Source organism: Alosa pseudoharengus, unplaced genomic scaffold, assembly GCF_046254945.1.
Source record: "Alosa pseudoharengus isolate Yale_2024_CS ecotype anadromous, Long Island Sound unplaced genomic scaffold, YU_APseudo_1.1 YU_APseudo_1.1_scf_24, whole genome shotgun sequence".
Lineage (NCBI taxonomy): Eukaryota > Metazoa > Chordata > Actinopteri > Clupeiformes > Clupeidae > Alosa > Alosa pseudoharengus.
In genome coordinates this window covers 32,645,435-32,776,998 of record NW_027468689.1, presented here as the reverse complement: position 1 = coordinate 32,776,998, position 131,564 = coordinate 32,645,435, and the positions used below count along the sequence as shown (strand labels likewise).

Here is a 131,564-nt window from a genome sequence, read left to right as displayed (position 1 = left end):
CATTTGGCCTCTATAGGGGGCGCTGTAATACAGGAAGTGGGCTCATATCTCAGCAACGCTTCGTTGTATGAAGTCCAAACTTGATACATGGACATATTAGCTGATTGTGAGGATATGCAAGGAAAGTGGTCTCATTTGGCCTCTAGGGGTGTTGCAATAAAGAAAGTGAGCTCACATCTCAGCAACACTTTGGTGTATGAAGTCCAAACTTGGTAGACGGATATGGGAGCTGATTGTAAGAACGCACAAGGACATTGGTGTAATTTGGCCTCTAGTTGTGCTTTAACAAAGTAAATTAGCTTATTTCTCAGCCGTTCTTTATCCAATTGCCATCAAACTTGCTGTGAGTGCTTGCTCATCCCATGGCAACGCCATTCCTGCTATAGCGCACTGCTTGGCCCCCGCATTGCTGCTTGCAGCTATATTTATTATTAATATTATTATTATTCCCGTCTCCCTAATTTTTTCCAGCTCCTGTGCCTAGGCCCTTTGAGACACAGACACCGTTCCAACTTTAAAACGTCCGGGCAGTACCGGTGTAACTTGCTCGAGAAGATGACGTCAAGTGGGCGTGTTGTTCGTCCGCCATATTGGATTGAATAGAAAGCGAAACAAAATTTTCACAGGTCACAAATTTGGTCCGAACGCCACGAAACTTGACGTACATCATCATTGGACCAAGCCTCACAAAAGTTACTAGAAGGATTTTTGATTTTCGAAAGCGTTTGCCCGTCACAGCCAAACGAAATCGGCGGCGAAGCTCCGAAACAGGAAGTCGTCCATATCACAGGAACACTGTCACATATCGATACCAAATTTTGTATATGAACTGGGGACTCCAGTGTGAGGGTGCATAAGCTAAAAAAAAAAAAAGAAATATTCCAAAAGTTTCCATCATTTGGCAAACCACCCACAGGTATTTGGTAACTCTCCCCATTCACCTTTACACCATTCACCTTCTATCACAACGCCTTCCGAGTATGCTCAATCAATGCCTCTGGGTATCCACAATGTCTCCGGGCAACCTTGCCCAACCATGAAATCCTTGCTCTGCCATGGGATAGTATGGATTTACGAACTTAAATAGCAAGTAGAACGGTAGCTATATATAGCTTACATAATAGAGTTGTTTTCACATTGACGGTATTCAAATAAAATGTTTCATTATTGTTACATATCATGATGGTAGAGTATTATTAAAAATGTTACAAGTATGCAAATGCATATGTTTACGGGCATTTAGGTTTTACTGTGTTGTTTTGTTGTAAAGACATGCAAGGCATTCTGGGCCATGTAATAGACAAACAGTGGTCGGCAGCGTTAACTTGATTTCCATACGTATTAATATGAATAGGTGTTTCTGTAAACCTAGGGACAATAAACAGCTATCTCTGTTACAAAAACGAGCTGGTAATCGCTCATTGAAGAGGGAACTATGATAAGATTTTTTTCCTCAAAGCATGGATTTAACGACAGTACAAGCAGGAAATACCTTGAAAAGACTCTCCGTTTATTTGATGTTGCCATAGCAACGCAGCCTTCAGAGCAAAGATTCTAGAAGAGCTTCAGGGAGACACGTTTTGAGTTCGTGGCCAAGTACCTAAAATATCGGTTTCCATGTGTATGTGCTGGATGGCGTGCTTCATTTATGAAAGTAAGTGTTTTATAGAGTTACAGACATAATGAGTCATGTTGTAGTGGTCAACATAAATGTGCCCCTTCTGTTATTAGAATGCTAAGCGGAGATTTAAAATCATTCATTTCTTGTGTGGCTAGAAGCTAGCTAGCTATGTCAGGGAGGAGATGTTGCTGTAACGTTAACGTTATGAGATTTATGTTGCTTGATATGCTTGTACTCGTAACTTCGTCACTCGTAACTTTAGGACTCCTATTTTTTTTTACTAAGAGTAATTCAGGAAGCATTTTAGCCCTAAGTAGCGCCTGAGTCTGTGACAGCTTAAGCGAGGACTCCTAATAAGACCGATTCACAAACAATGTTTTGTGGTGACATTTCACGTCGCGATGTTTTGAAATGCGTCTAACAGTCACGAGGGAACAATTTTGCATTGTAGGCATAATAACTAAGGGATGCAGTAACACCACCAACAACAACCAAAACTAGCCTACTCATTGTTTACATGTACATTAAATGTAACGTTTCATTGTGAATCAAATTAAAAGATTCTCCTCTTTGCAAACGTTGGCATAGGCATATGGTGACAGATTAATTTAATAATGCTGCTGTATGAATCACGGTAAGCACGAATGAAGTGGCCACTTCTTAATGGGACTCGCTGTATGGAAGTAGGCTAAGTAAAATAGAGATGTTTAAAATAAGATAAAGTTAGGATATGCCCGCTTGACAACGGCAGAGATAACTGTGGCCTTTGGCCATAGCAACCATCCATTTAGAACGACTGGCCTTCATAGCAACCAAGGATCTTAGCTGTGATTCATGTAGCTACAGTATGCATGCAATGTGATGCAAAGTATAGAAAGGTGATGAAATATACAGAGACAGGTCAAGAAATATAGTGCAATGTAGACAGTAGTATACAGTTGATTTACAGAAGGTGGTTTAGAGTAATATGAATTAAATATAAATATGTGCAGTGTATTAGCAGTTATCTCATACAATAAGTAGAATAATGTATGTAGATGTAGCAGTAACATTATAATAGTAGAAATAATAATATAGATATATGCAGTGTATTAACAGAATACAATAAAACAGAATAAATATGGATATTCAATATGACAAATATATAACAGATATGTAGCCTACATAACATACAGCTATGTGCAGTGTGGAAACAGTGTCATTGTAGTGCAGAAACAACATTATAAGAGTAGTAAGAATAAGTCTATGTGCAGGATGAATAGTATAAAAATCAGTAGAATAACTACAGTATGTATAAATGTAATTACAGTAGGTCTATGTACATTTGTAAATAAATAGAAAACTATGGGTGAGAGGGATACATTAATTTTATTTAATCGTAAAAGTAAATTGCATTCAATTAAATTGCAATTAAAAATCTTTCCAGTAGACTTTAATGTCACGTAAAAAGTACAACCAAAGCTGAGCTTGATCACCTAGAACGTCTAAAGAACCAGAACTTAAGTGTAGTTTTTTGCTGGGTCCTAGGCCATGTTGGTCTGAGGGGAAATGAGAAAGCGGACAGTGCTGCTAAGCAAGAATGTCAAATCCCTGCCCCAGACCTTAAACCTATACTGAACTCTTACATCTGAGATAAGTGGCAATCTGAATGGGATTAATGCACCAACAACAAGCAAGGAATGTGAATTTTGGCACATTTTCATGATCCACTGGGTTGTTATGGGCCACACAAAATACGGTGTTGCTAAAATTACTGTGGCTATTAGAGACATGCATACATGAGTATCCAGCTACATTCAATGAGTTAAGTAAAATACATTCACACACACACAAAAAACATCACTAATGTTGTGGACATTCCTTTATTCTGAGATACATCAATAGGCTCTCAAAACAATCTCAAACAGACATAAGGTCTTTATAGAGCAAATCCATATAGATTATTTGTCAAATAAACCAGTAAAACAGAATTAGGCGATAGAATATATAACATTCACACTCATAGCTCATATTTTTTAAATAAATCTGTGAAAAAGTATCCTGACAAACAAGCAGCATTTTAATGCCTTAGTCATATTTTATAATTTCAAATTTTTCTCTAGGTTACCTGATAGCCCAGTTTGAGAGGTGCAAGACGCGTGACATTATTTATTTATTTTTCTAGCCAATCACTGCTGTTGTTTTATTTTATTGATTTGATTTTAGTCATAGAAGCTAAATTCGAAGGCAGACCACAGGTAAAATCCAACGAACCGCATTCACCCCGCAAGGCAATAGTTGAATAGAGCTTTTGAGGTATTGCCACTGCTCCAACACTGAAAGGCACTGTTAGAATGCTTGGATCAAGCCAGGTTCAGCATAGCGTATGTCACTGTCTGCTCACGTTGGTGACCGGACCAGGGCAAGCACACTTTCGCAGTTCCCGCCGGAAATGCAGTCTAGTTTTGGCTGTTCTATTATTTTGGTAAAACCATGACCAATGCATAGGCATGCATTTTAATTATTAATCTTAAACTATATTTATTAGTATAGCATGCACCTTTTGCCAGACGTCACAACAGTCACCTCTTTACAATTTTCCTTCAGTCCTTCACTTACATAAACATACTGTGCTGACTGATTACTGTTTTAGGCAAAATTGTGCAAAGTAAAGAGGCATCATACAGGCACCTCTGATTGGACAGACAGTCTCTCAGTCAACCCCCGGGCAAGAGGTCAATTACTATATGATATGTATACATAGACAGTAAAAGAAATGGACGAACAGACTCCGTCGTTCTCAATTGGAGGGCACTGAGTCATTTTTCAGTTGGTCCCCCCAGTACTGCGCAGACTCGCACTTAACTTCGTGACGTTAGCCATTAAAGGGAATATTTCTGTATGATAATTTTATGTGAACAGTTTAATGATTCAAGTCTTTATGACTTGAATACTGTGTAGTTCTTATGGTCATTTGTGATTTTGTACCCATGTGTACCCTGTATGTGTCTTTGGTCTGTCAAGCATCCTTTGTTTATCCTTGAATTAAGTGAAAGCCTGTCTAGATGCCTTTTGTTCTTCAGATAGGTGTGAAATGCTCCCCACTGGCTCCTACCATTTGTCCACCTCTGTTCTGTCTTTGGGTTAAACAAAGACCTTATAGTTAACTTTAGGTGAATTATATGTTTGTGTTATTAACTGTAAATGTATTCATGTTTGGTATCATTGTAATAGTCTCAGTGCAAGGATTGTAATGATTTGATTGTTCCAAACATTCTCACATTCTATAAGTGATATTTCTGATATATAAGATATCTCTCCTCATGCTATTCAGATAGGTGTGAGTATGTGTGTCTGATGCCAAGTGGAGAACCAATCACGTGGGATTGTTTTTGGCGCCATTTCTTTCTTTGTTTAAAGCATTCAAAAGTAACTAAACTGAAATGTTTGTCAGACTTAGACTAAGAAGAACTAGAACCTGGAGAACTGAGAGAGAGAGAGAGAGGGATCCACAGAGGGATCCTGTGCCATGGCCTACAGAGACCATAGACCATTTCTTACCCTCGCTGCTTGTAACAGAATAAAGCTTGGATCCTGACCTTTCATCGTCCTGATTAAGTCTCAAGAGAAATATGGTAGTAAAAATATACTATCACCATCAAACTGAATCTTGTAACTCATATGATAGATACACAGAAATTCTTCTCACACTTCCTTCGCCTTCAAAGTCATCAAAGTTAAACATTTATTTATGTATTATTATTAATATCATCCTCACAAGTGATATCAAGTCGTGTTAATGTTGAAACTACCACACATGATCATCTTCAAAAACAGTCATAACAAAAAAGTTATAGCCTTGAGGCTAGAAGCTAATCTTCTTTCCACTTTTCTGACCTACGGTCAATCCATCGAAAACCTCTGAAATGAATATCGTTCGACTACCTAACGGTAAAACTACTGTTTTTCATTAGGTTTACTTGCCTCTATGCTTTACCTTAACATAGGCTACAATGCTATTGTAGGCTACATAGCTTTGTTCACGAGTTTCCGTAGTGGCTGGACTACGCTTCTTATCCAAACAATATGGTTATCTCCCTTCAGTGCGTTAGCTTCCCTTCAACCGGACATGCTAAACATTCTTCTTACGGGAACCTAACGTTACGTACGAGGTAGTCGAGTCTTGTTTTGCCTTTTATTGTTTATGTAGATAACACAGAAGCTAAAATATCGGCACATGATATATGTTATATGAAGTTATGGGAGTTCAAAAAAATCCTAAATGAATGGGCGTTCTATGGGGTTAGCAGAGAGTTGATAACCACCGCTACATCGATGCCTCTACTTCCGGGAATTCGCCTGCCCCCTTGTATGTATATCATTCAGTGACCTCTAAATCAGACCACCAAAAACACTTTCCTAGGCTAAATAATGCTTAACTATGTGTTTGTACAACTTTAACATTGTGGAACACTTCCATGCAAAAACACACTGGCTCTATTTAAAGACTCAACAACCATTTCCATTGATTCAAAGGGCCAAAATGTAAAAATAGACACCAATTAGCCTGAAATTAGTCTGAAATAAGCCTGAGAAATGTACTAACTCTTTGAAAATAAAAGAATGTTCCTCAACAATGCAATATTCTAAAATTCCATGTTAAGTTAGATGGGGTCAGATATTATTTAGAATGCTTATTCTATAACATTCTAATTACAGTTTTGTCAGTATTTGCTGAAGGATCATGCATAAAACAACCCTCATTTTAACATATTTCCACCAACTGGATTTTCATGGACTTTTACTATGGTGTTTAGATCACCAATTGAAATATAAAAATGTGAAAATAAATTCTGTTGCAATTAGTTTTGGGTCAGACCTTACTTTGCCTGGACTATGAAGTAGTTGTGCTTCACGGTCAAAATGTGATGTTAGCAAAACTGGCCACTAGATGTCACCATGGAGTTACATGTGTCGGATTGTTTCGAAGCCTCGACACAATTCCGGCGCAATTGCTTCGAACGTTTCGTTGTTTCACAAAGCCTCGTTCTGCCCATCCCTACTGTAACGTTAGCTGCAATGGGTTCAAAATGCAAATACAGCCGAATGCGGCAATGACGGGCCCGAGCACGTATGGATCCGCGATCGTGACATTTTGTAGTCCAACAATGCGAGTGTAATAAAGTGCTCCATATCAGAGCCCGTCTACGGAGAGCCTTGCCACTCCGTATTAAGTCCCATTGTACCGAATTTTGGATGCAGTTCCACCAGAGTTCCACTGGGGGCGATCGCCATGAGTGCAGAATGAATGGGAGTCAATGGAGCTAGACGGCTAAATTTGTCTCTTTCACCTGATTGTCGTTGACAAATCTCAGATTTGATTGTAGTTTGTATAACTTCAACATGGGTTATAGGTCAAAAGTTGAATGAACGAGTACTTATGTCCTTTTGATTTCTTACAGGTTGGGTCGTTGTTGCACATAACACGCTAGCATTGTGCTAATGAATGACGTCATTGACACATTTGAAAGGCTTTTTAGAACAATTAAGTGACTTTAAAAAATATAATAACCAACCAAATGTATTTTCTTTGCCTCCCCTTTCGAATACAATACTCAAATTACTTGAAAAAAAATGATATCCCGAGAAAAGTGGATTTTGTGGGGTACAGCTCCATAGACCTCCATGCATTCTGCACTCGTGGACGAGCGCCCTCATGTGGAACCACAGAAGGAACTGCAACCAGTTCAGAAACCGGAAGTTTTCCGAGAGTGGCAGTTCTCCCCTTATTAGACAGTAGGCGTGTTCGACTTGAGGCAGATCTGTGCAGATCTGACTTGATGTGATGCATGCTGGGTTGAACACAATGCATACTGGGATGGACGCAATGCTTACTGGTTACAAATTTTGTCCGACTTATGTCAGCCGGGGAGGGACTTACCACCGTGACACCATGTCACATGACCTTAAAATATCGCGGGAGTCTTAGCCTGCAGACAGATCTTGCCGTTGCCTTCCACGAGCTGCACGAGCTGAAACACGCCCTCATGACGTCAGTTCAAAGACGTGATAGGGCCATTTGGGAGGAATGTCCTCGTGACGATTTTGACGGGAGTCTCATGCTGCTTCCTTATGTTGGAATATGCGAAAATAAACAGAAGGGATACCTTCTTATACGTGATTTCTGCAACAATGGTAGGCTAGCCTACTGAAAACGTTTGGATATTCTGTTATTTTCTGCTGTTGGCTAAATAGATAGACACACATATAGGGGAAACACTTGATATTGAATTTATGTGCTACAATGCAGGCCTGTTAACTGTATGACAACAGTGGTTTATTTAAACTACATCAAAATAATTTATTTTGTCAGTCATCATGCTCATTTTAATGAGTAAGAATGAAAGTTCTGCTGTGTTTATTGCAAACAAAATTCCGCGATATCTCCCGCGAGTCACGTCAGGCAGACTGTAGTCTGTCTGTCCGGGATGAGCTGCCCTCTGTTGTAGCTCCTCCCGGCTAGCCTCTGAAGATCACGTTTATGTAGAAAGCCAGACCAAGTCAGATCTGCTTCAAGTCGAACACGCCTATTCTCTGGATACACCGAACTTGCAAGTGGGATATTCTTCCTACAGGCAGTAGGGGCGGGCGAGAGAGCCTTCATTCGCCCCGTAATGAGTCATTTAACCATATACCGACTTACGAATATGATTAATTAACACGAAAACTTTGCCTGGTGTCCCTTTAACTGCTGCTGGTAAACTGGGCAAAAGAGGGTCCGCATTAAAAGTCATTAAAAGTTGTGTTATATTTATTATACTCTTATGTAAATCATATGAGTATAATAAACTGTAACTTACTGACAACTAAGGTAGGCCCTAAATCAGACTGCCGAGTAACGTTAACCTAACATTATGATGAACTGCCATAACGTAGCGCTAACGTAAAACATTAATTTGACAACAGCAAGTAAAGTTAGCTAGCCTAACGTTAGTTGACCCAAGCATGAATGAGTTTGTTATTAGACAGTACAATGTACATACTGTAAACATGCAGAATTTAATGTAGTACCATTTTAGGTAACACTTTATATTAAGACACACATTACTAACAGTATATTAGTAGCATACTAGCCATTTGTCACTCATTATAAGTCACTAATTAATACCTTATTCTGCAAGACCTTATTCTACCCTAACTAGACCCTTAATTAAGAATTTCCCCTATGTAAGCTCCTAATTATCCCTTATTCATAGTTATTAAGTAAGTTATTGCATATGAATTATGACCTAAATATGCATGGCTCAGCATGGGGCTTGTAAAGTGGTAGTACCACAAGAACAGTTATTCACCCCTAATAATACTTATCAAAGATGGTCTATTCAAATGGAACTAGACACTAAACCACAAGTGCTAATAGTGTACAAATAACTCATAATGAAGTCTTTGTAATGCAGAATATGTTCCCTATTCTAAAGTTGGGTCTTTGTTCACATTTAATTCACAATTAATTTGGCACTTATTAACTCATTGAATGCCAAGCTGTTTTCGGGAGCTTTGTCCTAGAGTGCCAGCAATCTAGACCATTGTTGATGATTTTTGTACAGCCACAGCATATTCTGTGTTATAGCTATGAACACATACAATAGCTCAATTAAAAGGTGAGACTTTAAGCTCTCGGTGGGTGCAAACCGTGTATTTCTACACGCCTCTGTTCCTGAGAAATCCCAAGCTAAACAGTGGCTAGTTTTCATCAAAATCGCTGTTTTTTTCTAGAAATGGAGATATAACGTCTTTCATGAAATATGAATTGTTGCCTGTTACTTACTTGTGTAAACTTTCCGGGAAGTGATCAGCGAGACCTGGCGAGACTGCCACCTAGTGATAGACCCACGAAAATGGCCTGGTTTTGATCTGACGTGCATGCGTCACTGATTTGACCCAAAGCGGCAACCGAGTTATGATAAAATGTTCAGATAAAATGTCCAGATTGTGCGTTTTCATGAGTTTTCGATCGTCATATATTTCATTTCCATTCATCACAGAGTTCCCAAAATCACATATAAGGCGTGTTAGAGTGTCTAGTTTCGTAATTAAAAAAAAAACCTAAAAACGTAATATTACGTTTTTGGCACTCAACGCATGTGAAGGAAAAACTTAATATTACTTTTTTGGCACTCAATGAGTTAACCCCCATGTGTTTCCTAAACTAAAGTTGCTTCCTATTCACACTTTTTAAGTGTATTACAGCGCACAGTAGGCTGCACAACAAGCAGACAGCCACAGAGATTATGAGAATTGGTGTAGATTGAAAAGTGTCTACTGTATGTCAATAAACTGGTAGTGGATGAAATCTAAGTGGAAAAATCTACCCCGACCCCATCCCCCTATTAAAGGGAATGCCAAAAATTGCATATTCAAATATTTCCAAAAATTGAGCAATGTTTTGATGTTTGAGCAATGTTTTAATATACAGTATATTCTGTCCTTCTAATTAAGCTATTCTATTACAATTGGCAATTATAATAGTTAGATGTGCTTTGAACACTGCGTGACAAAGATGAAAAACACTTTTCTATCTTGCCTGGGAACACTACAACTGTGCAGTTTCTTCAACTTCACTCTCTTTTACAGTACTGGGGCCAGATAGTGACATCATCAGTCTGTTTCCTTCAGCCTTCCTTCTTGCTTGATCCATTCTTGGCGTCATCACCCTGTTGATCCTTAGGACATCCAACGCTTTGGGCATTATTCCATGGCGGAATAGTTGAGTGGAGAGGTAAGAGAAAAAGAGGATGGAGACAAGTGTGAAGAGCATAGCTATTGTTCGGACAGGTGCTTGCTGCACATACACACCATCAACTATTTCACCACCTGGAAAATGGATAACTGGTGGGAGGCCTAACAGAGGCTCTCCACTCAACAACCTTAGCAATGTGCCCAGGAAGTATGCAACAACTGCCCCGTAACCATTGGAGGCAGGGCAGAAGAGGACACAAATCAGCTGAGGGAGGAGAACGCAATATCCAACATCAGCTCCGAGAACCCAAAATCCCAAAATACTGTTATTAAGAAAAGTCAGAGCGGTTCCAACCATACCAGTCACAACAACAGCTATCCTGATCACCCACAGGATCTCTCTGTCTGAAGCCTGTATACAAAAATTGAAACACATAACACAATGTTTTTATCTTCTGTCAACATTCTTTAAGTCTCTGTTATGGTCTGTGAGTACATTCTTAAGGTTTACAATAATTATACCAGTGATGGGCAGTAGCTTGCTACTTGTAGCAAAGCTATTCGCTTAACTACATTTCTCAGTAGCTTGGTGGTAGCGTAGCTATTTTCTGAAGCAGATAGCTTTTCAATAGCTTAGCTGCTTTTTGATCATGTAGTGCAGTAGGTTTTACAGCAGCTGGGTCATTCTACGAAAACATGCCATTTTGCATTCAAAATACCTAATTTTCAAAGTACTGTTTTTAAAATCTTGAAGCACCTATTTGGATTAAGTAGATTCTTACCTCTCAAAAAAACATGCAGTGCCATCTCAGGCTATCTTATTTATTTATTTACTTAACAAATAGTCAATGGAGGTATGTGTGCTATGTCAACCCTGTTACCAACAAATTCATATATTATTATAAAATAATATGAGTGCTCTTGTAACTATTCATGAATATTATACAAATAATTATGTGTCACATAAATAATTCTGGTGTTGAACACATTAATTATTTGATTTTAGAATTGACAGTAACAGGGTTCACAGTAACAAGGTTGATGAAATATTGTTATTGGCAGCCATTACTAGCCATGTGGTGGACACCATGACACCACATGGTGTGCATTCAAGAGAGGTTAAAATGCTGTTAAATATTTACAGTTAAATATTTACATTTAATGCATGATTTTGTGGGGTTGACAAAACTAGCTTGTCCCCTTCTGTCAGACAGAGCAAAACCGTAATAAAAGTCATTAAAAGAGAAGAACACTTTTCTGGTCTTTTCACCATCAACTTCCTGGAAGGCAGGTGATATCACTTCCTGAAAATTATGTTAATTTTCTCCGAGGGGGGTTTTATCCAAAAGTAACAGGGTTGACGACAACATGGGGACAAATGTAAAATGTTGATTTTTTCATAATTTTAAAAACATTCAAAATACCCTTGTTGGTAACACTTTATTTTAAGGTTCACATGTTAGCCACCAATACATACCTAATTAATACCTGTATTAGTGACTTGTAAGGCATGTGTTAGGCAACATTAACCATTTGTTAGGTGTGTATTCACAAATTTCTTGTTCATGACGAATTAGGCCTTTATTATTGATATAATCTTAATAATGACCTTGTAAGCCTTGATCTCTACATACTAATTAGTAGTAAGTACCAAAATAGAATATGCATAACCTACTTGTATACTGTCTGAATAAATCCCAAATAGTAGGAGAACAGTTGTAGAATAAGCAAGTGTATGGCTCAACCTCATTGCTGCATTTCCCTGCCTAGGTTGCTGTGTGAAATAGCACTTAAAGGAACCATATGTAAGATTGTGGCCAAAACTGGTACTGCAATCACTTTCAAAATACTGAAGAGCGGTGTATCCCCTCCCCCTCCCCCCTGACTCTAGGTCGCCAACCCTGATGGCGAAACACTACTGACTTCGTGATTGGTAGATAGGTGGAGGGTGGCGCATCAGGCCAAAACACAACATGACATGACAAAACACAACATCAACATCAGTTGAGGGCTGCAACTTCACTTTTTAAATGACAATATCCTGGCCGGACTACTGTTGTCAGTGATATAAGTATTTGAAATTAACATGATTTCTTAATGTTTAGTGACATATCAGGGCCATTTTGATTAATTTAAATATTTTTCTTACATATGGTTCCTTTAATAACTGGGAGATTGGCTCCCATATTCTAAAGTGGAAACTGGTTCCTTGGTAGCAAGCACATTATCATCAGTAATACCTCTGCAGAATGTACTTATTAGTCATGAATTGGTTTAATATTCTAAAGTCAGGCATTATTATTATTAAGAATTATATGATGGGAACAGTCTAGACTATAACTCCTGGTCAATACAGACATTCTTTACCCTTAATACATTGCTAGTGCATACATTGTTCATTCAAAATATGGTCCCTGTTGTAAAGTAGAGGCTGGGAGGGTGTTAACAATAGAAAAGAAGATGAGAAAAGTGACAGCACTGACAATGTTTATTTAACAAGTTCTGTAAACATGTTACATTGTACTCTCAATGAGCTCACAAAGCACAAAAAGACTAGCAAAAGCTAGTTTAACTAGAATTGACAGGATAAAAACACGTCTTTTAAACAAATAAAAAGGGCAAAAGAATTGTCATTCAACACATCTGTGGTGGTCTTCTTTGAAACGGGACCCACCTACCACATACAGTATCAAAAACTTGTACACAGCAGGCCTATTTGCCTGAAAACTGTGGCAGTAAAGAAATAACACAAAAGAACATTTGCTATTTACTTGCCATAGTGTTGCAAATACTTGACTAGTATTTTATCAAAATTGGGAGAAGGTATCCCCTTGCCTTTAGGTCCTCAATGGACTTCTTTATATCTGCTGTAACATGACTGCTGCATCTTTTTGCGAATCCTAACAAGGTTTCCACACTTCCATCAAAAATCAAGGAGCCATATGTTTTCGGGTTGCCGGTAGGTATGAGAACCACATCATATTGTGCAATGTGGACCAAATAGTGAAACGCTAGCCAACGCTAACTTATGAGGGCATGAAAGTTAATTTTCATATGCCATATCTGTTCGCGTTAGCTGTAAGTTTGCAAAATTCGGTCTACGTTGTATCAAATGCTGCTGTTCAGACAGCACTTGGTGGCCTCAAACCACAGGGATCTGGACTGATTGACTCCGGTGTTTCACTTCAAGGCTAGAACCACCGACTGCAAAACAACTAACTAACTTTTAGATAGAAGATTATATATCTTTTATCTTCGTCTGATCTATTCTTTGGTTGCTGTGATGAATTTATGAATTTCCCTTTGGGGATTGCAGTTTTATCTTATCTAAACTTAGTCACAATGTAGTTACCTCTTGTATGATGAGCTGGGTGGTGAGCAGGGTGGGAATGGTGTACCGGGGACGGACCATTGGTCCGACATCCCATTAGTCCGACATCCCATTAGTCCGAAAATGACCCATTGAGGAGAGATACCATAAGTCCGACATACCATTAGTCCGAAAAAAAGAAGCCCATTGGTCCGACATCCCATTAGTCCGACGATACACAGTAGAGATGCATGGATACACAGCAGAGATGCATGGATGACTTGTAACCAAAAGAGCGCGCCCTGTGCTATGACTAGTAGAGCGGCTACAGGAAAAATCGTGCAAATTATGATACAAGCGTGAAATTCGGCAGGTATGTGCTCAAGACCAATACAATCAAATCTACCTGATTGGCCACTTGAAATGGCGGCCATTTTCCAAGATGGCCGCCAAAAAAGACCCTAGAAATTGATTTATTGCTCAGAATTCACCAAAGATATAATGATACAAGCATGAAATTAGGCATGTATGTGCTCAAGACCAATACAATAAAATCTGCCTGATTTGCCATTTTTAATGGCGGCCATTTTCCAAAATGGCCCCCATGAAAAACTCTAAAAATTGGTTTGTTGTACAGAATTGACAAAGGAAATTATGATACAGCCATGAAATTTGGCAGGTATGTGCTTAAGACCAACACAATACATTCTAACTGATTTTCCAGTTTAAATGACGGCCATTTTCCAAGATGGCCGCCAAAAAATACCATAGAAATGGATTTGTTGCACAGAATTGATCAAGCAAGTTATTATACAAGCATGAATTTTGGCATGAATGTGCTAAAAAAACAATACAATCAAATCTACCTGACTCGCCACTTGAAATGGAAGCCATTTTACAATATGGCCGCCAAAAGACTGAATTCAGCCCAGAAGTGAGCAAGAAAATGATGATACAAGTATGTAATTTTGTGTGTTTGTGCTAAAGAGCAATATAATGAAATCCACCTCATTTGCAACTTGAAAATGTAATATGGCAGCCATTTTTAAAGATGGCCACCAAATAAGACACTAGAACTTCATTAATTGCAATTAATTTAGAAGATGTGGCCCAAATCAATGTTAACATTCACTACATTTCTGTTTCCTTCTATGATGAAGTCATTGGAAATTCAATTCATTCCTGTGTCAAGTCTTGCACAATCAAGTTTGATAGGCAATGCATTAAGAGAGTGGGAGTGGGATATTTTTTGCTAATAATGTATAGCCATCTTTATCTGTCTTTGCAGGATTCGTATCAGGAGACTTGTTCTTTTGTGTCCTGCTGACACAGACAGCACTTTGACCAGTCAGTCGTTGTCCATTGTTAATCTAAAAAATCAGATTGAGGTATGATCTTTTGATCACCTTTTGAATCCATGCATGGAACAGTTATTTAAATTTCAATTCGTTTTGGGCTGATTGGCAAAATGTGATTCAGAATTTAGTGTAGGTATTTTAACATTAAGACGCACGTGTATAAAAATGCTATTTGTTTTTCAACAATGTAAGCCTGTTTTAACAAAGCTGTGCAAACACATACAGCAGGTGGAGAAGAAGAAATGCCTTTGATGAGTGGTGTGGCAGTATATCAATATCAATTACTGATTATTCTGACCATGTCACAAGTAAGATGTTATATTTCTTTACCCACCCTCACCTTGAGGATGGAAAAGGGCAATGTTGCTACAGTTAGTCAAACCAAACTTTTTTTTTTTGACGTTGCGGTCAGTCAGGCCTTCAGAGTGGTTACACAGAACACTTATATGCTAGTATGCCTCATATATAATATTCCTGTCTGTTCTTACTGCCCTACTTTGTAGCCTACTCTCCTACCACAAATTACACTGTATATGCCGTTTTACATTTGAGTATATGCACTGTATCACTATCCATATCCTTACAATATTTAGACCAAAACTATCTGAATTAAACCAGCCACTGAGGTTATTCGGAATTAATTTTAGTCACTTACAGCGACATTGGACCACTGCTGATTGATTCACTCTGGTCGCCTTGTTCTCTAACTCTGGGGTAATTGTGGGGACAGTCGCAGAGAGCACAAATTATAGTGAGCGGCACATTATTACCATATTATTACCGTTAGTACCATTAGCACGTTATTAGTGTTTTTAAACGCCCATATCGAGAAAATCATAAATTACCGTTATTAGCATATTATTACCACAATGGTATCGCATCACGCACCACCCTCCATTGACATCAAGAATTGTCATTATTAGCATGTTATCACCATGTTATCAGTGTGTTATAAGGGGCTTATTTGTTGTTAATAACTGTTACCGCTGTTATTTGCATGTAAAACCAAAAGCGACCTATGCGACCGGAAAGACGGAAGTCATTATTTGTCTATGGAGGGTCGGCGAATAAAGCGACCAAAGTGAATTCGCCTGGAGCGAACCAATCTGGACGACCAGAGCGATTAAGCGATTTAGCAATTAAAAGTCAGCTAATATGATGGTAATGAGCGGTTCGGCAAAAAACAATTGGAATGCTCTTATCTTCGAATGTCGCAGGCTGACAAGCCAGAGCCGTTATGTGATTAGCTAAATCAAACATCCAGAGCGAAAAAAGCGAATTCATGACAAAGGTTCTTCAACGACCTTGGCTACTTTGTAGCTGAGGTTGTTTCTGGTGTACACGCATCTTTTGTTTAACAGCAACATCGAGAAAACCATGAATTGCCGTTATTAGCATATTAGTGTCATTATATTATTAGCATGTCATAACCATTTTATTTGTTTGGGGGGGTGGCATCACGCAACACCCTCCATTGACATTAAGAACTGGCATTATTAGCATGTTATCACCATGCTATTTGTGTGTCATAAGTGGCTTATTTGTCATTGTGGAACATTTTTAATATCTGTATCACTTCATCATCTATGGAAACATATTTAAGGAGAGTGAACAATTATTTACACCACATTTGCAATTTGCACATTTGAACTTTGCAAATTTCTCGGGTCTTTTTGGACGCCATCTTGGAAAATGGCCAGCATTTCAAGTAGCAAATCAAGTGGATTTGATTGTATTGGTCTTGATCACATCCATGCCAAATTTCATGCGTCCATCATAATTTGCTTTGACAATTCTGTGCAATAAATCAATTTCTAGGGTCTTTTTTGGCAGCCATCTTGGAAAATGGCCACCATTTCAAGTGGCCAATCAGGTAGATTTCATTGTATTGCTCTTGAGCACATACATGTTGAGTTTCGTGCTTGTATCATAATTTGCTAGGTCAATTCTATGCAATAAATCAATTTCTGGGGTCTGTTTTGGCGGCCATCTTGGAAAATGGCCACCATTTCAAGTGGCCAGTCAGGTAGATTTGATTGTATTGGTCATAAGCACATACCTACCAAGTTTCATGCTTGTATCATAATTTGCACGATTCTTGCCAAATTGGCCTTGTAGCCGCTCTACTAGACGTGGTCAGTTCACGTAGAGTCTAGGCAATGCAATGCATAAACATACTTTACTATGTAACAAATCGCCCTTATTCAAAAGAACTGATTGCCACTACGCATAAATAAGGTTACGGGCGGATCCAATAAGCAGGAAATCGTGCTGGTTCAATGCAGATGAAGGCCGTTTAACTTAACTTAAACTGGCAAAAGGCCTTGCCTTCCTCTAAGAGTGTATATTAGCCTACAGAAAGAAACCCAACATATGAGATTGATTCACTTTGTATTGTAATGCACGAACTCGCGGCCACTCGGCGCGCAACTGAAGGCCCGACACATAGGCCTAATTAACAACAAAGTTTCACAATGCACCAACAAATACCCCCCAAAGTTCAGTGCCCAATAGTCCCGACATCAAGCAGATGATTCAAACAGTCAAAAACACAAACGTGATCCCCGGAATAGGAAAAAGTTATTGCGCTTACAGTCTGTTGAGAAGTCGTTCGCCATACGTTTGCGAAACGCAATCTCACCAAAACACGCACGTTAGGAAAAAGGATCCTTTGCTTGCTGTAATCCAATGATTTCGGAAAAGAATGATAATCCACAGCGATCGCAGATACAGAGAATGAATCACGGTATGTCTAGCATGCAAGGCCTCTAGCGCGCGTTACTCCATACAGCCGGCTTCACACAGGTAACTCTCGGGGCGAGCGCTCTCCTCGCGCCTCCATTTAAACAAAGTGCAATAAAAGTCCCTCCTACCCAAAACGCGCGTCCAACAGTCAGCTGACATCAAATGTACATACATGGCATATTAAACAGAGAGAAAATAGGCTACTAATACATATTCATACAAACAACCATGTAAAAATGTGATTTTGGCAACCTTTACAAGAATGCAAAATGAAATACAATAGCCTAATGCAATCATAACATAGCCTAATTGTGCTATAATAAACAATCACCAAAAAATGAATCTAAATAATATTACATCTAAATCTGAGTCTAAATTACAATATGGAAAATGGCACTAACACCATGGATTGGGCAGGTCGGGTAAAGAAAAAATAACTAAATTGTTAATTGCCGGTGGGTCGTGGGTTGATGAAGGAGGGTTATGCTAAGTCATTAATGACCAAAACTTCACCTTCACTGTCCTCTATGCTGTGAATGCGTCTGTGGCCATATTTTGCGTGTCTCCTCCTCATAGGCTACGTTATTTGGGATGCGCTAATTTGTGATGGGTTTTTTCGTATAGGGAAGTTTTTTAGACTGAAACACGTTTCGATGTTCGTTTGCAAAAAAAAAAGAAGTTTGTGAAATAAAGTGATTGTTTTACTTTGTAGCAGAATACTTTTTAGGGGGAAATGTAAATCTTAGCTGATTCGAGACCATATGAGGGCAAGTTGACAATGTGTAGGCTAAACGTGAGCAATATGGTCAAACGAAAAGGCCATTATCGGGTAAATATAGGCTAAGGGTAAATCTAGTAGCCTAGCCTAATACAAGCTGGCCCACATTATCGAGGGAAGGGTATTTTGGGTAGGGGAACGTTCACTATGGGTAATTGTTTCAGTTAGTAGGCCTATAGCTTGACATTAGGGAGGACATTAAACTCTGTGTGATCGATTTTGTTTAATTACCAATTATGAGCTTTAATTAACTAATGAATAAATCCAGACTGCTGTCTATTTCATAAAAACTCCGTCTGTCATTGTTTTTGTTAGACTGACGTGACGCTCTGTGTGAATAACATTATGTTTTACATGAATTTATCAACAAAGACAGGGTAGTGGGTGCGTGCGTGGCAGTTACCCGTGAGATGCGACAATTCAGCCGTGGATGTGTTTTTTTTTTTTTGCAAACGAACATCGAAGCTAACGTGTTTCAGTCTAAAACAACTTTCCTACGACAAAACCCATCACAAATGAGCGCATTCCAAATAACGTAAGAGGAGGAGACACGCACAATATGCCCCCTACGCATTCACTCACACACAGAGGAGCATAGAGAACAGCTCAACACTGACAAGTAGCGTAAATATTTTGGTCATTAATGACTTAGCACAAGACTCCTTAAAAGTCATCCATGCATCTCTACATGTGTATCGTCGGACTAATGGGATGTCGGACAAATGGGCTTCTTTTTTTCGGACTAATGGTATGTCGGACTTATGGGATCTCTCCTCAATGGGTCATTTTCGGACTAATGGGATGTCGGACTAATGGGATGTCGGACCAATGATACGGAACCGGTGTACCCGAGATCTTTTCAGTTCAGACTCACTGGAACTGATTAAGGGTGAGTCATCCTCGTCATCAGGTAGAGTTTCAGCAGCCTTTGTTGGATGCTTCTTAGAGCCTACAAGAAATTGCAGAATAATTTCAGTCAACATGCATACAAACTCAGAATGCCAAAAAGGTTTGTACAGTATATTGTTTTGTACGGCACTGTAATTCCCCAACAATTTTGTTTAATGTTATTTGTTGACGGAGGGGTAACATTAGCATTAACATTAATTAGCATATTAACTAGCATAATAAGCATATTAATTAGCATATTAACATTAATATAATGTTTAAAAACCATACAATCACGCTCACTCTGTCCCCCTGCTTCGCGGCCAACTGCTCGTGCATGATGGCATTCACTGAAAATGAAGTGCACATTTATCTAGATCTAAAACCTTTGGGTACCAGGTTTGACTGATTTCAGCTACTTAGTTTGCTTAGCATGTCTAGGTTAGCAGATGCATGGCTGCCATGCTGTGGCATGATGTTGATGTAGAGATGGTGGTAGAATAGAAAATATGTAAATGTGGCGAAATTTTCCAGAAAGTAGCCTAGCACCTAGGTAGGCTACTCAACAATATTTTCTGCGAACTCCACTCACCATTTCACTTACAGCCAATATACAAAGCATAAAAGCATCTCATACTAGCAATATAGCTAGTTTACTTACTATAACGTTAAGTTGCTAGCTATGTCTTCCAAGTACCTCAATGTTCCCCCGACTTTGCTTCATTACGTTAATATCAAACTACACTTTAGATTAAGAATAAAATTTAGAACAAACATTACTTCCAAATTAAATAACGTTAACGTACCATATTGGAGTCTAAAATCCTGTCGTACAACACCTTTCTTTACGAACCAAGTGTGAGTGATTTGAAGCAACTCCGCTCAGGTCAACATCAGCAACGTACGTTAATTCAAATCGTACCTCATTTGTTGATCCTTGCATGAACTTCCTTTGGCGCGTTTTCTTTGTTTCCTGTAGGCTACAGCTCCGTCCTACGTTGCTGGAAGAAAATGGATACATTTATCGGAGAAATGTTTCGCAAACCATCATTTAGGAGAAAGGATACGTTTGTGAGATATCTTATGAAATTAGGGCTCTTGAAAAGATCAATGAGATGTCCATGTTGTCATCACGTCATGAAATACAAGAAGTCTTACGGAGAGAAGGAGCCTAACTGGTAAGGATTGTCCCTCTTATTTGGCCTTTTACATTTGCAATAAAACATTTTTGTTAGATAACTGACTTATTACTATTAGCCTACTGTAGCCTAGCTAGATTATTGTCTTAGCCAGTTTAATCGTATCATTTCAATTGAAGCAGACTGTAATTCAATTAAAAACTCTCCTAGTTGGTCTAGAACTGACTATGGATAAAAAAAGGTCTAACCCTGGCCCCACCTTGTATTATGATGAAATTGCATACAGTAGCTGTTAGGCCTATGTCAAATTATCCATGATATCAGATACTTACATTTTGTTCTCAGGTTATGTCGTGACTCTTGCCATAAGAAAGCCATCAGCAGGAGGATCCGCAGTGGTTTCATATTTTCCAAGTCCCACGTAAGCTTGCAGACATGGATGCACTTCATTCACAGGTGAGTGACTGGTCACTGACAATTCAGTCCTCATTTAATACTCATAACATTAAACACTCACACACTCAACTCTTTCAACCAGTTTTAAGCATACCGGCATTTCAAAAAGCATTTTCATTTCTTTCTGTCAATCGGAAGGTGAAGGTTGTACTGTAAGCAGCCCTGATCTGAGGTCTAAATTTATTTCATGAGAAGACCAATATGATTTGTGCCTTTTATTTAATTGACTTGAACGTGTTTTTTAGGTTTTCCCAGGGTCTCCGTCTGCGTGAAATTGACATGTTGCAAGAGGGCATTACAGGGAGCTCTGCAACATTGACTAAACTTGCACATCGACTGCGTGGCGTCTGCAAGGCTGCAATGAAAAGAATGAGAAGAAGGGGTGACCAGAAACTTGGAGGAGGACATGAAATTGTTTTAATTGACGAAAGCAAATTCGGACACAAACGAAAGGTAGGCTATTGTAAAGTAATTTTTTAATTCTTCAATGATTGATGCCAGCACAGACGGTTGGGTAACGCTTTAGATTACAGCCTGTAAATTACAAAATTAGTAGCCTGGTAGGTGAGATCTTGCAAACAACATCCGCAACAAAATAGGCAGGGTTGAATGTGTGATGCATTTTACAGCTCGTAGTACATCCAGTGTTAGGGTGTGGAATTTGAGAAACACTTTTTCTTTTCACAGTGGCCTCAGTGATAGTAGCCAAGTGGTGTAGGAGACATTCGGCAGACATTTTCCCCATAGACTTACATTGGGCTGATGACATCACTATAGGGTCGTTAAGCAATCAGAATGTTTTGCCAGGTGTTCTGGTCATCTGGACCAACTGTCACTATCTTAGGCTGTAAGACAGTCAGCTCTCTTAAGACTACAGTTCCTGTTTCTCATCAACTATGACCTCCTCTCCCCTGTTTCCTCTGTCCACAACTGTTTCAAAACAAGAGTTCTCACTACAATAATTCACTGTTAACTTAAACTACTCGACTATTTAACTGTTCAACCATTCCAACGGTTCAACATACCATTCCAACGGCTTAGCGACCACCTCAAGTACCCTAGCAACATCCTACCAACCACTTCCACCAAGCAACCAACATAACAACCAACATGATTAACCGAGTAACCGGCATAGCAACCAGTACCCTAGCAACAGCCTAGCAACCACCTCAGGTACCCTAGCAACAGCCTAGCAACTGCTTCCACAGTTGCTCTCTGGCAACCCACATAGCAACCAACTTTGAAGATACAGGCTGTTGGTATGCCTGCTGGGCATTGCTGCCTGACGCACCTCCACCAGTGCACTCTATGCAAGTGTGTTCCCCTATACACCTATGGGCAGGAACGGGTCATCAGCTGGGGACCACCAGTCACTGATGTTTCGCTCCTTTAACCCCAGTACATCTCTTGGTGGCGGAGCGATGGCTGGTATCTCTACCTGCCACCCCCTGCTGATGCCCTAGGTGTTCTGCCCCCACCCTCTATCTCTCCTCCTCAGCCACAGCCAGAAGCTGCCCTTCTCTGCCTCCTCCGCCAGTTCCTTGATGGCTTTCCGGCTCCCTGCTCCTGTGCAGCCAATGTCTCGCAGTAGGCGAACTGTTGACACCGCTTTGACACGTAGCCGGTCTTGTTCTGTCCTTGCCCACTTCTGCCACCACCATGGCTCTTCTCTGTTCCTTGGAGGCCTTGGACCAGAAGAGGGGGGTCTCGCCTCTCCCCAACCCTGCTCGACCCTCTTGGACTCTTCCAGTGATCTCCTGGTGTTTTAACCTGCTGATGGCCATGTCAACCTCCTCCTGGGCTTTCCACTTCCTCCCTGTTCTTACTTGGGGGCCAGCTGCTCTCACTAACTGGTCAGTGGAATCCCTCAGCTCAAGCACCATTCGAGCCTTTTCCTGCCTGTATCCCTGGCTGATGGACTGCAATGGCAGTTGGAGCACGTTCCTCCCGAATAGCCCCACATCTGACAGGCATCTTGGCAGCCCCAGCCACTTCTTGATGAACCCGTTTGCTAACCTGTCCATCTTATCTGCCACTGAGGAGGGGACCTCGCACATTTTCAGTGGCCACATCACCCTTGGGTACAGTATGAATTGGTAAGTCCATACTTTGTACTTGCCAGGGAGCTGGCTCTCGCTGATCCTTGCCAAGCCTTCTGCAAGCTGCTTCCTCACTGCTTCCCCCATCTGCTTGTCGGAGAGGTCTGCCGTGTAGGTCCGACCGAGGCTACGGACGGCTTGACTAGCCAGCAACGGAATCTCCTCGCCACCTGCGATGAAGATGGTGTGGTCGCTCCTGACCCCTTTCCTAAGGGACAGGCTGCGTGACTTTGCAGGTTTGATTCTCATCCTTGCCCAGGCCACAAGCTCGTCAATCCTCTTCAGCAGTCTCGCTGTGCATGCTGCAGTCTGGAGGATGGTGGTGACGTCATCCATGTAGCCTCTCACTGGTGGCAGCCTTTGTCCAGATGGTAGCTTCACCCCTCCCGCCATCTTCCTTACTCCTATGAGGATGACCTCAAATGCTGCGACGAACAGGATGGGAGAGATTGAACATCCCATGGCAATGCCAACTTCCTGTCGTTGCCAGCTCGTGGTGAAGTCTTGATGTGTGCAGCACATCTGGAGGTCTGCGAAGCAGCTTGACACCAGGGCGCGAATGCAGACAGGGATATGGAAGAAGTCCTGGGCATACTCGATTAGCTGGTGGGGAACTGACCCGTATGCATTGGCGAGGTCTAGCCACACCACATGCACATGCGCTTTTCTCTCTTTTTGCTTGCTGGATCTGCTCCCATATCACTGCAGAGTGTTCCACGCACCCTGGGTAGCCTGGCACCCCGGCCTTCTGGCAGCTGGTGTCGATGTACCCGTTGTTTGTGAGGTAGCTGGTCAACCTCCTGGCTAGGATGGCAAAGAAGATCATGCCTTCGACGTTCAGGAGCGCAATACTCCTAAACTGACCGATGGTGGTGGAGTTAGCCTCCTTCGGGATGAAGACAGTAGCTGCTCTTTGCCACTCTGTCGGGATGACTTGGTTCTTCCAGGCCACTCTCAAGAGTTTCCATAGATGTTTCAGGGCCCCTGGGCAATACTTGTACAGCTTATAGGGTATACCATTGGGGCCTGGTGCTGAGGCTGCCCTTGCTTTCCGAACAACCTCTGCTGCCTCACTGAGCTTGGGCAGAGCAGTGTCGAATAGGTGAGCTTGCGGAGCTGGGCGAGGAACATACCCAGGTGGTCCTAGTGGGGTTTGTCTTGTCTTGGGTCGCTGTAGAGCTCCTTGAGGTAGTTCTCCAGCTCTGACTGACTGATCTCCAGCTTCCCGCTCCTCTTATCCTCAAGCAGCCGTCTTGCATGCTGGTAGGGGTTCCTGAAGAAGCTGCTTCTCTCCTTCTCCTTCCGCCTTCTGCGCCTGCGGATGCGCTCCGCCCTCCGTAGGCTGGCGATGCTCTTTTTCACCTCCTCCCACAGTGGCTTCAGGCCCTCCTTCTCCTCTGGACTCCCCTTCCTCCACTGTTTTCGAAGATGACGCCGCCTCTTCACCAGTGCCTCAATCTCCCTCTCCCTCCTCCCCTTCTGCTTTGGGCCGGAGCTCCGCTTTGCTGCCAGTGTCCCAAACCTGCCTCTGCATTCTTCATACAGTATGTCCCCAATGTTGTTCAGCTTGGTCTCCACCTGGCCGCGTAGTGAGTGTTCCAGGACGATGCTGATGTCCTTGTCCAGCTGCTGCCAAACTGCAGTCTCATTCGCTTTTGGCCATTTCACTGGTTGCCTCCTCCCTGGTTCTTTCCTTTCAGTCCTCGGTCCTGGTTCTTGGGTGTCTGAATGTGAAGGTGTTCTGGGGTCCGTTGGTGTTCTAGTGGTGTTATCAGTGCCACTTTCATAGGAATCAGTGTTCACCAAGGTCCCTCCTGCCTCTGCCACTTGCCTTCCCTCTGCAACGTTGGATCCCTCAGCTCTGTGGTTTGCGACCTGGCTCTGGGTTCCTTTTGTCTGACCTGCAGCTACAGCTGCAGCGCAATGTTGCTTTCGGGCTCCCTCCTCGCACTTTCTCCTTCCCTGGTGAATCCTTAGCCCCCTGAAGGTGGTCACCTTTTCCCATCCACACCTGCATCTTCCCATAATCCTACAATCATTGCCTTGGTCCGTTCCGGTCGTTGCCATAGAGTCTGTCTGGTTTGGCCCTTCTTCCACCCCGCCTCTCGGAGGGCCTTCGGGTTGTTTTCCTTTGTTCGTCTTCGTAGTTGTTTAGGGTGTCCCTTGAGACTGGTGGGTAAGGTAACTAGCCTGCCACCCCCAGATGCAGACTTTCCTGCAGTCATCCAGTCTTTCCTGGCTGTCCTCCAGTCTTTCCTGGCTGCCAACTGCCCTTTCACAGTAGTCACTGGATGCCTCCAGGTTGAGCTTTGAAGAACATAATTAACTCAGCAACTGGCCCCAGCTGTGGCGCAACTGGCTGGGGCACCTGCACCGTACGCCGGCGACCCGGGTTCGATTCCCGCCCCGTGGTCCTTTCCGGATCCCACCCCTGCTCTCTCTCCCATTCGCTTCCTGTCACTCTCCACTGTCACTATCATTAAAAGCATAAAAAAAGGCCAAAAAAAAAAAAAAAAAAATTAACTCAGCAACTATCATAACCAGTAACCATTTCCACAGTTGCAACCTAGCAACATACATAGCAACTAGCATGATTAAGCTAGCAACCATCATAACTAACCTGGCAACAGCCCAGCAACTAATAACATTATTGTAGCCACAATCATAATCATCCAAGTAACAACCTAGCTAAGAATATCCCAATGTAACTAATGTGCCACTGAGTCCACCTAAAGCAACTGCAGTATGCATTTTCATGCACTCATGATTTTCCTGAAATTACATTCTCTAGTTGGATGTTATTCTCACCTGTCCTGTACTTATTTTGTAATTATGACAATATTACACATTTGTGTTACTTGTTCTTACTGATTCCTTACACAATAACTCACAGGCTTTAATCTAAAGCTTTACAGAAGGTTCTGTCACTGTCATTGTTATAACTTGATGTGTTAATTTTTCTCTTGATGTTTTACAGGACGACACTGTCAACGCAGCTCTTGGGTGTTTGGGATGCTAGGTGTCAGAGAAAGGAGGAGAAGACCAGTTATTAGGGTTGTGAGACAGCGATCAGCACAGAAACTAGTGCCCATTGTGCAGAAGTATGTCAGACCTGGAGCTACTGTTATCTCAGATGGATGGAGGGCCTATCGGTGCCTCAACAGCACTGGCTACAATCACGTGAGTGTCAATCATAAAGAGTTTTTTGTGGACCCAGACACAGGATTACACACTCAAAATATCGAGAGGTTTTGGGGATATGCAAAACTTCCATATGGAGACTGAGAGGAAATAGAAATGACAATCTGCTGAAAGATCATCTAGATGTCATTGAATGGACTTACTGGCGGGGAATGAGACATAGAGATGGCCCTCTCGGTATGCTTTTACATGACATTAAAAAACAATACCATCTATGAAGCAATTAAATTCGTCAAGCAAACTGTTCTCACAAGCTTCACAAGTTTTTAAAGAAAGAACTCAATCTTGCTACCATACGTATTTGGTGTATGGTACATTCAAAATGTATTCATTTTTACTCTTTTTGTTGTTGATGTGAGCTGTGCTTTGCAAAAAGATGCAGCAGTCATGTTACAGCAGATATTAAGAAGTCCATTGAGGACCTAAAGGCAAGGGGATACCTTCTCCCAATACTGATAAAATACTAGTCCACTCTGGCAAGTAAATAGCAAATGTTCTTTTGTGTGATTTCTTTACTGCTACTGTAGTTTCAGGCAAATAGGCCTGCTGTGTACAAGTTAGGTAGGTGGGTCCCGTTTCAAAGAAGACCACCACAGATGTGTTGAATTACAATTCTTTTGCCCTTTTTATTTGTTTAAAAGACGTGTTTTTATCCTGTCAATTCTAGTTAAAACTAGCTTTTGCTAGTCTTTTTGTGCTTTGTGAGCTCATTGAGAGTACAATGTAACATGTTTACAGAACTTGTTAAATAAACATTGTCAGTGCTATCACTTTTCTCATCTTCTTTTCTATTGTTAACACCCTCCCAGCCTCTACTTTAGAACATGGACCATATTTTGAATGAACAATGTATGCACTAGCAATGTATTAAGGGTAAAGAATGTCTGTATTGACCAGGAGTTATAGTCTAGACTGTTCCCATCATATAATTCTTAATAATAATAATGCCTGACTTGAATATGGAACCAATTCATGACTAATAAGTACATACTGCAGAGGTATTACTGATAATAATGTGCTTGCTGCCAAGGAACCAGTTTCCACTTTAGAATGGGAGCCAATCTCCCAGTTATTAAGTGCTATTTCACACAGCAACCTGGGCAGTGAAATGCAGCAATGAGGTTGAGCCATACACTTGCTTATTCTACAACTGTTCTCCTACTATTTGGGATTTATTCAGACAGTATACAAGTAGGTTATGCATATTCTATTTTGGTACTTACTACTAATTAGTATGTAGAGATCAAGGCTTACAAGGTCATTATTAAGATTATATCAATAATAAAGGCCTAATTCTTCATGAACAAGACATTTGTGAATACACACCTAACAAATGGTTAATGTTGCCTAACACATGCCTTACAAGTCACTAATACAGGTATTAATTAGGTATGTATTGGTGGCTAACATGTGAACCTTAAAATAAAGTGTTACCCAATTGTTTAATGATCTATGAACAAACACTTTTTTTTTAGAGTTTTTTTTTTATCCTAAATAGCTAGTGATACTAGACAAATCATACAGAGGGACAAGCCATTTTTACAGCTTTTGCAATATACCTAATACGAAAAGTGCTTAAAATCCTTAAAAAAAAGGATGAATTCTTAAAAAGTGAATAATTTATTATTATCATTATTATATTTCGTGAAATATAAAATAATTATGAATAAAATATTGTTAATTCAGCTTTGCAAGACACTTTTGTTTGAGGGACATAAAATGGCACGTTTTCGTAGAATGACCCAGCTACATTTTCTAGAGCATTTGTGGAGCTCACAGTAGAACTTCCTTCTGACCACTCATACATGCAAGTTCAGTGGATCTGAACTAAACTGGGATAATCAAGAGAAGGTGAAGCTTTTACAGGCAAAAATCCACCAAACAATGAAGATGCAAGCATGAATGCAAAGACAGTTACAAAGTGTTTTCCTTAGCTATTGTGCTTCAGTTAAGGAGTTTTAAGTTAGCTTGCAGTTGATCCTGCCAGCTTAAGAAATGTCCAAATTGAGCATGTCCATGGCCCATATGCACTCTCTCTCAGTACCTGCCTTTTGTTATTATGTGGAGTCTTTTTTCCCCAAATGATGGAGCTAAATTTGTCTCAATAATATTTGTATATATTCCACACGTAAATAGGCCTACTTTAATTCACCAACACACAGAAATCGCAATCCAGTAGATGGCGACATCCACAAATATTTCTTGACTTGCATTCGTGTTTTGATATCCACAAATAAAAAAATTATATTTGTAACTTGTAAATAGGTTTTCACAATTGTAGATGTGTATTTGTAAATGAAATGGCATTTGTAAAACTGAAAATTGTCTTTGTGAAATTTTGCATTTGTGGATCACCAGCACACACAGTTTTCGTTTTCGCATTTGTGGATCAGTACGTACGTATTTTTGAGACAAACTTTGTGGCAGAGAAGCCACCCAGATCCACAAGTAGCCTGCTGACACTTTCTAATCCAGTAGATGGCAGTGTTGTTCTATGGGACTCATAACACACAGAGCTAGCGAACCTAGTTCTTAAATCTAACAAGTTATGCCTTTTACAACAAGCTTTTTGATGGAAAAGTGGTGTTTAATTTCCATAATCTTTGTTTAGTGAACGCATGCAAATCAAGAAATATCTGTGGATCCCCCTCTGCGCATATACAAATATTATTGAGACAAATTTAGCTCCATACCAAATTGATTTTGGAGCTGTGAGAGTAACAATCAAGGGTTGTTGTATTTGAACTGGACATATGTTATAGCCTACATGTGTAAATAAAGGTAACTAAGTTACTGTATCTGTTTGACTGAGTTATATTGGCTAGGCCATTGGTTAATGTTAATGTTATTTTTTTGTAAAAATATAAAGTAGCTTCTGATGTACTAAACTACTTTTGCAAAATGTATGTAACTTAGCTGTCTAGAGGAAGCATTTGTGTAGTTAAGCTTCATTTCATGTAGAGTAACTGGTAGCTTAGCTCACTACAAGTAGCTTGCCCCTCACTGAATTATACACACAATAATGCAAATCATTAGTCTTAACAGTAAAAGTACATTGATCAGGAGGTTGTTTATCTTTCAAAACTGATTTAGGCAGGGATTTTTTAGTAGGCCAGACTGACAAGTGACTTTGCAAACCTGTGTTCTGATGTTCTTGTAGATGTTTGTGGAGAACATGGATGTGCTGGAGAGGAGCGCTGAATCTGTGGAGGACATAACTGCTGCTGCAACTGCTGCTATTCCAAATATGGAGACGTAGGAGGGGGAAAGGTACTGCAAACAGATAGGCAGGATTCCATATGCTTCTCCTCGCTCGTATGGAGAGGGGGCACCATAATCAGTTTGATTCCAATCTGTGGACATGCATGCAGACATTATCACAGGGCTAAAAAAAGGCAGTAGACCAGTCAGAGTAAACACCATTTTAGCTGTCTAAAAGGTGTAGTCCACATTTCTGATGAAAGATGAAAGCTCAATGGTTAATCAAGCTATCACTACCATGCAGCTGAGAACTGTGTATTGACAACAGAGATGTATGAACACAGACAGTGAACACAGCTATACGTGAAGAGCAATTAGCTGAATTTGGTGAAAAAGTGTGTATTGTGGATCACACAGATTGCACCTTGCTGGAACATGCTGGAGAAACATTTTTTTCAGTGTATATCAGGACAGTGCGCTAAGTGGAGGCATACTATACAAATCATGTAAAATGTAACAACACATATAAGTTATAATGTGATCTGACATTAGAAAAAACTATTGGCATAATGTTTAGCAATATATAAAAAGCCCAAACCTGTAGACACAGCCACTGCTCCTATCAACACAGATGGAATGCCCAGGATAAGGATCATCATGGCTGCAGCAAAACACGTGATCTGCGCTTTGGCTGCAGTGGCGGCAGACAGGGTTCGCTGGTGAAAACACTGGAAACCTAGCGCTCCAATACTCTGTCCAATAAATGTATTAATACATTAACATTTTTTTAAAATGTATAGTATATATACTGTATATTAAAACATATTTTTGTTATGCCTAGCATGTAAACATATTCTGTGCTAATCACAAAATCCCAAAACTGGAAGGTTTGGTTCTACTGAAATCAAGGAGCGGAGTTGGGTTAGTGCAATATGAATAGTAGACCGTTTAAAAGTTGAATGTAGATAGTTTAAAAGTAGACCGTTTAAAAGTTGAATGTAAATAGTGTAGCGTCGGCGCAAAAAGACAGTGTTCGCGTTCTCCCGCGCAGGGGATCCTGGGATACGAGAGCGAACATTTGGGGGGTTTATGTCGTTATTGGGGGCCAAGCAGCGAAGCTGCGAAGGCACCCATTGAGTTACTAGCTTTTCCTATTATTACACTTCTGCCATTGGAGTCTATGGCAGCCCATAGAACGCCTGGCTAAAAAGTGCAGATTTTTTGGCAGAAAGTTTCGGGACACTCCACTGACCATTCACACTCATTTACGGACCTCTAAACCCAGCCATCTAGCGCCACCAACAGGTCAAAATCTGGCCGAAAATTGAACCGCTGGGTCTAAAGTTATGAAATTTGGCACACTGATTCAGCACTGTCCCATGATCACTCTCAACAATTTCCAGAACTCTATGCCCAACACTCTAGCGCCACCAATGGGTCGAACCTGGATTGCATTCACGCATGTGACCATTGAATGGTGCGTCCGATTTTCACATATCAGGCACCGTTGGAATCCCTGGACCGACTTAAGTTCAATGACCCCTATTACGTCACTTTCTGCCATATTGGACCTCCGCCATATTGGATTTAGTCCAAACTCTACGAAAAGTTTCAGCGGTCAGAAATTTCATCCGATTTTCATGGAACTTGGCGGAGATGATCTTCTCCCCGAGCCGCACAAACGATACTTGTCAGATTTTTCAATTTCATTTTTGTTTGCCCGTGACAGCCAATCAAATATGGTGATGAAGCCGCCAAACAGGAAGTGGACAAACATCTAGGTGACACTTTGAGTTAACACAGCAAAACTCGATAACATTAGTCAGGACACTTTCTCAATCACTCACAGCAATTTTTATGTATATACATTGAACGCTATAGCGCCACCACCAGTTCAATGTTGGACATGCAATCATGCGTGTGATCCTTGACTCTTTTGTCTGATTTTCACAATTGAGGTAGCATCTGAATCCTTGGACCATCCCGAGTTCATCGACCCCTATCCCATCACTTTCCGCCATATTGGACCTCCGCCATATTGGATTTAATACAAACTCTATGAAAATATTCAGCGGTTACAAATTTCATCCGATTTTCAAGGAACTTGGCGGAGATGATTTTCTGACCGAGCCACACAAACGATACTTGCCAGATTTTTCAATTTCAAGTTTGTTTGCCCGTGACAGCCAATCAAATATGGTGACGAAGCCGCCAAACAGGAAGTGGACTAACATATCGAAGACGCTTTGAGTTAATATAACAAAACTCGATACTATTAGTCAGGACACTGTCCCAATCACTCACAGCAATTTTTATGCATATACATTGAACGCTCTAGCGCCACCTGCAGTTCAATGTTGGACATGCGTTCATGCGCGTGATTCTTGACTCTTTTGTCTGATTTTCACAATTGAGGTAGCGTCTGAATCCTTGGACGATCCCGAGTTCATCGACCCCTATCCCGTCACTTTCCATCATATTGGACCTCCGCCATATTGGATTTAGTCCAAACTCTACGAAAAGTTTCAGCGGTTACAAATTTCATCTGATTTTCACGGAACTTGGCGGAGATGATCTTCAGACCGAGCCGCACAAACCATACTTGTCAGATTTTTCAAATTCCACTTTATTGGCCCATGACAGCCAATCAAATATGGCGATAAAGCCGCAAAACAGGAAGTGGGCTAACATCTCGGAGACGCTTTCATGTATGAAGTCCAAACTTGGTACAGGGACTTTGTATCTGATTGTGAGGACATGGGAAGAAATTGGCATCATTTGGCCTCCATAGGGGGCGCTGTAATACAGGAAGTGAGCTTGTATCTCAGCAACACTTCGGTGTATGAAGTCCAAACTTGGTACAGGGACATATTAGCTGATTGTGAGGACATGAAGGAAAGTGGTCTCATTTGGCCTCTAGGGGTGCTGTAATAAAGAAAGTGAGCTCACATCTCAGCAACACTTTGGTGTATGAAGTCCAAACTTGGTAGAGGGACATGGTAGCTGATTGTGAAGACATGCAAGGAAAGTGGTTTCATTTGGCCTCTAGGGGTGCTGTAATAAAGAAAGTGAGCTCACATCTCAGCAACACTTTGGTGTATGAAGTCCAAACTTGGTAGAGGGACATGGTAGCTGATTGTGAGAATGCACAAGGACATTGGTGTAATTTGGCTTCTTGCTGTGAGTGCTTGCTCATGCCATGGCAACGCCATTCCTGCTATAGCGCACTGCTTGGCCCCCACATTGCTGCTTGCAGCTATATTTCTCCTTAGTTTTGTGTGTAATGTTAGCGTCTTTATTGTAACATGTTTCCCTTTTAGTTCTCCCTCGTGTGTGATCCTTTTTGTGTGGGAGGCTGCGTCCTCCCCTGTATGTGTAGTGTGTGTACGTGCTTGACCTGCCCTGTTTGCATTTTGTTCTGTGTCTTGGTCTTGGTCTTGGTCTGTGTCCCTGCTCTCGTTCTCAGTGAATAAACCTTTTGATTGGACAACTGTGTGTGTCGCTATCAAATCGTTACATTGGTGTCAGAAGCGACTTTCGGACATGGCCTCCACTCAGCGAGAGAAGCTAGGAGCGGGAGACCTCACCACTGGGTGGAGGCCCACACAAGAGGATCCAGAGAGAGCCCTTATAAGGGTTGCTGAAGAGCTTGAGGCCTTCTATCGTTACTGCCGCCGGAGGAGAGGAGCTGTCGCCTGGACCTGCCTGCTGCCATGGGAGGAGATCTCGCCGGAAGAGGGGCCTGAAGAAGCGGTCGCGGAGAAGACGACGCTGGCCTGGGCGCTGACTCCACGGCGAGCCGCGACGCGTGAGCAGAGCCAAGGGAGTGCGGCAAGGAAGAGGTTCCTAGACGATGGACGGTTGGCGGAGCCGCTGAGGACAGCGAACTCACGACGGTGGGGCAGCTTCGATGGAAAGGCCCTCTGAACTTTAAAAAAACTTTTGAGTGCGTGTGAGAGGCACCGTGCTGTGTGGGCGCCCGTTCTAGTTGGCCTGTTGGCCGGCGCCTTTTGAAAAAGTTTGTGTGTGGAGTTCGATAGCACGACCATCTCGGGGGTCGTGCCTTCGCCGAAGCCGCGAAGCAGTGGAACGGGCCGGGAACAGAGCAGTACGGCTCTGCGAGATGGCAACACGAGGAGGGACGCCGAAGACGGTAGCTGCAGCGGGAGAGCTCAGCGCGGTCCGGTTGCTGTGGAGTCGGTGCCTGTCTGTCCTGGTCGGCGACTCGACGGAGCGGAGTGGCGTTGGCGCAGCTTCATCTGGCCCCCCTCGAACCCCGGTGCTTGGTACAGTGTCGACGGTTGTAAGGCCACCTAGGGCCCCGTCTGGAGAGGAGGAGTGCCGCGGTGTCACGCCGCGGAAAGTGCAGCCTGAGGGCGGCTGCTGAGAGGGAGCTGGTGACGAGCGGGTCGGCCACGTGGCTGCTAGCACGCCCGAACTGGATTGCTAGCAGCGTGGCGCCCCGTTGAGTGAGCTCCTGCGGCGCGTGCACCCCACGTGAGTTGGCGGTACTGTCGCACTGAACTGAGTGGCGGGCAGCGCGCGCCGACGCTAGCATGTGGCTACCTCGTGGTCGTTGCCGAGGACGGCAACGGCTTGTTGGGGGAGCTATGTAGCATCGGCGCAAAAAGACAGTGTTCGCGTTCTCCCGCGCAGGGGATCCTGGGATACGAGAGCGGACATTTGGGGGGTTTATGTCGTTATTCTCCTTAGTTTTGTGTGTAATGTTAGCGTCTTTATTGTAACATGTTTCCCTTTTAGTTCTCCCTCGTGTGTGATCCTTTTTGTGTGGGAGGCTGCGTCCTCCCCTGTATGTGTAGTGTGTGTGCGTGCTTGACCTGCCCTGTTTGCATTGTGTTCTGTGTCTTGGTCTTGGTCTTGGTCTGTGTCCCTGCTCTCGTTCTCAGTGAATAAACCTTTTGATTGGACAACTGTGTGTGTCGCTATCAAATCGTTACAATAGTTTAAAAGTTGTTGACAGACTGAAATTTAATTAATGTTGATATTCAAATACAGTAGTTTAATGGCTGTGTATAGGTAGATAGTTGAATGTTGGAAATGGCTCTAATGTTTGCTAGCAGTTATGTTAACATATTTAACTATGCTAACCATGCTACTTAGCTAATGTTTTCAAGCAGTTTTGCAAAAAATGTTAACAATGCTAACTAAGCTAACTAGGCTATGCTAACTAGCTACAGTTGGCGGGAGTCGTTGTTGATGACAAGTGAAACCAGTGCCTGTAAGTAAAACGTAATTGTCAACGTGAACTCGCTAGCCTAGCATGTTTTATTTATGCACATTTGGACAATGTTAGCACTCGCTAGCCAAGCTAAGTTCAAACCTACTACTAAACCTACTAGCTGTTAGCCAATCAGAGTCAAGCAGCTTAGCTCGTTGAATATTAATGAGAACTGGTGCAAATCGAGCCGAGTCTTCATGCAGGCTTTCAATACCACACTAGAATGGCTTGAAACAAGGTAACCAAGGCATGTTTTCCACAAAAAATGTTACAGAGTCCATGGTAGAACTTCAGACATTGTTGCTAGGTTACGGGGACGCTGGTGAGACACGCCGCTCCGTCTGGCATCATGTTTTTGTTTGTATTTATGTAATGTTCGTAATTTTATGTAATGTTCTGTTAATTTTTTGTATTTATTTTTCTAGTTAAATGTAATCACTCTTTATTTATGTTATTTTCGATCGTTTTTGTGTTATTCTTAGTAGAGATGTCCGATAATATCGGCCCACCGATATTATCGGCCCGATATTAGCATAAAAATGTAATATCTGTTAATATCGTTATCGGATTTTTTTTGCCTTAAAACCGATAAAATAATGCTTGCGTTACACCCAAATAGTGCCTATGCGCTCCTGAAGCGTTTACCGGCGCACAGATGATGACCTCATCAAGCTGCGTCTTGAAGCATACAAACAAGCGTGGATGGCTGCAGTAACAAACTTGCTCGCCCTGTTTCAACATTATGTTTGTGGTTTGGAATTGGCCATGGCCGCCGTAGCCCCTTGAGTTGGCCGTGACGCCCCTTTGAAAATCAGAGGTTTACAGGCCACGGTGGCCTTGGTGCCCCCTTTAAATATTCTGCTTTGCGTCCTACTAATAGCGATATACCTATGGCCAAATTACGCAGTGGAGAAAGTGACAGCGCAAGAAAGTGCGTCCAAATTAACCCATTCTTCTCAGTTGAACTACTCGCGAAGTAGCCTACTCATCACACAGACATCACAAGTATCACATGAAAGAGCTTTTTCTCAGCTTTTAAACGATGTTAGCCGCTAATTGCTGTGGTGAACGGTTCGCGAGAAAAGTAAATAATACCATTCAATCATAAATTCTACTGAAGGTTTTGCGTCCATCTCCCTACCCATTCATCTCGGTGGAATACTTCAGAACCCTTCGTTTAACATATGACAAACCATATATCAGAATAAACAGCAGACCTTACCGAACAGAAAGGTGTAAATCAGTCCCCTGTACAGTTAGCCGTTCAAGACTAATCCCGTTTTGAATTTGCAGTAAATTTCAACATACATGGATGTCTCCAAATTTGGGATTTAAGTTTTACACTGTGTTTAAATTGTTCCACATTATTTCATAACGGGCCAAATACAAAACAAATATTACAAATGTCGCCTAGATATCGGTAAATCAGAGGACAGCTGACTGTAAGAGTTTGTGAAAGTAGCCTTAATGATCACAAAATGCTAAGCATGCATCTAGGCTATTTGAGTTTCTTAAAGCTGAGCTGTGCTTAAATTGTTCAATACATGATTTCATAACAGGCCAAATATAAAATAAATGTTAAATATAGCCTAGATATCTGAAAATATTAGATGATCAGATGATTTACAGTTATATGTAATATGTCATGTTTTATGTTTTTGTATGATGCAGGTCTACTGCAGTTAATACAACTTTGATCATTTTTATAGCCTACTACTGTATAGTTAACTTTGGCCTTGGTGCCCTGACATGTGGCCTTTGTGCCCCCCACCAAATATGCCCAACTGAAGGCCAAGTGGCCTGGCCCCTAAAATGGTGAAATTCCAAGCCTGATTGTGGGTATGGCCCATTATGTACTTCACCTCAAGCCTGAAGTATTTTTGTAGCTCAAACAAATGTTTTCAAAATTGTGCAGTATAGTTGATTGCCACATTGTAATTGACTCATATTTGTGAATTCATTCAATTAAGGTGATTGAGTTTTAGTTAAAGAAACAGTTCATGAAGCATCCTACAAATGCAGGCTCATTTAACACAGAAAAAGGGTAGCCTGTCATACACTATGCCTGTTATTTTAGTTGGCTTTACATTCTGCTATGTTGCACATAGTTGTTCAGGTACAATGTTTTATCATTTGTGAAGAAGTCAAATTTGCCCTATTTGTTGTGGGCATTGTCAAGATGATCTCAGGGAGAGTGTAATCCAAACTGTTGTTTGAGACAATTAAAAAAAATAAAATAAACATGGCACTTTTTCCCTAAATTAAGTTGAAGTATTTTTCTTATTTTGCACAGACAATGTTAACATTTGGAAAGCCTTGTTGCATTCAAGAATGCATCCAGTGGGGCATCACAATAACATTAAGCATGTTGTGTTAATTCCACAACAGGAGATATGTGATATTACCTAAATTAGTTTTGAGGAAAAATAACCCACATATCGACATCGGTATCGGCTGATATCGGAATCGAAATTTGAGAGTTGGACAATATCGGCATATCGGATATCGGCAAAAAAGCCAATATCGGACATCCCTAATTCTTAGTCCTTTTTTCTGATTAACAAACTCGGCTGACACCATCAACGTCAAGTTAACGTTAACCAGCTTCCATTGGGCTGATGAGCGCCTTGGCTAGCCTGCCTTATGTCTCTGAAGTCCCTCATCCATCTGTGACGCTGCACATCCAATGTCTGGACGGAGGGATTGCTCAGCAAGGGTGCCTAACTTCAATCTGCAAGAGATCTGCAGCTGCGGCTGACATGCGAGCTGCCATGCTAGCATCTACCGGTGCCTGGAGTCTGGATTGAGTGCTAAGAAACTCTGATGACAGCGTCAACCATGAACAACAAACAACAAACGGTCACTGTCTAGGACCACCGAGCTGATAATCAGCAGGGTCGCCCATCACAAATTCGGACTGTCTAGTCCTTCCAGTGCTCTCCAGACTGCCAGTGAATTCTCTGGGTTGGTCAGTTATAAAGAACTTTGTTGGTGTTGCATCGTGAAACTGTGCGCAGTTTTCACGCGGGTCATCTTTGCCCTTGGACATTTTCAGCCGGTTGGAAATTGGACTAATTTTATTTTTAATTTTTATTTATTTTATTTATTAATTTGTTTGTTGTATGTCTTGGTGTCACGGGTACGCTGGCGACTACGTCGCTCCATCCGGCATCTTTTGTGTTTGTTATTTCTTAAATGTATGTCTTGGTGTCACGGGTACGCTGGTGACTATGCCAAAGATTGTTAAGGCGGAGCAAGATACTTCGTCGTAGTTCATGTCTATGGGCGCGAAATGGGGATCGAATCCTGTCTGCATAAAGAGGCGTGTCGATGACGTATTGATGAGCGTACGTTGCAAACCGCCAACAGCAGCGGCATAAATAACCGGCGCACACCTGATATAAAGTCGATTTTCTCCAGACTGGAATGCTCAAAAATGCTAAAAATGTACCTGAAATGTTCACAAGGGTTTGAGGATCATGAAAACGTGCCCGAAATTCACATTCCTAACTCTATAGAACTAAGACCTTAGCATATGTGGTAAAATTCTGAGCTATGCCCATAGACTTCAATGGAGCAGTCGCTGCCTCTGCTCTGCATAAAGGGGGATTTTGACCCCCCCCTCGTGCGATCCGGGTTCCTGGAAGTGGCTCCTGATGAAGTATCTTGCTCCGCCTTAACAATCTTTGACTACGCCGCTCCGTCCGGCATCTATTATCTTTGTTAGTCTGTGTCAATGACAATGTCTTATATGTGGAGCGCTTTGGGTTGCACTCTGTGCATGTTAAATGCGCTATACAAATAAATCTGACTTGACTTGACTTGAATGTGTGTGGCAGGGCATCTTTAATGAATGTTGATATTCAAATAGTTTAATGGCTGTGTATAGGTAGATAGTTGGCGATAACTGAAAGTTGGAATGGCTCTAATGTTTGCTAGTAGTTATGCTAACAATTTTTAACTATGCTAACTATACTTAGCTAATGTTTTTAACAGTTTTGCTGAAAATGCTAACAATGCTAACTATGCTAACAATGTTAGCTATGCTAACCATGCTACTTAGCTAACTTAGCTAATGTTTTCTAGCAGTTTTGCTAAAAATGCTAACAATTTTAACTATGCTAACAATGTTAACTATGCTAAGTAGCTACAGTGGGTAGGAGTCGTAGTTGATGACAAGTGACGGTTATAATAACTGAACAGTTAACCCTTACGAGCCCGACCGTTCTAATTTCGTTACAAAAGTAACGATGGCCAATCGTCTAATATCTCAGCTGTCCAATGACTGATTTTATTTCTGAAATCTTCCCCGTAATGCTGACAACATAAGCTTCAATTTGATATGATTGGTTAAGGGGTTTATGGCGCGAAATGTTTTGGATACTTGAAGATGAGTCTTGAAAAAATATTTTCACTTGAGTCGGTGCATTTGACGTGGACAGCCGGATGCCACCTGCACTTAAGTTGGAGTTTACCTCGACTGGAAACAACACAGCTGGATAAACTGAGGTAATATTGTTTTTACATCGGTTCTAGTTATGGTTTATCTTAATTTGAAATCCTTAAATCATGTTATTTGACAGTAATATGCTTTCTCATCAGCGTCAACATTATGGCTTAGCGGGGGGCTAGTGCATCGTCACGTAACTTTAGCTAACTGTATAATTCTGAACTGCTTGCAATATTATCGTTTGCTTTTGATGTCAGTTATTTTCATTTGACAGTTTCATTTAAAAACCTGTTAGTATATAACCTGTAGGTAAGTTTGTTTTCTAGTACCAAATTGCTTGTTAGGTCAAGCATTATTGGTAAGACAGTATAGCAAACCAAAGCTGAATAAATCAATGGGCGCCGCGTTTCTAAGTTGCGTTCTCTTACATGAAATAAGTTGAGCGATATTTTTACTCATCTCAATATGTAACGTTAGTTGTAGAAAATAAGATGTGAAATCACATATTCTGTCAGAAATGTAATTCACTTATTGCCTTTCCTCCGGTTGTTATCTGTAGTGCAGTCTGTAGTGAACTATTTTAGCTTGCTAACTTCTAAATGACAAACATCAGACGTGCTTGTCTCAACATTTTCTAAGATGGTATGACTTGAAATAGATGAAGCACAACTCCTCTCAATATTTAGTTATAGAAAACATGATGTGAAATCACATATTCTGTCAGAAATGTCATTATTGCATTTCAGCAGTTTGTTACTAGGTGAAATGTAATCTGTCTTTATCTTGATGCCAGCCAGGCAATCAGATTTAGCTAAACCCATGTGTAATACAATGACTTTTCATAGGCCTACTTAGAAATATTTTGAGTATATTCTGAGGATGCTTCAATAGTTTAGGCTACCTCTTCTTTTGTGTGCATACATGCACAAATCTGTAGTTTTGTGATTTTATTTTTTACATTAATAAAGGTATTTGTATGATTTCGCTCTTGTTTCAGATGGAGGATGACAAGACCTACACAGACCTTCTCGCAAGCCTGAAGAGGTAGCTGACTGCTCATGAGCTTGCGCTCACAATGCTGAAGCATGAGGGGATGGAGGAAGAAGGTATAGATTTATGTGCCGTGCGTAGGATGGTGCAGACTAAAAAACTGTGAAATAGACTTGTTATGTTCTTTTTTACTCACATTGTTGTCCCAGGCATATGTGGTTTTACCAACCGGAAGGAATGGGAGCTTGTGCTTAGTAGGCCATCGTATGCAAACAGTGCAGGGGCATGGGACAAAGACCCCAGAAGAGTTTCACAGGTTTCTGGGATTGATCATTTACATGGGGTTCACTTCCCTCCCTAATATCCATTGCTACTTGGGAACCAAGTCTTGGCAGGGATCAGGGGACATTGACCAAATGATGAATACATATTGTGTACTCCAAAAAACGCAGAATACCAGAAAGCACTTTTTCTCCATTGACATTGCCGTTGTCAGTAGCTTCTTGTTATTTCAAGTTTGACAATGCAATGCAGAATCTGGTGTTGAACCTAGGTTTGGTAGCTACAACCAGAAATAATTTGGAGGAAATCTATCACAACAGCTGGTAGGCATTTCCGTTGAAATTTCAGCCTCACCTTCAGCTGCTCCAACTACTACTCTGTCGTCTTTCCATCAAGTACATATTCCTGTACAGCAGGAGCTTGTTATAAAAAATGTACATAATAAAACTAAAGTAGCTTGTATGGCCCTGGAGTGTAACGGTAGGCAAATTTTTTTTATTGATAAACAAATTGCTGTCAGATTTGGCATTCTGCAAAAGGGGATGCGTTTAGTAATGAGTCATAGCTCTTCTGTGTTCAACCTTCAGGTTCCCCACCCCACCTTTCCCTATCCTCCTCTGTAAGTGTGTGTGTGTGTGGGTATGAGTTTGTGTGTATATGTGTGTATGTGTTTAGTCTACACAGGCTTGTTCTAAGTATGTAATCCACTTTCAAATGTTTAGAACACATTGAGTTTTGAGTGATGTTGATTGTATTCCTAGCTTTTCATGAATAATAATACATTTTATATATGTATATCATTTTCATATTATACTGATTTATATAAGGAAGTTGTATTTGTTGAATCAAATGTATTTTATGTCTCTTTTCCGAAATGGTCTTCAATGAATACAGTATACTTACTTCCTGTATTACTGGTAAGGTACAGTATGTTTTTTTTAATGTCATTCTTATTGACTGTAGCATTTGCTTATATACAAATAAATGGTTTATTCTTATAGACCAGGGGTGGGCAACTAATTTCCCCAAGGGGCCACATGACAAACTGGGACTGTTGAGGAGGGCCGGACCCAAAATACCGAACTCAAGCCTGAACTCAATTCTGTTCAATTCTATTCTGTTCTTGTATAACATTAAGTAAATCATATGGTTTTGTTTACTAGTCGTAAGAACAGATGAAAATGTGAGGGAGACAAAGGAAAAACAGCAATATTTAATCTATGTCCAGTATTTAATCCTCATTCTCGAAAATTATTTTTTGACATTGACATTTTTTTTCAGTTTTCAAAGACTGATATAAAAAAGTACTACAATATCTATATAATTAGGCTAGGTCATGAAAATGTGAAGGAGTCAGTACAACCGATAGGCCTGTGCCACCATTTCATCAACACTCAGCAATATTTCATCATTAAATCATTACCATTATTAAATTAACTCTATGCAGAATTAGACTACGAAAATGTGGAGCAGACAATAGTAGGCTGTCATTAGTTAATCAACATGCACAAAGAAAACTATTTAAAAAATGTAGGCTATGTTTTTGCTTTAACTTTATGCACATAACTGTGATTGGTCAACTCGCTCTTTGTGTTGAGCCGGCTGCTTCAAGCAACCTGTGGGTAGTAGCATCATACTAGTTCGCTAACATAAGCTTTGCAAATAAACTCAGACATATTTTGGTTACAATTACGGGGTTATCCGATTGTAAACTGTCTATCTGCCAGTAACGTTTTGAAATGAACACTTCGTATCGCCAACGAGCAGCTGTAGGAGTTCGTTCTAACAACCTTTGCGGTGGTGAGCGACGCAGACATAAAAGACACAAAACTTTGAAAGGTTTACGCCGACGTAAAGGCAACTGCATTGTGTCGACGCAGAAGCATAAATTCACCAGCACATCAGTGAGGGTATTTACGTCGTATGCATCCACGCACAAATGTATGGGCGTAGCAGTCGCTTTCAAAATAAAAACAACGATATTGATTTGCATGCATTATCTCTATGCTAGGCTCTTGACTATTGTTCTTTCACGGACCTTACGCGGGCCGGTCAGGGAAAGCCCACGGGCCGGATGTGGCCCGCGGGCCGTATGTTGCCCATGTATGTTATAGACCATATACATCTAAACCATTGTTTCTGACTTGGTTATTAGTTTTTATGCATACTTTTATGTTGTTGGTGAGAAAGTGAATGTGAATTCTGTCAACATTCTAAATCCCGTTTCCTGCATTTTTTACACTGATCACTAAAAATCACATAACTTTTGAAAGGTTAATGATATTCCAATACAGTCTTTTTTGTTAAATAGCCCACAACTTGCTGAACATTTCATACACTCTATATTTTTCTCTATCTTGTAGAGAAATATGATGAAAATTCATTTTTATGTGAATGAAATTAAATTTTGACAAATTCCGGATATACATTTGGAGAGGATTTTCAAATACTGTTCATTACTATATCAACATTACCATATGTATTTTACATCATTTCATAGAACTGATCCTTCTGATTACAATGGTATGTATATCCCATTGATGGTATGTATTATACTCAAGAAATAAGGTTTTTTGTGTGAGGAGGTCATCCAGCACCAAAAATGGAATGTTCGGCACGGGCACGAAAGGGTTAAAAAGTTCAGTAGTTTAATGGGTTAAATTGTTTAACAGTGAATTATTGTAGTGAGGACTTTTATTTTGAAACAGTTTTGGGCAGAGGAAACAGTTGAACAGGATGTGTAGTCTTAAGAGAGCCAGATTGTATGCTTAAAGCCTGAGACTGGCTGTTGCTGCAGGTGGCCTGGCCACCTGGCATAGGATTCTAATTGCTTAATGGCCGTATTGTGATGTCTCAATCACAATGTTAAGTCTATGGGGATTTTTAAAAAGTTTTTCATTAATAGTTTAAAAAATATAAAAGTTACAAAGTTGAAAAGACATAGCAACCTGGTCTGTTTGAAGACCTACGTTACAAAGTTTGAACGAAGTTTCTAAGTTAAACTGTTCAAGAGAAATTGCGTACAGCAATCCAGGGAGGCTACCCGTAGACCTACACAGGTAAGTGGATTCAATGTTGTAACCCACACAACAAACTTTTCTTACAATTCGCATGGCACCCTAACTCAGGTGGACATCAAACAATCCGTGATTCCATGCTAGTACAAGTGCTTTATAAATTCACATTTAAAGGTCTGTTTTATGACCTTTTATGAGCATGTAGCTTCTATTGTAAAATCATGTCATGTCATGTTTATGCTTTACAACAGGAAGATCAGACCTTATCTGACACAAGATTCCACACAACTTCTTGTTCAGACCATGGTCATCTCCAAGCTGGACTCTTGTAATTCACTATTAGCTGGCTTACCCGCTTGTGTAATAAGATCATTACAGTTGATTCAGAATGCTGGAGCACGCCTGGTCTTCAATCAGCCAAAGAGGACACATGTAACCCCTCTCCTAGTTACTCTCCATTGGCTCCCTATAGTAGCCAGAATTAAATTTAAATCTCTCACTTTGGCCTATAGAACACTGACTGGATCTGCTCCTAGTTATTTTAATTCAATAATTAAGACGTACATCCCCAACCGCCCACTGCGGTCTTCTGATGAGCGTCTGTTGTGTCGACCAGTCATAAACACTAGGTCTAATTCAAGACTCTTTTCCTCAGTGGTTCCATGTTTGTGGAATGAGTTGCCCAGTGCTTTCCGTTCCTGTGGTAGTTTTGGGTCGTTTAGGAGGGGTCTAAACACATTCCTATTCAACATGCACTTAATTCTTTAAGCGCTTCTTAAGCGTAATGGTTTGTATAATATTGTTTTATTTCCATTAGGCGGTTGATTAATTTGACATTATTGTTTATTATTGACATTCTCCTTAATGTAGTCTTACCATGTCATTGTTTTTATATTATTGATTGAATGGACATTATTGTTTATTATTGCTTTTTTCCCTCATTTTCATTGCTTATTTTATTAGGCTATTGATTGAATTGAAATTGTTGTTTATTATTGCTATTCTCCTTATTATAGTTTGACCAACATTCTAATCTGTTCCCTGTTAAATTTTAAATATTATGTTGTTTTTGCGTGTTTGCTGGGAATACACACTCAAACAAAATCAAGCCTAGCCTACACTGTATTCTAAGAAAACATGTTTTGTCAATGCGTTTTGAATTGTATACATTTGTGTGTAACTGATTCAAACATAACCGGATCATATGATGGATGTGATTGTGATATGACAACAAAATATTTTTTTATACATAATTGTATAGTTTTGACTGGTGTTTCATTTCGCAAAACATCTTAGGGATTCTGCTACTTGGGTGTGGTGTTGTGTTGATTGTGTGTAGTATTTCAAAACAATGGGAAACAAACTGTAAACAGGTCCAAGAAAGACTAGGGCAGCATTATAGTGTGATTAATTTAAACCATTTGAGACATACAATCAGGCGAAATATCCCCGCTGAGGCTGTTCTGCACTGAAACCCCTATCTTACCCTGGGCAATTTAGATCAGAACCAATTTTGAAGTCACCTGTCTGACATTAGATATTCCATTAGAATCACTGTAGTAATTTAGACTTGTACCGCTTTACGTACTTATTCAATCTGACCAGAGCATATTTGTATGCTTTTAAAGTGTATATGAAGCGTACACATTCAAAAACACTTTTTAAACACATTGTTACATCAAGCCAGAGATGGAGTGTAAATTGTTGTTTGATTTATGCCTACTTGCTGTGTAAATGTCCAATAACTGGGTTTTTAGTCAGTGACAACCCAGTGACAAAAACCCAGTTTATAAGAAAACATTCTGTCCAACTTGGTGGTTTTACGTAAATATACTATCCACTTAGCCAACTGGCGCGTTATCTGCACGCATTTTGAGCTATCTGCGTGTATGTCAACTCCGCGTGAACATACACGCCACTTAACGTCTCACTTCTGCATTAGGGTTAGGGTTAGGTTATGACGTTGATAAACACGCCAAAATGCTATTATGCATTAGAGAACACACTAGTGGCCATCGGCGTGTCATACATACGCAGTTCATGATATCAGTCTGTTTTGTCCCTCAAAGCTACTTGCCAGCACTAAAGAATCATCCAGCCATCTCCAGATGTCCTGTGTCTGCAGATGACCAATCCAAGGAGGTTGGTAGGTGTGATTGAAGGCTGTTATGCTGATGTCAACAGGGATGGGATTCAGGAGGATGAATGGCACACAGAGCCACTAGAGGGGAACACATGATAACACTATAAACAAGAACACACAAAGATCTCATGGGTCAATAATGAATAAGCCCATCTCATAAAACAAATGTCTTGATAAAATGTGTAAAGAATTTAATACATTTAAAACATCTAAAATACATTAATCCATTTGTGCCCATGCCGAACATTCCATTAAATGATAAATGATAAATACATATGTAATGTTGATATAGTAATGAACACTACAGTCTTTGGAAAATCCTCTCCAAATGTATAACCAAAATTTGTAAAACATTAACTTTTTTCACATATAAAGGAATTTTCATCATATTTCTCTACAAGATAGAGAACTATATAGTGTCTAACATGTTTAGCAACTCATGGGTTATTGGAATATGCTTAACTTTCAAAAGTTGTGATAAATTTAGTGACCAGTGTAAAAAAAATGCAGAAAACTGGATTAAGAATGTTGACAAAATTCACATTCACTTTCTCACCAGCAACATAAAAATATAGATAAAAACTGATAATATAGTCAGACATAATGGTTTAGATTTATTTGGTCTATAAGAATAAACTATTTATTTGTATAAGGAAATGATAGTCAATAAGAATGACATTTAAAAAAACATAACATTACCAGTAGTAAAGGAACTAAATATATATTTAATTAAGACCATTTCGGAAGAGACATAAAATACATTTCATTCAACAGATACAACTTCCTTTTATAAATCAGTATAATATAAAACTATGTACATATATAAAATATATTATTTATGAAAAGCTAGCAATACAATCAACTTCAACATCACTCAACAATAAATGTGTTCTAAACATTTGAAAGTAATCATTTTTAGCAGTTTTGCAAAAAATGCTAACTAGCATGCTAGCATGCTAACTATGTTAACCATGTGACTTAGCTAACTTAGCTAATCATTTTTAGCAGTTTTATAAAAAATCCTAACTAGCATGCTAACATATTAGCATGCTAACTATGCTAACCATGTGACTTAGCTAACTTAGCTAATCATTTTTAGCAGTTTTGCTAAAAATGCTAACTAGCATGCTAGCATGCTAACATGCTAACTATGTTAACCATGCTAACTAGCTACAGTGGGTAGGAGTCATAGTTGATGACAAGTAACAGTTACAATGGCTGAACAGTTAAAAAGTTCAGTAGTTTAAAGGGTTAAATTGTTTAACAGTGAAATATTGTAGTGAGGACTTTTATTTTGAAACAGTTTTTGGCAGAGGAAGCAGTTGAACAGGATGTGTAGTCTTAATAGGGCCAGTTTGTATGCTTAAAGCCTGAGACTGGCAGTTGAAACAGGTGGCCCGAACACCTGCCATAGGATTCTAATTGCTTAACGGCCGTATTGTGATGTCATAATCATAATGTTAAGTCAATGGGGAAATTTTGATTAGTTTTTAACCCTTAGAACCCGATTCAAAGTGCGTCAAAAAACACACCCTTTCTTCTCTGTTACATTGCTCCGGAATGGTTCATCGCAGCGAGATGAAACCTTTATTGCACGACAGAGCAGAAGTGGGGCTTTCCAACGAGACTACACACTTGTCTGTACGATCAAGTATGAAAATTAAAAAAAATCATGAAATTAAATCAAATTGCATCATATTTACAGTCTATACTTCTCTGCATTCACCTGCACACACATTACTCTAGTTTGAATTACTCGCGAACCCGTGATCACATCGATATGGCAAGCATATCAGATGAAAGAGGGGGCACAGGGCTATCCATTGGTACCATGTTTATCGATCCTTCTGGCTTATAAAATCAGACGAAGTGACTGCAAAATAATAACGTCATGTACACAAACCAACGCTGCACACTCATTACTCTCGTTTGAATTACTCGCGGACCCGTGATCGCATAGATATGCCACGCATGTCAGATGAAAGAGGAGACACAGAGCTATCATTTGATACCAAGTACATCCTTCTGGGTTATAAAACAGACGAAGTGACAGCAAAATAATAACTTCATATAGCTGGACTTACCCCACGTTTTTGTCTGTTCGTGTGGCAAAGCATGTTTATAATCCAATGCTATCATGTGTTTCTCTATGGCAAAGCATGTTCATATTCCGGTTTTGAGATCCTAGCAAATTCCTGCATGGCATCCAATTCAAGGCTCACATTGCATCCCAATTTGTTCAACAAATAAACACCTTTTTTGCCTTTACTTTGTTCATGGCAATGCAGTAAAGAGTTGAGAATTATTATGACTGCATACACACAGGCACGCAGGCTAACACGCAACCTCGGGTCAAGTCAGGTCAGATCAGTTCGTGTCACAGATATGGAGCGCAGAAAGGTCATTTTTCATCTCTAAATAAAAAATGGCATTTATTTCCGTAAATCCCACAGCAAATATTTCTGTAAATTGCTCAGCCACAGAGTATCCCTCCAACATGGCAATTATATTGCCCGATTCAGGACAGTCTGCCCTACACACACATGAAATGCATGTAGAGCTGTGAGCTTGCAGTGGTGAGATACATGTCAAAATATAAGAATTTTTATAATACACTTTTTATATTTTAATTCTTTAAAAATCAAAATAAAATCAATGCTAGTATTAATACATGGAATGATGGCAGATCTGAATAGCCTAAACTCTCCTGAAAAAAACAATATATAATATATGTGTGTGGCACTTACAATGACCAGAATAAATCCTTATGAATAAAGGTAGTGAAAATGCCCTAAAAACAGCTTAGGGTTCTAAGGGTTAATTAATAGTTTAAAAAGTATAAAAGTTACAAAGTTGAAAAATACAAAGCTCACATGTCCTAAGTAAGACCTACGTAACATAGTTTGAATGAAGTTTCTACGTTAAACGGTTGAAGCTGCATTAAGTGCGTTAGAAGAAGAATAATAATAACTAGAAAAGCATTTCCTGAAGGAAATACAGTGCATGAAAATGCAAAAAATATGATGTAAAATATCATACAGAGTAAAAACAAACTATATTGGTTGCTAGGTAGATGAGGTTTAATATAGTTGGAGTGACTGAACAGTTAAATAGGTGGATAGTTTATATGGTTAAATGATTTGCTTGGTAGATAAGGTTTAATATAGTTGGAATGATTGAACGGTTAAATAGGTGGATAATACTTAACTTAGTTAACTTAGCTAATGTTTTCATTTTTAGTAGTTATGCTAACTAGTATGTTAGCAATGCTAACATGCTAACTATGTTAACCATGTGACTTAACTAACCTAGCTAATCATTTTTAGCAGTTTTGTTAACTATGCTAACTAGCATGTTAGCAAGCTAACTATGCTAACCATTTTACTTAGCTAACTTAGCTAATCATTTTTAATAGTTTTGCTAAAAATGCTAACTAGCATGTTAACATGCTAACTATGCTAACCATGTGACTTAGCTAACTTAGCTAATAATTTTTAGCAGTTTTGCTAAAATGCTAACAAGCATGTTAACATGCTAGCATGCTAATTATGCTAACCATGTGACTTAGCTAACTTAGCTAATCATTTTTAGCAGTTTTGCTAAAAATGCTAACTAGCATGCTAACTATGCTAACCATGCTAACTAGCTACAGTGGGTAGGAGTCATAGTTGATGACAAGTAACAGTTACAATGGCTGAACAGTTAAAAAGTTCAGTAGTTTAAAGGGTTAAATTGTTTAACAGTGAAATATTGTAGTGAGGACTTTTATTTTGAAACAGTTTTTGGCAGAGGAAGCAGTTGGACAGGATGTGTAGTCTTAATAGGGCCAGTTTGTATGCTTAAAGCCTGAGACTGGCAGTTGATGCAGCTGGCCCGAACACCTGCCATAGGATTCTAATTGCTTAACGGCAGTCTTAATAGAGCCATATTGTATGCTTAAAGCCTGAGACAGAGTATATAGTTTAAAAGTTAAATGTAGATAGTGTAATGGATGTTGATAGACAGAAAGTTGAATGGATGTTGATAGGCAGATTGTTTAATGGATGTTGATGGATAGTTTAATGGGTGGATGAGTGAATGGTTTGAAGAGGATGAATGGATAGAAAGTTGGAGGAAATGTGTCTTATATCCTTGTAGAATGGAGAGACAGAGAGAGTTGGTCTAGTTCAGTAGAAAGCAGTTGATACAGGTGCAATCAGTTGAACTGATTCTTTGATGGGGCCTAGATGAGCAGCTGGAAGATGATACCAGGTGCAAATCAAGTTAATTAGTCCATTGTGATGTCATCAGCCCATGTTAAGTCTATGGGGAAATTTTGAGCAGTTTTTAATTAATAGTTTAAAAAGTATAAAAGTTACAAAGATGAAAAATACAAAGCCCACATGTCATAAGTAAGACCTACGCAACGCAGTTTGAATGAAGTTTCTACGTTAAACGGTTGAAGCTGCATTAACTGCGTTAGAAGAAGAAGAAGAAGAAGAAGAAGAAGAAGAAGCCTAGGAAGAACAGTAGAGTGCATTTTCATGCACTCTAATAATAAGAAGAAGCCTAGGAAGAACAGTAGAGTGCATTTTCATGCACTCTAATAATAATAAGAAGAAGAAGCCTAGGAAGAACAGTAGAGTGCATTTTCATGCACTCTAACTAGAAAAGCATTTCCTGAAGGAAATACAGTGCATGAAAATGCAAAAATATGATGAGTTCATATGGTTAAATTATTTGCTAGGTAGATGAGGTTTAATGTAGTTGGAATGACTGAACTAGGTAGATGAGGTTTAATATAGTTGGAATGACTGAACAGTTAAATAGGTGGATAGTTTATATAGTTAAATGATTTGCTTGGTAGATAAGGTTTAATATTGTTGGAATGATTGAACAGTTAAATAGGTGGATAATTTAAATGGTTAGCATAGTTAGCATGCTAGCATGTTAACATGCTAATTAACATTTTTAACAAAACTGCTAAAAATGATTAGCTAAGTCACATGGTTAGCATAGTTAACTATGCTAACCATGTGACTTAGCTAATCATTTTTAGCAGTTTTGTTAAAAATGCTAATTAGCATGTTAACATGCTAGCATGCTAACTATGCTAACCATGTGACTTAGCTAACTTAGCTAATCATTTTTAGCAGTTTTGTTAACTATGCTAACTAGCATGCTAACATATTAGCATGCTAACTATGCTAACCATTTTACTTAGCTAACTTAGCTAATCATTTTTAACAGTTTTGCTAAAAATGCTAGCATGCTAGCATGCTAACTATGCTAACCATGTGACTTAGCTAACTTAGCTAATCATTTTTAGCAGTTTTGCTAAAAATGCTAACTAGCATGCTAACATATTAGCATGCTAACTATGCTAACCATTTTACTTAGCTAACTTAGCTAATCATTTTTAACAGTTTTGCTAAAAATGCTAGCATGCTAGCATGCTAACTATGCTAACCATGTGACTTAGCTAACTTAGCTAATCATTTTTAGCAGTTTTGCTAAAAATGCTAACTAGCATGCTAACTAACATGCTAACATGCTAGCATGCTAACTATGCTAACCAAGTTACTTAGCTAACTAGCTACAGTGGGTAGGAGTCATAGTTGATGACAAGTAACAGTTACAATGGCTGAACAGTTAAAAAGTTCAGTAGTTTAAAGGGTTAAATTGTTTAACAGTGAAATATTGTAGTGAGGACTTTTATTTTGAAACAGTTTTTGGCAGAGGAAGTAGTTGAACAGGATGTGTAGTCTTAATAGGGCCAGTTTGTATGCTTAAAGCTTGAGAATGGCAGTTGGGCCAGCTGGCCTGAACACCTGCCATAAGATTCTAATTGCTGTGATGTCATAAAGGGCAATGTTAAGTCAATGGGAAAATTTTGATAGTTTTTAATTAATAGTTTAAAAAGTATAAAAGTTACAAAGTTGAAAAATACAAAGCTCACATGTCCTAAGTAAGACCTACGTAACATAGTTTGAATGAAGTTTCTACGTTAAACGGTTGAAGCTGCATTAAGTGCGTTAGAAGAATAATAATAACTAGAAAAGCATTTCCTGAAGGAAATACAGTGCATGAAAATGCAAAAATATGATGAGTTCATATGGTTAAATTATTTGCTTGGTAAATAAGGTTTACTATAGTTGGAATGACTGAACAGTTAAATAGGTTGATAATTGAAATGGTTAAATTATTTAGGCAGATAGTTGACGATAACTAACAGTTGGAATGGCTCCAATGTTTGCTAGTAGTTATGCTAACTATGTTAAAGATAATAATGTTAACCAAGTAACTATGCTAACTAGCATGCTAACAATATTCAAATGTTAACTATGCTAACCATATGACTTAGCTAACCTAGCTAATAATTTTTATTAGTTATGATAACTATGCTAATTAGCATGCTAACATGCTAATTATGTTAACCATGTGACTTAGCTAACTTCGCTAATCATTTTTAACAGTAATGCTAACTAGCATGCTAACATGCTAGCATGCTAACTATGCTAACAATGTGACTTAACTAACTTAGCTAATCATTTTTAGCAGTTTTGCTAAAAAATGCTAACTAGCATGCTAACATACTAGCATGCTAACTATGCTAACCATATGACTTAGCTAACTTAGCTAATAATTTTTAGCAGTTTTGAAAAAAATGCTAACTAGCATGCTAACATGCTAGCATGCTAACTATGCTAACCATGTGACTTAGCTAACTTAGCTAATCATTTTTAGTAGTTTTGCAAAAAATGCTAACTAGCATGCTAACATGTTAGCATGCTAACCATGCTAATTAGCTACAGTGGGTAGGAGTGATAGTTGATGACGAGTAACAGTTACAATGGCTGAACAGTTAAAAAGTTCAGTAGTTTAAAGGGTTAAATTGTTTAACAGTGAAATATTGTAGTGAGGACTTTTATTTTGAAACAGTTTTTGGCAGAGGAAGCAGTTAACCAGGATGTGTAGTCTTAATATGGCCAGTTTGTATGCTTAAAGCCTGAAAGTGGCAGTTGATCCAGGTGGCCCGAACACCTGCCATAGGATTCTAATTGCTTAACGGCTCTATTGTGATGTCATCAGCCCATGTTAAGTCTATGGGGAAATTTTGAACAGTTTTTAATTAATAGTTTAAAAAGTATAAAAGTTACAAACCTGAAAAATACATAGCACCCATGTCCTAAGTAAGACATACGTAACATAGTTTGAATGAAGTTTCTACGTTAAACGGTTGAAGCTGCATTAAACGCGTTAGAAGAAGAATAAGAAGAAGCCTAGGAAGAACAGTACAGTGCATTTTCATGCACTAATAAAATGCCTTGGAATAACAGTGCAGTGCATTTTCATGCACTGTAATGAAAAGCCTAGGAAGAACAGTACAGTGCATTTTCATGCACTAATAAAATGCCTTGGAATAACAGTGCAGTGCATTTTCATGCACTGTAATGAAAAGCCTAGGAAGAACAGTACAGTGCATTTTCATGCACTGACAGTGCATGAAAATGCACTGTACTGTTCTTCCTAGGCATTTTATTACAGTACTGTACTGTTCTTCCTAGGCTTCTTATTACAGTGCATGAAAATGCACTGTACTGTACTTCCTAGGCATTTTATTCTTCTTCTTCTAACACAGTTAATGCAGCTTCAACCGTTTAACGTAGAAACTTCATTCAAACTATGTTACGTAGGTCTTACTTAGGACATCTGGGCTTTGTATTTTTGATCTTTAGAACTTTTATACATTTTAAACTATTAATTAAAAACTATTCAAAATTTCCCCATAGACTTAACATGGGCTGATGACATCACAATAGAGCCCTTAAGCAATTAGAATCCTAGGCCAGGTGTTCCGGCCACCTGCATCAACTGTCAGTTTCTCAGGCTTTAAGCATACAGTCTCATTCTCTTAAGACTACACATCATGTTCAACTGTTTCCTCTGTCCACAACTGTTTCAAAATAAAAGTCTTCACTACAATAATTCCCTATTAAATAATTTAACCATTTAAACTATCCACCTATTAACTGGTCAGTCATTCCAACTATATTAAACCTCATCTACCTAGCAAATAATTTAACCTTTTAAACCATCCACCTATTTAACTGTTCAGTCATTCCAACTACCTAGCAAATAATTTAACCTTTTAAACTATCCACCTATTTAACTGTTCAGTCATTCCAACTATTACATTAATACACAGGATTAGATGTTAAAATCCCTTGTGCCAAAATCCAAGGTAAAAACACATTCAGAAGCCCCTGCTCAAGTTTAACTTTAAAAAGCACACTACCCACAAATCCGCCAACAAATGGTCACAAGCACAATGCAAATGGCCTATCCAACAGCAGTAGCCTATATAGTATGCGGCATGTCATTGGGGTTATCAAGTGGGCACCCTCATTCACCGATGTTTCGTTAAGTTAGGCCCACGACACCTCATGAAGGCTTAACAGTGAAACCAGCGTCCTGGAGACACTCCCCTCCATGCTACCACCATATTACCACATTGAAATATCCAATACTCAAAATACTCTTAACCAGCCCAGGCATGGTCTAAGTTGGCTAGGTCGGTCCGTCCCGTTGATGTGGACTGAACCATAAACCATAAAGAACCTTAGCCAAGTACCATCACCCTAGGCACAGCCCATCACAAACACAAAACAAATTAGCCAGTTAGCTTAGCCCATTATCTTAGGCCCCATCCCAAACACAAAACAAATTAGCCAGCAGTTAGCAGTTAGCTTACGCCCCATGCTGCCCCATATTACCACAACAAGCATCCAAATACCCTTAACCAACCTAGGCATGGTTTAAGTTGGCTAGGTCGGTCCGTCCCGTTGATGTGGACTGAACCATAAACCATAAAGAACCTTAGCCAAGTACCATCAACCTAGGCACAGTCCATCACAAACACAAAACAAATGAGCCAGTTAGCTTACCTTAGCTTGCGCCCCAGGAAGGGTAACTTCTCCTTACCCACCACCAAAACAAATGAGCCAGTTAGCTTACCTTAGCTTGCGCCCCAGGAAGGGTAACTTCTCCTTACCCACGACCAAAACAAATGAGCCAGTTAGCTTACCTTAGCTTGCGCCCCAGGAAGGGTAACTTCTCCTTACCCACAACCATTCGCTTGCCCGTTCTGCTGCTAAGGACATGTTACTAACCACCTGCCTTAGACTTCGACCACAAATGCCCAATTCAGACAGCAAGCCAATAGCAGATCTGGCCACAAACCCACGTGCACCGATTTCAATAGGCCTTAATCGTGCACTCCAACCTCGCTTAGCTGCCTCCTCTGCTATTTCAGTATATTTAGCTCTCTTCAGCTCATTGGCCACTTCCACTCTGTCTTCCCAAGGAACAGTGAGTTCAATGAAGTAAACTATCTTCTCTGAATCCGACCATGGAATTACGTCAGGACGTAGCTTAGTACTCACTATATGTGGAGGTACCGCCATCTGCTGGCCAAGATCAACCTTCATTTCCCAGCCCGCCCCATTTTTCAACTGGCCGGTTTTACACCTGGCCTTCGCGGAACAAGGTTTAACCCCCTGACGTACAAAGTTAATTTGCCTTACCCCTTTACTAGCTGCTAATGAATTGACTTCTCTTCTTTTATCCTCTATTGCCGCTGCCACACATTTCAATACCTGGTTATGACGCCACGTATACCGCCCCTGGGTGAGACTTACCTTGCATCCTGATAGGATATGGTGGAGACTGCCCACACACGAGCAAAGTATGCATTTATCATCCTCACCAAACCATTGACTTAAATTCTTGGGAGATGGGAGCACATCATATGTAGCACCTAACATAAATCTGATCTTACTAGCTTCCATGCCCCATAGATCTTTCCATTTAATCTGTCTTTTTTCCACCCCTTCCCAGTTCACCCACTGCCCTTGTTTTGCCTGCGACACTGCCTTAGTACATCTTACAGCCTCCTCCTGTCTATGCATTTCCTCCACTACCATTTTCCTCTTTTCTCCTGCAGAAGCCTTACTCCACAAGGGTTTACTTGCACCCACCCCTAGACCCCCCCGCCCGTGCTGCACATGGCCCAATATATCTCTATGCTTCAATGCTGATTGAGCTTGCTTAACTGCCTGCTCTGGGTTCCACTTCCTCCCTGCATTAACTGAGGGTGCAACTTTCCTCACCACTGGGTCCTTGGACTGAGTAAGAGTCAATTCCAATCTAGCCTTAGCACACTTCAATTCCTCTGTCAGACTAGATATTGGCAACTCTACAATACCCTTCCCATACAAGGCTACACTGCTTAAGCAGCGTGGGACTCCGAGCCATTTTCTGACAAAGGAGTTGATCATTTTTTCCAACCTCTCTACCTTTGACAGAGGAACTTCATAAACTGTCAATGGCCACATTAGCCGAGGCAACAAACCAAACTGCAAACACCACAGCTTGAGCTTACCTGGCAGCCCCGACTTGTCAATTTTTGCAATACCTTGCCTAGTGACCTGTCTCAAGTCTTCAACCTGTGATTTATCACTAAGGCTTGCATCATACCACCTTCCCAGGCTCTTCACTGGTTTCTCCAGAACTGTGGGAATCACCTCCTTATTTATAGCAAACTTCTTATCTGTTACCTTCCCTTTAATAATTGAGAGACTCCTAGACTTACTTGGTTTCACCTTCATTCTGGCCCATTGCAGATTACTATTTAACTTACCCAGCAACCTGTTGGTGCATGGAACGGTTGTCGTCAAGGTTGTCATGTCGTCCATGAAAGCCCGAATCGGGGGGAGGCGTGGCCCTCTCTGCAACTTCTCCCCGCCCACTACCCATTTTGAGGCCCTAATAATGACCTCCATTGCCATTGTAAAAGCAAGTGGGGAGATGGTACATCCGGCCATGATTCCTATCTCAAGTTGTTGCCAACCTGTGGTGTAATCAGCTGTAGTAAAACATAATTGAATATCCAGAAAGTATGCTTTTACTAGGCTTTTAATGCTACCTGGGATTCTGAAATAATCAAAGGCCTCCCACAACAGACTATGCGGCACAGACCCAAAAGCATTAGCCAAATCCAAGAACACAACGTGCAGGTCTCTCTTCTCACGCTTTGCTAATTGAATTTGGTGCCAAATCATGCTGGTATGCTCTAAGCACCCGGAGAAGCCAGGAATTCCAGCTTTTTGCACCGTGGTATCAATTAGTTTATTCCTTTCAAGGTAATTTGTCAGTCTCCGTGCCACCACACTAAAGAAAACCTTCCCTTCAACATTCAGTAGACTAATTGGCCTAAATTGATTAATCTCCACTGCGTCCTTTTCTTTGGGAATAAATATTCCCCCAGCCCTCCGCCAAGCCTTGGGAATACTCTGCTTTTTCCAAACTATCTTCATTAATTGCCATAAAAATCTTAAAACATCTGGTGCACTCTTATACAACCGGTAGGGCACTCCATTAGGTCCCGGGGCTGAAGAGGCCCTTGCACGTTTTATTACTTCTTGCACCTCTTTCCACCTTGGTGGACTATCGTCGCATTGGCTACTTAATTCACCAATAGGTGGGATATCAGCAGGAAGTACCATCTCCCTGAACCTCTCCTTATCTTTGTGCACTCCCTCTAAATACTCCTCAAGCTTCTGCTTAGGTTCCAAAAGACTACCACTCTTCTGCATTACGAATAAAGACTTAACAAACTTAAATGGGTCTTTATAGAATGCTAGTCGGGCTCGTGATTTCTTCTTCCAATTTTTCCTAATATTTTCAGCTCTTCTTAGCACTACTAACCGCTCCCTCACATCTGCCTGTAGACAGTCAATACCTTCCTTCTCATCATCTGTAGCTTTTCTCCACTGCTTCTTAAGCTGCCTCCTCTCCTTGATAAGTTTATCTATCTCCGGCTGGCGCCTAGATTTAACTACCTCATGTAGCCGTTTTGTCCTTCTCTCAATAGTCCCAAATCTTTCCTTACCATAGCTATAAATAATGTCTCCCATTTTCTCTAATTTGCTTTCAGCCGTCCCCTTGAGCTGACCCAGGATACTGACCAAATCACTATTAACATCTTCCCACATTCTACATTCTGCTGCGCCTGGCCATCTAACCCCAGGCCTATGACCATTAATCTTCTCCCTCCTTGGCTGACTGGCCTCTCTCTCTGCCTCAGTGCTAGAACTTACCTCAACAACAGGGGTACTGATGTCCTGCGAACTGTGGGTTTCTTCCTGTCGCTGGACTTCAACCGACTGACTTGATGCACTTCTTAAGAAATAGCTATCAATGCGGGGACCCTGTGTTCCCTCTACCAAGCACTTCTTTTTCCCTTGATGAATTTTCAGGCCCTTTAGACTTGTAACCTTCTGCCAACCACACACACACATCTGCAGCTTTTTCTCAGTTTTCTCTGAACTAGTGGCTTCCACAAACATGTTTGCCTTACTCGTAATCAAATTCGTTCCAGGGTCAGTAACCATGTCTATCACAAGTGAGTCATCTTCCGCCCCTGCTCTCGCTGACTCTAGGGGTATTTTTTCATTATGTCGTACTGTAGCTTAGTAGGGTGCAGCCCATAGCTTAGTGAAGCCTGGGCTACTGCCACAATGAGCTGCTAACCCATTGTAGCCCCGGCGGGGTCTATTCCCTCCTGTCAGCCGTCTTTCCGTGCTGTCACAAGGTCTTTCCCTAGTTGCCAGCTGCCCTATTCACAGCAGTCACTAGCCTATGCTAGCTTCAGAATTACATTAATACACAGGATTAGATGTTAAAATCCCTTGTGCCAAAATCCAAGGTAAAAACACATTCAGAAGCCCCTGCTCAAGTTTAACTTTAAAAAGCACACTACCCACAAATCCGCCAACAAATGGTCACAAGCACAATGCAAATGGCCTATCCAACAGCAGTAGCCTATATAGTATGCGGCATGTCATTGGGGTTATCAAGTGGGCACCCTCATTCACCGATGTTTCGTTAAGTTAGGCCCACGACACCTCATGAAGGCTTAACAGTGAAACCAGCGTCCTGGAGACACTCCCCTCCATGCTACCACCATATTACCACATTGAAATATCCAATACTCAAAATACTCTTAACCAGCCCAGGCATGGTCTAAGTTGGCTAGGTCGGTCCGTCCCGTTGATGTGGACTGAACCATAAACCATAAAGAACCTTAGCCAAGTACCATCACCCTAGGCACAGCCCATCACAAACACAAAACATATATTAAACCTCATCTACCTAGTTCAGTCATTCCAACTATATTAAACCTCATCATGTTGGTTGCCAATTAGCACATCATCTGTTTTAACAATATATTTCACACCATATGTTTTGCATTTTCATGCACTGGTAATTCCCTGGAATTGCGTTTTCTAGTTGATACTGACACTGTTGTGAAGGCATTTAGGGCTTTGCACACAAAGAAAGCGTCTTCATTTTTTGAGAAGGCTAAGAGTGTTTGGCATAGAAAAAGACATTATGCTAACTTTTTATAGGGCTGCCATTGAATCCATCATAATATATGGCATCATAATATGGTTTGGGTTGGTTGGAACCTGTCTGTGAAACTCAAAGCTCAATTGCAATCCATCATCAAGTGAGTAGGGAAGATAATGGGTATGCCCCCCCTACCTCACTGCAAGAACTATTTGATGCAACAGTCAGAAAGCAAGGACTAAAGATAGCAGAGGACACAGAACATATTGTACATGGCAAGTATGAAATGTTGCCCTCAGGAAGAAGATATAAGGTACCAAACCACAAAACAAATAGGTATAAACACTCCATGGTCCCTTGGTCAATCAAACTACTTAACAGTACGTCTTAGTAGAGATATTGAGTGTGTGGAGTGGGTGGGTGTGTAAGGGGGTATTTATTTATTGATTATCATGATTTTTTTTACAATGGTGTAGTGTTTGCAATAGGGCAGGGTGCAATATAAACTATAGGTCTCTGTTGTGGTATCTTGTGCTATGTTGCAGTGGTGTTGTGATGCCGTGTGTGTTTAGAATAGGGTTGTTTGTGTGTAATGCAGGTTGTAGGAGTATGGGTTTTTGAAGTGTGTGAATGGGGTTTTTTGGCTATGTATGTGTGGATGTGAAGTTAGCCTATATTTATATTTATATGTCTCTGTGTTATTGGTGTTAGCTCACCTTTTTGCGTTAATGTATGTTTTTTGTCTAATTTGTGTAACCTCACTCTCTCGATTGCCGAAGACAATTTCTTTACCTAAGAAACATTAAAGGCTCATCTTATCTTATCTTAAAATGTTGGCTCTGATGTGTATAGAAAGTGACAGCTCACTCATGTCAGTGCATACAGTATTTAGTCCTGTCTATTTACTACTTTCATTTTGTTCAGCACCTTGCTTGTCCATTGTGTGTTTATTTCATGTTACTCTGTTTCTTGTCCTTGTCTCCTGAGTAAATAAAGATCCTTTGAGTTTAATTTGTGTTTTTGTCGTGCATTTGGGTCCAACCTCTGCTAGATTCATGATTTCATACATACGGTTCATTACATTACACATTCATTACATATGCATACGGTCTTGCAATGGCTGAAACCCACCAAAGCAACAAAGATGAGGATCAGCTGGATGACATCAGTGTAGGCCACAGAGTAGAGCCCCCCAAGGAGAGTGTAGATGATTGCTACTGCCGCTGACAAAATCACAGAGTAGGCATACGGCAAATCCAGGATTGTACTGATTGTCCCTCCTGGAAAATATCACAGTTTTACTCCACTTATTGGGTCTATACAGGGATCTATAGGCCTGGTTTAGTAAGCAGCACAATTCAACATAATACGGTCAGGTCTGTATGTATTTGGACACTAACACAACTTTTTGTAATTTTGCCTCTGTGCACCAGCACATTGGATCTGAGTGTATAATAGGTTGAACGATATATTGCAACTGTTTAACCCTTGTGTTATCCTCAAATCTTACCGACACTCTTTATCCTTGGGGTCAATTTGACCCCAGCTAAATAAACCCTCAGAAAATGATTATAATTAATATTGTTACCCAGTTTTTTTGTGACAGGTACTTAACAAGAGTGTTATAACCACCATCAAAAGCCCTACAAAACAATCCCACCCCCCACACCCCTTTATGAACCTTGGAACCATGGCTGGCAATATTGCCCATCCAGTGTCAGCAGCCCAAAGGCTTGCTGTTGCTTCCCCCTTTGACTTATACAGTCCTGCCAAAATGACTTATATGTAATATGTACTTGTGTATGTAATAATGATAATAACAATATGTTCTCATACTATTCAAATAATAATATCCATAATGTGTCAAATATTCAGGTATCCTATGTTTCATACAGCTGGGGTCAAACTGACCCCAAGGAACATCAATGTACAAAATATGTGTAAAGGACATTGAAAACAAATTATTGTACAAATTTCATGCTAACTCTGTTGTACCCTTCAATTGAGGAAAAGTCATGAAACATGAAGCAAAAAAAAAAAAGTGAACCATATATTTTATGATGTTAAACGTTGCTTGGGGTCAAATTGACCCCAAGGATAACATGAGGGTTAAGAATAACAACCGTTTTATACATGTATCATACCATCCCATTTTTAAAGGAATAGTTTGGTGTAAGAATAACCTACTGTATGATCTATTTATGGATGATAAATAGTTAAAACTTTTGTTTGGGAGCAAAATTACGTTAATCAGAGTTGGACCGTTGTTTCATTAGCAACGAAATGGCTTATAGCCTGTAGCAGCGGGCATGGAGCATTCAAACCACTGACAAGGCCCAAAATAATCTTATGCTTCCATGGTAGTGTGTAGAGGGTCCCTACAGACAAATCCAGTTTTGTAATGTAGACAGTGCCGCTGCTCCCACCACAAGCATCACACACTGTCCGTAGGGCACCAAAGGACAGAGGGGGCACCCAAATTTAGCCAATAAATTGCAGCTTTACTGCAAACTGTATTTCACTCTTCCTCGATAACGTGTACAATGTCAAAATGCACCATGTCACATGCAAGGATACTTTTTAGGTTCTCTCAATCTCCACCACGTAGCAGATTTAACTCTACTTACTCCACTTAATTGGGCACACATCTTGCGCACACAGGAGGAAGACAAAGAGAGGGGCAGATTCCAGCTGGCTTGTCATCCATTGGCTTGTCAGTGGTTCCTACTATTTTTAAACTCAGATTGGTGAGAAGATTCTTTAACATAGGCTGCAATCAATGTGATTTGGAACATGGACAAGAATATAAAGACTAGTTTCCTACTTTGTCTTTGTAGAATGGAATTGGTGAGTCTTCCATAATTCGTTTTCCAAGCATTTACAAGAAGCACATGATATGACGAGTCGACTGAAACTCATTCCATTCAGATAGCTAAGTGTCTACCAGGCTCATAATTCACTTTAAAATTGCAAACAGAAGTGTTAAGCAATAAGTCATTACTTCCATTTCCAAAGCAATGAAGGCTGCTTATAACAACTTAATATGGTGCATATTATTGTTAATATTGTGCCATCAATTTAGTTCAAACAAACAAGGCTTGCAAAACAAGAGCTGGCAAAAGGACATTATGACAGTATACACAGTAATGGTCTGTAAATATAGGCCTTTTAATTTACTTTAAGAGTTATTATTTTTCCTCGTGTGACTGGCACGCCAGTCATGCATGCGATGGTGGTCACTGACCATACCTGCGCTGGTGTCGACAACCCTTCACCATGCCTTAGTTACTTTTCATGTGTCACGCCGTACAACCCCCCGCTCTCTCCTCTCTCCCCTTCCCTCTCTCTCTCAACTCTCCCTCTCTTACTTATTCTCACTCTGCTATAACACTACATAGTACCATTGATATACTTATTGATATTAACCATTTTGATTTATAGTAATACTAACCCACTCTACATCTCTCTTTCTTCCCCCTTACCTCACTTGTGAGGTATACCATCACCAGTCATCAGCCATCCATGTGTTTGGCCCTCATCTCACTCATCTCACCTGAAGTCCCATCCCTATGACTGCCCTATCATTGCCTATTACTGTCCCCCCTTCCCCCCACTGTCCCCCCTGTCTATAAGTGAAATTAAATTGAAAAATTGAAATTGAAATTGATAGGTCACTATTCTTCCCGGCATACTGTCGGGAAGAACCCCTTTGTCCAGTGTTTTAGAAGGGGAGCCTCAGACTTATGTGTTTGCTGTGGGGTATGTAATTTGCAGTGCTATGCTCTTCTGTGAACAGTGTACTTGAGTCAATAGAGCAGTTCAAGAAAGTAAACTAAACAGTAGGAAAACGAGTGCGAACAGAAATGTAGTGTGTGAAGTTATTGGAATGAAAATAATTGTAACCACCTTCAACATAGCAGGTGCCACCTAGTGGACATAGAAGCCATAGTCCCTATAATAGCGACAACACTGACCAAGCCTTTACAAACTAGCCGCTGCAATTGGCCTGTCCTTCTCTCCCCCCTTGGAATTGCTAATTGTTTTTTAGTGAGTAATTCTGTCAGGATCTGCCCCGGACTACTAAGTTTGTGCCACCCTGGTGGCCATTTTGTGTATTGTCCTGTGTTTGTTTTTGCCTGTTCCCCATGTGCTTTGTGTTTACCTGCCTGTCACCTGTCTTTATCTCCGCCCCATCTCCTTATTTGGTCATGCTTCCTGTCTCGTTTGTTTTCCCTCCAGTTCTGCCTCCTCACCTGTTCCTTGTTATTGTCTCATTGGTTTTGTCCAGTCCTCTGTCTTTCTGTTAATTGGTATGTGTATTTCTACCCTCCTGTTTCTCTGGTCCCTGTCGGCTCGTCTCTCTGTTTGTCTTGTCAAAGCCCGTTTGTAAGTAAGTAAGAAAGTTTAAATGTGAAGTTAGTGTGAAGAATAAATTCTGTTTTGTCCGTAACTCTGCCTGGTGGAGTCTTGCATTTGGGTCCTCCTGCACAACCGTGACAAATTCATTGCTTTTGTACTGCTGATATTTTAGAAAGTGTTTGCTACACTGTTTTTCATGCTATATTAGCACACATGACCAATGGCTTCTGCTACAATACTGAATGGCTGTAACCCTGTTACCTCAACCTATTCTTGCACTGACATAGTTTTTTATATTGCCCTGTCTACATTATACTTTACTCTGTTATTTGTCCATATTATTTATGCTGGTCTTTATTTATGCTGGTCTCTAGACCTTATTCTTGTACTGTTGCATTGTTGGACTACTGTTGGACTACTTTTTGCACCTTCACCATGACACTCACTCTCTTGAGCACCTTACCATGCACACAGAACTACAGGCCAGTCCCGGCCCTGTCACTGCAAACGTCTCGTGCTTGATCACACTCAAGCACAGTGGATTTTTTTTATTTAATTTATATAGTATATTTAGTTTTGTTAGTTTTTCTTATCTTCTACTGTCTCTATTGTACAGTGGAGTTTTGTTATCTGTTTATACTTATATTTACCATTTCTGCTGTAAGTGCATGTTGTTTGTGATGTCTGTATGCTACTGAGACCTTGAATTTCCCCTTGGGGATCAATAAAGTATCTATCTATCTATCTTAAAAGAATCTTGTCTCCAGTTGTTTTGTGGCTCAAGGGTTCTTTGTTATGTAACAGTGTTACATATACGCATGGCTGCAAGAACTTGCAAGGTTTATCTAATTGTTTTTGAGCCTCATGGGGTTACAAAAGGCTATAGTTCATAAATGGTCCATATAATATTTTTGATCAACCCCTTGAATTATAGGAGAAAGTCTACACATTCAAATCAATTTTGATGGTGTAAAAGAGAGCAAGATGACAAAGATTGTGTCACACTACAATACCTGGACCTGACTGTATGTAGTTGGGGGTCTGTATTAGCCAAGGGGTCCTTGGCCTAAAAAATGTTGAAGACTTCTGAGTTATATTCTAATTCATGTAGATAATGATTACATATTTGATTACAGATAATCAATACAAACCTAGTGCCATAAGAGTGCAAGCCACCCAGAGCATATCTACTACGATGGCAGGGATGACCATTAGCACAGCCACAGGCTTGCCATATTTGATCTGAAATGGGTCCATCATGGTAACATACTTCTTCTCCCTCATTGGTTTAGCAAAGACTAAACCACCTGAGAAAAATTAAAACCAGAAAAAAATAAAGTAGACATAACTGTACAGCATTCAGCATTGAGTCAGCATTCACAATCAAATAAACTTTCTATCATAGCTGCTGGGTCTTAAAACATTTTTCTTAAAATAATAATACAATGATATGTGGTCTTAAAATAGAGTTGCATCTCTGTCAATCACAATACACCCCTGGGACCAGGCGCGCCGGAAGCACCGGTGCAGGGGGTGCGAAAAAAAAAAAAAGCGCAGTTGTTGACCACAACACCGACACGGCATCGCATTGATTAGAGCATGAACTAGATCTATTTACAGCGCTGTAGCTTTAATTACTTCTGCTCTAGTCTGGCCTCTTGGTAGGGGAAGGAAAGGCACAGTGACGACAGTGCTGCATTTTATTTTCTTCCATGTGACTGTTGTGAATTTGCATTATGTATTTAAATGAATAGTACCTACTATAAAATATCACGTTATGACGGTTGTCGTGAGAGCACGATTCATAGGCGCTTGCATAGTGTTCGGCCGTATGTCTACGTGCGCACCTGCCTACCATCAGGCTACTCAGCTACGAGTAGAGAGAATTTCCCCTGTTTGTATATTCACTCCAAGTTGGCCTACCATAACTTACCAAACTCTTCACTGTAGACCATAAACTGGATATTTATAATTTTCTGTGAAATAACCAAATGTATTTGTTCAACTTTATGAAGCAGAATTACGCACTACTGTATAGTACTATAGGCTACTTTGAACGTAACATATTTTTGCAGAAGAGAGAATGACAGCGATTGCACTTGTTGCTGGAAACCAATAAATGTATTTTTTGCAATCAACAAAAACAGAAAGGATGGAGACAGCAAAGCTAGAGATGGGCAGGAACAAGGTCAATTGGTGGATAATCTGGATATGCTTGTCAAAACGTTAGGAGCTGATTGTACTTCTCTTCAGTGTGGAGCTCATAGGGTATCAAACGCGGGGGATTGATTAGTCTGTCAATGGTATTGAACAGGACTTTAGAATTAAGTATAAGTATATATACTCTTTTGATCCTGTGAGGGAAATTTATACTCTTTTGATCCTGTGAGGGAAATGATTTGAACTATCTGATATAATCTGGGAGAAATACTGTCGTCGAGCTTTTTTTATTTCACAGTTGTACATAAGCAAACTCTTATAGTTCATGAGGTCAACCTGTGATTTAGTCTTGCGCCATTTACGTTCATGTTTGCGGCAGGTTCTTTTAAAGGTGCTTATTCTCTTAGAAGTCCTCCAGGGTGGCTTTTGTTTTCTTGAGAGAGACTTAAGTTGCATTCGTGCGATGTTATCCATAATTTGTGCAACAGAAGCATTGAAATACTTGACTAATTCATCACAGTCTGAGGATGGGCCTATACTATCACGAATAAAATTAGAGGAAATGAAATTTGGGTATGCAACACAGACCTGACTCAGGTCATAATGTGACCCAGCAGCATTAATATAAGCAGTGATAAAAATCCTTCGGAGTGTCTTCCCCAATGTTGCGCCTAAAAATTGTTTTTTGGCCAGATGTAAGTTTAGATGATCTGAGATCCCAACATTTAAAGTACCAGTTATGGAAATGTCTAGGCCTTTTGAAATAACAAGGTCTAAAGTGTGACCACAATTGTGAGTAGGTACAGAAATCTGTTGTGTAAGCTCAAATATTCACAACTGATCAGTGAATTGCATAGCATAACAGTCTGCTGTATTATCAATGTGAATATTAAAATCACCACAAAATGAGAATTTGTTTTTCAGCTCTGTCCCTTGTTTGCAAAGATTTCTTTGGATTGTCTGAATCTTTTAATAATATTATTTCCTCTAGATGATGAACTCCCCAAATACAATTTCATGTTAAGAAGCATTACAATTACATTGTTTCATAATTTGTGCACACAGGTTTACACAGTGTGATGAATACCCCTACATCTTTACTTCTAAGTAAAACACCAGACTGTGAGCATTGTTGTTATGTCAGCTATATATATGCAGTGTTTTCCTATTTAAGTGTGCTTGCAAGCACACGTATTGTTCTTCTTAAGTTTTATTAAGTGTGCTTGCAAAGCAGCACACTTATTAAGTGTGCTTGCAAAGCAGCACACTTATTGTTCTTCTTAAGTTTTCTTATTATTAGGGCCCGAGCACCGAAGGGCGCAAGGCCCTATTGTTTTTGTAAGGATTATTAGGGCCCGAGCACCGAAGGGTGCAAGGCCCTATTGTTTTTGTAAGGATTATTATTATTAGGGCCCGAGCACCGAAGGGCGCAAGGCCCTATTGTTTTTGTAAGGATTATTATTATTATTAGGGCCCGAGCACCGAAGGGTGCAAGGCCCTATTGTTTTTGTAAGGATTATTATTAGGGCCCGAGCACCCGAAGGGCGCAAGGCCCTATTGTTTTTGTAAGGATTATTAGGGCCCGAGCACCGAAGGGCGCAAGGCCCTATTGTTTTTGTAAGGATTATTATTAGGGCCCGAGCACCGAAGGGCGCAAGGCCCTATTGTTTTTGTAAGGATTATTATTATTATTATTAGGGCCCGAGCACCGAAGGGCGCAAGGCCCTATTGTTTTTGTAAGGATTATTATTATTCATTATTGTTATTCTACTTTTTTGCTTTCCTGTTTTTGAGGTGGTTAACATGGTCGGAAACGCTTGAAATTTGGCACACACGTCAGGTGTCACGCATCGCAGTTAGGTACAAGAGCTTGACCCCGGGCATGGCCCAGGGACTCGCTAGCGCCCCCTTAGGTGACTGATCCCGTGGTTGGCAAATATTTAGAGGTGGTTAACATAATCGAAAAGTCTTGAAATTTGGCACACACATCAGGTGTCACACAAAGCAGCTAGGTAAAAAAGCTTGGCCCCGGGTATGGCCCATAGACTCGCTGGCGCCCCCTTACGCCCCCTTAGATGACAGATCCCGTGGTGGGCATATACTTTCAGTTACAAACACCAAATTTGGTAAGTGTGTGTATCTCCCCAAGATGAACAACTTTCGTATGTACAATGCATTAGCCACGCCCACAGGAAGTGAGGTAATTGAGAATTTGTGCGTTGTGGACATGATCAATTTTAACATACTCCTCCTAGACGGTTGATCCGATTCATGTCAAAGTTGGTATACATGACGCCGAGATGTTCCTGATTCTAAATTGTGAAGCCTTTTTTTGATATGTTGTAATTTGACAAAATTGCGAAATTGTTAATTTTAATACCGTTCCACACAAACAATAAATGTGTCATAATTAACCATGCATGGCTTGAAATGTTTTAAATTTCACAGGTCATTAAAGACCATGTTAATGATAATATTCACATGCCCATAATGCATGTTTGGCATAGCGCCACCAACTGGCAACAGAAAGAATGGCAATTATGCTGATTTCACATGATCAATTTGAACATACTCCTCCTAGACGGTTTGTCAGATTCATTTGAAATTTGGCAAACATTATGCCAATATGTCGCTGATGTTAAATTGTGAAGGGATTTTTGATATGTTATATATTTTATATGATTTTAATATCTCACCACATAAAGAGGAAATGTGTCATAAATCACAGTTCATTGAATGAATGGTCTGAAACTTCTGAGGTTAATAGATATCATGTTTATGATGATATTCAGACACCCAATGGACCTGCCTGGCATAGCGCCACCACCTGGCCAAGCAGGAAATGTGCCAGAAATGGACAATGCCTTAAGTGATTGATCTGAAACTTTATAAAATATCAGATATCATTATTGTGATGATATTCACATTCGTAATTCACAGGCCTAGCATAGCGCCACCATCTGGCCAAGCAGGAAATGTGCCAGAAATGCTCTATGCTTTGAATAAATGGTCTGAAACTTCTCATGTTAATAAATATTATAATTATGATGATATCCAGACACCCAATGGGCCTGCCTGGCATAGCGCCACCACCTGGTCAAGCAGGAAATATGCCAGAAAATGGACAATGCCTTAAGTGATTGATCTGAAAGTTTACAAAAAATGTGGATATCATTATTGTGATGATATTCACATGTGTAATTTCCATGCCTATCATAGCGCCACCATCTGGCCAACCAAAAAGTGTATCAGAAATGTTCTTTGCTTAAAATGAATGGTCTGAAATTTCTCAGGTTAATATATATTATGATTATAATGACACCCAATGGGCCTGCCTTGCATTGCGCCCCCACCTGGCTAAGCAAGTACATGTGGCAGAAAATCAAATACAAAAACAAATAGCACACGCATCAAATATGTACATTTCACAAACGCACCACGTCGGTGCTTTGTTGGATTCCGACATGTCACGGGTTGCGGCCCGCAGGTGCTCGGGCCCGCCATTGCCGCTTGCGGCTATATTTAGGGCCCGAGCACCCGAAGGGCGCAAGGCCCTATTGTTTTTGTAAGGATGATTATTATTATTATTATTGTTATTCCACTTTTTTGCTTTCCTGTTTTTGAGGTGGTTAACATGGTCGAAACCTCTTGAAATTTGGCACACACGTCAGGTGTCATGCATCGCAGTTAGGTACAAGAGCTTGACCCCGGGCGTGGCCCAGGGACTCGCTAGCGCCTCCTTAGGTGACTGATCTCGTGGTTGGCAAATATTTTGAGGTGGTTAACATAATCGAAAACGCATGAAATTTAGCACACACATCAAGTGGTACAGTGAATAGACAGGGATAAAAGCTTGGCACCGGGCGTTGCCCAGGAACTCCATAGCGCCCCCTTACGTCACAGTGACTTGTGGTTGGCATATAGTTTTAGATACACACACCAAATTTGGTGGGTGTATGTAACTCCCAAAAACAAACAACTTTTGTATTAACATGCCATTAGCCACGCCCACAGGAAGTGAGGTAATTGAGATTTTGTGCGTTGTGGACATGATCAATTTTAACGTACTCCTCCTAGACGGTTGATCCGATTCATGTCAAAGTTGGTATACATGATGCCGAGATGTTCCTGATTATAAATTGTGAAGTTTTTTCCCGATATGTTGTAATTTGACGAAATGGCGAAATTATTCATTTTAATACCCTTCCACATAAACAATAAATGTGTCATAATTCACCATGCATGGCTTGAAATGTTTTAAATTTCACAGGTCATTGAAGACCATGTTAATGATAATATTCACATGCCCATAATGCATGTGTGGCATAGCGCCACCAACTGGCAACAGAAAGAATGACAATTATACTAATGTCACATGATCAATTTGAACATACTCCTCCTAGACGGTTTGCCAGATTCATTTGAAATTTTGCAAACATTATGCCAAGATGTCGCTGATGTTAAATTGTGAATGGATTTTGGAATGTTGTAATATATTTGATATGATTTTAATATCTCACCACATAAACAGGAAATGTGTCATAAATCACAGTGCATTGAATGAATGGTGTGAAACTTCTCAGGTTAATAGATATCAAGATTATGATGATATCCAGACACCCAATGGGCCTGCCTGGCATAGCGCCACCACCTGGCCAAGCAGGAAATGTGCCAGAAATGGACAATGCCTTAAGTGATTGATCTGAAACTTTATAAAATATTGGATATCATTATTGTGATGATATTCACATGCGTAATTCACAGGCCTAGCATAGCGCCACCTTCTGGCCAAGCAGGAAATTTGCCAGAAATGCTCTATGCTTTGAATAAATGGTCTGAAACTTTTCAGGTTAATAGATATTATGATTATGATGATATCTAGATACCCAATGGGCCTGCCTGGCATAGCGCCACCACCTGGTCAAGCAGTAAATGTGCCAGAAATGGACAATGCTTTAAGTAATTGATCTGAAAGTTTACAAACATTTTGGATATCATTACTGTTATGATATTCACATGTGTAATTTTCATACCTAACATAGCGCCACCATCTGGCCAACCAAAAAGTGTATCAGAAATGTTCTTTGCTTAAAATGAATGGTCTGCAATTTCTCAGGTAAATATGTATTATGATTATGATGACACCCAATGGGCCTGCCTTGCATTACGTCCCCACCTGGCCAAGCGAGTAAATGTGGCAGAAAATAAAATACAAAAACAAATAGCACACGCATCAAATATGTACATTTCACAAACGCACCACCTCGGTGCTTTGTTGGATTCCGACATGTCACGGGTTGCGGCCCGCAGGTGCTCGGGCCCGCCATTGCCGCTTGCGGCTATATTTATTATTATTATTATATTAACTTTGTCTCAGAGCGTTTTCCTTTTTTGAGGTGGTTAACATGGTCGAAAACGCTTGAAATTTGGCACACATATCAGGTGTCACGCAAAGCAGTTAGGTACAAGAGCTTGGCCCTGGGCGTGGCCCAGGGACTCAGTAGCGCCCCCTTAGGTGATTGAGGCAGTGGTTGGCACATACTTTCAGCTAGACGCATCAAATTCGGTAGGTATGTGTATCTCCCCAAGATGAACAACTTTCGTATGTACAATGCATTAGCCACGCCCAACAGGAAGTGAGGTATTTGGGATTTTGTGCGGACTAAAATGTGATGAATTGTGATGCCAGAAGACGTTCTTCCCATCGGTGAAAACGCATGAAATTTGGCACACACGTCAAGAGGTACCATGAATACACAGGGGAAAAGCCTTGGCACTGGGCTTGGCCCAGGAACTCCATAGCGCCCCCTTATGTCACTGTGACTTGTGGTTGGAATATAGTTTTAGATACACACACCAAATTTGGTGGGTGTGTGTAACTCCCAAAAACAATCAACTTTTGTTTTAACATGCCATTAGCCACGCCCACAGGAAGTGAGGTAATTGGGATTTTGTGCATTGTGGACATGATCAATTTTAACGTACTCCTCCTAGACGATTGATCCGATTCATGTGAAAGTTGGTATACATGATGCCAATATGCTTCTGATTCTAAATTGTGAAGCTTTTTTTGATATGTTGTAATTTGACGAAATGGCGAAACTATGAATTTTAATACCCTTCCACGTTAACAATAAATGTGTCTTAATTCACCATGCATGGCTTGAAATGTTTTAAATTTCACAGGTCTTTGAATACCATGGTAGTGATGATATTCACATGCCCATAATGTATATTTGGCATAGCGCCACCACCTGGCAACAGAAAGAATGGCAATTACATTGATGTTACATGATCAATTTTAACATACTCCTCCTAGACGGTTTGCCGGATTCATGTGAAATTTGGCTAACATTATGCCAAGATGTTGCTGATGTTAAATTGCGAAGGGATTTTTGATATGTTGTAATATGTCATGATTTTAATATCTCACCATATAAACTGGAAATGTGTCATATAATCACAGTGCATTGAATGAATGGTCTGAAACTTCTCAGGTTAATAGATATTATGATTATGATGATATCCAGACACCCAATGGGCCTGCCTGACATAGCGCCACCACCTGGCCAAGTAGGAAATGTGCCAGAAATGGACAATGCCTTAAGTGATTGATCTGAAACTTTATAAAATATTGGATATCATTATTGTGATGATATTCACACATATAATTCACATGCCTAGCATAGCGCCACCATCTGGCCAAACAGGAAATATGCCAGAAATGCTGTATGCTTTGAATGAATGGTCTGAAACTTCTCAGGTTAATAGATATTATAATTATGATGATATCCAGACACCCTATGGGCCTGCCTGGCATAGCGCCACCACCTGGCCAAGCAGGAAAATGTGCCAGAAATTGGTAATGCCGTTATTGGTTGATCTGAAACTTTACAAAATATTGGATATCATTATTGTGATGATATTCACATGTGTAATTCACATGCCTAATATAGCGCCACCATCTGGCCAAAAAGTGTATCAAAAATGTTCTTTGCTTAAAATGAATAATCTGAAATTTCTCAGGTTAATATATATTATGATTATGATGACACACAATGGGCCTGCCTTGCATATTGCCCCACCTGGCCAAGCAAGTAAATGTGCCAGAAAATAACATGCAAAAACAAATAACACACACATCAAATATGTACATTTTACAAATGCACCATGTCGGTGCTTTGTTGGATTCTGAAATGTCATGGGTTGCGGCCCGCAGGTGCTCGGGCCCGCCATTGCCGCTTGCGGCTATATTTATTATTATTATTATTATATTAACTTTGTCTCAGAGCGTTTTCCTTTTTTGAGGTGGTTAACATGGTCGAAAACGCTTGAAATTTGGCACACATATCAGGTGTCACGCAAAGCAGTTAGGTACAAGAGCTTGGCCCTGGGCGTGGCCCAGGGACTCAGTAGCGCCCCCTTAGGTGATTGAGGCAGTGGTTGGCACATACTTTCAGCTAGACGCATCAAATTCGGTAGGTATGTGTATCTCCCCAAGATGAACAACTTTCGTATGTACAATGCATTAGCCACGCCCAACAGGAAGTGAGGTATTTGGGATTTTGTGCGGACTAAAATGTGATGAATTGTGATGCCAGAAGACGTTCTTCCCATCGGTGAAAACGCATGAAATTTGGCACACACGTCAAGAGGTACCATGAATACACAGGGGAAAAGCCTTGGCACTGGGCTTGGCCCAGGAACTCCATAGCGCCCCCTTATGTCACTGTGACTTGTGGTTGGAATATAGTTTTAGATACACACACCAAATTTGGTGGGTGTGTGTAACTCCCAAAAACAATCAACTTTTGTATTAACATGCCATTAGCCACGCCCACAGGAAGTGAGGTAATTGGGATTTTGTGCATTGTGGACATGATCAATTTTAATGTACTCCTCCTAGACGATTGATCCGATTCATGTGAAAGTTGGTATACATGATGCCAATATGCTTCTGATTCTAAATTGTGAAGCTTTTTTTGATATGTTGTAATTTGATGAAATGGCGAAACTATGAATTTTAATACCCTTCCACGTTAACAATAAATGTGTCTTAATTCACCATGCATGGCTTGAAATGTTTTAAATTTCACAGGTCTTTGAATACCATGGTAGTGATGATATTCACATGCCCATAATGTATATTTGGCATAGCGCCACCACCTGGCAACAGAAAGAATGGCAATTACATTGATGTTACATGATCAATTTTAACATACTCCTCCTAGACGGTTTGCCGGATTCATGTGAAATTTGGCTAACATTATGCCAAGATGTTGCTGATGTTAAATTGCGAAGGGATTTTTGATATGTTGTAATATGTCATGATTTTAATATCTCACCATATAAACTGGAAATGTGTCATATAATCACAGTGCATTGAATGAATGGTCTGAAACTTCTCAGGTTAATAGATATTATGATTATGATGATATCCAGACACCCAATGGGCCTGCCTGACATAGCGCCACCCCCTGGCCAAGTAGGAAATGTGCCAGAAATGGACAATGCCTTAAGTGATTGATCTGAAACTTTATAAAATATTGGATATCATTATTGTGATGATATTCACACATATAATTCACATGCCTAGCATAGCGCCACCATCTGGCCAAACAGGAAATATGCCAGAAATGCTCTATGCTTTGAATGAATGGTCTGAAACTTCTCAGGTTAATAGATATTATAATTATGATAATATCCAGACACCCTATGGGCCTGCCTGGCATAGCGCCACCACCTGGCCAAGCAGGAAAATGTGCCAGAAATTGGTAATGCCTTTATTGGTTGATCTGAAACTTTACAAAATATTGGATATCATTATTGTGATGATATTCACATGTGTAATTCACATGCCTAATATAGCGCCACCATCTGGCCAAAAAGTGTATCAAAAATGTTCTTTGCTTAAAATGAATAATCTGAAATTTCTCAGGTTAATATATATTATGATTATGATGACACACAATGGGCCTGCCTTGCATATTGCCCCACCTGGCCAAGCAAGTAAATGTGCCAGAAAATAACATGCAAAAAACAAATAACACACATATCAATTATGTACATTTTACAAATGCACCACGTCGGTGCTTTGTTGGATTCTGAAATGTCATGGGTTGCGGCCCGCAGGTGCTCGGGCCCGCCATTGCCGCTTGCGGCTATATTTAGGGCCCGAGCACCGAAGGGCGCAAGGCCCTATTGTTTTTGTAAGGATTATTATTATTATTATTATTATTATTATTGTTATTCCACTTTTTTGCTTTCCTGTTTTTGAGGTGGTTAACATGGTCGAAAATTCTTAAAATTTGGCACACACGTCAGGTGTCATGCATCGCAGTTAGGTACAAGAGCTTGACCCCGGGCGTGGCCCAGGGACTCGCTAGCGCCCCCTTAGGTGACTGATCCCGTGGTTGGCAAATATTTTGAGGTGGTTAACATAGTCGAAAACGCATGAAATTTAGCACACACATCAAGTGGTACAGTGAATAGACAGGGATAAAAGCTTGGCACCGGGCGTTGCCCAGGAACTCCATAGCGCCCCCTTACGTCACAGTGACTTGTGGTTGGCATATAGTTTTAGATACACACACCAAATTTGGTGGGTGTATGTAACTCCCAAAAACAAACAACTTTTGTATTAACATGCCATTAGCCACGCCCACAGGAAGTGAGGTAATTGAGATTTTGTGGGTTGTGGACATGATCAATTTTAACGTACTCCTCCTAGACGGTTGATCCGATTCATGTCAAAGTTGGTATACATGACGCCGAGATGTTCCTGATTATAAATTGTGAAGCCTTTTTTTGATATGTTGTAATTTCACGAAATGGCGAAATTATTAATTTTAATACCCTTCCACACAAACAATAAATGTGTCATAATTCACCATACATGGCTTGAAATGTTTTAAATTTCACAGGTCATTAAAGACCATGTTAATGATAATATTCACATGCCCATAATGCATGTTTGGCATAGCGCCACCAACTGGCAACAGAAAGAATGGCAATTATGCTGATTTCACATGATCAATTTGAACATACTCCTCCTAGGCGGTTTGTCAGATTCATTTGAAATTTGGCAAACATTATGCCAAGATGTCGCTGATGTTGAATTGTGAATGGATTTTGGAATGTTGTAATATATTTGATATGATTTTAATATCTCACCACATAAACAGGAAATGTGTCATAAATCACAGTGCATTGAATGAATGGTCTGAAACTTCTCAGGTTAATAGATATCATGATTATGATGATATCCAGACACCCAATGGGCCTGCCTGACATAGCGCCACCCCCTGGCCAAGTAGGAAATGTGCCAGAAATGGACAATGCCTTAAGTGATTGATCTGAAACTTTATAAAATATTGGATATCATTATTGTGATGATATTCACACATATAATTCACATGCCTAGCATAGCGCCACCATCTGGCCAAACAGGAAATATGCCAGAAATGCTCTATGCTTTGAATGAATGGTCTGAAACTTCTCAGGTTAATAGATATTATAATTATGATGACATCCAGAGACCCTATGGGCCTGCCTGGCATAGCGCCACCACCTGGCCAAGCAGGAAAATGTGCCAGAAATTGGTAATGCCTTTATTGGTTGATCGGAAACTACAAAATATTGGATGTCATTATTGTGATGATATTCACATGTGTAATTCACATGTCTAATATAGCGCCACCATCTGGCCAAAAAGTGTATCAGAAATGTTCTTTGCTTAAAATTAATAATCTGAAATTCCTCAGGTTAATATATATTATGATTATGATGACACACAATGGGCCTGCCTTGCATTGCGCCCCCACATGGCCAAGCAAGTAAATGTGCCAGAAAATAACATGCAAAAACAAATAGCACACACATCAAATATGTACATTTTACAAATGCACCACGTCCGTGCTTTGTTGGATTCTGACATGTCACAGGTTGTGGCCCGCAGGTGCTCGGGCCCGCCATTGCCGCTTGCGGCTATATTTAGGGCCCGAGCACCCGAAGGGCGCAAGGCCCTATTGTTTTTGTAAGGATTATTATTATTATTATTATTGTTATTTCACTTTTTTGCTTTCCTGTTTTTGAGGTGGTTAACATGGTCGAAACCTCTTGAAATTTGGCACACACGTCAGGTGTCATGCATCGCAGTTAGGTACAAGAGCTTGACCCCGGGCGTGGCCCAGGGACTCGCTAGCGCCTCCTTAGGTGACTGATCTCGTGGTTGGCAAATATTTTGAGGTGGTTAACATAGTCGAAAACGCATGAAATTTAGCACACACATCAAGTGGTACAGTGAATAGACAGGGATAAAAACTTGGCACCGGGCGTTGCCCAGGAACTCCATAGCGCCCCCTTACGTCACAGTGACTTGTGGTTGGCATATAGTTTTAGATACACACACCAAATTTGGTGGGTGTATGTAACTCCCAAAAACAAACAACTTTTGTATTAACATGCCATTAGCCACGCCCACAGGAAGTGAGGTAATTGAGATTTTGTGCGTTGTGGACATGATCAATTTTAACGTACTCCTCCTAGACGGTTGATCCGATTCATGTCAAAGTTGGTATACATGATGCCGAGATGTTCCTGATTATAAATTGTGAAGTTTTTTTTTAATATGTTGTAATTTTACAAAATGGCGAAATTATTAATTTTAATACCCTTCCACATAAACAATAAATGTGTCATATTTCACCATGCATGGCTTGAAATGTTTTAAATTTCACAGGTCATTGAAGACCATGTTAATGATAATATTCACATGCCCATAATGCATGTTTGGCATAGCGCCACCAACTGGCAACAGAAAGAATGACAATTATACTGATGTCACATGATCAATTTGAACATACTCCTCCTAGACGGTTTGTCAGATTCATTTGAAATTTGGCAAACATTATGCCAAGATGTCGCTGAAGTTAAATTGTGAATGGATTTTGGAATGTTGTAATATATTTGATATGATTTTAATATCTCACCACATAAACAGGAAATGTGTCATAAATCACAGTGCATTGAATGAATGGTCTGAAACTTCTCAGGTTAATAGATATCATGATTATGATGATATCCAGACACCCAATGGGCCTGCCTGGCATAGCGCCACCACCTGGCCAAGCAGGAAATGTGCCAGAAATGGACAATGCCTTAAGTGATTGATCTGAAACTTTATAAAATATTGGATATCATTATTGTGATGATATTCACGTGCGTAATTCACAGGCCTAGCATAGCGCCACCTTCTGGCCAAGCAGGAAATGTGCCAGAAATGCTCTATGCTTTGAATAAATGGTCTGAAACTTTTCAGGTTAATAGATATTATGATTATGATGATATCCAGACACCCAATGGGCCTGCCTGGCATAGCGCCACCACCTGGTCAAGCAGTAAATGTGCCAGAAATGGACAATGCCTTAAGTGATTGATCTGAAAGTTTACAAACATTTTGGATATCATTATTGTGATGATATTCACATGTGTAATTTTCATGCCTAACATAGCGCCACCATCTGGCCAACCAAAAAGTGTATCAGAAATGTTCTTTGCTTAAAATGAATGGTCTGAAATTTCTCAGGTTAATATATATTATGATTATGATGACACCCGGGCCTGCCTTGATTTACTCCCCCACCTGGCCAAGCGAGTAATTGTGGCAGAAAATAAAATACAAAAACAACTAGCACACGCATTAAATATGTACATTTCACAAACGCACCACGTCGGTGCTTTGTTGGATTCCGACATGTCACGGGTTGCGGCCCGCAGGTGCTCGGGCCCGCCATTGCCGCTTGCGGCTATATTTATTATTATTATTGTTATTTCACTTTTTTGCTTTCCTGTTTTTGAGGTGGTTAACATGGTCGAAACCTCTTGAAATTTGGCACACACGTCAGGTGTCATGCATCGCAGTTAGGTACAAGAGCTTGACCCCGGGCGTGGCCCAGGGACTCGCTAGCGCCTCCTTAGGTGACTGATCTCGTGGTTGGCAAATATTTTGAGGTGGTTAACATAGTCGAAAACGCATGAAATTTAGCACACACATCAAGTGGTACAGTGAATAGACAGGGATAAAAGCTTGGCACCGGGCGTTGCCCAGGAACTCCATAGCGCCCCCTTACGTCACAGTGACTTGTGGTTGGCATATAGTTTTAGATACACACACCAAATTTGGTGGGTGTATGTAACTCCCAAAAACAAACAACTTTTGTATTAACATGCCATTAGCCACGCCCACAGGAAGTGAGGTAATTGAGAATTTGTGCGTTGTGGACATGATCAATTTTAACGTACTCCTCCTAGACGGTTGATCCGAATCATGTCAAAGTTGGTATACGTGACGTCGAGATGTTCCTGATTCTAAATTGTGAAGCCTTTTTTTGATATGTTGTAATTTGACGAAATGGCGAAATTATGAATTTTAATACCCTTCCACACAAACAGTAAATGTGTCATAATTCATCGTGCATGGCTTGAAATGTTTAAAATTTAACAGGTCATTGAATACCATGTTAATGATAATATTCGCATGCCCATAACGCATGTTTGCTATAGCGCCACCAACTGGCAACAGAAATAATGACAATTACACTGACTTCAGATGATCGATCAATTTTAACATACTCCTCCTAGACGGTTTGTCAGATTCATTTGAAATTTGGCCAACATTATGCCAAGATGTCGCTGATGTTAAATTGTGAAGGGATTTTTGAATGTTGTAACATATTTGATATGATTTGAATATCTCACCACATAAACAGGAAATGTGTCACAAATCACAGTGCATTGAATGAATGGTCTGAAACTTCTCAGGTTAATAGATATCGTGATTATGATGATATCCAGACACCCAATGGGCCTGCCTGGCATAGCGCCACCACCTGGCCAACCAGGAAATGTGCCAGAAATGGACAATGCCTTAACTGATTAATCTGAAACTTTATAAAATATTGGATATTATTGTGATGTTATTCATATGTGTAATTCACATGCCTAGCATAGCGCCACCATCTGGCCAAGCAGGAAATGTGCCAGAAATGTTCTATGCTTTGAATGAATGGTCTGAAACTTCTCAGGTTAATAGATATTACGATTATGATGATATCCAGACACCCAATGGGCCTGCCTGGTATAGCGCTACCACCTGGCCAAGCAGGAACATGTGCCAGAAATTGGCAATGCCTTTATTGATTGATCTGAAACTTTACAAAATATTAGATATCATTATTGTGACGATATTCACATGTGTAATTCACATGCCTAGCATAGTGCCACCATCTGGCCAAGCAGGAAATGTGCCAAAAATGTTCAAGGCTTTGATGGATTGATCTGAAAAAAATAGCACACGCATCAAATATGTACATTTCACAAACGGACAACATCGGGGCTTTGTTGGATTCCGAAATGTCACGGGTTGCGGCCCGCAGGTGCTCGGGCCCGCCATTGCCGCTTGCGGCTATATTTAGGGCCCGAGCACCGAAGGGTGCAAGGCCCTATTGTTTTTGTAAGGATTATTATTAGGGCCCGAGCACCGACGGTGCGCGAGGCCGGGACGGCCTTGCGCACCGAGAGGTGCGAAGCCCTATTGTTTTTGAATGGATTATTAGGGCCCGAGCACCGAAGGGCGCAAGGCCCTATTGTTTTTGTAAGGATTATTATTATTATTATTATATTAACTTTGTCTCAGAGCGTTTTCCTTTTTTGAGGTGGTTAACATGGTCGAAAACGCTTGAAATTTGGCACACATATCAGGTGTCACGCAAAGCAGTTAGGTACAAGAGCTTGGCCCTGGGCGTGGCCCAGGGACTCAGTAGCGCCCCCTTAGGTGATTGAGGCAGTGGTTAGCACATACTTTCAGCTAGACGCATCAAATTCGGTAGGTATGTGTATCTCCCCAAGATGAACAACTTTCGTATGTACAATGCTTTAGCCACGCCCAACAGGAAGTGAGGTATTTGGGATTTTGTGCGGACTAAAATGTGATGAATTGTGATGCCAGAAGACGTTCTTCCCATCGGTGAAAACGCATGAAATTTGGCACACACGTCAAGAGGTACCATGAATACACAGGGGAAAAGCCTTGGCACTGGGCTTGGCCCAGGAACTCCATAGCGCCCCCTTATGTCACTGTGACTTGTGGTTGGAATATAGTTTTAGATACACACACCAAATTTGGTGGGTGTGTGTAACTCCCAAAAACAATCAACTTTTGTATTAACATGCCATTAGCCACGCCCACAGGAAGTGAGGTAATTGGGATTTTGTGCATTGTGGACATGATCAATTTTAATGTACTCCTCCTAGACGATTGATCCGATTCATGTGAAAGTTGGTATACATGATGCCAATATGCTTCTGATTCTAAATTGTGAAGCTTTTTTTGATATGTTGTAATTTGATGAAATGGCGAAACTATGAATTTTAATACCCTTCCACGTTAACAATAAATGTGTCTTAATTCACCATGCATGGCTTGAAATGTTTTAAATTTCACAGGTCTTTGAATACCATGGTAGTGATGATATTCACATGCCCATAATGTATATTTGGCATAGCGCCACCACCTGGCAACAGAAAGAATGGCAATTACATTGATGTTACATGATCAATTTTAACATACTCCTCCTAGACGGTTTGCCGGATTCATGTGAAATTTGGCTAACATTATGCCAAGATGTTGCTGATGTTAAATTGCGAAGGGATTTTTGATATGTTGTAATATGTCATGATTTTAATATCTCACCATATAAACTGGAAATGTGTCATATAATCACAGTCCATTGAATGAATGGTCTGAAACTTCTCAGGTTAATAGATATTATGATTATGATGATATCCAGACACCCAATGGGCCTGCCTGACATAGCGCCACCCCCTGGCCAAGTAGGAAATGTGCCAGAAATGGACAATGCCTTAAGTGATTGATCTGAAACTTTATAAAATATTGGATATCATTATTGTGATGATATTCACACATATAATTCACATGCCTAGCATAGCGCCACCATCTGGCCAAACAGGAAATATGCCAGAAATGCTCTATGCTTTGAATGAATGGTCTGAAACTTCTCAGGTTAATAGATATTATAATTATGATGATATCCAGACACCCTATGGGCCTGCCTGGCATAGCGCCACCACCTGGCCAAGCAGGAAAATGTGCCAGAAATTGGTAATGCCTTTATTGGTTGATCTGAAACTTTACAAAATATTGGATATCATTATTGTGATGATATTCACATGTGTAATTCACATGCCTAATATAGCGCCACCATCTGGCCAAAAAGTGTATCAAAAATGTTCTTTGCTTAAAATGAATAATCTGAAATTTCTCAGGTTAATATATATTATGATTATGATGACACACAATGGGCCTGCCTTGCATATTGCCCCACCTGGCCAAGCAAGTAAATGTGCCAGAAAATAACATGCAAAAAACAAATAACACACATATCAATTATGTACATTTTACAAATGCACCACGTCGGTGCTTTGTTGGATTCTGAAATGTCATGGGTTGCGGCCCGCAGGTGCTCGGGCCCGCCATTGCCGCTTGCGGCTATATTTAGGGCCCGAGCACCGAAGGGCGCAAGGCCCTATTGTTTTTGTAAGGATTATTATTATTATTATTAGGGCCCGAGCACCGAAGGGCGCAAGGCCCTATTGTTTTTGTAAGGATTATTATTATTATTATTATTATTATTATTATTATTTATTATTGTTATTCTACTTTTTTGCTTTCCTGTTTTTGAGGTGGTTAACATGGTCGAAAACTCTTGAAATTTGGCACACACGTCAGGTGTCACACATCGCAGTTAGGTACAAGAGCTTGACCTCGGGCGTGGCCCAGGGACTCGCTAGCGCCCCCTTAGGTGACTGATCCCGTGGTTGGCAAATATTTTGAGGTGGTTAACATAATCGAAAAGTCTTGAAATTTGGCACACACATCTAGTGATACAGTGAATAGACAGGGATAAAAGCTTGGCACTGGGCGTTGCCCAGCAACTCCATAGCGCCCCCTTATGTCACTGTGACTTGTGGTTGGCATATAGTTTTAGATACACACACCAAATTTGGTAGGTGTATGTAACTCCCAAAAACAAACAACTTTTGTATTAACATGCCATTAGCCACGCCCACAGGAAGTGAGGTAATTGAGATTTTGTGCGTTGTGGACATGATCAATTTTAACGTACTCCTCCTAGACGGTTGATCCGATTCATGTCAAAGTTGGTATACATGACGCCGAGATGTTCATGATGATAAATTGTGAAGCGTTTTTTTGATATGTTGTAATTTGACAAAATGGCGAAATTATTAATTTTAATACCCTTCCACATAAAAAATAAATGTGTCATAATTCACCATGCATGGCTTGAAATGTTTTAAATTTCACAGGTCATGGAAGACCATGTTAATGATAATATTCACATGCCCATAATGCATGTTTGGCATAGCGCCACCAACTGGCAACAGAAAGAATGACAATTATACTGACGTCATATGATCAATTTGAACATACTCCTCCTAGACGGTTTGTCAGATTCATTTGAAATTTGGCAAACATTATGCCAAGATGTCGCTGATGTTAAATTGTGAAGGTATTTTTGAATGTTGTAATATATTTGATATGATTTTAATATCTCACCACATAAACAGGAAATGTGTCATAAATCACAGTGCATTGAATGAATGGTCTGAAACTTCTCAGGTTAATAGACATCATGATTATGATGATATCCAGACACCAAATGGGCCTGCCTGGCATAGCGCCACCATCTGGCCAAGCAGGAAATGTGCCAGAAATGCTCTATGCTTTGAATAAATGGTCTGAAATTTCTCAGGTTAATATATATTATGATTATGATGACACCCAATGGGCCTGCCTTGCATTACACCCCCACCTGGCCAAGCGAGTAAATGTGGCAGAAAATAAAATACAAAAACAAATAGCACACGCATCAAATATGTACATTTCACAAACTCACCACGTTGGTGCTTTGTTGGATTCCGACATGTCACGGGTTGCGGCCCGCAGGTGCTCGGGCCCGCCATTGCCGCTTGCGGCTATATTTCACTATTATTATTGTTATTCCACTTTTTTGCTTTCCTGTTTTTGAGGTGGTTAACATGGTCAAAAACTCTTGAAATTTGGCACACACGTCAGGTGTCACGCATCGCAGTTAGGTACAAGAGCTTGACCCCGGGCGTGGCCCAGGGACTCGCTAGCGCCCCCTTAGGTGACTGATCCCGTTGTTGGCAAATATTTTGAGGTGGTTAACATAATCGAAAAGTCTTGAAATTTGGCACACACATCAGGTGTCACACAAAGCAGCTAGGTAAAAAAGCTTGGCCCCGGGTATGGCCCAGAGACTCGCTAGCGCCCCCTTACGCCCCCTTAGATGACTGATCCCATGGTGGGCATATACTTTCAGCTACACACACCAAATTTGGTGGGTGTATGTAACTCCCAAAAACAAACAACTTTTGTATTAACATGCCATTAGCCACGCCCACAGGAAGTGAGGTATTTGAGATTTTGTCCGTTGTGGACATGATCAATTTTAACGTACTCCTCCTAGACGGATGATCCGATTCATGTCAAAGTTGGTATACATGACGCCGAGATGTTCCTGATTATAAATTGTGAAGCTTTTTTTTTATATGTTGTAATTTGACGAAATGGCAACATTATTAATTTTAATACCCTTCTACATAAACAATAAATGTGTCATAATTCACCATGCATGGCTTAAAATGTTTTAAATTTCACAGGCCATTGAAGACCATGTTAATGATAATATTCACATGCCCATAATGCATGTTTGGCATAGCGCCACCAACTGGCAACAGAAAGAATGACAATTATACTGATGCCATATGACCAATTTGAACATACTCCTCCTAGACGGTTTGTCAGATTCATTTGAAATTTGGCAAATATTATGCCAAGATGTCGCTGATGTTAAATTGTGAATGGATTTTGGAATGTTGTAATATATTTGATATGATTTTAATATCTCACCACATAAACAGGAAATGTGTCATAAATCACAGTGCATTGAATGAATGGTCTGAAACTTCTCAGGTTAATAGATATCATGATTATGATGATATCCAGACACCCAATCACAGTGCATTGAATGAATGGTCTGAAACTTCTCAGGTTAATAGATATCATAATTATGATGATATCCAGACACCCAATGGGCCTGCCTGGCATAGCGCCACCACCTGGCCAAGCAGGAAATGTGCCAGAAATGGAAAATGCCTTAAGTGATTGATCTGAAACTTTATAAAATATTGGATATCATTATTGTGATGATATTCACATGCGTAATTCACAGGCCTAGCATAGCGCCACCATCTGGCCAAGCAGGAAATGTGCCAGAAATGCTCTATGCATTGAATAAATGGTCTGAAACTTCTCAGGTTAATAGATATTATGATTATGATGATATCCAGACACCCAATGGGCCTGCCTGGCATAGCGCCACCACCTGGTCAAGCAGGAAATGTGCCAGAAATGGACAATACCTTAAGTGATTGATCTGAAAGTTTACAAACATTTTGGATATCATTATTGTGATGATATTCACATGTGTAATTTTCATGACTAACATAGCGCCACCATCTGGCAAACCAAAAAGTGTATCAGAAATGTTCTTTGCTTAAAATGAATGGTCTGAAATTTCTCAGGTTAATATATATTATGAATATGATGACACCCAATGGGCCTGCCTTGCATTAAGCCCCCACCTGGCCAAGCGAGTAAATGTGGCAGAAAATAAAATGCAAAAATAAATAGCACACGCATCAAATATGTACATTTCAGAAACTCACCACGTTGGTGCTTTGTTGGATTCTGACATGTCACGGGTTGCGGCCCGCAGGTGCTCAGGCCCGCCATTGCCGCTTGCGGCTATATTTATTAGGGCCCGAGCACCGAAGGGCGCAAGGCCCTATTGTTTTTGTAAGGATTATTATTATTATTATTATTATTATTATTATTATTATTGTTATTCCACTTTTTTGCTTTCCTGTTTTTGAGGTGGTTAACATGGTCGAAATCTCTTGAAATTTGGCACACACGTCAGGTGTCACGCATCGCAGTTAGGTACAAGAGCTTGACCCAGGGTGTGGCCCAGGGACTCGCTAGCGCCCCCTTAGGTGACTGATTCCGTGGTTGGCATATATTTTGAGGTGGTTAACATGGTCGAAAACACATGAAATTTAGCACACACATCAAGTGGTACAGTGAATAGACAGGGATAAAAGCTTGGCACCGGGCGTTGCCCAGGAACTCCATAGCGCCCCCTTACGTCACAGTGACTTGTGGTTGGCATATAGTTTTAGATACACACACCAAATTTGGTGGGTGTATGTAACTCCCAAAAACAAACAACTTTTGTATTAACATGCCATTAGCCACGCCCACAGGAAGTGAGGTCATTGAGATTTTGTGCGTTGTGGACATGATTCATTTTAACGTACTCCTCCTAGACGGTTGATCCGATTCATGTCAAAGTTGGTATACATGACGCCGAGATGTTCCTGATTCTAAATTGTGAAGCCTTTTTTTGATATGTTGTAATTTGACAAAATGGCGAAATTGTTAATTTTAATACCGTTCCACACAAACAATAAATGTGTCATAATTCACCATGCATGGCTTGAAATGTTTTAAATTTCACAGGTCATTAAAGACCATGTCAATGATAATATTCACATGCCCATAATGCATGTTTGGCATAGCGCCACCAACTGGCAACAGAAAGAATGGCAATTATGCTGATTTCACATGATCAATTTGAACATACTCCTCCTAGACGGTTTGTCAGATTCATTTTAAATTTGGCAAACATTATGCCAAGATGTTGCTGATGTTAAATTGTGAATGGATTTTTGAATGTTGTAATATATTTGATATGATTTTAATATCTCACCACATAAACAGGAAATGTGTCATAAATCACAGTGCATTGAATGAATGGTCTGAAACTTCTCAGGTTAATAGATATCATGATTATGATGATATCCAGACACCCAATGGGCCTGCCTGGCATAGCGCCACCACCTGGCCAAGCAGGAAATGTGCCAGAAATGGAAAATGCCTTAAGTGATTGATCTGAAACTTTATTAAATATTGGATATCATTATTGTGAGAATATTCACATGCGTAATTCACAGGCCTAGCATAGCGCCACCATCTGGCCAAGCAGGAAATGTGCCAGAAATGCTCTATGCTTTGAATAAATGGTCTGAAACTTCTCAGGTTAATAGATATTATGATTATGATGATATCCAGACACCCAATGGGCCTGCCTGGCATAGCGCCACCACCTGGTCAAGCAGGAAATCTGCCAGAAATGGACAATGCCGTAAGTGATTGGTCTGAAAGTTTACAAACATTTTGGATATCATTATTGTGATGATATTCACATGGGTAATTTCAATGCCTAACATAGCGCCACCATCTGGCCAACCAACAAGTGTATCAGAAATGTTCTTTGCTTAAAATGAATGGTCTGAAATTTCTCAGGTTAATATATATTATGATGATGACACCCAATGGGCCTGCCTGTCATAGCGCCACCACCTGGCCAAGCAAGTACTTGTGGCAGAAAATAAAATACAAAAACAAGTAGCACACGCATCAAATATTTACATTTCACAAATGCACCATGTCGGTGCTTTGTTGGATTCCGACATGTAACGGGTTGCGGCCCGCAGGTGCTCGGGCCCGCCATTGCCGCTTGCGGCTATATTTATTATTATTATTATTATTATATTAACTTTGTCTCAGAGCGTTTTCCTTTTTTGAGGTGGTTAACATGGTCGAAAACTCTTCAAATTTGGCACACACATCAGGTGTCATGCAAAGCAGTTAGGTACAAGAGCTTGGCCCCGGGCGTGGCCCAGGGACTCAGTAGCGCCCCCTTAGGTGATTGAGGCAGTGGTTGGCACATACTTTCAGCTAGACGCATCAAATTTGGTAGGTGTGTGTATCTCCCCAAGATGAACAACTTCCGTATGTACAATGCATTAGCCACGCCCAACAGGAAGTGAGGTATTTGGGATTTTGTGCAGACTAATATGTGATGAAATATGTGCTGAATTGTGATCCAAAAAAGGTGTTTCCCATAGGTGAAAATGCATGGAATTTGGCACAGACATCAAGTGGTACAGTGCACAGACAGGGACAAAAGCTTGGCACCGGGCGTTGCCCAGGAACTCCATAGCGCCCCCTTATGACACTGTGACTTGTGGTTGGCATATAGTTTTAGATACACACACCAAATTTGGGGGGTGTATGTAACTCCCAAAAACAAACAACTTTTGTATTAACATGCCATTATCCACGCCCACAGGAAGTGAGGTAATTGAGATTTTGTGCGTTGTGGACATGATCAATTTTAACGTACTCCTCCTAGACGGTTGAACCGATTCATGTCAAAGTTGGTATACATGACGCCGAGATGTTCCTGATTATAAATTGTGAAGCCTTTTTTTGATACGTTGTAATTTGACGAAATGGCGAAATTATTCATTTTAATACCCTTCCACATAAACAATAAATGTGTCTTAATTCACGATGCATGGCTTGAAATTTTTAAATTTCACAGGTCTTTGAATACCATGGGAGTGATGATATTGACATGCCTATAATGCATATTTGACATAGCGCCACCACCTGGCAACAGAAAGAATGGCAATTACACTGATGTCACATGATCAATTTTAACATACTCCTCCTAGACGGTTTGTCACATTCATTTGAAATTTGGCAAATATGATGCCAAGATGTTGCTGATGTTAAATTGCGAAGGAATTTTTGATATGTTGTAATATGTCATGATTTTAATATCTCACCACATAAACAGGAAATGTGTCATAAAGTCACAGTGCATTGAATGAATGGTCTGAAACTTCTCAGGTTACTAGATATTAGGATTATGATGATATTCAGACACCCAATGGGCCTGCCTGGCATAGCGCCACCACCTGGCCAAGTAGGAAATGTGCCAGAAATGGACAATGCCTTAAGTGACTGATCTGAAACTTTATAAAATATTGGACATCATTATTGTGATGATATTCACACATATAATTCATATGCCTAGCATAGCGCCACCATCTGGCCAAACAGGAAATATGCCAGAAATGCTCTATGCTTTGAATGACAGTTTTGAAACTTCTCAGGTTAATAGATATTATAATTATAGTGATATCCAGAGACCCTATGGGCTTGCCTGTCATAGCGCCACCACCTGTCCAAGCAGGAAAATGTGCCAGAAATTGGTAATGCCTATATTGGTTGATCTGAAACTTTGCAAAATATTGGATATCATTATTGTGATGATATTCACATGTGTAATTCAAATGCCTAATATAGCGCCACCATCTGGCCAAAAAGTGTATCAGAAATGTTCTTTGCTTAAAATGAATGGTCTGAAATTTCTCAGGTTAATATATATTATGATGATGATGACACCCAATGGGCCTGCCTTGCATTGCGCCCCCACCTGGCCAAGCAAGTACATGTGGCAGAAAATAAAATACAAAAACATATAGAACACGCATCAAATATGTACATTTCACAAACGCACCACGTCGGTGCTTTGTTGGATTCCGACATGTCACGGGTTGCGGCCCGCAGGTGCTCGGGCCCGCCATTGCCGCTTGCGGCTATATTTCATTATTGTTATTCTACTTTTTTGCTTTCCTGTTTTTGAGGTGGTTAACATGGTCAGAAAAGCTTGAAATTTGGCACAAACGTCAGGTGTCACGCATCGCAGTTAGGTACAAGAGCTTGACCCCGGGCGTGGCCCAGGGACTCGCTAGCGCCCCCTTAGGTGACTGATCCCATGGTTGGCAAATATTTAGAGGTGGTTAACATAATCGAAAAGTCTTGAAATTTGGCACACACATCAGGTGTCACACAAAGCAGCTAGGTAAAAAAGCTTGGTCCCGGGTATGGCCCATAGACTCGCTAGCGCCCCCTTAGATGACAGATCCCGTGGGGGGCATATACTTTTAGTTACAAACACCAAATTTGGTAGGTGTGTGTATCAGTGTTGCGCGGGTTTGGTCACAAGCGGCCCGCGGTCGCCCGATATTTTAATCAACCCGACCGCAACTCGGACCGCGAATATTAATTAGGACAAAATTATACCCGACCCGCGATCCGACCCGCTTATTTACAAAATGTGTGCTTTTGGTTATAGGCTGCATGCAGTGTGACAGTAGGCCATTTCTGTAAAAACAAACTAATTTATTTATGAAACTTGATGCAGTAGAACTACACGCTATAATTTGTATTTTAGTATATTTAGTATATTCTTTATCTTCTACTGTTCTTATTGCTTAGTTGTGTTTTTATATTATATACTTCTGCTGTTAGTGAATGTGTGTGTGTTGTCTGTATGCTACTGAGACCTTGAATTTCCCCTGGGGATCAATAAAGTATCTATCTATCTATCTATCACTAGAAAAATTACAGTGACAGTCAATTAAATTCACAATGGCAAAATACCAGATAAACTTACCTATGACAAAAGATACTGAATAATAGAGAGGCATTAGTCCCCAGAGCAGACCCTTATTTGGGCTGTAGACAGCTTCCGCCACCCCAAGTATGAACCCACCTCCAACCCAGGTAGCTATGAGAACACATACAGATCACTAACAATTCAAAATCAAATTACAGGATTAAACAATATATTTGGTGATGCACCTCCTGAACCATTTTACTCACCAGTCATCGTGAAGATCCCCACAGCCAGATTTATGGAGCGTCCCCCTAACAAAGCCACTTCTGTGACTGTCCCAGTGGACGCCTTTGCTTTGGATCGCTTGGAAGCCCATACTCCTGTGGCCAAGACAGCCACATAGAAACCTAAAGTAGCTATTAGACCTGGAACATTAAGACCCATGATCTAGACTCTGAATGACTGCTGAGTGAATAACATGGTCAAGAGTCCAAACAAATTCAAGGGTCAAATCCTTTTTGTAGTATTTTTCCATCAAGGCTGCTGGATATTTGCCAGGTTTAACAAGCAAATGCTTGTAAGCAGAGATCCACCCATTCAAACACATAGTCACCCCCACAGATACAGATACACACTCACGCATGTTTGTCATAGTACTGTGAAGTGTTATACTTAATATCATAGTGGCATGCAAATGTTTTTCGAAAACCATGCTTCCCCTCAGAATAATCATGTAGCCTGCTCCCATTTACTATGTGTTCCAAAAGAAAGAAACAAATGTTTACCTAAACTGCCTGTTAATCAGTAAAGAATGTCAAATGAAAAAAAAAACAATCTTTTTTTTTTTTTTAATGGTGGCTGCCCTTGTAACACTCTCTACCTAGGAATCTTTTATTGGTGTTGTCTGTGCATCATAACCTGAGGGTCTGAGTTGTGGTGAAACTTTGTAAGGTTTATTGAAACATTGAAACATACAGTTAGGAACAGAATTATTAATACTCTTGGCAAATATTGATTTAATGTTGGTTTTATCTTGATCAATATGTTTGTCCTGACTGGAAATGACACTGCACATGCCAAAAGGTTTTAAGATAATGTGGTAGAAACATGGAAAATAAGTGTTTTCATCTTTTTAAACATTTTTATTAAAAATGGTGTGTCCAAAATGATTCATACCCTTTTTAAACAATCAATGGAAACATCTTTATTTGTCATCACAGCTTTCAAAATGGTTCTTCTATGAACTACCAAGCATCTTGGTGTCTTCACAATGTTTGTAGATTGCACCCTTTTAAAACCAATCCGGGTTCTAAGGCAGGAATGATTCTATGCCATCACTCTGGCCTTGTGCTCACTTTTTTATGGATTGAGGTCTCGACTCTGACCCTAATGCCCCATATGCTCCATATGTGTTGCCCATTCTGAGCCCATATAGTGGTTTCACATTAATTACCCATTTGGGACCCATGGATTGCCCACATGGGTTTGCCATATCCAACCCGAATGGTTAACCCTAATGGGCTCCCTATTAATGACCCACGTCACCAAATTGGGGAGCCCACATCCCAGTTTGCCCATGTCTAACCCAAGCATTAAATACAAATGTATATGTGTTGCCCATTCTGAGACCATATATTGGTTTCACATTAATTACCCATCTTGGACCCATAAGGATTGCTGATGTGGGTTTGTCCAGGTTTGCCGAAATATCCAACCCGAGTGGCTAACCCTAATGGGCCCCATATGTGTTGCCCAGCCTGAACTCAATTGTTGATTTCCCATTAATGACCCACATGGCACCAACATGGGGAGCCCACATGGGTTTATCCCAGTTTGTTTATGTCTAACCCAAATATTTGTGTTGCCTATTCTGAGACCATAGTAAGTAAGTAAGTAAGTAAGTAAGTAAGTAAGTACATTGAATTTATAAAGCACATTTAAACACAGCATAAACTGACCAAAGTGCTGTACAGTGGATAACTAAAGATAAAGACTAAGACAAATAATAAAGAAAAACACATTGGACCAATAGTCATAAGAACATAAAAACATAAATAAAAGGAATCCTTCAATATCAGGGCACACAACACAGACATACAAAGGATGAGCAGGAGTACAGGGTTAGGGAACAAGGAAGGCCAGGGAGTAAAGATGGGTTTTTAGCTTGGATTTGAAGGCAGAAATGGAGGGGGCATATCTAATATCCAGGGGGAGCTGGTTCCACAGACGTGGAGCAGCAACTGCAAAGGCACCCCTCTGTTTGAGCCGTGAGCGGGGCACATGCAGAAGCCTCAGGGACCTTTGAACTGAGTAGGGCTGTACAAGGTCGGTGATGTAGGTTGGGGCCTGCCCATTAAGTGTCTTAAAAATAAATAATAAAACTGAATCCTAAAAAACAACTGGGAGCCAGTGCAAGGAGGCCAGAATGGGGGTGATATGTTCACGCCTCCTGGTGCCAGTTAGAAGATGCGCAGCTGCAAATGTCTAAGTGAGGACTGGGGGAGGCCAAGGTAGAGGCCTACTACACACCTTAATGACTTTAGAAACATTGAGCAGGGCATACCAACAGATGGCTGAGAAGGTAAGTATTGACTCAATAAAAGATCTATAGAAGAGAGTCATCAGGGATTTATCTACATTAAACCTTGCCAGCTTCTTAAGACAGTATAGAGCCTGCTGACCTTTTTTACACAAGTCTGTGTTATGGGTAATAGTTAGCTTGTTGTCAATAATGGAACCCAGACACTTGTATTGCTGGACTATCTCAATGTCCTGCCCATTGATGTTTGTGTTTGTGTGGTTACAGTCTTTGGGCTCTATTTTGCGTCCCAGCGCAATTGACTTTGTATACTCGCGCTTTTGTCTTTCCTATTTTGCAGTCAGCGCATATTGGAATTTTCCCTCCACAGGTACATGCCTGTAAATTAGGGAATTTGATTGCGCCCACAGGGGCGGTTCAGCGAAAAGACGGGGCGTGCGCAAACGTTTACTGTTGATATTTTGAAGTTTCAGAAAACAATTCCGCCACAGACCAGGATCTCCCTGGTCTAAAGTCTGTGGCGCAAATGCAGATGCTATTTTAAGGGCGCATGCATGACCACAGGCCTGCTTGAATAAATGCGTTGCACACCAATCTACAGACACCCCCGTGCACAGACGGAAACATTCAAAGCCTTGATAATATTTGTCCATTTCCCGGTTTTGTTCGTGCATTGGTGACCTAAAAATGTAGTAGTCTACAGTATATAGTACAACATCTACATGCAATATCTTTACAACAACAACGCCTAATTACCTATTAATTTGGACAATTTTATACAGCCCTATAAAGGCTAAAGTTACCTTTAGTTTTGTTCCAATTTACCGTTGTGTATGGCTTTAAACATCGCGTGCGCTTTAACATCAGCCTAAGCATTATTCCAGCTGCGCTAAGGTTTTAAGCACCATCATTTTGCCTACCTTGTTGTACCCTATCTGAAATAATTCCAAGCTTTGTTATGTTCCCTCCATCCTTTCGTTATTTTCAAAAAACGTTTTATATCCATGATGGCCTTGAAGTCTTGAGATAGTGAATTAGCTTAAATCAGCTTTTATGTGCTGTTAACCAGCAACCATAGATAGTACAAGAAAGTAGTATGGCTACAATTTCTGTAGTTGCTGCATCCATTCATTGTTATTCTCTCTCCTGCTCAAACAAATGTTGTGCGTGCATTAAGTTGATGATAACGTGTTTACAAACTCTACTTAACAGAAAATATTGTAAATAGCCTACTGTCATGCAGTTAATGGGATACTGTGCAGAGTTGAAAGTTAGGTCAACTTGGAAACTGTTTCTCGTTGTTAGTTGAGTTGCCTGAGGGTAAGGAGCCCTTGTTTGGCCGCCTGTGCTGCGCAACGCACACTTTGCTCTTCTCATCTATAGCCTACATCGTAGTTCCCATTTCTGTAAACCATACATAATTTCAAAGAAAAATATTACCACTCGAGGGAAATCAGTGTGGTGTCCATTAAGATGTGAAAAAATAGGTATAAATCTAGCGAACACATTTTCACGAATCACGGATGTGTTGATGACATAAATTAGGAAATATTAGAGGACTTAAGGAGACGTGATGATTGCATGGCGATTCCATTTAACCCAAATGCCCCAGCGGCAGCACGAGAGAGTATGTTAAGGGAAACTTGGCAGGATTTCCCCCTCTGCTGGAGAAATTGTGCATTATGCTATTTCAAACTGTGGAAAAAGGTAACGATAAAGCACATGGATTTGTTTACAAGCTAGCAAAACTGTAGCATAAGTTCGGCAGACAATGTGGATGTTACAAGGTAAGAAACACGATTTAAAACGAGTTTCTTGTTTCTCAGTTCTCTTTCCGGGACGGTAGTCTCAATGTTGCAAGGTTGGTTTTCCGCCTGGGGAGCTAGGGGCAGCGGGAAAAGTCACCATTTTCACCGGAACAGGTCATTTAACCATCCAAATGATTTCTAAACGGGTTTATTATGTTGAAATAGTTGCCAAGTTCCCCTTTAGATTACATTGTTGCAAAAATATCACCATGCATTCATAACCTCGTGATTCAGTGAGAGTGATCTCAAAACATCGGAAAGTATGTCTTTGTGACAATTCTGCATTACATTTTGTCAAGAGGAAAAATCAATAGCTAACTGTTCCCAACTGAACAGTGATTATAGCGCTGTGAACGCTCCTGGCTGCGCCTGGCAAATACGCCACCATAATAGCAATCAGCTATGGAACAAGCGTGCCTGTTGTTAAAGGGAATGTGAGATGACGCTCTGATTGGTTTATTGCACGTTACGCCCAAACCACACCCATGATTAATGTAGCTACTTCAGACCACCCCATTTTAGATTTGCGTCGGGCGCAACAGTCAATTATCCTGCCGGTAAAATAGCATCAGCGCCCAAGATCCGCCCACAAAGTCACTTGCGTTTTGCGCAAACACACTTCCGTTTCAGACCATTAAAATAGAGCCCTTTGTGTCTAAAATCAATACACATGTCCTTAGTCTTGGTCACATTTAGCTCCAGAAAGGCTTCCTGACCCCAGTTCACAAAATAGTCTATGATGGGGCCATGAGTTGTCTCATTGTCCTTCAACAGACTCACAATGACTGTGTCATCTGCAAACTTTACAATATGACGGCTGTCCTTTACTGATCGACAGTCGTCTGTGTATAGGATGTAGAGGAGAGGGGAAAGAACACAGCCCTGGGGAGAGCCTGTGGATGTAAAGGATAATCCAGACTGGTGATCATTTACTCGCACTTTCTGAGATCTATTGGTGAGGAAGTCTAGGATCCAGCCAGACATGCTGGTGTTCAGCTGAAAGCGATCAAGTAACTTCTGCACCAGTAGGTGGGGCTGTATGGTGTTGAAGGCTGATGAGAAGTCCACAAACAGTGTCCTGGCATGAGTCTTGGAGCCCTCAAGATGTTTAAGAATGAAGTTGAGCAAGGTTATCATTGCATCCTGCACCCCCTATTGCAGTGGTTCTCAAATGGGGGTACGCTTACCCCTGGGGGTACGTGAAGGCACTCCAGGGGGTACGTGAAATTTTAACCCTTAGAACCCGATTGACGCAAAGTCCGTCAAAAACAAACCCTTTCTTCTCTGTTACATTGCTCCGCAACTGTTCATTGCAGCGAGATAAAACCGCTAATGCGTGACAGAGCAGAAGTGGGGCTTTCCAACGAGACCACGCACTTGTCTGTACGTTAAAGTATGAAAATAAAAAAAATCATGAAATTAAATCAAATTGCATTATATTTACAGTCTTTACTCTGCGTTTACCTGCGCACCCATTACTCTCGTTTGAATTACTCGCGAACCCGTGAAGTTACATGCAGGAGTTCACTGAGACACATGTCGTTTTGGGGAGAAGAATAAAAAGAGACATGTGGACTTAACAGGTGCTGTTGCTGAGTTTCTGTATAGTTACCCCAGTTAGAGAAATATAATATTTGGCGACGAGGATAAAACATGCTGATCTGACTTACCTTGCACTGAAAAAGGTCTGCATTGAGGCTACTCAAAGAAGGCAAGTAGTTAGCCCCATGATAGTTTGCTGATAGTGAAGTTGAAGTGGAGAAAGCTGCAACAATGTCTGTCTTTGGAAAAGTGGAGGCATTCGATCCAGAATCAGAGAACTGGAGTAGATATGTACAAAAGCCCCAGGGGAGGCAGTCTCATCCTATGTGGTAAAATTAAAACATCAAGCCACACATTGCGTGTTTGGTGCTACTTTAGAAGAGCGCTTGAGAGACCAGTTCGTTTGGGGCATAGGTTGTGAACAGACACAGCGCCGCCTGCTAGCAATGTCTGATTTAACATGGAAGTCTGCCCTTGATAAAGCAATAGCAGTGGAAACAGCAGATAAAGGTGCACAAACCTTGCAGCCTACTTCTCAAGTAAATCAAGTAGCAAACCCGGGGTCCATGACACAAACACGGTAACCTGCTATCACTGTGGAGATGCGCACACAGCTGATTCGTGTCGATTTAAGGAAATGGTGTGCCACTTTTGTAAATGTGTGGGTCACATAGCCCGAGTGTGAAAGCGGCGTAAACAAGACAAAGGTAAAGTAGCTAGGAAGCAGGACCCAAAAGCCGCTTACCTTATGTCTGAGTCCCCTCCATCTCAAGAGTCAGGGGAAGAGGAGGAACAGACTGATTATCTAATGGCACTGAAAGGAAAGCCGCATGGCCCCATTGTGGCTACAGTCAAGTTGAACAACAGTCCAGTGCAATTTGAAGTAAACACAGGAGCATCACGCACAGTCATAGGGAAGGACTTTTTCAAGAAAATGCAAGCCGCAGCACCTGGGTTGGCATTGCTACCCTCTGAAGTGGTACTGAGATCTTTCACGGGGGAGAAGGTAGAAGTAAAAGGGAAAATGACGGTGAATGTCTACTATGAGAGCCAGACAGCCACTCTGGATGTACTGGTGGTTCGAAATCGGGGTCCAAATCTGCTGGGGCGGGACTGGATGGGCGTGTTACGACTAAATTGGAAAGAACTTTTCAAGCCAATCTTCAAGGTGTCAGATAACGCGCTGCAAAACGTCCTCTCAAAACATAATGAGATTTTCAGAGTTGAGCTGGGGACCTTAAAAGATATGGAAGTGCGTTTCCATGTTAACCCATCTGTCAAGCCTCGCTACTGTAAGGCCAGGCCTGTGCCTTTCGCGATGCGATCTAAGATTGAAGCAGAGTTAGACAGACTACAAGCAGCAGGGGTCATTGAACCTGTTACACACTCTGAGTGGTCAGCGCCCATTGTGGCTGTGATGAAACCGGACAGTACTGTTAGGATTTGTGGAGACTATAAGTTAACCGCAAATGTAGCTTCAAGATTAGAACAGTACCCTCTACCTCAAATAGAGGAGCTTTTTGCTACACTGGCTGGGGGCACAAGCTACTCTAAGCTAGACATGTCCCATGCCTACCAACAGTTGGTTCTAGCTGAAGATTCGCGTAAACTGGTGACGATTAACACTCATAAGGGGTTATTCCAGTACACACGTCTCCCTTTTGGAGTTTCTTCAGCTTGTGCAATTTTTCAGAGGACAATGGAGAACTTATTGGCAGGAATTCCACACACAACTGTTTATCTGGATGATGTCCTGGTGACAGGGCCGTCAGAAGAAGCCCATCTCCAAACACTCAGTCAGGTCCTGACACGATTAGAGGAAGCAGGTCTCAGGCTAAAAAGGAGTGCGAATTCATGGCTCCAGCGGTTGAATATTTAGGACATCGGGTATCTGCCGCTGGTCTCCAACCCTTGGAAAAGAAAGTAAGAGCTATAAGGGAGGCACCAGAGCCCAAAAATGTTACCGAACTGCGTGCTTACCTGGGAATGATTAATTACTATGGCCGATTCCTTCCTGATTTGTCCACAGTGTTGGCCCCTCTGCATGGCCTCTTAAAGGCTAGGGTAAAGTGGGGATGGGGTTCTCAGCAGCATGTAGCATTCCAGAGGTCAAAAGACTTGCTGTCAGCTTCAACACTGCTTGTCCATTATAACCCACAATTGCCCCTAATCATAACTTGTGATGCGTCTCCATACGGAGTAGGAGCGGTTTTATCACATAGGATGGACGACTCCGAGAGACCTGTCTGTTTTGCCTCTCGCTCATTGTCGCCAGCTGAAAAGAACTATTCGCAGTTGGAGAGAGAAGCCCTTGCCGTAATATTTGCAGTGAAAAAGTTCCACCAATACGTGTACGGGCGTGGCTTTACCATACAAACAGATCACAAGCCTCACCACGTCTCCAGCGCTGGGCTCTACTGCTGGCTCAATATCAGTATGTCCTTGCATACAAGCCAGGACCCACCATTGCAAACGCTGATGGTCTCAGCAGACTTCCCCTTTCAGAAAGGCCCAAGGAGACAAACAGACCAGCTGAGCTGACATGCTTACTAAAACAGCTTCAGACAGCCCCTATTACCAGCCATCAGCTGAAGTTGTGGACCGCAAGGGACCCTACACTGGCAAAGGTTTGCCGTTTCGTCAAAGAGGGATGGCCTCCCAGCTGCGGCTTTGAGGCCGTTTTTTAAAAGACAAGTAGAGCTCAGTGTGGAAGATGGCATCCTGCTCTGGGGACTTCGTGTGGTGGTTCCACCACACGCTCATGAAATTCTGCTGGATGAACTTCATGAGCCACACCAGGGAATTTCGAGGATGAAGGCAACAGCCAGAGGTCACATGTGGTGGCCAGGGTTGGACAATGAAATAGAACAGAAAGTGCATGCCTGCATTATCTGTCAAGAGGTACGTAACACTCCTCCCCAGGCACCAGTATCTCCTTGGTATTGGCATGGCAAGCCATGGACACGCATTCACATAGACTATGCAGGTCCGTTTCTGGGGGAGATGTTCTTGATAGCAGTAGATGCGCATTCAAAATGGCTGGAAGTGGCCCCAGTCAGGGCAGCCACGTCAGCAGCAACAATTGAGCACTTAAGGGAGATGTTCAGCATTTACGGCCTTCCCCACACGATAGTGTCAGACAATGCAGCGTACTTCACAAGTGCAGAGTTTAAGAGATTTCTGGCATCCAATGGTGTAAGGCACATAACATCTGCCCCCTACAATCCATCCACAAATGGCTTAGTTGAGAGAGCAGTGCAGACGGTAAAGAGGGCCCTGAAGAAAACCATGGGGTCGGGAGGGTCATTGAAGACACGCATATTGAGGTTCTTAGCAGCATACAGATCGACACCTCATGCAACTACGGGGAGGTCACCAGCAGAGATGCTGTTTGGGCGTCCTGTTAGAACAAGATGGAACCTAAAGCCAGACACTCAGACCAAAGTATTCCAGAGCCAAGAACGCATGATCTGTAGGGGGAACCCCACCAGACCTACCAGGGCACTGATGTCGGGCTCTGAAGTGTGGGTGAGGGATTTTACAGGTTGTCGGAAATGGGTACCAGGAGTGGTAATGACTAGCACCGGCCCTCTCAGCTACAAAGTCCAGGTGGATGGCCAGGTGCTCAGGCGCCATGTGGACCACCTTTTAGCGAGAAGGGGGTTAGAGGGTCGCCACCAGCTACACGGAGACCACGAACAAGACACTGAAGCAGACGGGGATGCTGATGCCCCGAGAGCTGAACAGCCAGAACAGCTGCCGGAGACAGAGCCTGAGGAGCACGGACAAAGGCCTAGTGCTATTGCGGAGGGTGATGAAAGTACAGTGGAGCAGACTCCACTACCGCTAGTAGAAGAGCCAGCTGTTGGGGAGCCAGTGGAGTGCCCTCGTCATTCATGTAGGACAAGGAAGGCCACTGACAAACTTGATTTGTAGTTAGAGTGGCCAGAACTGTTGGGGCAGAATAAACCCCGTTCTGAGTCCACCAGAGCTGGGGCAGTCTACCCCCACTCTGAGTTAGCATTGATTTATGTCATGTTACCGGTATTTGTTTGATGTTAAAGGGTCTGTTATTTCAGATGAGGCTGTAACTTATCTAATGGTGGAGGGATGTTGTATCCTGCATTTATGGAGCCACCACTAGGGTGCACTAGTATGAAGTTACATGCAGGAGTTCACTGAGACACATGTAATTTTGGGGAGAAGAATAAAAAGAGACATGTGGACTTAACAGGTGCTGTTGCTGAGTTTCTGTATAGTTACCCCAGTTAGAGAAATATAATAGCAAGCATATCAGATGAAAGAGGAGACACGGGGCTATCCATTGGTACCAAGTATGTCGATCTTTCTGGCTTATGAAAACAGACAAAGTGACTTCAAAATAATAATGTAATGTACAAAAACCAACGCTGCACACCCATTACTCTCGTTTGAATTACTCGCGGACCTGTGATCGCATAGATATGCCACGCAGGTCAGATGAAAGAGGTGACACAGAGCTGTCATTTGATACCAAGTACATCCTTCTGGGTTATAAAACAGACGAAGTGACAGCAAAATAATAACTTCATATAGCTCGACTTACCTCACGTTTTTGTCGGTTTTTGTGGCAAAGCATGTTTATAATCCAACGCTATTGTGTGTTTCTCTATGGCAAAGAATGTTCATAATCCGGTTTTGAGATCCTAGCAAATTCCTGCATGACATCCAATTCAAGGCTCACATTGCATCCCAATTTGTTCGACAAAGAAACACCTTTTTTGCCTTTACTTTGTTCATGGCAATGCAGTAAAAAGTGAGAATCGTAGGTGCAGACACCATAGGAACACATCTAGCTAACACGTAAACTCGGGTCAAGTCAGGTCAGATCAGTTCTGTCACAGATATGGAGCGCAAAAAGGTCATTTTTAATCACTAAATAAAAAAAGGCATTTATTTCTGTAAGGCGCACACCACATACAGTATGTCTGTAAATTGCTCAGCCTCTGAGAATCCCTCCACCATGGCAATGATATTGCCAGATTCAGGACAGTCTGCCCTACACACCAGAGGAGGCTCCTTCATTGAGGAAAGGGAGGAATACCCTCCCTAAAATTTCAGAGAAAAATAAAAAATATATAAAGTGAATTACTAATCTGATAAATTACTGTTAATATTACTATTTTTAACACTTTGAATGAACAAAATCGTTCCCCTAGGTCAAAATGCCAACAGCACCCCCTATCGCAATTGAAAATAACTGTATGGAGGATCTTCCTCCTCAAGCCCCTCATTGAAGTCCATTATAAACGCCTCGGACCCCAGCGGCTCGTGAATCACGTCGTTTTCAATGGCCAAGGGAGGAAGCTCCTCCGTACAATAATTTTCAATTGCGATAGGGGGTGCTGTTTTTAGCGGCAACGGTTCAAGAATGTTATCTGCAGTCAAACTACGAATCTTATGTTGAACGGAAAGCTTGTTTTTTGCTCGTGAAATAAACAGTACAATGGAATCAGAGGACAATCTCAAATCTTTTATACATTCAAATACACTGATAATGTTTATCAAAGCAGGAAGACCAGCTCCAAAAATTCATATTCCAAAACAAGATGGTAAGTGTAGGCTACTGAATGCTACATAGTCAGACAAATATGCTACTCATGGCTAACTGGTAACGTTAGCACAGAAAACAATCAGCCATAGCCTACTGCTGGCCTGTCACATACGTGGACAGTTCACTTGGTGATAAAACATTTTTGGATAGTTATGCATTGTTATAATCATCCAAGTTATGCCTTAACTAAACAATTGTTAAATAAGGTTCTTGTTGTTATGTTCTTGTTTTCACAGTTCTAAATGTATCTTTGGATGATAACATTGTTAATGAATGTTTCAGACCATGATGATTTCCTTTAATGACGTCTTCAATAACATTTGCCTTTCGAGTATGCTTTCATAAATTCCCACTTAGCTATTACAACCTGTCTTTAAATTATAGCGATTTGGCTTTAAAAACAATAGCATGTTACAAATAACCACATTTAAGGTCTATTTTTAATGGTAAATAGTTACATGGTTTTATAAAACAAGTGTCTATTTTTATTATTATAGACTTTTCTGCCAATGTATTACACTGAGCAAAACCTCCAGACTTTCCGTAATTTTGCACATCTGGAAAACAGTATTTCATAACTACACCTACATATCTTCCCTAACTTCCCAGACCTAAATTTACATTTATTTACATTTACATTTATTAATTTAGCACTATTATCCAAAGTGACTTATATATTTAAATTATATTACAAAGTCCATTGTCCCTGGACGAATTGTCCCCCCCCCCCCTCCCCCCGAGAATGTCAGAACAGCATTTATTGCACAACATTGGCAGTTAAAATGCTACATAGTACATACTGCTGCTATAAATGTGTCTGGGTAGGCGGCCTACAGTGTTGCCACAGTTACCTTGAAAAAGTAATCTGATTACTGATTACTGATTACTCCTTTAAAAGGTAACTTAGTTACTTTACTGATTACTTGATTTTAAAAGTAACTATGTTAGATTACAAGTTACTTTATTAGTTACTTTCAGCAGCTGCCGACAACACCCCCAACGCCTCAACATAAAAATGATAACCGGTTTTAATACTCACTATACTGGAAGTGCATTTTAACAGCAATGTATAGCAGACATCCCAACCTAACCTACTTAGATACTGAAATTCAGATGTTTGTTCAATAATGTCTAAGTACACCAAATAAGGAAGGCCTATTGATAGAAATTGTTATAGTAAAATATGTAGATTTTTTTTCATGTAGCCTTGGCAACTAGCCATCTTGTAGCCTATAGGCCTGAGTAATATGCAAATGAAATTACACTTGTTAAACTCACCTCAACAAGTCTTTTGCAATCATTTAACCCGCCGTGAGCAATGCTAAAGTTGCTGTTACAAACAGTGCAGTGTGCAAGATTATCATTATGTTTTAATCTTTTGAGACAATTGGGTACGCTTTTGTGTAGTCTGATGTGAAATGGGTCTTAAATCTTCCTTTTTGAGGGGCACTGACGCTGCCATGACGCTTCTGTTCCTAGATACACTGACTGAACTGATTAATTATGTTTGGGAGAAAAGAGATATAAGCACTGAAAACGGATTGGTTGATTTAGCAAAACAGACCAGGATGCTCTCTGTCTTGGATGCGCTTCAGGCAGAAACGCACCACTCCTCTCTCTCTCTCCCTCTCCTTTGTGTGCGCATTAAGCTATGCACACGCGATTTGAAGCAAAGATTCTAGAATCTTTGATTTGAAGTCCGGTCTGGCTTGCGTGCTCTTGTTCGCTCTAGGTTCCGGGAGATTTTATGTAATTTGCGGGCGTCAGGAAGCCGCTATCAATATGTGGGAGACTCCCAAAAGTTCGGGAGACTTGGGATGTCTAGCTAGACAGCACTTTGTCGCCAGCACAGAATGTACAATGTACCTTAATGTTGTCATGTTTAGCTGACACAAACTCAAAGTAATGACTGATGAAATGTGCATCTCTCTCTCTCTCCCTCCATTGTTGTTTTCGTTTGTGTCGCTGCACGTGAATTGTCCTCATGCTGAAAACGTGAACATAGCCTACATGACATTAATCCCCAAGACAAGAAGAAAGCAAAGAATATATCTTTTTATTAAGGAAAATGACAAAAATAGTAACGCACAGTAACTTAGATAAGTAACTTTAATCTGATTACTGGTTTGTAAATAGTAGCGCGTTAGATTACTCGTTACTGAAAAAAGTGGTACAAATAGACTAACGCGTTACTAAGTAACGCGTTACTGGCATCACTGGCGGCCTACATACTCTATTGTTCACATATGCCACCAACACCATCACAACCTCACATTTGCCACTAACGCCAATCAGGCAGACATTCCTTCCTCCGTTATTTTTTTAACCACCAGCCGCCACTGCTACACACACACATGAAATGCATGTAGAGCTATGAGCTTGCTGTGGTGAGATACATGTCAAAATATAAGAATTTTTATAATACGCTTTTTATATTTTAATTCTTTAAAAATCAAAATAAAATCAATGCTAGTACTAATACATGAATAGTTAAAATATACATATATTTAAAAAGTAGAATAGAATAGAAAAGTAGAAAATACTTACAAAAAAACAATTATTTAATAAATATTACAGGAAAATATATGTTCATAAAATGAATTTTATATTTCAGTAGGCTATTCAATTTCATTATCCTAAAAACCCAGAGTCACCTCCATACCAGGATGGTTTGACCCAACCTGTCACATGCCACCCGCCATCACCTGTCAATTACTGTCAAAACTCAAACGATGGAGTCGTGGTTGAAGCGTAGCGTTAATTCTTGTGCGCTGGTTAGGGGGTACTTGGCTGAAAAAATATTTCACAGGGGGTACATCACTGAAAAAAGGTTGAGAACCACTGCCCTATTGGATCGGTATGCAAATTGTAAGGGGTCAAGGAGACGATCAGTCTTTAAAATAATTTCCTTTTTAACTAGTTTTTCAAAGGACTTCATGACTAGTGAGGTTAAGGCTATGGGCCTATAGTCATTCAAAGACTATCAAAGGTCAGTATACTTTTAATAAAGGAGGTGTAAAAAATGTTGAGAATCTTCCTGTTCACTCCAAAGGAGTAAAGCTTCCTCAAGAAATATTGCCTCTGTTGACATTTTTTAATAATCACCTCTGTATTAGAGTCAAAACGCAGTTTGTCATCAATGACAGTGCCCAGGTATTTATATTCTTGTACAACTTCCACTGGTTCCCCATGGATTGCAGTTGCAGTCCTGCATCTCCTTGGTCTTTGTAACATTTAGCTCCAAAAAGGAGCTATCACACCATTCCATAAACTCACTGAGGACAGGCCCGTGATCTTGGACAGAACCATGTAGCAGGGAAAGGAGAACAGTATCGTCAGCAAACTTCACTAGATGACGATCAGCATGGCGGCTTCTACAGTCATCTGTGTACAAGATGAAAAGTAGTGGTGAGAGGAAACAACCCTGGAGTGAGCCAGTGGACGTGTATCTGATGTCAGAGAACCTCTTGTTGACCAGCACCGTCTGTTCTTTGGGTCAGAAAGTCTGTAATCCACAGAATTAGCTGATGATTGGAATAATAATGAATGGTGTTAACCCTTAGAACCCTAAGCTGTTTTTAGGGCATTTTCACTACCTTTATTCATAAGGATTTATTCTGGTCATTGTAAGTGCCACACACACATATTATATATTGTTTTTTTCAGCAGAGTCTAGGCTATCCAGATCTGCCTACATCATTTCATGTATTAGTACTAGCATTGATTTTATTTTGATTTTTAAAGAATTAAAATATAAAAAGTGTATTGTAAAAATTCTTATATTTTGACATGTATCTCACCACAGCAAGCTCATTGCTCTACATGCATTTCATGTGTGTGTAGGGCAGACTGTCCTGAATCAGGCAATATAATTACCATGTTGGTGGGATACTCTGGGGCTGAGCAATTTACAGAAATATGTGGTGTGTGATTTACGGAAATAAATGCCATTTTTTATTTAGTGATGAAAAATTACCTTTCTGCGCTCCATATCTGTGACACGAACTGATCTGACCTGACTTGACCCAAGTTTGCGTGTTAGCATGTGTGGTGTATGCACTCATAATGATTCTCAACTTTTTACTGCATTGCCATGAACAAAGTAAAGGCAAAAAAGGTGTTTCTTTGTTGAACAAATTGGGATGCAATGTGAGCCTTGAATTGGATGCCATGCAGGAATTTGCTAGGATCTCAAAACCGGATTATGAACATGCTTTTCCATAGAGAAACACAAGATAGCGTTGGATTATAAACATGCTTTGCCACAAAAACAGACAAAAACGTGGGGTAAGTCCAGCTATATGAAGTTATTATTTTGCTGTCACTTCGTCTGTTTTATAACCCAGAAGGATGTACTTGGTATCAAATGATAGCTTTGTGTCTCCTCTTTCATCTGACATGCGTGTCATATCTATCCGATCACGGGTCCGTGAGTAATTCAAACGAGAGTAATGGGTGTGCAGCGTTGGTTTGTGTACATGACGTTAATATTTTGCAGTCACTTCGTCTGATTTATAAGCCAGAAGGATCGATATCCATGGTACCAATGGATAGCCCTGTGTCTCCTCTTTCATCTGATATGCTTGCCATATCTATGCGATCACGGGTTCGCGAGTAATTTAAACGAGAGTAATGGGTGTGCGAGTGAACGCAGAGAAGTATAGACTGTAAATATGATGCAATTTGATTTAATTTCATGATTTTTTTACATTTTCATACTTGATCGTACAGACAAGTGCATAGTCTCTTTGGAAAGCCCCACTTCTTCTCTGTCATGCAATAAAAGTTTCATCTCGCTGCGATGAACAGTCGCGGAGCAATGTAACAGAGAAGAAAGGGTGTGTTTTTTGACGCACTTTGCGTCAATCGGGTTCTAAGTAGAGATGTCCGATAATATCGGCCCACCGATATTATCGGCCCGATATTAGCATAAAAATGTAATATCTGTTAATATCGTTATCGGATTTTTTTTGCCTTAAAACCGATAAAATAATGCTTGCGTTACACCCAAATAGTGCCTATGCGCTCCTGAAGCGTTTACCGGTGCACAGATGATGACCTCATCAAGCTGCGTCTTGAAGCATACAAGCGTGGATGGCTGCAGTAACAAACTTGCTCGCTCTGTTTCAACATTATGTCTGTGGTTTGGAATTGGCCATGGCCGTCGTAGCCCCTTGAGTTGGCCGTGACGCCCCTTTGAAAATCAGAGGTTTACAGGCCACGGTGGCCTTGGTGCCCCCTTCTTTAAATATTCTGCTTTGCGTCCTACTAATAGCGATATATATTTAGCCTATGGCCAAATTACGCAGTGGAGAAAGTGACAGCGCAAGAAAGTGCGTCCAAATTAACCCATTCTTCTCAGTTGAACTACTCGCAAAGTAGCCTACTCATCACACAGACATCACAAGTATCACATGAAAGAGCTTTTTCTCAGCTTTTAAACGATGTTAGCCGCTAATTGCTGTGGTGAACGGTTAGCGAGAAAAGTAAATAATATCATTCAATCATAAATTCTACTGAAGGTTTTGCGTCCATCTCCCTACCCATTCATCTCGGTGGAATACTTCAGAACCCTTCGTTTAACATATGACAAACCATATATCAGAATAAACAGCAGACCTTACCGAACAGAAAGGTGTAAATCAGTCCCCTGTACAGTTAGCCGTTCCAGACTAATCCCGTTTTGAATTTGCAGTACATTTCAACATACATGGATGTCTCCAAATTTGGGATTTAAGTTTTACACTGTGTTTAAATTGCTCCACATTATTTCATAACGGGCCAAATACAAAACAAATATTACAAATGTCGCCTAGATATCGGTAAATCAGAGGACAGCTGACTGTAGAGTTTGTGAAAGTAGCCTTAATGATCACAAAATGCTAAGCATGCATCTAGGCTATTTGAGTTTCTTGCTGAGCTGTGCTTAAATTGTTCAATACATGATTTCATAACAGGCCAAATATAAAATAAATGTTAAATATAGCCTAGATATCTGAAAATATTAGATGATCAGATGATTTACAGTTATATGTAATATGTCATGTTTTATGTTTTTGTATACAGTGATGCAGGTCTACTGCAGTGAATACAACTTTGATCATTTTTATAGCCTACTACTGTATAGTTAACTTTGGCCTTGGTGCCCTGACATGTGGCCTTTGTGCCCCCCACCAAATATGCCCAACTGAAGGCCAAGTGGCCTTGTCCCTAAAATGGTGAAATTCCAAGCCTGATTGTGGGTATGGCCCGTTGTGTACTTCACCTCAAGCCTGAAGTATTTTTTGTAGCTCAAACAAATGTTTTCAAAATTGTGCAGTATAGTTGCTTGCCACATTGTAATTGACTCATATTTGTGCATTCATTCAATTAAGGTGATTGAGTTTTAGTTAAAGAAACAGTTCATGAAGCATCCTACAAATGCAGGCTCATTTAACACAGAAAAAGGGTAGCCTGTCATACACTATGCCTGTTATTTTAGTTGGCTTTACATTCTGCTATGTTGCACATAGTTGTTCAGGTACAATGTTTTATCATTTGTGAAGAAGTCAAATTTGCCCTATTTGTTGTAGGCATTGTCAAGATTATCTCAGGGAGAGTGTAATCCAAACTTAAAAAAAAAAAAAAATAAACATGGCACTTTTTCCCTAAATTATTTTAAAGTATTTTTCTTATTTTGCACAGACAATGTTAACATTTGGAAAGCCTTGTTGCATTCAAGAATGCATCCAGTGGGGCATCACAATAACATTAAGCATGTTGTGTTAATTCCACAACAGGAGATATGTGATGTTACCTAAATTAGTTTTGAGGAAAAATAACCCACATATCGACATCGGTATCGGCTGATATCGGAATCGAAATTTGAGAGTTGGACAATATCGGCATATCGGATATCGGCAAAAAAGCCAATATCGGACATCCCTAGTTCTAAGGGTTAAAGGCAGACGAGAAATCCCCAAATAGGAGCTGGGCTTTCTACATGTTCATGGATGGCATTCAATATGTAGATTTTGGCATCATCCACCCCTCTTTAGGCACGATATGCAAACTGAAGAGGATCCATCTTTGAAGCTGTGGCGCTGATAATATGAGCTTTCACAATCCTCTCAAAGGTCTTCATAACAAGGGAGGTGAGGGCTAATGGGTCTTAGGTCATTCAGGACTTTAAGGCCTAGTCCACACGTACCAAACCGATCTTTTTTTCCTCCGTCTTCCCTGGAACCGTATCAAGAATATTTGCGTCCAAACGGATCCATCTCAACACGACTCAACATGTTACTTCATATCCCAGGCCTATAGGTGGCACTGTTTCTTTACAGAAATTGACCAAAGCTTGCACTGTAGGCTATACAAACAGACAGAATAGGCTTCGACGAAATGGCTAGTGCAAGGAAACCAGAACTGTTTGTTGTGTCAACTGTAGTCAACTGTAAAACTAATAAACTTAAAAAAAAAAAAAATACGGTTTGTGAAGGGTGCAGTCCTTTATTTGGCTAACGCAGGTAAAAATAATCTCCTTTACTTTCTTTGGTTGTAGGATAGTCCGCGATTCACATTAGTTTTGGTTATCACCGCAAGTGCAAAGGCTAGGCGTACCCAAGTTCTAGGCTATTCCGTCACCACATTTATAATATTGCTATAATACCTTTGTTAGTAACAGTCAATACTTTTGCTTGTATCAAATCGCGCATTCGCATTTAGTGCGCATCTATAGACTTAACATGAGTTCTAAGCGTCTTTGTAGCTCATATCTGACTTCACTATGAATGCATTTATTTATGTTGTAAGACATGTAAAATAAATGAATGACACCGGCACTACGCACAAATTAATGTAAACTTACACTCTCTCGCGTCACTGACAGTAGCTAAAATGCATAAAAAAAACACCGGGAAAAGTCCACCAAGTCATAAGCTATTGGCGCTGGCAGCATCAGTTGTGATATTTATTCTACGGAGTGTAATCGTAGGTAATGTCATGTATGAAAACTTGTATTGTTAGGCAATACTATAAGTGTCAAGTCCAGGGCAGCTGTGGCGATGACATCATCGATACGCAAGTAGGATGTGCGGTTTCGCTGACCAAACGAATTCAAAAGGACTACGGTTTCAGATTTTTCCACTCTGGGACCAGGTTTCAAAAAAGTGCGGTTTCAGGCAGTGCGTTTACAGGATTCGTTTGGACGCTCGGCCAAGACGAACCAAAACCTCTGCGTTTAACCCAAAAAGCGTCTCCGTGTGGACGGGCTCTAAGGCTGCTCTTCTTGGGAATGGGAATGATTGTGGAGTGTTTCCATGACTGTGGGACATTGGCAGTAGAGACCTCTGGAATATCTGATGGAAAACTCCTCCAAGTTGCTCAGCACAGTATTTCAGTGTGTAACCGCAGATGTGATCTGGACCAGGAGCTTTCTTGATCTGTGTCTTGATCTTGATCTCTTCAAGCATTCCACCACAGACTCAACAGTGATGGTACAAAATACAAATACAAAATATAACACACACACACATGACACCCAGACGACACATGGTGCATTTCAGTAAGTGTTCATCCCCTGAAATTGTTCTTGTCACAGCAGCCTCACCTCGTTCCTCTGTTCCGGCTCCAGTCCCTGGATCTACTCCAGTCCGGGTTCCAGCTCCAGCTCCAAATGCAGGCCTAGTCCATTCAGCCTTACCGGAGTTTTAGTAGCACTCACCTGTTTCCAGTTTGCTCGTTATGTTTGTATTTAAGTCCTTCTCCTCTCAGTTGTCTTTGTGTGATATTCTCTGTGCTAAGGAAGATGCTGTTTGAGTTCCAGTCAAGTCTCTGTTTTCATCGCCGTGTCAATCCTTTGTTTGCCCATTGTGGCCTTTTGTTTTGGAAATTAAAGAAGCCTTGAGCTATTGCACCTTCATCTTTGTGTTCCTGGTTTCCTTGTGTGACAGTTCTGCTCACCTGATGTGGAATACCTGATGCTGTTGTGCAGGCCATTCTGGTTGCCGAGGGAGTTTATAGCCATCGTTATAACAGCTGTTTACATTCCACCACAAGCCGACATGGAGCGAGCACTGAAAGAACTGCATAAATTCATCAACAACATGGAAAATTAACATCCAGAGGCAGCTTCCATCGTAATGGGAGACTTTAACCAGGCCTCTTTGAAGAAAGTACTTTCAAAATATGTTAAGCATATCCAGAGAAAAACTTGTGGAAACAACACTTCTACAATCACTGCTACTATACCTTCTGCAATTCATATAAACTAGAGGTGTAAAGATTAACCAATACGTATTGGTATCCGTTTTTAACGTGTAAGATACGGCTACATCGATACATGAAGCCCCGTATCGGAAAAAAAACTGAAATGAACCGGTCGTTATATCGATTTACTTGTTATGAATCGGTGCACAACCTTTTCTGCTCACTCAGACTCTCATTTACGTTCCAAGCAGCGCGTTCATCCCACTTCCGGTTTTGAAACTATACGTGGCACGGAATTGTGGGTAATGCAGTTCGTTTTTGGTTACATTCATTGCCCAAAGTTGTCAAATGACCTCATTACCCATACATCTATTGCAATTTAAGCATGTGACAACTTGCACTCGGTCGGCTTTTGTTTTTTGAAATCCAGCGCGAAATTAAGTACTTGTAGCATTCCTAAACAGCAACAAAAGTCTGTAGAGTAGCCTTACCTTTGATGAAGGGATTTCCTTAATGTTAAATAATAATTTTGCCCTTGCTGCTAAAACTATGCATAAATTATTAGCCAATGATTTTGTTCATATTCACTCAGACTTGTGAATTTTAGGTTTCTGCATTAGGTCTAATGTTGGAACAAAATAAGCCCAGAGAGTTCATTGATTTGTAGGCCTATTTTATTCTTGTAGGGTAGGCTAGGCCTATATGAGAAAAGGCCAAGAGTGTCTTAAGCACTGTTTTATTTTATTTTGGTATTGTCTTACCTCAACAAGGCTACAGCTCCATGAAAACAATCAGATATAACTCTATAAAATCTGTCTATAAAAAGTCTATAAAAGTCTATAAAAATGTATTTTTATGTTGTATTTGGCTGCTGTGTGTGAAATGTAGACTATTCTTTTTTCATTTCAATACAGTATATGAAACAAACCTCAGTTTAGATAATCATATTCACACATTTTGTTGCCTAATTGACAACCATGATAATTGATAATATAAAATGAATGTGCACCTTGAGCAAATTATAAAAAATCTTTCAGAATGCTTTCCATTCTTGAACTGCATCGAATTGCATCGAATCGCATCGCATCGAATCGTACTGAATCATTTTTTATAAACATGTATCTTTTCTTGTATCGAATCGTGCCCATGTATCTAGATGCGAATCGTATCGTCTTTTACATGAGAGATTTACACCCCTAATATAAACCCTTCCTCCGTCCACCCTTCGGTAAGTCAGACCCCGCCTCCATTTTACTCCTACCAGCCTACAAACAAAAACTAAAGCAGGCAGCACCCACTGTAAGAATGATCCACTGTTGGTCTGACCAATCAGATGCTGAGCTACAGGAATGTTTTGATCAAGTGGACTGGGACGTGTTTCGTGACTCATCAGCTGACATAAACAAATACATAATCATGGGGTTTATACAGAAATGTGTGGAGGATATGTTACCTACAACATCAATTTGGGTTTTTTTCCCCCATGCATAATCAGATGTTCACAGCATTTTCTACAGGTTGAGAGAGGAATTGCTGCAGTACACTGACTAAGGATGGTCTATTTTACTGTCATGATGTAGAATAACTCCACACTAGTGGTAATGCAGTTTTGCATGGCCCCAGAAAATGATGCTGTTTACAAAGAGCCACTCATGATTCTAATGAAGAATCTAATCAGAATGCAAAGACAATTGCAGTCAAAATACAGAACTTTTACTGTGCAAATTTCACAAACATCTTGTATCAAACCAATACAAAAAGTAGTGCAACTTGCAATACTTATACTTTTTTGAAAATTATACAATTTAAAATAAAACCTCTCTGCTAATATGCTTACTCTGTCAAATAGGCCTATCAGAAACATGCCTTATTGTTATGTGTGGTTTACATGACGTTAGTTGTAGGCTAACGTTAACTTCATGTGGCCAGAGAATGTCTAATAAGGGGAGAACTGCCACTCTCGGAAAACTTCCGGTTTCTGAACTGGTTGCAGTTCCTTCTGTGGTTCCACATGAGGGCGCTCGTACACGAGTGCAGAATGCATGGAGGTCTATGGAGCTGTACCCCTCAAAATCCACTTTTCTCGGGATATATTTTTTTTTCAAGTAATTTGAATATTGTATTCGAAAGGGGAGGCAAAGAAAATACACTTGGTGGAGTATTATATTTTTTAAAGTCACTTAATTGTTCTAAAAAGCCTTTCAAACGTGTCAATGACGTCACTCATTAGCACAATGCTAGCGTGTTATGGGCAACAACGACCCAAACTGTAAGAAATCTAAAGGACATAAGTACTCGTTCATTCAACTTTTGACCTATAACCCATGTTGAAGTTATATAAACTACAATCAAATCTACGATTTGTCAACGACAATCAGGTGAAAGAGACAAATTTAGCCGTCTAGCTCCATTGACTTCCATTCATTCTACACTCATGGCAATCGCCCCCAGTGGAAATCTGGTGGAACTGCAACCAAAATTCGGTACAATGGGACTTAATACGGAGTGGCCAGGCTCTCCATAGACGGGCTCTGATGTGGATGTCTTGTTAGCCTGCCATGAGCTTCGGTTCGGTTCGCTAGGCAAAACATTAACAAAAAGTTTGTTTTGGTGCACTGACAGTCAGGATCATTTCTAACTAGCCAGCTAGTATTGCTCAGTGCATGTCTATAACATGCTTTACTTGCTACCTGGATAATTTCAGCGAATATTCTTAAGGTGAGATGAATGATAAGAACATTAAACTTCACTGTGTTCGGTGGGTTGCTAACTAACGACATCACCTACTAGCCAGCTAGTTACAGCTGTTGAACAATCTCAATAGAATTTTCGTGACGGTAAATCCAGAAAGGGTTAAAGCGGAGCTAGTAATCAGGTAAATCCCTTTCAATGCAGAATCCCTTAACATTTTTCCTTAACTAAAGAAACAATTTAAGGTATCCTGTACAACACCCTTAAATAAACCCCTTACCTAAGGAGAAATTAAGGGTCATACTTCAGGGGAAAAACTTATGGTGTTTTGTGTTTACCCTCACTTTGCCTCGCAGTGGCACCATGCGTGCGTGTGAAAAAAGTCCCGTCTGAAACACTGTCGCGCAGCGTTCCAAACGTTGTGTAATCAAATACACCGGTATGGCGGTATATTAAAAATTCTAACGAAAATATAAACCGGTATACGTGTGAACCGGTATACCGCCCAGCACTAGATGGTGGTGTTAAGCGAAGGGTTGAACACACCCACACACACAGCCACACAAGCACAAACACATATACACACACACACACACAGTCACATAAACACACATATGCACACACAGCCCATTACCCCCCCACACACACTCACAAGCGAATACATTTGGGGGCAGCCGTGGCCTACTGGTTAGCGCTTCGGACTTGTCCGGAGGGTTGCCGGCTCGAGCCCCGACCAGTAGGCACGACTGAAGTGCCCTTGAGCAAGGCACCTAACCCCTCACTGCTCCCCGAGCGCCGCTGTTGTTGCAGGCAGCTCACTGCGCCGGGATTAGTGTGTGCTTCACCTCACTGTGTGTTCACTGTGTGCTGAGTGTGTTTCACTAATTCACGGATTGGGATAAATGCAGAGACCAAATCCTTCCTTCACGGGATCAAAAGAGTATATATACTTATACTTATAATTACACATAAACGCTCGCAGAGAAGCACACATAAAAACAAACACACACATGCACTGTAAAAGTAAAAAGTACCTTACTTTAAAGGAACCATATCTAAGATTGTTGCCAAAACTGGTACTGCAATCACTTTCAAATTACTGTAGAGCGGTGTATTCCCTCCCCCTCCCCCCTGACTCGAGGTTGCCAACCCGGATGCCGAAACACTACTGACTTCGTGTTTAGTAGATAGGTGAAGGGTGGCGCAAAACACAACAACACAACATCAACATCAGTTGAGGGCTGCAACTCCACTTTTTAAATGACAATATCCTGGCCGGACTACTGTTGTCAGTGATATAAGTATTTAAAATGAACATGATTTCTTAATGTCTAGTGACATACCAGGGCCATTTTATGATTAATTGAAATACATTTCTTACATTTCTTTAAGTAAAAGTCACTTAAGTAAAAGTACCTACTTTTATGATGAGTTCATATGGTTAAATTATTTGCTTGGTAGATAAGGTTTAATATAGTTGGAATGACTGAACAGTTAAATAGGTTGATAATTGAAATGGTTAAATTATTTAGGCAGATAGTTGACGATAACTAACAGTTGGAATGGCTCCAATGTTTGCTAGTAGTTATGCTAACTATGTTAACAAAGATAATAATGTTAACCAAGTTACTATGCTAAGTAACATGCTAACAATGTTAAAATGTTAACTATGCTAACCATATGACTTAGCTAACCTAGCTAATAATTTTTATTAGTTATGTTAACTATGCTAACTAACATCCTAACATGCTAATTTTGTTAACCATGTGACTTAGCTAACTTCACTAATCATTTTTAACAGTTATGCTAACTAGCATGCCAACATGATAGCATGCTAACTATGTTAACCATGTTACTTAGCTAACTTAGCTAATCATTTTTAGCAGTTTTGTAAAAAATGCTAACTAACATGCTAACATGCTAGCATGCTAACTATGCTAACCATGTTACTTAGCTAACTTAGCTAATCATTTTTAGCAGTTTTATAAAAAATGCTAACTAGCATGTTAACATGCTAGCATGCTAACTATGCTAACCATGTGACTTAGCTAACTTAGCTAATCATTTTTAGCAGTTTTGCTAAAAATGCTAACTAGCATGCTAACATGTTAGCATGCTAACATGTTAGTATGCTAAACTATGCTAACCATGCTAACTAGCTACAGTGGGTAGGAGTCATAGTTGATGACAAGTAACAGTTACAATGGCTAAACGGTTAAAAAGTTAAGTAGTTTAAAGGGTTAAATTGTTTAACAGTGAAATATTGTAGTGAGGACTTTTATTTTGAAACAGTTTTTGGCAGAGGAAGCAGTTGAATAGGGTGTGTAGTCTTAATAGGGCCAGTTTGTATGCTTAAAGCCTGAGAATGGCAGTTGATGCAGCTGGCCCGAACACCTGCCATAGGATTCTAATTGCTGTGATGTCATAAAGGGCCAATGTTAAGTCAATGGGGAAATTTTGAGTAGTTTTTAATTAATAGTTTAAAAAGTATAAAAGTTACAAAGTTGAAAAATACATAGCACTCTTATCCTAAGTAAGACCTACGTAACAAAGTTTGAATGAAGTTTCTACGTTAAACGGTTGAAGCTGCATTAAACGCGTTAGAAGAAGAATAAGAATAAGAACTAGAAAAGCATTTCCTGAAGGAAATACAGTGCATGAAAACGCAAAAATATGATGAGTTCATATGGTTAAATTATTTGCTTGGTAGATAAGGTTTACTATAGTTGGAATGACTGAACAGTTAAATAGGTTGATAATTGAAATGGTTAAATTATTTAGGCAGATAGTTGACGATAACTAACAGTTGGAATGGCTCCAATGTTTGCTAGTAGTTATGCTAACTATGTTAACAAAGATAATAATGTTAACCAAGTAACCATGCTAACTAGCATGCTAACAATGTTAAAATGTTAACTATGCTAACCATATGACTTAGCTAACCTAGCTAATCATTGTTATTAGTTATGATAACTATGTTAATTAGCATGCTAACATGCTAATTATATTAACCATGTGACTTAGCTAACTTCACTAAACATTTTTAACAGTTATGCTAACTAGCATGCTAACATGCTAACATGCTAACTATGCTAACCATGTGACTTAGCTAACTTAGCTAATTATTTTTAGCAGTTTTGCAAAAAATGCTAACTAGCATGCTAAAATGTTAGCATGATAACTATGCTAACCATGTGACTTAGCTAACTTAGCTAATCATTTCTAGCAGTTTTGCAAAACATGCTAACTAGCATGCTAACATGTTAGCATGCTAACTATGCTAACCATGTGACTTAGCTAACTTAGCTAATCATTTCTAGCAGTTTTGCAAAACATGCTAACTAGCATGCTAACATGTTAGCATGCTAACTATGCTAACCATGTGACTTAGCTAACTTAGCTAATCATTTTTAGCAGTTTTGTAAAAAATGCTAACTAGCATGCTAACATGTTAGCATGCTAACTATGTTAACCATGTGACTTAGCTAACTTAGCTAATCATTTTTAGCAGTTTTGCTAAAAATGCTAACTAGCATGCTAACTAGCATGCTAACATGCTAGCATGCTAACTATGCTAACCATGTTACTTAGCTAACTTAGCTAACTAGCTACAGTGGGTAGGAGTCATAGTTGATGACAAGTAACAGTTACAATGGCTGAACAGTTAAAAAGTTCAGTAGTTTAAAGGGTTAAATTGTTTAACAGTGAAATATTGTAGTGAGGACTTTTATTTTGAAACAGTTTCTGGCAGAGGAAGCAGTTGAACAGGATGTGTAGTCTTAATAGGGCCAGTTTGTATGCTTAAAGCCTGAGAATGGCAGTTGAAACAGGTGGCTCGAACACCTGCCATAGGATTCTAATTGCTTAACGGCCGTATTGTGATGTTATAATCATAATGTTAAGTCAATGGGGAAATTTTTATTAGTTTTTAATTAATAGTTTAAAAAGTATAAAAGTTACGAAGCTGAAAAATACATAGCACCCATGTCCTAAGTAAGACCTACGTAACATAGTTTGAATGAAGTTTCTACGTTAAACGGTTGAAGCTGCATTAAGTGCGTTAGAAGAAGAATAAGAATAAGAACTAGAAAAGCATTTCCTGAAGGAAATACAGTGCATGAAAATGCAAAAAATATGATGTAAAATATCATACAGAGTAAAAACAAACTATATTGGTTGCTAGGTAGATAAGGTTTAATATAGTTAGAGTGACTGAACAGTTAAATAGGTGGATAGTTTATATGGTTAAATGATTTGCTTGGTAGATAAGGTTTAATATAGTTGGAATGATTGAACGGTTAAATAGGTGGATAATACTTAACTTTAGTAGTTATGCCAATTAGCATGTTAGCAATGCTAACATGTTAACTATGTTAGCCATGTGACTTAGCTAACTTAACTAATCGTTTTTAGCAGTTTTGCTAAAAATGCTAACTAGCATGCTAACATGTTAGCATGCTAACTATGCTAACCATGTGACTTAGCTAACTTAGCTAATCATTTTTAGCAATTTTGCTAAAAATGCTAACTAACATGCTAACATGCTAGCATGCTAACTATGTTAACCATGTGACTTAGCTAACTTAGCTAATCATTTTTAGCAGTTTTGCTAAAAATGCTAACTAGCATGCTAACATTTTAGCATGCTAACTATGCTAACCATGTGACTTAGCTAACTTAGCTAATCATTTTTAGCAGTTTTATAAAAAATGCTAACTAGCATGCTAACATGCTAGCATGCTAACTATGCTAACCATGTGACTTAGCTAACTTAGCTAATCGTTTTTAACAGTTTTGCTAAAAATGCTAACTAGCATGCTAGCATGCTAACTATGCTAACCATGTGACTTAGCTAACTTAGCTAATCATTTTTAGCAGTTTTATAAAAAATGCTAACTAGCATGCTAACATGCTAGCATGCTAACTATGCTAACCAAGTTACTTAGCTAACTTAGCTAACTAGCTACAGTGGGTAGGAGTCATAGTTGATGACAAGTAACAGTTACAATGGCTGAACAGTTAAAAAGTTCAGTAGTTTAAAGGGTTAAATTGTTGAACAGTGAAATATTATAGTGAGGACTTTTATTTTGAAACAGTTTTTGGCAGAGGAAGCAGTTGAACAGGATGTGTAGTCTTAATAGGGCCAGTTTGTATGCTTAAAGCCTGAGAATGGCAGTTGGGCCAGCTGGCCTGGCCACCTGCCACAAGATTCTAATTGCGATGATGTCATAAAGGGCAATGTTAAGTCAATGGGGATTTTTTAAAAGTTAATAATTAATAGTTTAAAAAGTATAAAAGTTACGAAGTTGAAAAATACATAGCCCCTATGACACAAGTAAGACCTACGTAACAAAGTTTGAATGAAGTTTCTACGTTAAACGGTTGAAGCTGCATTAAACGCGTTAGAAGAAGAAGTATAACTAGAAAAGCATTTCCTGAAGGAAATACAGTGCATGAAAATGCAAAAATATGATGCGTTCATATGGTTAAATTATTTGCTTGGTAGATAAGGTTTAATATAGTTAGAATGACTGAACAGTTAAATAGGTTGATAATTGAAATGGTTAAATTATTTAGGCAGATAGTTGACGATAACTAACAGTTGGAATGGCTCCAATGTTTGCTAGTAGTTATGCTAACTATGTTAAAAAAGATAATAATGTTAACCAAGTTACTATGCTAACTAGCATGCTAACAATGTTAAAATGTTAACTATGCTAACCATATGACTTAGCTAACCTAGCTAATCATTTTTATTAGTTATGATAACTATGCTAATTAACATGCTAACTATGCTAACCATGTGACTTAGCTAACTTAGCTAATCATTTTTAGCAGTTTTGCAAAAAATGCTAACTAGCATGTTAACATGCTAGCATGCTAACTATGCTAACCATGTGACTTAGCTAACTTAGCTAATCATTTTTAGCAGTTTTGCAAAAAATGCTAACTAGCATGCTAACATGCTAGCATGCTAACTATGCTAACCATGTGACTTAGCTAACTTAGCTAATCATTTTTAGCAGTTTTGTAAAAAATGCTAACTAGCATGCTAACATGCTAGCATGCTAACTATGCTAACCATGTGACTTAGCTAACTTAGCTAATCATTTTTAGCAGTTTTGTAAAAAATGCTAACTAGCATGCTAACATGTTAGCATGCTAACTATGCTAACCATGTGACTTAGCTAACTTAGCTAATCATTTTTAGCAGTTTTGTAAAAAATGCTAACTAGCATGCTAACATGCTAACATGTTAGCATGCTAACTATGCTAACCATGCTAACTAGCTACAGTGGGTAGGAGTCATAGTTGATGACAAGTAACAGTTACAATGGCTGAACAGTTAAAAAGTTCAGTAGTTTAAAGGGTTAAATTGTTTAACAGTGAAATATTGTAGTGAGGACTTTTATTTTGAAACAGTTTTTGGCAGAGGAAGCAGTTGAACAGGATGTGTAGTCTTAATAGGGCCAGTTTGTATGCTTAAAGCCTGAGAATGGCAGTTGAAACAGATGGCCGAACACCTGCCACAGGATTCTATTTGCTGTGATGTCATAAAGGGCAATGTTAAGTCAATGGGAACATTTTGATAGTTTTTAATTAATAGTTTAAAAAGTATAAAAGTTACAAAGTTGAAAAATACAAAGCCCACATGTCCTAATTAAGACCTACGCGTCAATGTTTGAATGAAGTTTCTACGTTAAACGGTTGAAGCTGCATTAACTGCGTTAGAAGAAGAGGAATAATAAGAACTAGAAAAGCATTTCCTGAAGGAAATACAGTGCATGAAAATGCAAAAAATATGATGTAAAATATCATACAGACTAAAAACAAACTATATTGGTTGCTATGTAGATGAGGTTTAATATAGTTGGAGTGACTGAACAGTTAAATAGGTGGATAGTTTATATGGTTAAATGATTTGCTTGGTAGATAAGGTTTAATATAGTTGGAATGATTGAACGGTTAAATAGGTGGATAATACTTAACTTAGTTAACTTAGCTAATGTTTTCATTTTTAGTAGTTATGCTAACTAGCATGTTAGCAATGCTAACATGCTAACTATGTTAACCATGTGACTTAGCTAACCTAGCTAATCATTTTTAGCAGTTTGGCTAACTAGCATATTAACATGCTAGCATGCTAACCATTTTACTTAGCTAACTTAGCTAATCATTTTTAATAGTTTTGCTAAAAATGTTAACTAGCATGTTAACATGCTAGCATGCTAACTATGCTAACCATGTGACTTATCTAACTTAGCTAATCATTTTTAGCAGTTTTGCTAAAAATGTTAATTAGCATGTTAGCATGCTAACTATGCTAACCATGTGACTTAGCTAACTTAGCTAATCATTTTTAGCAGTTTTACAAAAAATGCTAACTAGCATGTTAACATGCTAACTATGCTAACCATGTGACTTAGCTAACTTAGCTAATCATTTTTAGCAGTTTTGCTAAAAATGCTAACTAGCATGCTAACATGCTAGCATGCTAACTATGTTAACCATGTGACTTAGCTAACTTAGCTAATCATTGTTAGCAGTTTTGCTAAAAATGCTAACTAGCATGCTAACTAACATGCTAGCATGCTAACTATGCTAACCAAGTTACTTAGCTAACTTAGCTAACTAGCTACAGTGGGTAGGAGTCATAGTTGATGACAAGTAACAGTTACAATGGCTGAACAGTTAAAAAGTTCAGTAGTTTAAAGGGTTAAATTGTTTAACAGTGAAATATTGTAGTGAGGACTTTTATTTTGAAACAGTTTTTGGCAGAGGAAGCAGTTGAACAGGATGTGTAGTCTTAATAGGGCCAGTTTGTATGCTTAAAGCCTGAGAATGGCAGTTGGGCCAGCTGGCCTGAACACCTGCCATAAGATTCTAATTGCTGTGATGTCATAAAGGGCAATGTTAAGTCAATGGGAAAATTTTGATAGTTTTTAATTAATAGTTTAAAAAGTATAAAAGTTACAAAGTTGAAAAATACAAAGCCCACATGTCCTAATTAAGACCTACGCGTCAATGTTTGAATGAAGTTTCTACGTTAAACGGTTGAAGCTGCATTAACTGCGTTAGAAGAAGAGGAATAATAAGAACTAGAAAAGCATTTCCTGAAGGAAATACAGTGCATGAAAATGCAAAAATATGATGAGTTCATATGGTTAAATTATTTGCTTGGTAGATAAGGTTTAATATAGTTGGAATGACTGAACAGTTAAATAGGTTAATAATTGAAATGGTTAAATTATTTAGGCAGATAGTTGACGATAACTAACAGTTAGAATGGCTCCAATGTTTGCTAGTAGTTATGCTAACTATGTTAATAAAGATAATAATGTTAACCAAGTTACTATGCTAACTAGCATGCTAACAATGTTAAAATGTTAACTATGCTAACCATATGACTTAGCTAACCTAGCTAATCATTTTTATTAGTTATGATAACTATGCTAATTAGCATGCTAAGATGTTAATTATATTAACCATGTGACTTAGCTAACTTCGCTAATCATTTTTAGTAGTTTTGCAAAAAATGCTAACTAGCATGCTAACATGCTAGCATGCTAACTATGCTAACCATGTGACTTAGCTAACTTAGCTAATCATTTTTAGCAGTTTTATAAAAAATGCTAACTAGCATGCTAACATGTTAGCATGCTAACTATGCTAACCATGTGACTTAGCTAACTTAGCTAATCATTTTTAGCAGTTTTATAAAAAATGCTAACTAGCATGCTAACATGTTAGCATGCTAACTATGCTAACCATTTGACTTAGCTAACTTAGCTAATCATTTTTAGCAGTTTTATAAAAAATGCTAACTAGCATGCTAACATGTTAGCATGCTAACTATGCTAACCATGTGACTTAGCTAACTTAGCTAATCATTTTTAGCAGTTTTACAAAAAATGCTAACTAGCTTGCTAACATGCTAGCATGCTAACTATGCTAACCATGTGACTTAGCTAACTTAGCTAATCATTTTTAGCAGTTTTGCTAAAAATGCTAACTAGCATGCTAACATGCTAGCATGCTAACTATGCTAACCATGCTAACTAGCTACAGTGGGTAGGAGTCATAGTTGATGACAAGTAACAGTTACAATGGCTGAACAGTTAAAAAGTTCAGTAGTTTTAAGGGTTAAATTGTTTAACAGTGAAATATTGTAGTGAGGACTTTTATTTTGAAACAGTTTTTGGCAGAGGAAGCAGTTGAACAGGATGTGTAGTCTTAATAGGGCCAGTTTGTATGCTTAAAGCCTGAAACTGGCAGTTGATCCAGGTGGCCCGAACACCTGCCATAGGATTCTAATTGCTTAACGGCTGTATTGTGATGTCATAATCATAATGTTAAGTCAATGGGGAAATTTTGATTAGTTTTTAATTAATAGTTTAAAAAGTATAAAAGTTACAAAGATGAAAAATACATAGCACCCATGTCATAAGTAAGACCTACGCAACGCAGTTTGAATGAAGTTTCTACGTTAAACGGTTGAAGCTGTATTAAGCGCGTTAGAAGAAGAAGAAGAATAAGAACTAGAAAAGCATTTCCTGAAGGAAATACAGTGCATGAAAATGCAAAAAATATGATGTAAAATATCATACAGAGTAAAAACAAACTATATTGGTTGTTAGGTAGATGAGGTTTAATATAGTTGGAGTGACTGAACAGTTAAATAGGTGGATAGTTTATATGGTTAAATGATTTGCTTGGTAGATAAGGTTTAATATAGTTGCAATGATTGAACGGTTAAATAGGTGGATAATACTTAACTTAGTTAACTTTGCTAATGTTTTCATTTTTAGTAGTTATGCAAACTAACACGTTAGCAATGCTAACATGCTAACTATGTTAACCATGTGACTTAGCTAACTTCGCTAAACATTTTTAACAGTTATGCTAACTATGCTAACTAGCATGTTAACATGCTAGCATGCTAACTATGCTAACCATTTTACTTACCTAACTTAGCTAATTATTTTTAGCAGTTTTGTTAAAAATGCTAACTAGCATGTTAACATGTTAGCATGCTAACTATGCTAACCATGTGACTTAGCTAACTTAACTAATCATTTTTAGCAGTTTTGCTAAAAATGCTAACTAGCATGCTAACATGTTAGCATGCTAACTATGCTAACCATGTGACTTAGCTAACTTAGCTAATCATTTTTAGCAGTTTTGCTAAAAATGCTAACTAGCATGCTAACATGCTAGCATGCTAACTATGCTAACCATTTTACTTAGCTAACTTAGCTAACTAGCTACAGTGGGTAGGAGTCATAGTTGATGACAAGTAACAGTTACAATGGCTTAACAGTTAAAAAGTTCAGTAGTTTAAAGGGTTAAAATGTTTAACAGTGAAATATTGTAGTGAGGACTTTTATTTTGAAACAGTTTTTGGCAGAGGAAGCAGTTGGGACAGGATGTGTAGTCTTAATAGGGCCAGTTTGTATGCTTAAAGCCTGAGACTGGCAGTTGATGCAGCTGGCCCGAACACCTGCCATAGGATTCTAATTGCTTAACGGCAGTCTTAATAGAGCCATATTGTATGCTTAAAGCCTGAGACAGAGTATATAGTTTAAAAGTTAAATGTAGATAGTGTAATGGATGTTGATAGACAGAAAGTTGAATGGATGTTGTTAGGCAGATTGTTTAATGGATGTTGATGGATAGTTTAATGGGTGGATGAGTGAATGGTTTAAAGAGGATGAATGGATAGAAAGTTGGATGAAATGTGTCTTATATCCTTGTAGAATGGAGAGACAGAGAGAGTTGGTCTAGTTCAGTAGAAAGCAGTTGATACAGGTGCAATCAGTTGAACTGATTCTTTGATGGGGCCTAGATGAGCAGCTGGAAGATGATACCAGGTGCAAATCAAGTTAATTAGTCCATTGTGATGTCATCAGCCCATGTTAAGTCTATGGGGAAATTTTGAGTAGTTTTTAATTAATAGTTTAAAAAGTATAAAAGTTACAAAGATGAAAAATACAAAGCCCACATGTCATAAGTAAGACCTACGCAACGCAGTTTGAATGAAGTTTCTACGTTAAACGGTTGAAGCTGCATTAACTGCGTTAGAAGAAGAAGAATAATAATAATAAGAAGAAGAAGCCTAGGAAGAACAGTAGAGTGCATTTTCATGCACTCTAACTAGAAAAGCATTTCCTGAAGGAAATACAGTGCATGAAAATGCAAAAATATGATGCGTTCATATGGTTAAATTATTTGCTTGGTAGATAAGGTTTAATATAGTTAGAATGACTGAACAGTTAAATAGGTTGATAATTGAAATGGTTAAATTATTTAGGCAGATAGTTGACGATAACTAACAGTTGGAATGGCTCCAATGTTTGCTAGTAGTTATGCTAACTATGTTAATAAAGATAATAATGTTAACCAAGTTACTATGCTAACTAGCATGCTAACAATGTTAAAATGTTAACTATGCTAACCATGTGACTTAGCTAACTTAGCTAATCATTTTTTGCAGTTTTACTAAAAATGCTAACTAGCATGCTAACATGCTAGCATGCTAACTATGCTAACCATGTGACTTAGCTAACTTAGCTAATTATTTTTAGCAGTTTTGCAAAAAATGCTAACTGGCATGCTAACATGCTAGCATGCTAACTATGCTAACCATGTGACTTAGCTAACTTAGCTAATCATTTTTAGCAGTTTTGAAAAAAATGCTAACTAGCATGTTAACATGCTAGCATGCTAACTATGCTAACCATGTGACTTAGCTAACTTAGCTAATCATTTTTAGCAGTTTTGCTAAAAATGCTAACTAGCATGCTAACATGCTAACTATGCTAACCATGCTAACTAGCTACAGTGGGTAGGAGTCATAGTTGATGACAAGTAACAGTTACAATGGCTGAACAGTTAAAAAGTTCAGTAGTTTAAAGGGTTAAATTGTTTAACAGTGAAATATTGTAGTGAGGACTTTTATTTTGAAACAGTTTTTGGCAGAGGAAGCAGTTGAACAGGATGTGTAGTCTTAATAGGGCCAGTTTGTATGCTTAAAGCCTGAGACTGGCAGTTGATCCAGGTGGCCCGAACACCTGCCGTAGGATTCTAATTGCTTAACGGCCGTATTGTGATGTCATAATCTAATGTTAAGTCAATGGGGAAATTTTGATTAGTTTTTAATTAATAGTTTAAAAAGTATAAAAGTTACAAAGTTGAAAAATACAAAGCTCACATGTCCTAAGTAAGACCTACGTAACATAGTTTGAATGAAGTTTCTACGTTAAACGGTTGAAGCTCCATTAGCTGCGTTAGAAGAAGAATAATAATAATAACTAGAAAAGCATTTCCTGAAGGAAATACAGTGCATGAAAATGCAAAAAATATGATGTAAAATATCATACAGAGTAAAAACAAACTATATTGGTTGCTAGGTAGATGAGGTTTAATATAGTTGGAGTGACTGAACAGTTAAATAGGTGGATAGTTTATATGGTTAAATGATTTGCTTGGTAGATAAGGTTTAATATAGTTGGAATGATTGAACGGTTAAATAGGTGGATAATACTTAACTTAGTTAACTTAGCTAATGTTTTCATATTTAGTAGTTATGCTAACTAGCATGTTAGCAATGCTAACATGCTAACTATGTTAACCATGTTACTTAGCTAACTTAGCTAATAATTTTTAGCAGTTTTGCTAAAACTGCTAACTAGCATGCTAACACATTAGCATGCTAACCACGTTACTTAGCTAACTTAGCTAATCATTTTTAGCAGTTTTGCAAAAAATGCTAACTAGCATGCTAACATGTTAGCATGCTAACTATGCTAACCATGTGACTTAGCTAACTTAGCTAATCATTTTTAGCAGTTTTGCAAAAAATGCTAACTAGCATGCTAACATGCTAGCATGCTAACTATACTAACCATGTGACTTAGCTAACTTAGCTAATCATTTTTAGCAGTTTTGCAAAAAATGCTAACTAGCATGCTAACATGCTAGCATGCTAACTATGCTAACCATGTGACTTAGCTAACTTAGCTAATCATTTTTAGCAGTTTTGCAAAAAATGCTAACTAGCATGCTAACATGCTAGCATGCTAACTATGCTAACCATGTGACTTAGCTAACTTAGCTAATCATTTTTAGCAGTTTTACAAAAAATGCTAACTAGCATGCTAACATGTTAGCATGCTAACATGCTAACTATGTTAACCATGCTAACTAGCTACAGTGGGTAGGAGTCATAGTTGATGACAAGTAACAGTTACAATGGCTGAACAGTTAAAAAGTTCAGTAGTTTAAAGGGTTAAATTGTTTAACAGTGAAATATTGTAGTGAGGACTTTTATTTTGAAACAGTTTTTGGCAGAGGAAGCAGTTGAACAGGATGTGTAGTCTTAATAGGGCCAGTTTGTATGCTTAAAGCCTGAGACTGGCAGTTGAAACAGGTGGCCCGAACACCTGCCGTAGGATTCTAATTGCTTAACGGCTCTATTGTGATGTCATTAGCCCATGTTAAGTCTATGGGGAAATTTTTAACAGTTTTTAATTAATAGCTTAAAAAGTATAAATGTTACAAAGCTGAAAAATACAAAGCACCCATGTCCTAAGTAAGACCTACGTAACATAGTTTGAATGAAGTTTCTACGTTAAACGGTTGAAGCTGCATTAAGTGCGTTAGAAGAAGAATAAGAACTAGAAAAGCATTTCCTGAAGGAAATACAGTGCATGAAAATGCAAAAATATGATGAGTTCATATGGTTAAATTATTTGCTTGGTAGATAAGGTTTACTATAGTTGGAATGACTGAACAGTTAAATAGGTTGATAATTGAAATGGTTAAATTATTTAGGCAGATAGTTGACGATAACCAACAGTTGGAATGGCTCCAATGTTTGCTAGTAGTTATGCTAACTATGTTAACTATGCTAACTAGCATGCTAACAATGTTAAAATGTTAACTATGCTAACCATATGACTTAGCTAACCTAGCTAATCATTTTTATTAGTTATGATAACTATGCTAATTAGCATGCTAACATGCTAATTATGTTAACCATGAGACTTAGCTAACTTAGCTAATCATTTTTAGCAGTTTTGCAAAAAATGCTAACTAGCATGCTAACATGTTAGCATGCTAACTATGTTAACCATGTGACTTAGCTAACTTAGCTAATCATTTTTAGCAGTTTTGCAAAAAATGCTAACTAGCATGCTAACATGCTAACTATGCTAACCATGTGACTTAGCTAACTTAGCTAATAATTTTTAGCAGTTTTGCAAAAAATGCTAACTAGCATGCTAACATGTTAGCATGCTAACTATGCTAACCATGTGACTTAGCTAACTTAGCTAATAATTTTTAGCAGTTTTTCAAAAAATGCTAACTAGCATGCTAACATGCTAGCATGCTAACTATGCTAACCAAGTTACTTAGCTAACTTAGCTAACTAGCTACAGTGGGTAGGAGTCATAGTTGATGACAAGTAACAGTTACAATGGCTGAACAGTTAAAAAGTTCAGTAGTTTAAAGGGTTAAATTGTTTAACAGTGAAATATTGTAGTGAGGACTTTTATTTTGAAACAGTTTTTGGCAGAGGAAGCAGTTGAACAGGATGTGTAGTCTTAATAGGGCCAGTTTGTATGCTTAAAGCCTGAGACTGGCAGTTGAAACAGGTGGCCCGAACACCTGCCATAGGATTCTAATTGCTTAACGGCCGTATTGTGATGTCATAATCATAATGTTAAGTCAATGGGGAAATTTTGATAGTTTTTAATTAATGGTTTAAAAAGTATAAAAGTTACAAAGTTGAAAAATACATAGCCCAAATGTCCTAAGTAAGACCTACGTAACAAAGTTTGAATGAAGTTTCTACGTCTAACGGTTGAAGCTGCATTAAACGTGTTAGAAGAAGAAAAATAAGAACTAGAAAAAAGCATTTCCTGAAGGAAATACAGTGCATGAAAATGCAAAAAATATGATGTAAAATATCATACAGAGTAAAAACAAACTATATTGGTTGCTAAGTAGATGAGGTTTAATATAGTTGGAATGACTGAACAGTTCAATAGGTGGATAGTTTAAATGGTTAAATTATTTAGGTAGATAGTTGACGATAACTGACAGTTGGAATGGCTCTAATGTTTGCTAGTAGTTATGCTAACTATGTTAACAAAGATAATAATGTTAACCAAGTTACTATGCTAACTAGCATGCTAATATGCTAGCATGCTAACTATGTTAATCATGTTACTTAGCTAACTTAGCTAATCATTTTTAACAGTTTTGCTAAAAATGCTAACTAGCATGCTAACATGCTAGTATGCTAACTATGCTAACCATGTGACTTAGCTAACTTAGCTAATCATTTTTAGCAGTTTTGCAAAAAATGCTAACTAGCATGCTAACATGCTAGTATGCTAACTATGCTAACCATGTGACTTAGCTAACTTAGCTAATCATTTTTAGCAGTTTTGCAAAAAATGCTAACTAGCATGCTAACATGCTAGCATGCTAACTATGCTAACCATGTGACTTAGCTTACTTAGCTAATCATTTTTAGCAGTTTTGCAAAAAATGCTAACTAGCATGCTAACATGCTAGCATGCTAACTATGCTAACCATGTGACTTAGCTAACTTAGCTAATCATTTTTAGCAGTTTTGCAAAAAATGCTAACTAGCATGCTAACATGCTAGCATGCTAACTATGCTAACCATGTGACTTAGCTAACTTAGCTAATCATTTTTAGCAGTTTTGTAAAAAATGCTAACTAGCATGCTAGCATGCTAACTATGCTAACCATGTGACTTAGCTAACTTAGCTAATCATTTTTAGCAGTTTTGTAAAAAATGCTAACTAGCATGTTAACATGCTAGCATGCTAACATGCTAGCATGCTAACTATGTTAACCATGCTAACTAGCTACAGTGGGTAGGAGTCATAGTTGATGACAAGTAACAGTTACAATGGCTGAACAGTTAAAAAGTTCAGTAGTTTAAAGGGTTAAATTGTTTAACAGTGAAATATTGTAGTGAGGACTTTTATTTTGAAACAGTTTTTGGCAGAGGAAGCAGTTGAACAGGATGTGTAGTCTTAATAGGGCCAGTTTGTATGCTTAAAGCCTGAAAGTGGCAGTTGATCCAGGTGGCCCGAACACCTGCCACAGGATTCTAATTGCTGTGATGTCATAAAGGGCAATGTTAAGTCAATGGGGAAATTTTGATAGTTTTTAATTAATAGTTTAAAAAGTATAAAAGTTACAAAGATGAAAAATACATAGCACTCTTATCCCAAGTAAGACCTACGTAACAAAGTTTGAATGAAGTTTCTACGTTAAACGGTTGAAGCTGCATTAAATGCGTTAGAAGAAGAAGAAGAATAAGAAGAAGCCTAGGAAGAACAGTACAGTGCATTTTCATGCACTGTAATAAGAAATTTTGGAAGAACAGTATAGTGCATTTTCATGCACTATAATAAAAGTATATAATATAAAAAACACAACTAAGCAATAAGGACAGTAGAAGATAAATTGTATACTAAAATACAAACTAGAAAAGCATTTCCTGAAGGAAATACAGTGCATGAAAATGCAAAAATATGATGAGTTCATATGGTTAAATTATTTGCTTGGTAGATAAGGTTTAATATAGTTGGAATGACTGAACAGTTAAATAGGTTGATAATTGAAATGGTTAAATTATTTAGGCAGATAGTTGACAATAACTAACAGTTGGAATGGCTCCAATGTTTGCTAGCAGTTATGCTAAGTATGTTAACAAAGATAACAATGTTAACCAAGTTACTATGCTAACTAGCATGCTAACAATATTAAAATGTTAACTATGCTAACCATATTACTTAGCTAACCTAGCTAATCATTTTTATTAGTTATGCTAACAATGCTGACTAGAATGCTAACATGCTAACTATGTTAACCATGTTACTTAGCTAACTTTGCTAATCATTTTTAGCAGTTTTACAAAAAATGTTAACTAGCATGCTAACACGCTAGCATGCTAACTATGCTAACCACGTTACTTAGCTAACTTAGCTAATCATTTTTAGCAGTTTTGTTAAAAATGCTAACTAGCATGCTAACATGCTAGCATGCTAACTATGGTAACCATGTGACTTAGCTAACTTAGCTAATCATTTTCAGCAGTTTTGCTAAAAATGCTAACTAGCATGCTAACATGCTAGCATGCTAACTATGCTAACCATGTGACTTAGCTAACTTAGCTAATCATTTTTAGCAGTTTTGCTAAAAATGTTAACTAGCATGCTAACATGCTAGCATGCTAACTATGCTAACCATGTGACTTAGCTAACTTAGCTAATCATTTTTAGCAGTTTTGTTAAAAATGCTAACTAGCATGCTAACTAGCATGCTAACATGCTAGCATGCTAACTATGCTAACCAAGTTACTTAGCTAACTAGCTACAGTGGGTAGGAGTCATAGTTGATGACAAGTAACAGTTACAATGGCTGAACAGTTAAAAAGTTCAGTAGTTTAAAGGCTTAAATTGTTTAACAGTAAAATATTGTAGTGAGGACTTTTATTTTGAAACAGTTTTTGGCAGAGGAAGCAGTTGAACAGGATGTGTAGTCTTAATAGGGCCAGTTTGTATGCTTAAAGCCTGAAAGTGGCAGTTGATCCAGGTGGCCCGAACACCTGCCACAGGATTCTAATTGCTGTGATGTCATAAAGGGCAATGTTAAGTCAATGGGGAAATTTTGATAGTTTTTAATTAATAGTTTAAAAAGTATAAAAGTTACAAAGATGAAAAATACATAGCACTCTTATCCCAAGTAAGACCTACGTAACAAAGTTTGAATGAAGTTTCTACGTTAAACGGTTGAAGCTGCATTAAATGCGTTAGAAGAAGAAGAAGAATAAGAAGAAGCCTAGGAAGAACAGTACAGTGCATTTTCATGCACTGTAATAAGAAGAATAAGAAGCCTAGGAAGAACAGTACAGTGCATTTTCATGCACTGTAATAAGAAGAAGCCTAGGAAGAACAGTACAGTGCATTTTCATGCACTGTAATAATAAAATGCCTTGGAAGAACAGTACAGTGCATTTTCATGCACTGTAACTAGAAAAGCATTTCCTGAAGGAAATACAGTGCATGAAAACGCAAAAATATGATGAGTTCATATGGTTAAATTATTTGC

General features: G+C 39.7%; 1 protein-coding gene across 1 annotated transcript; it reads right to left on the bottom strand.

Annotated features, from left to right (window-relative positions):
- Positions 1 to 10,193: 10,193 nt before the first annotated feature.
- LOC143141849 (high affinity choline transporter 1-like) lies at positions 10,194 to 90,490 on the bottom strand. The gene is made up of 9 exons (XM_076302553.1): positions 90,313 to 90,490; positions 90,104 to 90,217; positions 64,538 to 64,693; positions 60,159 to 60,307; positions 45,570 to 45,713; positions 30,113 to 30,266; positions 29,452 to 29,666; positions 10,700 to 10,751; positions 10,194 to 10,339 (listed from the first exon to the last, which is right to left on the bottom strand). The coding sequence occupies exons 1-9, from the start codon at positions 90,488 to 90,490 to the stop codon at positions 10,194 to 10,196; spliced, it is 1,308 nt and encodes a 435-aa protein (XP_076158668.1).
- Positions 90,491 to 131,564: the final 41,074 nt, after the last annotated feature.

What these genes read in the sequence shown, in the direction of transcription:
- LOC143141849 (XM_076302553.1), bottom strand. Translation starts at nt 90,490, where the DNA reads ATGGGTCTTAATGTTCCAGGTCTAATAGCTACTTTAGGTTTCTATGTG. An exon ending in GGGGATCTTCACGATGACTG is followed by an intron (nt 90,218 to 90,312) that starts GTGAGTAAAATG and finishes GTGTTCTCATAG; the next exon opens with CTACCTGGGTTGGAGGTGGG. An exon ending in AGCAGTGGCTGTGTCTACAG is followed by an intron (nt 29,667 to 30,112) that starts GTTTGGGCTTTT and finishes GCATGTCCACAG; the next exon opens with ATTGGAATCAAACTGATTAT.